The sequence below is a fragment of the Gymnodraco acuticeps genome, unplaced genomic scaffold (genome assembly GCF_902827175.1).
Source record: "Gymnodraco acuticeps unplaced genomic scaffold, fGymAcu1.1, whole genome shotgun sequence".
Classification (NCBI taxonomy): Eukaryota; Metazoa; Chordata; class Actinopteri; order Perciformes; family Bathydraconidae; genus Gymnodraco; species Gymnodraco acuticeps.
The window spans coordinates 5,897,898-6,029,504 of NW_022990042.1; the positions used below are offsets into that span (position 1 = coordinate 5,897,898).

The 131,607-nt window shown below is 40.9% G+C and overlaps 4 protein-coding genes and 1 long non-coding RNA gene across 8 annotated transcripts in view; 3 read left to right on the forward strand and 2 right to left on the reverse strand.

Annotated features, from left to right (window-relative positions):
- Positions 1 to 54,209: 54,209 nt before the first annotated feature.
- Positions 54,210 to 55,533, reverse strand: LOC117545449. 2 transcript variants are annotated; one of them, XR_004568837.1, is made up of 3 exons: positions 55,506 to 55,533; positions 55,276 to 55,388; positions 54,210 to 54,296 (listed from the first exon to the last, which is right to left on the reverse strand). It is a non-coding gene; the product is annotated as an uncharacterized LOC117545449 (long non-coding RNA). The 2 variants fall into 2 exon arrangements; XR_004568836.1 differs by lacking the exon at positions 54,210 to 54,296 and adding an exon at positions 54,813 to 54,891.
- A 13,901-nt stretch (positions 55,534 to 69,434) lies between these two features.
- LOC117545626 (nuclear factor 7, ovary-like) lies at positions 69,435 to 70,826 on the forward strand. Its single transcript, XM_034215479.1, has one exon. The coding sequence runs from the start codon at positions 69,435 to 69,437 to the stop codon at positions 70,824 to 70,826; it is 1,392 nt and encodes a 463-aa protein (XP_034071370.1).
- Positions 70,827 to 74,037: 3,211 nt separating this feature from the next.
- Positions 74,038 to 90,486, reverse strand: LOC117545558 (WW domain-containing adapter protein with coiled-coil-like). 2 transcript variants are annotated; one of them, XM_034215389.1, is made up of 13 exons: positions 90,160 to 90,486; positions 89,677 to 89,710; positions 88,946 to 89,135; positions 87,899 to 87,990; positions 85,911 to 86,026; positions 84,119 to 84,216; positions 83,176 to 83,460; positions 80,750 to 80,866; positions 78,129 to 78,277; positions 77,900 to 77,991; positions 77,199 to 77,382; positions 75,844 to 75,971; positions 74,038 to 75,754 (listed from the first exon to the last, which is right to left on the reverse strand). In XM_034215389.1, the coding sequence occupies exons 1-13, from the start codon at positions 90,198 to 90,200 to the stop codon at positions 75,685 to 75,687; spliced, it is 1,596 nt and encodes a 531-aa protein (XP_034071280.1). In that variant the 5' UTR covers positions 90,201 to 90,486; the 3' UTR covers positions 74,038 to 75,684. The 2 variants fall into 2 exon arrangements, with proteins under 2 accessions (XP_034071280.1, XP_034071279.1); XM_034215388.1 differs by having other exon boundaries at positions 77,199 to 77,385.
- A 1,384-nt stretch (positions 90,487 to 91,870) lies between these two features.
- LOC117545584 (MAGUK p55 subfamily member 7-like) lies at positions 91,871 to 121,003 on the forward strand. Its single transcript, XM_034215423.1, has 18 exons — positions 91,871 to 91,989; positions 92,675 to 92,709; positions 92,965 to 93,083; positions 93,831 to 93,908; positions 96,914 to 96,994; positions 101,330 to 101,464; positions 103,671 to 103,752; positions 103,876 to 103,961; positions 104,814 to 104,888; positions 105,550 to 105,746; positions 106,897 to 106,955; positions 107,622 to 107,666; positions 112,666 to 112,839; positions 116,454 to 116,534; positions 116,634 to 116,727; positions 116,868 to 116,976; positions 118,622 to 118,765; positions 120,205 to 121,003. The coding sequence occupies exons 2-18, from the start codon at positions 92,679 to 92,681 to the stop codon at positions 120,436 to 120,438; spliced, it is 1,824 nt and encodes a 607-aa protein (XP_034071314.1). The 5' UTR covers positions 91,871 to 91,989; positions 92,675 to 92,678; the 3' UTR covers positions 120,439 to 121,003.
- A 4,107-nt stretch (positions 121,004 to 125,110) lies between these two features.
- Positions 125,111 to 131,607, forward strand: part of LOC117545629 (homeobox protein Mohawk-like) — an 11,157-nt gene continuing 4,660 nt past the window's right edge. The window contains exons 1-4 of one of the 2 annotated variants that reach the window (XM_034215481.1): positions 125,111 to 125,437; positions 126,366 to 126,525; positions 126,625 to 126,778; positions 127,455 to 127,832. In XM_034215481.1, the coding sequence (XP_034071372.1) occupies positions 125,217 to 125,437; positions 126,366 to 126,525; positions 126,625 to 126,778; positions 127,455 to 127,832 (913 nt within the window). In that variant the 5' untranslated portion in view covers positions 125,111 to 125,216. The remainder of the gene's footprint in view (positions 125,438 to 126,365; positions 126,526 to 126,624; positions 126,779 to 127,454; positions 127,833 to 131,607) is intronic. The other variant, XM_034215482.1, reaches the window with a different exon arrangement.

A 131,607-nucleotide genomic window follows, 5' to 3' on the forward strand; every position in this document is an offset into this window, starting at 1 on the left:
CCAGCCAAATGCTGGTAAATCATGCAAGTGGCTGGTACTGTATGTTGCACGCACCAGCCAAAAATAACAATGGCAATTTATTGAGTGGCTGGTAACATTTCAACATTCACTAGGCTAGCCATTTGGCCAGTGGACAAAAATGTTAAAATTTGACCTCTGCAACCGTATTGTTTAATTACACTGGGTCTCTAATGACATATTTTAAGTCTACTATAAATAAACATATTCCTCTATCCTCTCACTCAAACCCAGTGTAATGGTAACCTGATAAACCTGTAACATTAACGTTACGTGGTCAACAATAAACCTGTAACCTGCCTATAAACCGACAGATGTATTTATGTATGTAACTATGTATTTTTCTACGTTTAACGTTAGCCAGTAGATGGTGGCAGCGGAACGTAATGATTAACGTTACCGACCTTTTTTATGTCATGTCAAGAGTTGGATGTCAACGCCACTCAACGCAAACAAGTGTGACAAGCAAACATTCACTCATCTTTTCAAATATTCAGTTACAAAGCTAGTAGCAAGCTAAGTTAACATTACATAGCTGATGCTGAGCTAAACATGTTTGCTAACCGTCCATATGCGTTAATGTGACTGACCTCTCCGGGTGAGTTTTCAAGTGCCTGATGAAATTTGACGTTGTTGCACCAGCATCCTTGATTTTAATATTGCAGACTTTGCAGTGTGCGCTCCTTTTGTTGGTGCCGCCGGCGTTTTGTTCGAAGTTTTTATAGTTTAACCTAATTACAAGCGGTACAGCTGCAGGTGTGCCACCGGTCGCCATGGTGTTGCCATAATGTTAATGTTAAAGGTGGGGTAGGTAAGTTTGAGAAACCGGCTCGAGATACACTTTTTGTTATATTCCATGGAATGCTCTTAACATCCCGATAGCCGGCCCGGCTAAAGTAACTGGATGGCCTACCTGCCTGTCAGCCTTCCATCGGGGCACAAACTTATCTCGTGCCCTCATTGGTCATGTGCGCGTTCGTGTGTGTTGGAGGAGGGGCTCTGTGAGGAAGTGGCAGATTTTCTCCGGTTGTGTATTTTCAAATTCTAGCGATCTCGAGCCGGTTTCTCAAATGTACCTACCCCACCTTTAATACGCCAAAAATAGAAAACACAATGATTGTTCACGAGTCCCAAAACACGAGTCCAAGTCGAGTCCGAAGTCTTTTGAGCAGGAGTCCAAGTCAAGTCTGAAGTCTCTGTGTGTGCGACTTAAGTGCGACTCGAGTCCGAGTCACAGACTCGAGTCCCCATCTCTGCTATGTACAGTAGGGAGCTGTAGCCCCTTAACCTGTTCAACACGAAACTGTATCTCAGGCAGGGGCGGATCTACCGGGGTGGCATGGGGTGGCAACTGCCACCCTAAACAATAGCCTTGCCACCCCAGTTGGCATCTTTGTTTTGAAAGAAAAGTTGTGGCTCATCGGACATTTATGAGAGAAAATCTCTAATGTCCGAGTGCAAGTGAATGCAGCACAAGACGCAAGAGTGGAAATATGATTGGTGGCGAATTCACTTGAACGGGGGGACGGCGCAAAACGAGAAGCCTATCGGACTCAAGTAGACGGAAGGAATGAGGTAGTTGCGGTCTACAATGACCAGTGGCGACTGGTCATTAGGGGCAGGTGGGGCACAGCCCCACCTAGTGTCAGCAGAATGTATTAAAAGTAATGATTACAAAAAAATGCAAAAAATAAATTTAAAAAAAAATAAAATATATTTTAAGATCATGTTTAATCATCTGATTCGTCTCATTGCTGTTTTAGTCTGTGTTCTTCTAATTAGTGTCTACAGTGTGTGCCTGTTGAGCTTTTAGAGCCATGTGGGACAAAACCCGATCCTGCCCCTCCCTCTCCCTGTTTAAGTCAATGGTGACTGTAAAAACTACACTGCGCATGCTCAGAGTATTGTCCTATTTAATGTGTGTGGCAACAACATAATGACCATTGGGGCATTGAGCTGCCATCCCCACCATACGTCATCGCACATCATTCAGAGCTGATTGGCTGTAAGTACGTGTGCCACGAAAAGTGTGGTGTGTGAAGAGGAGACGAGAGAGCTGCAGTGACGCATCCTAAAACCAGGAAGTAAGCTGCGCATGGCTTCCCTCCACAAAAAAGCAATGATATTTCTCCATAGGATTTTAGAAAATAGCTCAAAATAAGATCTGTGGGAAACAAACCTGTTAGATAAATGCACGTTTTGTTCAGCCGGATAATATCCACATGTCTACCCTACTTTTATCATTTTCAAATCATAAATCTATTGATTAGATTAGATTTATTATAGACTTTTTAAACTACAAGAAGATAAGGAGGACTTTTACAAAAAAGTAATAGAGATGTTTGTCCAGAAGGATAGGCAAATGGACTTCATCTTCAAGTCAAGGTAAGACTGCAATTTGATTGAAAATGGGATCTTACTAAGAGAGAACAATTCAATATTTAAATGATAAAATTACATTTTTTGGGTATCCTTCTGTTGAACTGTCTGTTTAAAATTAATTGAAGCATCAGACTAAAAAAGCTTTTGAAAATAATATTATATTTTGATTTAGGTCAAAATATAATATTTGTAAACCTGAAGAGTCAGAGCCTCAGCAGCCATGAACCTCACTGCAGAAGCTTATATATATATAGACATCTACGTTTTTTGTGCCCCACCACTTTTGTACATATAAAAACGCCACTGACAATGACAGAGAAGAGACTGTGAAGTTTGGCTGCACTCAGCATTGAATCAAAACGCACTAAAGCTTTAGATCTTAATAAGTTTGTGAGGCGTTTTGCTGAACAACATGGTAATCACCGCATTCAGCTGTAATAGGCATGCCAACTTGATGCTCTGCTCACGGATGACTCGATGAGCATAAAAAACTGTTAAGATGATGACATTGTATGCGTGTATATATTTTTTTATTTGTGAAGGTCTGCCCCCAAAAAACTGTTTTAAGTCCTGAGAAAGTAAAATAAGACGGTGTGTAAAACTACACTGCCCAGATTTAACTAGGCCAGTAGGTAAGAACTTTCCACTGGACAATAACTTACTGCAGCGATGTATATGTTTTAGCTGAATACACGTTTTTTAACCCTAACTGATGCAGTTAGTCACTTCTTTAATATTTGTTCTTTCTGATGTAAAGTCAAGGTTGTAACTGTATATCAATGATATAATTACTTGTTTTTCAAATTTGAAGGAGGGTGAGCAAGCATCTTGATGAACATTCATCATTAACTCCTCCAAAAAATATAGTTTATTCAATAATAAATGAATATGTGAATCATAACAGTTATTCACTATATCTGTAAAGCGTCTTTGAGCACCTGTAAAAGCGCTAACAAATTAAATCTATTATTATTATTATTTATTAACAGTGATTGACAGCTGATAGGAATAATATGATTGTTAATATTATCATATTCATTCAGACAAACATCGATGAGACAGTTAATTAATATACTTATTGCAGCAGTCTTCATAGATTTGGTACCCCTGCTGGTCTAAGAGTGAAACCAACTAATTCAGTTAAAATTCATTAAATTACGTCTGCCACCTTATATGTAAGGCTTTACTGATGTGCCACAATAATATCACCTATGTCATTGAGTTAAAATATTAATATTGTGGCTTTCCAAGTTAATATTGATTGTAGGGGTGTAACGGTTCACAAACATTTCGGTTCGGTACGTACCTCGGTTTTTAGGTCACGGTTCGGTTCGGTACGTTTTCGGTACAGCAGAAAAAATTCTCGCAAAACATTAAATATATATATATATATATTTGTTAATTATTATTAAACTGTGAATAATGTATTCAAATACAAAATATAATAAAATAAACATTAAGGTGCAGCATTTCGATGAACTGAAATAATCTGTATTTGAACTGTACTGTACTAGTACCTAAGCAGCCAGTTTGACATTAGGACTTGCTTGTCATTGTATTTTCATGTTTTTTTAAAGAAAAATGAATTTGTCCACATTGCTTGCCGAAAGGGCAGATCTGCTGGCACTAATAATGTCTCCTGCTGTGGAGAACACCCTCGCTAGGGACAGAGGTAGCAGATACACCCAGGTAGCGCTTTGCTAACATGGCAACATAAGGATATTTGGCGTTTTTAATAGCTTTGGCTCGGTCTGAACTTTTTGCGAGTGGTGAAGGCTTGAATGCTAGTGGGAGTTGGGTTTACACTTCAGTCTTTTTTCTTTTGGTACCGGTGATATTCACGTTCGGGTGATGCCTTTTCATATGAGTGTGCAAGTTTGATGTATTGCCAGCCACGTAACCAATTTTAGTTGAACAATGCCGACAAACAGCTTTGGTTCGGTCCACCTGTCTTTGTCCGTCATCCTTGTATGTAACTGCGAAACCAAAATGTTCCCAAACCGGAGACTTCAATGATGCTGGAGGATTTTCGAGCTCAACTTTATCTGCGTTCGCCATTTCGACAGTTCCTCAAATTACTGACTACATTTGAACGCATCCCTGTGACCAGCTCTCATAGTATGCCTCTCGTCCAATGAAATGACTTGGTCGCTCTATGATATATACCTGAGATTACTTCCAGAAAGTTGTTCATGTTCTCAATTTTTTACGTTTAACGTTATATTCGTTCCGTACACACGTGTACCAAACCGAAGGGCCCGTACCGAATAATTTCAGTATGGGTACGTGTACCGTTACACCCCTAATTGATTGATATGATTGCGATTTAAATCAGCATATACTTCTGCCAGGGGATGCCACCCCTCAAAATCTCCTGCCACCCTCTTGCCACCCTCTTGCCACCCTCTTGCCACCCCATGAATATTTGTCTAGATCCGCCCCTGATCTCAGGGCTTCTTAACATTTAAAAACCTATTAATGTGTCATACCCATTTAACGGGAAGAAACTCAGCTAACTGACGATATAAACCATTTTTACCGAAACAAAACACAAGTCTCACAAGAAGCGTCTAAATGAGCCCTGAGCGAAAAAATGCTAACACACTTAGCACAGAACTCTAGGTATAAATACCCTTATTACATATCGGATCTGCACAAACAAGATATCGATTAGCAAGCTGAGATTCCACAGATTCTAGGGGTATGAGTATCATCACTGAGACAGGGGAAGCAAAAACAGACATCACAACACGGAGCTTTACAGAGCAAAAACGGGACATTAGGCGCTTTCACATCGGAGTACTTTTCCCATATAGCTCCGATTGTTGTTGAAATGTTGCGTTCACACCAAATACTTTCTGAATCACTTAACACAGAGGGGACACTTTTTATGTATAAAAGACATGAAAAAGTGGATATTGCATAATAGGTGACCTTTAAAACTCAATAGTTGATACATTTAAGATTTTTCAGTAGAAGTTGCTGGGAGTCCCAGCAGCTTCTACTGAAGCCAGTCCCCAACTCCGGGGACTTCCGGCCGGAGACTTCCGGCCGGGGACTTCAGGTGGCAGTATACACCGTGAAGTTGTTTGCGGCCTGCCAGTAAACCCAAAGCAGAAGAGGAAGAAGTGACGTCAGCGGCTTCATTTGCCTAATCCTCCCTCAGAGACTTATTCCGGTGTGAACGCGATCAGCTCTTTAGTTCATCAGAACTAAAGAGTTCTGATTAACTAAGTACTGGGAACTAAATACGGCAAAGTACTTGGTGTGAAAGCGCCTATGGTCTTACCTATGCTGTTGTTCTGATCAAAAGTTGTGTTCAATGCCATTAAAACAATAAAAACGCTGCTGAAGGTTAATCCATAGGTTAATCCAATGTGTCTGAAATGATTACTGATAATCCATCTTCATATTTATGTCAATAACGGAGTTTTCATATATAGTTGCTATGAGAGCTACCAGAGTGTATGACAGCTTCCGGTTCCGGGGCATTCTGGCTACGCATCACTCATTCACCAACAGAGATGGGGTCGTTACTCAAAAAAAGTAATATATTACATATTACTTTAAAAAAAAAAAAAAAGAGTAATATATTACTTTACTTCGTTACTTTCTACATAAACGTGTTACTTTACTCGTGACTTTACTCGTTACTTTCCACCCAGGGCCACACCTCCCTACAGGCAGATCACGCAGACTGTGGAGGGTGCTTCATTTTGCGGAGGGAGCCTCATCTGAAGCGCAAATGCGGCGCACCCCCCCACTCCCCCCGTCGACGCTCGTGACACAGAGGGCCTCATCATATAACTTTGCTGTTTACTCGTTACTTTACTCGACATCCTCACTCTGGATTCGGAGGTCCTCCTTAGATATTAGCTTCGCGTTAGCATGTTGTATTTGCAGGTGCTTGTTGAGGTTTGACGTTGTGTTTGCAGCAGTGGATAAAAGCTTCTGGCCTGGACACAGTTTGCACCTCACCGTCACATTCCTGTCATTTCTTCGGACAAACTCAAAATAATGGGCATACCTCCACCCCTCGAAAGTTATCGCTGTTGACTCACTCAGCCATGTTTATGCACTGCATGTGGACGCGCAAGTTGCGAAAATGTTACGTAAATATAAACCTGCGGCGTAAATTCCTCTTTTCTGTCAAAGGGAGAATCTAGTCATTCTTATGTTAGTAGGTAACTGTAGTGTGTGATTACGGATTTTATCAAAGTAACGAAGTAACGCGTGTCGGGCAATGTTAGTAACTGTAGTGTGATTACTGAATTATAAACGCGTTACTCCGTTACCGACAAAAGTTATATTATTACAGTTACACCCAACTCTGTTCACCAATGGGTAATGTTTAGATGGATTTTAGGAACTTCCCCTCGATTCTATTGGCTCTAACGGTTAAAAAGAGGTGTCAATCATCAAAATTGACGAGGGGGGCCAGAGTTATGGAAAATGTACCCAATTGACCCCATAATGTTAGGGTTAGTGAAACAGGCAGGACCCAAATGCAGGTTGAACACAAAACTAGGGCCACCAGGGTGGGTGGAGGGGGTCTGGAGGACGGGTTTTTAGCTGACAGCCCAGGAGCACAGCGGAGGACACGGAAGGGATCTCGGGCGGACGGCCCGGGGGCAAGGCAGAAGTCGAGAAGGGGGAATCGGACGGACGGCCCGGGTGCAAGGCAGAGTCCATGGTGGGGGTCTCGGGCGGACGGCCCGGGGGCAAGGCAGACACCATGGAGGGGGTCTCGAGCGGACGTCCCGGGGGCAAGGCAGAGTCCATGGAGGGGGTCTCAGGCGGACGGCCCGGGGGCAAGGCAGAGTCCATGGAGGGGCGAAGACCACAGCGGGCGAACCCAGGGGGCCGAGCATGAGGGTGAAGGCCGCGGCACTCAGGAGGCCGGGCTCGAGGGCGAAGACCACGGCTCTCAGGGGGCCGGGCTCGAGGGCGAAGACCGCGGCTCTCAGGGGGCCGGGCTCTCAGGGGGCCGGGCTCGAGGGCGAAGACCGTGGCTCTCAGGGTGCCGGGCTCGAAGGCGAAGACCGCGGCTCTCAGGGGGCCGGGTTCGAGGGCGAAGCAGGCGGCGACGGAACAACTCCGGACGACGGGCAGGAAAGCGCTGACGGGACAGCTCCGGAGGCCGGGCAGGACCCGGTGTCGGCCGGACAGGAACCGGAGCCGGTGGGACAGGCTTTGGCATGATCCCCCACGGAAGAGGACCAGGAGTTGGCAGGACCCCCGGCGAGACAGGTGACGGCGGGACCTCCAACGGAATAAGACATGGGATTGGCAGGACTCTCAGCGGGACCTCCAACGGAACAGGACACAGGGCCGGCAGGACCCCCGGCAGAAGAGCAGTCGACGGGACCCCCAACGGGACAGGACACGGGGTTGGCAGGACCCCCGGCAGAAGAGCAGTCGGAGGGACCCCCAACGGCACAGGACACAGAGCCGGCAGGAACCCCGGCAGAAGAGCAGTCGGCGGGACCCCCAACGGGACAGGACACAGGGCTGGCAGGACCCCCGGCAGAAGAGCAGTCGGCGGGACCTCCAACGGCACAGGACATAGGGTTGGCAGGACCCCCGGCAGAAGAGTAGTCGGCGGGACCCCCAACAGGACAGGACATAGAGTTGGCAGGACCCCCAGCGGAACCTCCAACGGCACTTGAGTAGGGACTTGAGTGGAGACTGGAGAGGGAACTCGAGAGGGAACTCGAAAGGAGACTCGAGAGGGAACTCGAGAGGTGACTCGAGAGGGGACTCGAGAGGTGACCCGAAAGGGGACCCGAGAGGGGACTCGAGAGGGGACTAGAGGAGGGACTAGAGAAGGGATTAGAGAAGGGACTTTGGAAGGGACTAGAGAATGGACTTGGGAAGGGACTAGAGGAAGGACTTGGGAAGGGACTAGAGAATGGACTTGGGAAGGGACTAGAGGAAGGACTTGGGAAGGGACTAGAGGAAGGACTAGAGGAAGGACTAGAGGAAGGACTAGAGGAGGGACTAGAGAAGGGACTAGAGAAGGGATTAGAGGAGGGACTATGGCTGCTGGGGCCGGAACCATAGCTGCTGGGGTCAGGACTGAGGCTGGAACCATGGCTGCTATGGTCAGGACTGAGGCTGGAACCATGGCTGCTAGGGCCGGAACCATGGCTCTTGGGGCTCGGGCTGCTAGCCTGGACTTGCGACTCCCTCTCTTAAGAGCCTTTTGGAGGCTCCGTGGACCTCCAAAAGCCAGACGAGTACCCAAGAATGGCTCCTGGACAGGAGCAGGAAATGGGGAAGAAGCAGGGGTTGACTCCAGACGGAACACACCGAGACGTATGGTGTCAGGCTGGGAATTGGGAGGCAGGGGGCTAGCATGCCAGGGGCTAGCAGGCCAGGAAACAGGTTTGACCTCAAAGCTACCCAAAAAGTCCTCCACCCACTCGGGTAGCAACTCCTTCAACCAGGGCCTTGAGGTTACCTCCTGGTGTGCCGCAAAAATAACTGACTGCCTCTCTTCACTACTGGAGGCATATCTAAAGTCATTCCTCAAGCATGTTAAATTGTACTTCACCTCGTACAAACTGTCTGCTGGGTCCATTCTTGGTTGGTTTCTTCTGTTAGGGTTAGTGAAACAGGCAGGACCCAAATGCAGGTTGAACAGAGAAAAATACCTTTATTTCAAGGTGTAGGTGACAAAAAACAGAACACTACCCTGAGAACACAGTCTCAGACAAACGAGAAACCAACAATGACAGACAGCAAAAACAGAACTTAAATACACACAAGACTAATCAACGAAACAAGAGACAGGTGAGGAGGGAGGAGAAAACACGGGGTTACCAGTTGAATACAATCAAGTAAACAGGTAGGAGGGAACACACACAGACAGGAAACAAAAGACAGATCCAGACAAGACAAAACACAACACAGACAGATCGTGACACATAATTGGGTTTTCTTTTCTAAATCTCTCTAAAAAGTTAAAATGTCACTTATTTTTGCATCAATCTTGATACAGGGTACTTATTATATGTTATAGTTTGGATTCCTAAAGCTTTTAGTCTACTGTTCCATCATTCAAGGGTGGTTTTCACTATAAGTAAAATAAAATGTTGGACGTACACTATACTTTTTTTTTTTTTTACTATGTTCAATCTGAATTTACTTTAAAATAAAAAGGTTCTATATTGATTCTGACTTTTCTACACACAGGTTTATCATTGCTTTGAGAAAAAAGATGATTAATTTACCCCTTTTAGAAGTGAAGTTATAGTAATTTGTTCTGGGAATGTCATTTTTGAGCCTGAGACCTGAAAAACAGGCTCAGGGCTTAACAGGTTAACGATGAGAAGTTAGAGAACTGGCACCAGTTTGTCTCTTACAGAGAAGCAGTGAGATACAAATATGCTGCCTGTTTTTTAGGGAGTGCTCACACTCACAAGATTGTTTTAAGGTCAGTTGATAGAAGGCCTTGAAAATCAATGTGTGGTGGTTAAATTTCCCCTGGGTGGTGCAGGGGGATGATGCTCATCAAGTAAGTAACAACCACAGGCACCATAGAATTACTCTGAGAAAATGAGAACTCCACCAACTGTGCATACAGCCCAAATGGGAAGCAGTAATGACTATGCAGAGGGAAAGTTGGACCCCCACTGCATTTCTGGCCTGCAGGGTTTCCAACTATGAAACTGATTGTGATGCCATGAGAGTAAAATGAAGGGCAAGGGTGCAAATTCCAAGTTTTGGCAGTGGCTGAGGCTTAGATGTTTTAGAATTTTTAACGAAATGGCGCTTTATTCATACATTTCCGCACAAAAATGGCAATCATATTGGTTTTTGCAAGACCTGAAACAGTTTGTTCAGTTGAATGCTGCTCTTTCTCTGTGGTGTCTCTTTCCTTTCTCTTCCTTGATGTCCGCCCTCCTCTCTTTCTTTCCTCCCTGTCCAGTCCAGCCTGTACTGGATAAATGAAAGCCTCAAGATAAACATTAAAGTAGTGTGAGCTTGACAAGAAAATAAGAGTCATCCATCAAAGGGCTTGGCTACTTACAGAACATGTCAAATAACCCACAACCCCTGGCTCCCCCGACTCTCTTCCATTTAGGACACCGAACTGGAACACTTTACCATCAGGCAGGCAACAAGCTGAGATAGAGAGCAGAAAAAGGTCTCAAATGTTGTTTTTTGTTAACATTGCTGACCGGTTCCTGGAGAGTGTTTCACCTTTTAGGGAGAAGATAGAGGAGAAAGTATTCATCTCAGGCCTCTGGAATCTGCACCATTCTTCTTACTCCAGGTTTTCCCTGAGATACTGTATCTGGCATCAGAGTTTGTCATTTCATCTTCAATCCAGCAGCATAATGCTTAATTTTGCTTGCACGGGTGAATGGAAAAAGGTGAGTATCAGTTGTTGTCCATTATTTTGTCATAGATAAGACAATGTTTATGCAGATTTTTCCTTCCTGCTAATGCACACCCCTGTCCTGATAAAATGTCACTTGAATGAGACCTTTTGCTTGGTTATAGTCATTCTTTCTACTGTATAAAGCTACAATATACTTCATACTGCTGGACTTGGAATAAAACATGTATTGTTGAGTAAGAATTATTGATGCCGTATATTATGCTTGGCTACTTTTTAGTTTAGTCTGATATGAGGGGATCAAGGAGGACGACTTTGACCCAAGTCACATTAATGAATCATTTAATTTAAGTAAAGTCTTTATCATGAGGAAGTGTCAAGGCAGTCACATACTGTAATGAGCGTGCAGCTTTAGTAACCAGAAAGCTTCAGCAAAATCAATCAGAAAGGGATTTTAAGGGATTGTAAGAGGAAAGTCAGTTGGTCCACAGCGTGGGCACTAAACATTTTAACAATTTCTATTGTTGACAAGACATTTTGTTTTGATTTTAGGTGGATACAAAAACTTGCAAGACAAGCATTACACTTCTTATTGTTTTTTAAATTTTAGTTTTTTCTCAGGGCTTTTTGAATATGGCATTTAAAAATGTCTATAAAAACTGTTAGAATAACACCTACCAAATATATTTTGCACATTTTATCTTGAGATATTTAAATCTGAACCACAAGCAATTCATTTTTAGCAGTTTAACCATTTTGTAAAATCGCTAAAACTCAAGCCTTACAGTAAGCAGGGCAGGTAAGGCCACTGTCCAAGCATAATAACCAGAAGAGAAAGGGTAGAAGATAGGTCAAGACCAAGCAGAGGATTGATAAGGACAAGGACACAGAAACAGATGTAACAGTTGAACCCAGAAGGCTGTCGGATGCAGAGATCGCGTTAACCGAATATTTTCCGTCTATGACGGATTTTTTGTAACAATGACGGAAAAATCTGAAAGCAGTCCGTCATTTTGAAGGATGAGAACAAACTCGGAACAGCGCCAAAGTTTCCCCGCAGCGAGGCTCCGGTGTTAAGCATGCCTGCCAAAAAGGAAATTATATCGTTTCCAAACCCAACTTTGCCGTACAAATCATTGAAATGTCTGTGAGTTTTGGCTTTACGCTGTGCGCACTCCCGCGAGGTGCAGTGGGCATGCATAACACGGCGCTAACGGTTCATGAGCGTGCGCCCCGCCCCCCGTTGACAGTTCACGACTGTGCTCTCTCCCCCCCCGTTGACAGTTCACGACTGTGCTCTCTCCCCCCCCCGTTGACAGTTCTCTCTCCCCCCCAGAGTGTAAAGGCCGACGGGTAATACTGAATTTTGACGGAAATGTTATGATCCTGTCCGTCAAAATGACGGGCAGTGAAAAAGTCTAGCGCAACCTCTGATGTACCATGGTTACAGGCAAAATAGGCAGGTTTCGCAACAGGGACACAATCAAATGCTTGAGAGTCTTGCATAAGTGGCGCACAACAATCTGACAATGGGTGGCTGACATGAGAGGTTATACACCGGCTTGATTAAAGATGAGATGCAGCTGGGAGACCAGGTGAGCTGATGAGGTGGAGGAGGGGTGAGTGGAGTACTGAGACAATGTGATGGAAAAGACAAACCGTGACATACGGTATTACACTCGGTCCATGTAGTTAATTCCATGGCTATAGGATGAAGGTGATCTGCATGTCAATAACATTAAAATGAAAATACACAGTCCTGACAGTGACACTGGTGACACCCAGTATTAGCTTTTTTGGACAGCAGTAGCTCAGTCTGTAGGGAATTACCTTGGGAACTGAAGGTTACGGTTGCGGACTGGCAGCTGGAGAGGTTCCGGTTCGCCACACGGACACTTGAGCAAAGGCACCACACCATCCAACTCCCCACCAATATAGGCATGTGTATAGGGGTAAAACACTAGATATATTACACAAATATTACTAGCAAAACTCCTTTGGGATTAATAAATTATCCCAGTCTGAATGTAAGGTGTAGCGGGGGCCTGTTTTCACTGGTCAGAAATGTTCTGCACTACAGACTTAGTACAGTACATGGGCCATTGGTAAGTACTATTTTTCTAGCAGAAAGCTATTGGGAGAGGACCCAGGACTGAGAAATGGAATTAGGTAATGGGTTCAAAATTAAGAAAAAATGCATGGATATCTAACACAACATTTTTGGTTTTATGAGAAAAGTCCCTGTAGTTGAAAAGGGTCCTCAAGCATAAGCTAACAATGTGTCAGAATGTAATCTTAGGCCTCTAAGGAAACCCCTTACTTTGCATTTATTTCTTTGGTTTATATGATATCCATTTCAATTTCTCTCTGGGGAAAGTCTAAGTAGAATAAAACTTTATGGGAAATGCAACAGAAGAACGCTCCTCTAATTGGTCTTCTTAAGTTAGCAATAATGAGCGCATATAGAAAGAATAGAAAAGCAAGGTTATTCACATCGTGACTCTTTGGCAGTGGACAAAAGGCTTCTGCCACTCACAGGAATTCTGTTTTGTTTTCATCTGTAAAGCGCTCCTCATCTTACCAATTCATACGCACTTAAAGTGATGTAAGGTAACATCTAGCTCAGTCACGTCTGGTATCATAGCACAACCTGAGCCCTGATGATAATGAAATCGCTTTCAGCTGACACAGGGCAACAATCCTGCTCCCAGTCATGTGAAGATAACTGTCTTGTTGCCATGTTTGCCGATCACACAGGGCTGAGGTAAGAAACCCTTACCAACTATACAGGGTTCAGTAGCTGAGCACATACAGTGTAGTGCAGCCCCCCCCCCCCTCCCCCCTCATTCCTCATGCGGTGAACGTCATAAAAGCACAGCAAGGACCTACAGCACCAGGGCCGGCTCTGACCAATTTGGTGCCCTAGGCAAGATTTTGTGCCATAGTTTATGGGCGCTGTGCAATATAGGCGTAGTTCTGTTAGTATAAGATAATAAGATGTACTTTGTTGATCCAAAATCGGGAAATTGTGTTGTTATGAAATTTCAAAACAAATATTTTTTTAACTTCTAACTTTTAATTTTTTTATTTTCGGCGCCTGATGGGTTGATGCGCCCTTAGCATTCACCTATACTGCCTATGCCAAGGGCAATGGCCAGAACCCATTACTTAGAGAGCGCTTTGCCCTTCTACAGCAATACTAACCATAGAGAACAGCATGGACTGAAGCGGTCAACCTGCTGTTTGAGGGTACAACAAAGGGGCAGAGGTTACATGCTGCTTTCTTTACTTACATTTTGGTCAAAAAATCTGAGTAAAAACAAGAGTCAAACATTGTTGCCACAGCACCATCGGAATCACTTGATCACACCCGGCCAAGAGAAACAATTGAGTATTGAGCGAGCCATGCGTTCATGTGTAATTATAAATCAAACTTAATCAGTTAAGAGGCAGGTAGAATTAATTAGGTCCAATTAATCAGCCCTCCCCATTTTTCCCCCCGAGATGTTGGCGTGTAAACTCAATTCAAGCAGCCAAGAAAATGAGTTTTTCTATCTATTTTGCTGTCCAAACAAAAATAAGCTAACGTAGAAGACTAATGGCTTTTATCAGCCGCTGTGATTTGAGATGGTATATCCTTTAAATAAAGAGGGGGTCAAAGGTGTTATTGTGTAACTACAGCAATCATTAAATGAGGTGGAAGCTGCATTTTCTTCTCGGCTGTGTGAGCAGTGATCCGAATGACGCTAGTAAAAAGGGGAGTGCGTAGGGGGGGTGAGCCTTTTTTCCCCGCTTATTATCGGTTCAGTTATTTTCTCCTCTCTTCACCATATTCAATTATCTTCAGTAAATTGGGTGGAAAAAAGCTGCTTGAGATTGAAACAGCGAGCTGGGGTCTTCATGTATTTCTGCACGAGGAATCTTGAGGTTAGTCAACTGTAACTGTGCTGATTAAAACAACCCAGAAAATCACACAGAGTAAAACTCAACGCTACAACTATTTTGCTGACATTGGGCCACATGCAGCTACATTCTCTAAATGTAATAAAGTTGTTTTTGCGGTGTCGGCTTTAGTTTTCCAGGTACATTTAAAAGCATCTGAGAGCAGTGTGTAAGCCATTAAGAAGCTGAACGCAGGACACGGAATCCTTCAATAGGAATTAATGGACCTATAGTATTATTTTAATAATCCCCTTAATCTAATTTACTGAAATATAATAGTCTGAATTTGATTATATCTGAATGACAGACTAAAATAGATACATTGTGACCTCATAAGATGTGTAAGGGTGTATCACGGTTTATAATTCATTTCGACTAAGCATATTTCAAACAGGTTTTAATCAAGAATTAGAAGCTACAACTTGAAAAACTTGACTGTGCAGTGGATTGCGTATTTGTTATACAAATGCTCAAAGTGCTGTTCTCAAAGCCTTCAAAGTTTGACTTGAATTGGGCTATGATAAAAAAAATTTGCTTACAGCTGTAGCTCTAATATTATTATTAAGTCGTTGACTCATTACACTCTTAGTTTAGAAACAGTGTACACAGGCAGTTTTCTTTAATTAATAATAACCTAGATCTTTAGAATATCAGCGGCCCAATCCCTGGTTCAGCAATTAAAAGTAAATTGGCATTTGTGCAATATTGGTATGGGGCATCGATGTAGGTTGGTGAAAGATGTGGAAATTGGAAAACTCAAGTATATGACCAGGATGTGGTCATACAATGCCCATATAATGCCCAAAGTGTGGAAGTGGCTTTGGAAAACGGATCAATATCACTTGGCATCTCCTCCGCACTTAAAACCTTTTAGCATCTTTCAACTCCTCGTTTGGTTTTGCAGACTAAAAACGAAACTGTTTGTTTCAGTCTCACCATTTTTCATCAGCATTGTTTCCGGAAGTAGCTGCCGGCTGTTTCAACTCAAAATAAATCACTATACGCTTCTTGCCTAGTCCAAAAACAAACACGGATAGCAACTAGGGGGAGAACATACTGGAACATTTAGCCGATTAAGAGTCAAATATTTTCTTCAGGAGTGGTGGAGACCAAAAACAGATCTAAAAGGAGAGTGAAACTTAGACTTACACTCAACAGGTCAGCTTAAACACAACTCTAAATTAATGCTCATGTCATTTATTAGCTGGAGGATGTAAAAATTGCTATTGTTTGTTAACATGTTATACTTTGTACATGATCATACATGTACATGATGTACATGATGTGCATTATTTGGTTTATTATGGTGCCTCCAAGTGGCCAAAAAATGAATGGTAACCTTTCTATGACGCTCCTACAGTGTATAATGTATTATACAATTCCTCGTAATCTGTTTATATCAATATATAACATATTTAGAACCATTAATACACTTTATAACACACTATAAGTATATAAGTAAGTATATAAGTATTTTAAAATGCCTTCATGGTCAAATGCGAAAAACTTAATGATTTCTGGTCACTTAGCGAAATGTATTGATATTAAGTGCTTATAGCTATGAATATAAAGTGCTACGGTGATTAGAACAGATCATAAATATTTTTATAATTTCTCACAGTTTTAAAAATGCAGACATGGGTGATATAAAGTCTTACCAATTAAAAAATAATAACAATAGTATGCTGCTTAAAAGGTTTTTTGATATGTGTCTCATTATTGAATTACAATAATTAAATTACAGATTACATGATAATCACTGACAGACGAACTGTCACTAGACCCAAAAAACAAATATGATGAGTCCGTAAACTGAATATAAATGATGTGTTTACTGAGAAAGAAAGGCTGCATTTCAAATTGCATTTCAGTTCTGCTTAGAATTATTATGAACAAGAACTGAGGCACTGATGCTCTGACGCAGTAAACCCCTTTACACACGTACATATTGTAAGGGAAACTTCTGTGTAGCAATGCAGTGGGAGTCACCGACTCAGGAAGGAGACACGGTAGAGCGGGAGCTTTGATGTCAAACACTGGAGGTTTATTTGGAGTTACGGCCGGAGGATTCACATCACACGTCACAGCAGTCACGATCTGACTGCACGGGTGGGTTGCCACGTCAATTCTGGAGCGCCTCTCTCTCGTTAGCCCATTTAACTGGTTTCACAGAGAGTAATCAACATATTTTGATAAGATAGTTTAACCAGTTGGGCACACTGAGTCACTTGCGTCCGTCATTTATGGCCTCGAAGATGTCATACCTTGGAGTCCACAAACAACAAAGAAGGAAGTGTCCCAGTGCACCCACAACAACAGACCATCTGTGACCTAGTGTTGACCGGTCACAGAATGGGAACAATAACATTATGGCTGAAGCAGCCTATGTCCTTAAAGGAGATAAACAGACGTCAGGGTTGGTCCTGTACGTCATATCTAGGAGTCTAGGACAATTATTTCCCTAACAGTCTTCTCTTTTTATCATTTATGATAATCTAAATCATTAGTCTAATAATAATTTGGTCAATACTTAACTCAATAGGCGTCTCTAGATTTGAGTGTGGTCTCACCTTACATTAAGTACATCACAAAGTAGAATAAGATTGAAACATTCAATCACAATGATTGATACAGCCAATCATAATAGGAAAAATCATCTCTCATCAGTGTTTGATCATCTTTCATCAAAAGCACAATAATGAACACACATAAAACACAAATGCATAAATAGCTAAATATTTGTTTTAAACTAATATCCTTTATCATTTACCATTAGTTAATTTCACTTATCAAACTATAAAATCAAAACCAGCTTGCCGCTTTAAAGATTTACTTCAAGGTAATCACTAGTCAAAAGCTTTTTAAAACTTAGAATCCTAAGAGATCCAGCTAAGGTATATGGCTTCACAGTTGTGATTTTATCAATCTGTAATATGCAAAAGTGCAGTGTCCTCAATTTTAGGATTACTTTTACGTCTACTTAAATACGCTTTAGTCAAGAGTAAGGCACTTAGTCAAATCAATACATTCATTTTAGTCAAGTACATTGTTCAAAATCTGAAAAGGAAAAGTTAGGCAAATATTCAAAGACGTTTGTAAAAACCTGGAAAGGAAGGATTAAACATTCTTAAAACTTGAATTATTACATTTGGAAATGCTACCACTCATCTGTACCAAATGAAGTCTATCAATTATTCCTATTAGCCATACTTACCTGAGCATCTACTTATGGTACTTGGAAAGGATTCTTCTGTGTTTATCTAATGTTGAATATAGAATATCAATTTCTTTAATTTATACTTCTCTAATTTGAGGATCAAATATGCTACATAATTGTTATATGAGATATTATAAATATTTGGTTTGGGCCAAAACTGAAATTAATCCAGTACTTGAAACATCATTGTAGGTCTTTCTGTGCATGGATAATACATTAAAGAGTAGTGTTGTTAAGCCTGATTGCTGGACGATTAAGGATATTAACATTATCTGTGATAATAGTAGAAATATCTCATTATTCAATACTTTATAACAGGGGTCGGCAACAGGCGGACCGCGGTCCGGATCCGGACCCAGACGCCGACCTATACGGACCCGGAGCTATAATCAATACATTAATAGGGGTTTTTTCGGCGCCTCCCGCTTTTTTAACGATTTGGGGTGACTTGCGTAATTCGTGGAAAACCGAAGAGTTTTCGTTTTGGGGGTGGGGGGGAGGGAGTCCGTCCGTCAGTCCGACTGACGGACAACTTCTCACTTCAAAAAAGAAGAAGAAATCTAGACCGCAAAAATAATTAAACAAGCGAGTACCTGTTTTTCCTGGCCAAGAACAGGTTCCATGAACACAACACGAGCGTCACGTGTCTTCACGTGGTATATGTCTCGTCTGAAAGGAGTGCTGAGCACCGGAACGCCGCTCAAGCCCTTAAAATATTGCAATACCCATAAGGAGCCGTACACATGCCGCAGTGTTTGCGTGGCTGTGTCTTTAGTTGTAAGCACAGTGGCGATCTGTTGTTATTAGCATCTGGTTAGCTAGCTATGCTAACGAATTTAAAGAGCTTTTCTACAACCAGGTGGAAGAGAGCTATCTCCTGAGAGGCTCAAATAACCTCAGCTCAGTGAGGTTAAGGCACACCTTGATATGATCATTATAGTTATTAATGAGACTAAATGAAAAACCGGTATAAAATACTATATGACAGTAACAAAAAAGTTGTTAAAAATAACAAGAATAGAGTTTAAAAGGGGAGTGATTTGTAAAATATCCAAAAAGAAAAATATGCTTACAGTTCTGTTTCATATGGGTGTTGAGAGATGTATCCATAGATCTCTTAATGTTGCTCTCAAAGTGTACCAGATTGATGCTTTTAACTTCAATATTTAAAAAAAATTCCCAGGGGAGCATGCCCCCGGACCCCCCTAGAGGAGGCTAGGTCCCCCCCACTTAAATCATGTTCACATGGATAGGATACTAAATACATTTGCACACATCTTGTGTCCATATCTTTCTGTTTTGGTGGTCATGCCACAACCGTGCACATACAACATTGACCTACAAAAACAGATTTTGCAACCCTGATCTCCTCAGGCAGGTCTCTGAGGGTCTCGGGGCGCAGGACGGGGCATAGGGTTTATACAAGGTCACAAAGATATCTTAACATACCAGCAATACCATTTAAGAATGGATTCTTAAAGCAATAATCTTCTTTTCTTCTTACACCTAGCGCACACCCTAAACAGTGGGCTTCTTGTTTACATTTGCCCCTGCACACTCAGATGCAGGACATAAAAAACACTCTTTTGCTATTTATTTTCATTTTGCAGCACATTTATACTACCAGAATTTTGCTTTACATCTTTATATTATTTATTTTTCTCAAGTCATTTACTTTTGGTGAGATAACTAAAGTTTAGTTCATGTTACCCTGTCTATGGACTGATTCATTATTAGTTGTTACAAAACATACACAAGACGGCGGGACAAACCAATATAGACCCCCAAAAAACATGAACTCGTAATAAACACCAGCGTGACAGCAAAGCTCATCCAGCTCAATTTAGTCCGAATTAAGAGGTCTCAGAGGGGGTGGAGAATTGTAGATGGGGCGCCTTGACTCACGCACCCACCCTTGTATACAAGTCATAGATCGGTGCCTGAAAGCCATCCAATAGCGATAACTAGCTTATCCTCTTGCGACACCACTACTCTTTTCTAGTGGCGCTGTGCCCCCCCGATCGGAGCCCACAGACTTTTCCCTCTTCCCTTTCTCTCCAAACGACAGCCCAGTTGACTGTAGTCCGACACAACCAGCCTATACACTTGCTATCGAGTTCATTTAAATGATGAAACACAGTTTGCTCTATGCTTGCTTGCCACTACCCACCTGTGATCAATTAGCCTATAATTGTATGTATGCACCCCTGACCGCCACCTGCTCCTCAATGTGTAGGGAACTGTGGCGCATCGGGTGATGCACGCACCTCGGGCTGGCCTGTCTTACCATGAGAAAGCGGTCCTAAACCACGAGTGCTTTTTAGACCATCCCGTTTGTAATAGAGACGGCGGTGTTGTGAGTTAAAGCTTATAGACAAAAGGCTATGACTTTCTCCCTCTCAGCTGCACTTCTCCAGCCCCACAAACACGGGGAGGTTTTACACACACACACCCGCAGCTTGCAGCTGGAGCCGTGTTTTTACAGAGAGGCGATAGCAGTAATTTCTCCGGCTGCTTATTTTCAACTGCTGTGTTTGGCCGCTAAAACCCTGTCCAATACAAATCTTTTACATTGCTTTCACACAGAAGCTCCACTTCACTGATGCCTTTCTTTAAGGTCTCTTTAAACATGAGCTGTGTATGCTTGTATGGCACTTCCGTCCCGAGCAGCACACACAGAGAAAATCAGCCAGGACTGAGTCCCCAGACACTGATCCCCTGGGTTTATTATCCCCAAATGTTCATTAACCAAAAACGAAACACATCCGCTCAGTTTCACAGGTAATTTCTTTTAGGATACCGTTAATCACAGATTCTGATAAGGCAATGTCCAAATGTCGATTTGAAATTACACTTACCAGCTCTGAAGATTTGTTGGTATCCTGCCGACAACGCCAATTTGTAAGGGAAACTTCTGTGTAGCAATGCAGTGGGAGTCACCGACTCAGGAAGGAGACACGGTAGAGCAGGAGCTTTGATGTCAAACACTGGAGGTTTATTTGGAGTTACGGCCGGAGGATTCACATCACAAGTCACAGCAGTCACGATCTGACTGCACGGGTGGATTGCCACGTCAATTCTGGAGCGCCTCTCTCTCGTTAGCCCATTTAACTGGTTTCACAGAGAGTAACCAACATATTTTGATAAGATAGTTTAACCAGTTGGGCACACTGAGTCACTTGCGTCCGTCATTTATGGCCTCGAAGATGTCATACCTTGGAGTCCACAAACAACAAAGAAGGAAGTGTCCTAGTGCACCAACAACAACAGACCATCTGTGACCTAGTGTTGACCGGTCACAGAATGGGAACAATAACATTATGGCTGAAGCAGCCTATGTCCTTAAAGGAGATAAACAGACGTCAGGGTTGGTCATGTACGTCATATCTAGGAGTCTAGGACAATTATTTCCCTAACACATATGTTTCCCATACATGTAATTACATCCCTGTAATCCACATGTGTCAAACTCAAGACCCGGGGGCCAAATCTGGCCCGTGGTGGATTTAATTTCGGCCCACAAAATAATTTCTAATTACTATTAGATCTGGCCCGCCGGTATATTGCACGCACACCTTCACTCAATCCTGAGGATTTCCTCAGCTCAGAGCCTGAGCCCAAACATTGATGAACTTGCACCCAAGATGAGATGCCAAGTATCTGGCTTGAACTAGCATCACAGAGCAGCAAACTGAGTTTACATGGATGATTCCTTTTGCACTTTTTCTCTCACGACAACAGGGCATGTTTGGTTTTTTCTTTGAGGGAAATAGTTTTTTTGAAGCTGTTGTTGGCCTGTGGGAAAATGTAACCATAAGAAATGTCTCTGGAAAAGCTGCAGATAGAGCCATAAGAAATGAATGCAACTGATTATTTCATGTTTAATGTTGTTTTTACAGGCAATCATTTAAGCTTTGTTAGTTCCAGGTTTAATATGTGCAATAAGTTCATTTCAATACGTTTTGCAATAAACATTGAACCAGTCCGGCCCTCGACTAGTACCCATTTTTTTTTTTTTGGCCCACTGTGTATTTGAGTTTGACACCCCTGCTGTAATCTATTTATAAGTGCCTCGTAATTGCAGAGTTTCAACCTCATTATTCTCAGGTATCTTGTTTTTTCCTAATCAGTGTTCACCACAGTTATTTCAGTCAGACAACTCACGTGTTCCTTTAACATGTTTATTAGAAGCAGCATATAGTTGAGTTTGGCGACTAGGCTCGGGCATCATCACTCCATAGATATACATAGCACGATGAGTGATGATTAAATAACTAACCCCCGAGCCTACAAGTGGAAGCTGGGGTGGTGGTGGGGCAGCAAGCAGCAGCGACGTAGAGGTAGCTGCAGCAATAGCAGCAGCAAGCAATGCATGGAGAGAGATCTGGCAGGTTAAATAGAGCGGCATATTAAGGAGACTCTGTTTGGTTGGTTGTTGAGTGGCAAGGGGGCGTTATGTATGAATGCAGCATAAGTGCTCGAGTTGACTGCCTGAACTAGCTCGCAGGCTTCGCCCCATTTCAGTCAGACAACTCACGTGTTCCTTTAACATGTTTATTAGAAGCAGCATATAGTTGAGTTTGGCGACTAGGCTCGGGCATCATCACTCCATAGATATACATAGCACGATGAGTGATGATTAAATAACTAACCCCCAAAACTGCGTGGAGATTAGATACTATCCCCCAAAACTGCGTAGTGACGCAGTGATGTAAGACTGATAAGTAGAGGGCCTGGCTAGCTGCCATGTGGCCATTCCCCCTAAGCACAGCGGCTTTAAGGGGAATATACTACTAAGTGAGACTGCTATGTGAAGGCCCGGGAACAGCCCGAAAAGCCATCCCCCTTAAGCACACGGCTTTGAGGGGAATATACTACCTAGTGACTGCTATGTGAAGGCCCGGGAACAGCCCGAAAAGCTATCCCCCTTAAGCACCGCGGCTTTAAGGGGAATATACTACCTAGTGACTGCTATGTGAAGGCCCCGGAACAGCCCGAAAAGCCATCCCCCTTAAGCACCGCGGCTTTGAGGGGAATATACTACCTAGCGACTGTTATGTGAAGGCCCGGGAAAACCCCGAAAAGCCATTCCCCTTAAGCACCACGGCTTTGAGGGGAATATACTACCTAGAGAGACTGCTATGTGTAGGCCTGGAAGTGACCAGTGCCGACCCCCCCCCCCCAGCACCGCGGCTTTGAGGGGAATATACTACCTAGAGAGACTGCTATGTGTAGGCCTGGAAGTGACCAGTGCCGACCCCCCCCCCCCCCCCAGCACCGCGGCTTTGAGGGGAATATACTACCTATCAAGACTGCTGTGTCTAGGTCTTTAAGGCAGCGATAATTAGCTTTCCCCCCAAAGCATGCAGCTATGAGGGGAATATACTATAATGAAATAAATATAATCTAACCCAGCAACCACCTGGTATGCAATAACAGAATTCTACAGATATACATCTTTGAACGTTACTCATCATTGAGTAGTGCAAGAGCTCATGGTTGTTTGTGCTGCAAGGATCTCATTCATGTGAGGCATGATATAGCGCTGGTGGGCAGAAGATGACCGACGGCCCAGGATACTCAGGGTTGAGGTAGGCGGGTATAGAGCTGCGGTTGTGGCTGTGCAGATTCTTAAACAGTGGGAATAGCGTTCTGGGGGCAGGTCGCAGCTTAGGCAGAGATCACGCAGCTTGGAGGAGAACCCTCGGCGTTGGGTTTGCAGCCTTCGAATAAACATGGGTGCCGACCCATGTGTCAGAGGGCAATGATGCGAGAAGTTCAGCATGGAAGATAAAGGACAAAGAAAACAGTGTTAGTTTTAGCAATGATTATTCGGGGTTCCTTGACTCCCCAAAGAGAAATGTCAGACATTGAATGTTTCAAAAAAGTGTGTAGATTTGATCTCCAAAGTTAATTCAGTAAGGGAGAGATTATGCTGAGGATTAAAAGGTGAGAGGTCTGTGTATATTCGCCACCTGAGAAACCAATAGAAAGCTGTAACAACTGCCTCTGACGTTTATCAATGTATAGTGAAACCCCTTTGCCTGAACTAGACATTAACCTTTGCACAGGTGCAAAGTTAAGAGGCAGTCTTTATCATTGCGTGGAGGACGTGCCTTCTTAAGGCCCTTGAGGAGCAAATCAATGAACTCTAACGTGGCTTAATACTTAGCACTTGAAGATTGCAGGATTCGAATGAAAATACAATTAATGCATGAACAACTATTATATCTATTGCATAAGTACACAGAGGAGGTTGGGACAGAAGAAGATAAAGTACCAAGCTGAATTGTATGCTTTGAATCATGCTCTTGGTTGGAGGCAGAATATGAGAAATCCTTGAGGGCTTGACGTGTAGATCCAGAGTCATTTGGTTGAACGAAGGGCATGGCAAGCTAGTGGAGCAAACCACTCATTGTGAAATCCCCCGAACCAGCAGAAGGCGCAGCATCTGTAAGTAACTAGAGAGGATCTGAGGACACCGCAAGGTCATTATAAAAGAATGAACATAACCTTCCACTCATCGCAGAGGGGCTAAGGACCAAAGATCTGAGCAATAGCCATCTCTAAGATTGCATTCATGCCGAATAGTCCACGTCTTTACACCAGACGCAAGTGTATTACATCGTTTCATTTGCAGAAGGTTGGGTTTGCGTTCACCCAGGCAACCTCAAACAGACTATGAACTGTAAACTAAAGTCATTGTACGGAGATGCTTTTTCAACAATTGGCGGGACATTAAGCGGATAAGATGCAGATCCCAGCAATTTCTACAGTAGCCTGCATCATGGAGCATTGGCAGGTTATTTTCATACTGCTGTTAATCTGGAGAGTACATCAACAGACTCTGCGGCCGGCGCATAGGATTATAAATCAGACAACGTGCATTAAAAACATTATAACACATAGTGAGACGTTATGCAGTGAGGAGGTTTCACCGATGACAGGTGGCTCTGATGAGATTGTACCACTGCCTTTTCTCTGTACACAGGGGACCAGTGAGGTAAGCAGTCACCAGAATGAATGCATGACCCTATAGCTGTGGTTCTCAAAGTGGGGGGCGCGCCCCCCCAGGGGGGCGCAGGGGCATGACAGGGGGGGGCGCAAGAGATCAGGGGGGAAAATGGTTATTAAAAAAAAAAAAAGATTTAAAAAAAAAAAAAAAACTTATTTTGAAAAAGTATTGATTGAAAATAATATGATGCAGTACAGTACTATTACGTCTGGGTCTCTGTGTTTCATTAAAGCTCGGCTCTGTGTGTGTGTGGAACGAGCCATTTTGTGTGCGTGCGCGAGCGAGAGAGAGCGCACCGGTACCGGAGATTATTCTTGTTAGCTTCTGGTGCTAGCGAGCTACGCTAACGGATATAAGGAGTTTTTTCAACAACAAAGTGGAGGAGAGTCCTCTCCTGTCAGACTGAGAGACTCAGTGAGCTAAAGGACTCTCAGTGTTATCTCAGTGGGTCTCAAACGTTTTGGTCATCATTAATGTAAACAATTATTTCCGAGGCACACGTTTATATGATCATTATAGTTATAAAAAAACAAGAGAATAAATTAAAAACAGGTATGAAATACTATATGACATTAAAACAAGAATACAGTTTAAAAGGGTGATTTGTAAAATATCCATAAAGAAAAAGTAAATCTGTTTACAGTTCTGTTTCATATGGGTGTTGAGAGATGTATCCATAGATCTCTTCATTTTGCTCTCAAAGTGCACCAGATTGATGCTTTTAACTTCAATATTTAAAAATCTTCCCGGGGGAGCTTGCCCCCGGACCCCCCTATGTGAGGTCCACACACCACCTATAAAAATAGCACTTTACCCCTGCTTACACCTATATGCCGTGAGCTGATTATCGAGCCTTCATTGTAACAGTTGTGGGTACACTGTGTGTGTGCGTGTGGGGAGTGTTGCAGTAGAAAATTCCACTGTATCGACAGGTACATTAATGGGAAACCCTAAATGTTTGAGCACCCTCTATGAAACGTCAAGCTACCCCACAGCACCCCCAAAATAAATCTCTGGCGCCGCCACGGAGCCTGACTATTTGTGTTGGGGGGGCCCGACTTTTTTTTTTTCTCCAAAGGGGGGGCCTGACTGAAAAAGTTTGAGAACCACTGCCCTATAGGTTACTGGATGTTGCACACAGCATAGATAGCAAAACAAGCGATGACGCGCAAATAGTTGTTTCCCATGTTTTGATGCGGACTGCGTCACACCAGCAATGAACCTCTCCAGAGTTTACTAGCGAGCGACCCGAGACCACCTCTTTTAGGCGGAGCAGAGGTATCGGACTGCTTCCACACCAATCCAACGAACCGCATCAAGGGGTTAACGCTACAGGGACCGATTCAATAGTACTAACCAAGCAGGTGTGAACGTGACCTAAGACTAAGGTGCCTTAAGGTTTGAATAGAAAGGCTAGCGCTTGTTCCTTATAAATATAAAACATCTCTTTTAGAGAGACTACCAGTGGGAGACCATAATTGCAGGCAGTAATCAGTATTGAATGTATAACAAGTCTAATATGTAGTATAACGTAGAGCACTTTGAACATTTGGAAAGGCGCTAAATAAATAACATGAATTGTAATTATGGCTGTTCTGATGCGGGACAGCTTGTCTGGTGGCAGTGAAGCTTGCATCAGCACACTATCGAGAATGATACCGATACTTCTAGACGTGTGGAAGGGCTTCCAGTTCCTGTTCTGAAAGAGGGCCTAGCTGTTGAAAAGTTTTATCTGGGAAAGTTAACAACTAGGAAATGGTTAAAAGATGGACACCAAGAGGTGCTTACAGGTGTTGCAGAGAATCCAGCATAATGCTTCTGATGAGGTGTCAAAGAAACGTGGGCTACTATGGCAACCAAATGCACATTTGATTATAAAACCTTAAAATATATATGCCACAAAAGGCATATGGGATGTCTGCTTTCCCTGCCATGTCATCTACAGAGCAAAGAAATGGGAAATCTTTAGTAGTTAATAATACTCTTAACAGAATAATCGTGAGGAACTAACGGCTCAATAAAGAAACGTTGCTAGAATAATTTCTCCTAGCACTAGGCTAGGGGCCTGTCGTGTTTTTAAACGTTTAAATAGCAGCACGTGTAATACTCCTGGCTTCTTCAGTGCAAACTTCAGTCTTGAGTGCAGGTTTCAACAGACATGGGTGCCTGGGAGCCAGCATAACCTGCTAAGAAACCTTGATTTAAGCCTGTGATAAGGTCATTTGACGAACATCTGTGATTAGAAAGAGCTTGGAAACGATTTGCAGCATGATGCCTCCTAAGGCACACCCAGCGAGGGGCAGATATTGCAGGTAGAGCTTAATTCCTGTAAGGAAAAACTCTTCTTTGGTAGGTGATTAAATGTACATGGCCGCTTGGCAGAGAATAATTCATGGTATTCATAGAAAAGACACTGTAGGAGATTGAAGTCTAAAATGATGGTCAAAAATGTATCGAGCTTCACTTCATATTCACGTGATGGAAATTATTAATTTATTTCCGTTTTTAATGTCATTGATTTATAGTAGGCCTAGTATAAATACTTATACACATACAACTTCTGTATAATTGCCTCAAATATGACTTACTGCAGGCCAAATATTTCCATAATAAAACATTGCTATGCAGAATAGTATTATATATACCTGCCAAGATGTGATTCCTAAGGAACTGCTGCTGCAGGGAGCAGGAAGCTAGAACTCGTGGCTGGATCTGTGTTGAACTGTTGTGAACGATTCATCTCTTGAATGCTCTTATGCTGACGTCATATCTGTCAATCTGTCAATCACACAGCTGGTTCTAATAAAGGGATCATTGCTGGCTCACTCGGGAAACTCAGTCAGTGTCATGTGAACTACAATGCAAGTGTGTGGCGTCTTTTATTTCTCCGTAGTATTAGTCCAAGGCTATCTAGACCTTTGCTGGTAATGGCTGCTGCGCCAACAACGACTCCAATTCCCAGAATCCTCGGGAGTGTGACGTCAGCGGCACAACGTGGTTGAACGCGGAAGTAGAAACATTTGTTTACATTGCAGGCAGAGGAAATCGAGTTTGTTCACGGGAATATATCGTGCAATTAAAGGCTTCAAGCGCTGATTTTACTTCGAGAAGGTAGGACAGGATGGCAGGTACTTTGGGAATGCCGGAGTCAACTTGCTCCTGCCTTTTTTGGTGTTTAAATACCCACTGACCGAGAAACAGTGCGACTCTTAGCTGACACAAAAGAGAGGGGTTGTTACCGGAGCTGGCGTAGAACTCGGGACTTCCTCTGGCCCAAAGGATATTAAAAGTTACTCCAGATGAGGACGGAAGGGACACCTGAATGTCTGTCGTGCGGGAGCTGTGGCTCGTTCCAGCGGCGTCTGAACCATGCTCTGAGCTAGCCTGTGTTTCGGGAATGAGGCATTTCTTACGGCTTCTTGCGTATGATGATTCGGTTCCAGAGTCGGAGATTGCAATAGACATTTGCAAGGACAGCACCGGCAGGCAAGCAGCAGCAACATGAAACACAGCAGCAGGAACATGAACGCAGCAATAGCAAGTGAACGCAGCAATAGCAAGTGAACGCAGCAGGCAAGCAGCAGCGAGGTAGCTGCAGCAATAGCAGCAGCAAGCAATGCATGGAGAGAGATCTGGCAGGTTAAATAGAGCGGCATATTAAGGAGACTCTGTTTGGTTGGTTGTAGAGTGGCAAGGGGGCATTATGTATGAATGCAGCATAAGTGCTCGAGTTGACTGCCTGAACTAGCTCGCAGGCTTCGCCCCATTATTGGGTGCTCAATAATTATGATGTTGTAATTTAGGTCTGACATTTTAAATCCTTCCTCAGAAATCGAATCATTGTATGCATTCAAGTGCTCTAATTCCCTTTTCAGTCATTTAGCTCCCAACAAGCAAGTTTCCCATGTGGACCCGCATTCATTTAATATATTGATGTACGACAAAAAGACACAGAAGTGGCCTCAGTGCAATTAAGCCGAGCGCAGCAAGTATTGTCTACATCCTCTGGCAGGATTAGTTTTAATGAGGACACGATAAGAGTTGTGGACGGAGGAACTCAATCCTTACCGTAATGCCCTTTTTATTTATTCAGTGCTACATTGTACTGCAACCATATTCTTTCTGCGGTCTCTGATAAAAACAATAAAGTGTATTGAGGATTGGACATAAATGTGCTGTTTAAACAAAGGTATTTGTTCCCGCTTTTGTACAAATCCTATTTGTTCACCATACGTTTCCTCTCAGTTGTGTGTTTGCCACTATATTACACAATAGGCCTACTGTAGGGAAAAGTCGTGAGTATATAATTAAGGATAGTATTTGCACACGTAAGGCATCTATGTTGCCCCCTGAATTGTTGTTGCAAGTGTTACTTCCATTAAATGAACACACAAAGGAGACTCAACATCCACATGCTGGAGATGGTGGGGTCTTGACTAAGTGCCCCGACGTAACAACATTTGTTTTGTATCGTGTTTGCACTCTAAAGCCAGAGAGGAGATTAAGGAGGACATTCATTCAGCGGTTTACTTTGAGCAACTGATTCAATTTTTCGTGTCACGTCTGATTTAAAAACAGACGGTCAATGGCGGCTCAGGGCCAGATTTACGGGGTAATTTACACCGTGACACGGACATTGATGTTTTGCTCTTGGAAATGGATCATATGGGGGAATTCAATCGGAAAGAAGATTCCTATTCATCTGTTTCCTAGGCAGCTGGTGCCGCATGAGCTCAGCTTGCATCATGGAGGTGATGTGGTGGAAACCAAAGAGGGATCATGGAAATGCAAACACAACGGGCAGCCATCCGTTCTTCTTCTATTGTTGTGCAAGGCTCCCAGCTGAGGGGAGATCAATACTTAATTTAGTTGAGCATTCAACCGCCTTTAAGAGTACAAACTGCATCTGATTATCAATGTATCGTAACAACGTTCTAGCTAATTTCCTCTTCAAATACTCCCACTAGAGCAAGAAGTTCGTTTTTATAATTTTGTCTATTCCATCTATTTCTCTGTTTGTGAGTTAAAGACTGAGAAAATTACATAAAGGTCACCAAAAATCCACGTCTTTTATACATAAATATGTGTCCCTTCTGTTAAGAGATTAGGAACGTTTCAGGAAAAAACACTCTCACGTTGTAGCCTGATCCATTTATATAAAAACCTGTCTGAAAATGAGCTTATCAGATTGTGGCCACTTTATGTCACAATGTTTATTTGGGTTGTGCAACCTGAATCTCCACCATTGTGTTTTTTTAACCAATCACTTCTCAGAGGGGCGTGGCCAACACCAGCTCATTAGCATTTAAAGCTACAGAAACAGAATCAGCAGTTTTGGAACAGGGCTGAAACAGAGTGGTTTATGGCATGCTACAATGGTTGATCTGTTTGGTATTTCAAGCCAAACACTTCCGAGGCATGTTTTGTATATATCTGAGACCTATAATATATTGTAGAAAAATAGTATAATAGGGGACCTTTAAAAGACATTTAAAGTATCTCACCATGTTCTTAAAACAAAGAAAATGAAACAATGTACCAGCAAGTGTCCGTACCTTGGAGTTTGTGCTGCATCATCTGACATTATTACAAAATCAGCAAAACAGAAACCATCCAGGCTCTTTCGCATGTTTTTGCCACTGTGTAAAAATGCCTTTAAACCAGCTGAACACTCACAGCTTATCATTAAAATACTGGCAAAATAATTTTTAGATGAAAAAACCGCAACCTCTTCTTGGGCACTATAACAATAGACCCAGTAAGATTTCCCATTCACTGGGATTTATATTTGTCCAGTCATGCTAACTATCACTGGAGGGTCAGAGGTCAAGCAGCCCTTTGAAAGTAGCTATACAACGTGATGTAGTGTTTTGTTCTTCAGATGAAGTATTTCTTGCAATCAAATTGGCTGCATCTGAAGTTTGTCGGGCAAGGCTGTAATTCGGTAGCGTATGCTAATCCCTTTCCCTCTTGCTCGGGTTGCAGCTTTGCACACATCACAATGAATCAGTATTTAACACTGTTTTTTCCAATTATCAACCGCATACGTACCAAAAACACAAATTAATTCACCTTCTTGAGTCTTGGTTTAGCGTTGCCAGATTACCTATCAGAAAAAGGACATGTTTGTCAGCAGGGCAAATTATTTCCATATCTGAGTGCAGTGTATTTTCAATACTGCCTACACATCCTGGCTCACTAACTCTCACCACTTACCAAGTCTTTTTAGAGAGATATTCTCCTTTTTAAAAAATGGTATGTGTTCTCCACAACATTTCTTTTTTCTCATTACAAAGAGGTAGGAGAGAAAAGGGAGGTAAGGGATATAATCAGGTAAAGGTAGACTCACAGCCGACATTTGTTCAAAGCAAAGATGAAGGACAAAAGAACTTGGAGGAAGAAAGTCTATTAAAAAGCCAGGAAGTACGATGAAACCAACACAACTTTGGATGGATTCTTAAAACAAGCCATCTATTGATTAGACCATAAAACTAACCTTCCATGTTTGCCGATCTTTCATTTCTAAAAACTCAACAACAAATCATGTTGAACTGCACTGAATGCAGAAGCCAAAATGCATTGAAGTTTAATGGCCGGCTGTAGGACTTCAATCATTCTTGGGTTTGCTCGAAATCAAACTAGGGTGAAGTGGGAGGAACTCAGCTGATTGGACTGCACATTGCTCATTTATATTTATTTATGTGTTGACATAAAGACTTGGTGAAAAAGGAAAAATACTTTTTAAAGACATTACACTTTAAAACCTTCATCACATATAAACACAGAGAAAAAAAGAGAAGTTGACATTTAAAACAAAAAATAACACAATCTTCCTTTTACAAGTGAGAAGTTGAACTCATAAGCAATCAAACACTCTTTCACCATTGACTTAACCTCCGGAAATTAATTATTAATTTTAAAACAATGTCCCATTAATGTAGACAAAGGAAGGTGATCGGGTTTTCTTGCAGTTAGCTGGCTAATTAAGCTAAAGATATCTTCATGAGTTGGATGTAAGAAAAGTAATTTTATAAAAAGGAATCTTTTAAAATAGGTGCTAAACATATCGGCTACATACATGTCAAGCTAAAAGTCTGAATCTAATGCTAATTGAAACAATAACCCTATTTTTTTGTTTGTTGTTCTTTTGTTTTCTAAGTATCGCATTAGTAAAGCATTATACGTTGAAATTATGAAAACATCCACATTTGTGCATTAGGTGTTTTCCAGAGCTACAATGATTTTTTTCCAAACGTTTTAATTGTGGGGTTTTATACAAGTAATGACTATAGATAACAATAATATAGTAAAACATACGTGACGACCCCTCCCCCCTTCTGCCTGTCTGTGCTCCCTGCCTTGCTGTCCTCTGGCAGGTACTGGGAGTGTCGTCCTGTTTGTGCCCGCCCATCTAGAGGCGGAGCCTCAAGAAGGCATAAAGGCTTGCCCAGCTGGAAGGTTCACTCTCTGATTCTGATTTAGGTGCTGCATGTGGTGAATCCGAGGCAAGATAGCAAACAGTAGCATAAAACAAGCTACTGTAACATAGGCTAAAAGCTCTAGAGTTGACAGAAAATACCCTTGTAATTTGGCTATTCTAAGGTCGAGAGAATTATGAATTCATCCCATTAAAACAATTTGGTACCACTTTACAATAAGACTACCCTTATAAAGGATTCATAAAGGGTTTATAATTAGGTTATGAATTAGGTTGTAAACACTTTATTAATCAATAAGAACCATTTATAAACCAGTTCTAACATAGTTTTCATACATCAACACAAGCTCACTATTTGACAAGATGACTAAGCCTTATATTGGCACTAGCTTACTTTGTCTTCTTCATCAGCCAACATCCTTGGTATCTGTTGTTCACTGAGTTGATTCTCCCCCTTCCATCTTGATGTTTCTTGGCATCTCTTTATGACCATTTATTTATGAGTTACTAACATTTATAACTGCCAAAAGGGAGCCTTGCAAAGTGTTAAACAAATCACCATTTATTAATGAGTTACTACCATTTATAATGTCTTTAAGTTATATTAAAGGTGGGGTAGGTAATTTTGGAGAAACCAGCTCGAGTGCGCTAGAATTTGAAAATACACAGCCGGAAAAGATCTGCCACTTCCTTACAGAGCCCCTCCTCCAACACACACGAACGCGCACATGACCAATAGGCGTGTTCACACCGGAGTACTTTTCCCCGCACTTTTCCCGTTTAGTTCCGTTAGTACCCCTTATGTTGCGTTCACACCAAAAAGAGTACTTAGTGCCGGGAACTTTTACCCCCATTTATAGTGCCTGCTAGAGAGGTGGTACCAAAAAAGTACCAATTTCTATTGGTGCCACTGGCTGGGCGAATTGCAAACCACGCCCCGTAAAACTCTGAAAAGTTTTGTGAAGCCGCCATTGTATTTGTGGCATTAGCATTATCAGCATTAGCCCGGTGCACCAACGGGGAGAGAATAGCTTATGGCAACACAAAAAAAAACATGGGAGGGGTGGAGATGAGGAGGTGTCGGCGTTCTGGCAATTTACTCGGAAGGCTTCAGTAGAAGCTGCTTAGTCCCCAACTCCGGGGACTTCCGGCCGGGGACTTCGGGTGGCAGTATACGCCGTGAAGTTGTTTGCGGCCTGCCAGTAAACCCAAAGCAGAAGAAGACGAAGTGACGTCAGCGGCTCATTTGCGTAATCTTCCCTCAGGGAACTTAGTCCGGTGTGAACGCGATCTGTACTTAGTACCCTGGTGCCGGGGCACTAAGTACGGCAAAGTACTTGGTGTGAAAGCGGCTAATGAGGGCACGAGATAAGTTTGTGTGCACAGATGGAAGGCTGACAGGCAGGTAGGCCATCCAGTTATTTTAGCCGGGCCGGCTAAAATGATCGGTCGTGCTTTTTACAGTACTACTGCTTCCACAGATGAAATTTCTTTATGGATTTTTTGTCAAAGCACTTAAGATATTCATTGCTATCTGGATGTTAAGAACATTCCATGGAATATAACAACAAGTGTATCTCGAGCCGGTTTCTCAAACTTACCTACCCCACCTTTAAGCTAGATATTAATGTAATTGACATAAAATAATTGGTTTTCTGATTTTTTTTATGTTAATACTTGCACATGTTATGTTATTCTCCTGTATCCTGACACTTGTGGCCACAGTGGTCCCTGTTCACACTTTAACATAGAAGCGGGCCCACTGGTGAGTCAACATAATATTTTCTGTTAAAGCACTGATTTACACTTCTCTCAAAATAAAACCTTCTTTAGTCACACTAAGCAACTGGGAGCCCCATGAGCTTTACAAAAGTTGCGTTACTTTTTAAAACATTAACAGTTTTGCCATGCAATTATCTCCCAACTAATTGGCCATTGTTCTCGTGAGGCCAATTTGTCCGGTCTAATGGTGCTCTGAGGATTTTTCCGTTGTTAATTGTTATTAAGCATTAACATTATAGTCCAGCTGTGTCTGGCCTTTTCTGTCCGCATAATGCACCTCTGCTGAATAGTGTCAGCTCAGAGCTTTTTTGAAAATGTCTTCAACCTATTCTCTTTGCCTCAGGAGGAATGAGTCTATTGATCCCAGTTGGATTTTAAATGGGAAAATGGTTATTAAAGACAGGGCAGTACACTTTATCTGATGCTTGAATTAAAATACCTAATTGGCTACACAAATTTCATAGGTCAATACAGGCCAGGTAACTAGTGCAGAAGCCAGTTGAGGACAAGCAAGAGAAAATGAGTTAGAACAAATGTTAAATGCAAAATACACATGAACTTCTTATAAAACCCTTTTTGAAAGGTTAGGGAAATGCCACATTTCTCACTCACAAACTAATCACACCAATTGTCTTGCACTGAAGTATTCCAAACCACCCTTTGTTTGAAGGAACACACAGCAAGTGGTTCTTAGACCTCAAGTAAATGCCTGATTCACTGAGTTTATTATGGATGAATAAGGAGAACTGGAAAAAGCGTTGTTGCATTTTCCTCAAGCCGCAGGGTCACAGCTGGTCTCGGCTCAGTCAAATGAATGGAGGGAAAATTATCCTGGATTTTGCTTTAAGCGCATTTCAGTTTGTTGATTAAAACGCGTCTTTTTAAGGTTCTTTCACTGCTTTCCGTTCTACAGCCTTCCAACGGCAGGAGGGTTTCATCTATGCATTGCTCTGGTCTTCACTTTCACTTCACTGATTGCTTTCATACACTTTTGAGCTTAATTAATGGCTATGCCAAACCAGGGGCTCATTATCTAAAGAAAAAATGAATGAACTTTTTTACAGATAACAAAAGTGGCGAATAAAGCTTTGTTTTAAACAACTGAAACGCATGACAGAAACAGGCATACCAAAAACAGGCATTTCAAAAAAACATGATGCAATAGTGCCTTTTTATGGCAATTTTGGCCTTACATACCGAGTTACGCAATTGCACGTACAGGCTTGCTATTTTGTGATTTTTGGTGTTATTAAGTGGCCTCTTTTGTTGATTATGAAGCCTTATATTTGCACTTTCATGGTTAAGCGCAGGTGCTAGCTAAAGCCTGGTCTACCCAACAGCTGATCCAAATACCATCACGTGTCGGACTGCACTCCCCCGGGTCCTCAGCAACAAACACGCCAAGTATGAAGTAGCTTGGTCTAAGGGTTGGCGAGATAATCTAGACTCTAATACACACACACATACAAACAATGCTCTAACCTATTTCTATCCACTGTAATTTCTCTATAGCCAAACTCTAAAGAACAAAACCGGTATGATTCTCTGATGAACGCCTAATTAGTTCCATCTTCATTCTCAGTTTTATAATATATTTAAGCACTAACTAGCTCTCTGGTTGCACGGCAGGTGGTTATTTGCTCACGGGTGTGTGTTAGACTCTCAGTAGGAATACTCATGAGGAGCTTGCTTGCTGTGAAGCTTCATCAGGCCTGACCACTGACTAACAGCACTCCTCTGTGGTGAGTCTGTATTGTTACAGTTTCTGACAGTCCTAATGAGACTGTCAAAACCAATATCCTGCCCAGTCAGAGGATGTATGAGGGATATAGCCTTCATCCATGTATATATGCGCCTATGTGGAATTGTGATTTGTCTATCTTGCACACAACCAGGAGGTTCATGTTTAAATAAGCAGCTTCACGTCAGTTCAAATGTATCTGACTGACAAGTAAAGCAATCCACTGCTACTCTAAATTGCCCACCAGCTCTGGGTTGGAACAGATCTAACTTATTACCATAAAACGTCATTTTTGTAAATACATTTAGCCTCTTGTCATTTTGCTAGGAAATTCTCCAGCATAATTCTCTGCAAAATGGGGAATAGGAAATCAACTTATTAAAAAAATCCTGGATGAATTATGGCTTCTGTGTGCAAAGCTTAAAGAGACAAGCCATTATGTTTCAACAGACAGATTTCAGAAGTCTCCAGGGTTATAAACAGTAATTAGTCTTGGAAGTAAATTAACACATGAATGATGCAAACAGGCACTTGCAGCACATCACCCCCACTCTCTTCAACCTCCTACAAACCTACAAACTCCTACTCGTCACCTACAAGTCCCATGCCCTCTCCCCTCAGTACCTCACAGATCTCCTCCCCCCTTACATCCCGTCCCGCACCCTTCGATCCTCAGATTCCGGCCTGCTCTCCATTCCCCATTCACGCCTCCGCACCTTCGGGGACCGTGCCTTCAGTGTCGCTGCCCCCGCCCTCTGGAACTCCCTCCCTGCTGAAATCCGTAACGCCCCTTCTCTGAACATCTTCTAATCAACCCTGAAAGCTCATCTGTTCAACAAAGCCTTCCAACATTAACTCACTCTTTCCCCCCCCCCCCCCCCTGCAATGTAACACTTCCATTTCTGCCCCCTGTTTTATGTTTTGTCCTTATATGTTTCTTTGTTAAGCGACCTTGGGTTGATGAAAGGCGCTATATAAATTAAAGTTATTATTATTATTATTATTATTATCTTGAAGCCGCAGAAAACTTGGTCTGTATTGGCAACAACTGATTTTTATGGCCACTTGGGGGCAGCAAAAAAAAGCTGTAAACACGACACTGACATAATCCACTTTAAGGATTATGCGTTATTACCTATGGAGGACGGAACATGATTTAAGTATAAATAAGTATGAAGACATACAGGAATAAATAAATAAATACGTAAATAAATACAGGAATAAATAAATGACGAAATAAATACAGAAATAAATAAATGTTGAAATGAATACACAAATAAATAAATAAAAGAATAAATAAATATGGAAATAAATACACCAATGTATAAATAAATAAATAAAAGTCGAAAATAAAACAGAACACACGTTATTATATATCTTTCATTTATTTCTACATTTACGCGACATACATTTATTTATGTATTTAAGTGTCCGTATGCTAATGAGGTGGGCGGTCCTAACCTCAGTCTGAAGCAGGATTGGTTACAGGAGTGTGTGATCGTTTCTGGCAGAGGGCTCTACTACTAACGCCTGGCTAACCGCGCTGATTCGAATGCAGGAGCTTTACTGTTTAGCCCTTATCTTTATACATCCATGGTTTATCCACAGTTGTAAGGTGTATTTATGGATATTGGTTTAAGAGCCATTGGAGATCATTTACGATCATTAGCGGACCATTTAGAGAACGGATAACCAAAAGACTATGTTCAGTTTCGTGTGGAACGATGTATAGAGGACTTGGCTCAGCTCGACATGGATGTGGATGTTAACCCAGCTGTGTTTGAGAGTCGTCAAGAGGTTGACCGCCAACTTGAAATCCTCTCGGAAACAGAGGAGGCGACCCTTGGGCGTCCATCTTACATGTTGCCCCTAAACGTTATCTTCGTTGGGGGCACACCGCTGGGGACATCGCGCAGGTGTTCGGGGTGTGCGAAAGAACAATTTGTCGGAGGATGACACAGAACGGGATACGGTAGGTTTAATCCGCATTCTTTCACGTTTTTTGTCTGGTTTTCCTTACTTGTATTGTTTTGGCGTAGGCTATATCAGTGTACACATTTGTTAGACGCATTAACTTGTAATGATAACGTTTCATTAGCCTACATTTCCTCCATCCAAATTAGCCTACTTGTTTATAGATTGTTTACAGATTTATTAAAATGGTAATAGGCAATTTATATGTTGAAACCAATACATCAGATAGACATGTGTCGGGGCAAAGATACAAACATGCTTTGTATACAAAGCAAAGGTACCATTACCTCAGACATGATGTAGGCCTAATAATAGTAATGAGGTTTAAGCAGTGGCGAGCCGTCAGGGCCCTCTGCGAGGGCCTAAGATATTCTAAAAAATAATATTTGAAAACATTAAAAAAAAAAAAAAAATTATATTTTTTTTAATATCTTTTTTGTTGTTACATTTTTCATTAGTTTTACTAAAATAACTTGATTTAATTGTATTTAAAATAACATTTCCAAATAAATAAATCCTTCGAATCTGCCTGTTCAGTTTCTGTTGGAATGTGAAGGGTTAAATGCCGTTTCTGCGAGTTACTGTGAAGACGGGAGAGCTTGTTGGTCCCTCTGTAAATTCACAGAGGGCCCGCTATAGTAACTCAAGAGTAATGTCAAATTTGCATGGGAGCCTGCCTGCAGACCTCCACTGTCAGGACAGTTCCGGTGCAGACCTCCACTCTCAGAACACCTCCACTGTCAGTACAGGAAGTGACGATTCTGACGAACACGTTTTTTTTCCCGCCCATCGAATCACAATGGAGACTCATCACGGAGGTGATGAGTCCGCCCACCGTGCAATTTGGGTCGGCCTTGGTCAAGCCCTTTTGACCCCCCAGCCTGGTTCTCGTAAAAGTTTTTCGCTCAAAAGACACCATGGAGGAATGTAACGGGAGTTGACAGGGGACTCTGCCCGCCTCACGAGTGCCTATGTTCGGACACTTTTTTTCACTTTACCCCTTATTTTCCCCGGTTGTATTATTTTTTGGGCTATTTCACCCGGTTTCTACCGGGGACATTGCCCGGTCTCGGGTGTCCCCCCACGCAGGGGCGCCGTAAGGGGGTGAAAAGTTAGGACGATTCTAAGGGCCCGTGACTGACAGGGGCCCCAAAATGTTTTAGAACATTAAGAAAAAATATTTAAGTAACCTTTTATCAATCATCAATAATTAACATTAATATAACGTCATATTGATAATGTAGGCTACTCACTAAACTTACGATTCATTTCACTTTTTTTCTTCCAAAAGTTAATTATCCAAAGCCTCTATACACCCCCTCTATTTACATATAATGGTTTGGTCCTGCCTCCAAACACTGTGTGGCACCGCTCTTTCTGGCAGAGAGTGAGAGCATGTGAAGAGGGATGCTAGTACTTAAGTTATGTTTGTACGATGTCTCAACGACTCACAAAGTCAGTCTTTCAAAAGAGAAAAGAAAGGAGAGAAAGACAAGAGAGAGGGACTAAAGGGCGACAGTATGTCACCCAGTTTTTCAAAAGAAAAGGTGGGTGTGGTCCATGAGTGGTGGAAATTAGTCTGTTAGCTAAGCGTAGTCCATTGTAAATAACAATTGTAATGTTTTGCTGACATTAAGTACTGTTAATATCTTCACAGAAAATGCTGAGGTTTTTCATTTCACTCCTCTTTTAGCTGACATTTAATAAATGCAGTTACATTTTTAGCAGCTATTCATACTAAATCAGTTGTCCCTCCCCTGGTGCCAGGACCAACAGATCCATCTCTAGGCTCAGCAGCCCTGAACCCCCATAAGGCTTTGCAGTCTTGCCATGCTGTCCATTGAAAGCCAGTTGGCTAGAAAGCTGGACTTCAAGGACTTGATCAGGGACTTTGCCTGTAAGAAGGCTAGGCGCTGGGCTCTTGGTGAGTAAGGCTGAGCCAGGGCTCGTAATAACTGTTAAAGGGCAAGGCTATGGTAACGATATTGGATCACTACACACAAGATGCATGATGAGAAAAAGACTGAGAACAGGTAATAGGCTCAGATTTAGCACCACCATCAGGCTTTTTCATTTCCATTTCCATTTTGTTGTCCATTTACACTTTAATACCCGCTTATTTTGTAGTTGGTATGTATATTTAATAAAATAATCTGCTGCTTATGTTGTTTTTTTTGTTATAGCATTTTATAAATGATAATATTGGTGTTAATGTTCACTTTATTTTAATGTAAGAGGTCATGTATATTTAAGTTATATTTATTTTGATTTATGAATGTTCCATTCAAAAATGTTATTAAAAAGGCATGTACACCATAAAAGATGACTATTGAGATCTATTGTCAGGAATGTTAGTGTTATATCAAATAGTGAATTATACTGCAGCAGAATGTTGCAGTAGAATTTGCAACCTGCACAGTGTTATATCTTCACCGCTCAGTGTCAGTAAATATTGTGCAGTTAGTATTGGACTACAAGATAGATGCAAGCCTGTACAGGTAGAGTTATTTAAAACATAAATGAGTCTGTTGGGTTCTGGAGGTGTGGTTACAGCAATTGTGCTTGGTTGGCGTGGCCTGGGCCTGGTGGTGGGGCCCAATGTGATATATTTTCATAGGGCCCAAAATCCCTGGCGGCGCCCCTGCCCGCACGGCCTGTGTCCAGCCCGCCCCCCACTCATCCATATATTAACGGATTTTGACCATTTTTGTTGCATTTTTCTCCTCTCACTGATCGAATGGCAAACGCGACCCACTGTCGGAGGGCCTCCGCGCCGGCCCGGCCTAGTGCCGGTGCTCTGACGGTCGGTTCCTCCGAACTGCGGGTTCGACTCTGATGGCCGGGAGGGTTTGCTGCGTAGGGGTGGGGAACTTCCCCCACTCTGCGTGTCTCTTCCTTCCCGGGCCGGCCGATATGAAGCGTGACCAAGACGCACCGTCCAGGGGTCCCACGGGTCCCGCAGCGGAATGGAGGTTCCCAGCTGGAACCTCCCCACCTCCGCCGCATATATATATATATATATATATATATATATATAGGGACACCTTGTATTGTAGTTAATATCAGTTCCGAAACAGGAAATGCACGCAAATACGAAATAAAATCGTATATATTTATATATATCTTGTAAAATACAAGACGACATCTTGTATTTTAGTTACACCCGCTACTGATTAATTCGGTCAAAATTAGACCTTGACACTGTCCACATAGCTATAGTGAAATAAAGATAATAGAAAACATTAAGCCTCTTTGATGTAATAATCGGAGCTGAAACCTCTGCCATATAACACACACTTCCTTATTTATCTTTGAATAATAACATAAAAATAAAGACGATATACTACAGATGATATGATTAACCGACAGCTGTGGGTATTTGATATAACAAGATGATTTGTCTACTTGTATGATACATATTTTAACTATGTCAGCATGACACCACTTAAGAGGGCAGTAGAAGTTAGTTAAAACCATATTTATTTTCTTAAAATGATTAGCCTCTTATGTATGTCATAAGCCTGAAAATGTTATGTATAATTATGTTACTTACAGCTCTATAGTCTAATTACTGTTTGCTATTACAATAGACTGTTTCACTTCACTCCTACATACTTTATTTCTCCCTTTACTGCACTATTGGATTAAGAATCTGCATATTAAACAATTTGCTAGAAATTATATCCATTTTAGATTCCATTGTGTATTAAAATGTCAATTATTTTCATATTTGGTAGTTATGTTTTCTGCTAGATCCCCTTGATGGACTCCTAAATTGCCCTTGTGGTGTGATGCGGGAGACAATAAAAGGCTTATCTTAAAGTAAACTAACATTCCTCTGTGGTGTTCATGGTATAATCAAGGTGAATTATCAAATGCTTCATTGAAAAACAAAACAAAGCAAAACACACAAAAACTGACAAAGTGTTCCAACTTCCTGTTGCCCTTTATTCAAACAACAGAAATGCATTCGCAGAATGCCAGATACCCTGTTTTTTCTCTGATCTCGTTTAAGAAGGTCCACATGTCTTCCATATGTTCAAACCTAAACTTGAATGGCTCCAAGATTGCCTCCATCTCATCCTCGTCACATTCGTCAGGTTTTTCCTCCCAAAGCTTGACAGCCTCTCTTAGCTATTCCTAGCTTTCTAATGATATCAGGATTGTTTTTGTACTCCAAATATTAAGCGAAATATGTCATATTATATAATGACTGTCATCATTTTGAAAAAAAGACCTTTAAAGTTTTCTCTTCTCTGGAATCCATTGATCTGATTGATTATTAGCGGAGCAAATGATCAAAATACTACGGAGGGAAGATATTTTCATTTGGAGGGGAAGCTCGCGAGTGTGTGTATACAACACACTCTTACTCCCTAAGCGTCCAGGAGCGACGTTTGGTCAGTGTCCGTGGCGTCCAGTTGTGACGCTCCTTCAGCGTCATAAAGGGACGCAAATAGCTTTCAACTGATTGCAATGTATTCCCATCTGCGGCGGGATTTGACGCTCATGGAAGCACGTCATTCGTTTGTGTCGGCTGCCCTTAAAGGCAATGTGAGCGTCCATTCCCATTGGATAACGGAGAATTGTACATCCGGAAGTAAGTATTCCTCTTACTGTCGATTGATTTTACAGTGATATCTGCATTACTCATCGACTAAAAAACACCGGATTATCCTTGTTAATTACACAACATTGATTGGTTTAAATTGTGTGCAATGCTTTTGTATTTTTCCCCTTTCGATTCGGAGAAACAAATATTTTTTCGGAGTAAAGGATGGCAGAAGACACTACACTACTTTTATTATTTTCGAATCATAAATCTAATCGATAGATTTATGATCGATAGATTTATGATTAGCATAAATTCGTTCATGATGGCTCACTTCAGTGATAGCGATGACATCGTTGCGAAATTATTAACCGAGTCATTTTCAAGATTGAGTTACAATGATAAACTGGAGTGGCAAAGGATCAGCTGCATGACCCACCATCAAGTGCTTCATCCAAAAGGACAGGAGGATGGACTTTGTGTTTAAGTGATTTGATCATCAAAGGTAGGCCTAAGTCATTTTCAATGTGGGCCGCCGTGCCGACTTAATTCATTTGTAATTGTTACTTGGCTGTGAGTGCCCTGTCATAATAGGTGTTTATATAAATGATGTTGTTTTGTGTGGTAGAGGGTCGCTTTCATTGATGCGTTTTGCACCCCGGGCCGTTGTTTTGATATTCCGCTGAAGTATATGGTGTGACGTAATAACTCTTCTTTTTTTTCGAGGGAAGGGGGGGGTCAGAGGGCCTAGGTATAAAAGTCACGGCTCGCCACTGGGTTTAAGAGACTAGCTAATTTGTTTCAGATGACACCTACATCTTTCAATGCAGGTTAGTACAGAGCAACACACTCATTCTGATGTGTTTTGATTGTACAGTGCAAAAGGTGACTATTGTTTATTGTGACTTACTATTGTTTCGTTATTTTTGATGATCAGGGTCCAAGATCTATTAACTCTGTTAGATGACAACAGTTTGGATGAAACTGTTACCCAAATTCTGCAGCATCATCCCAACTCTGGATACAAAATGATGGTGGGGTACCTGAATGCACGAGGGATACGCATACAAAGTAAGGGATTGTTATTATTATAATAATCCTCCATGCAGTGTTTTTTTTTTACTACTTGATAATGAATCACATTATTCTGGCATATTTAGGAATGCTTTACTTTTCATTATGTTGCAGTACACCATATCTCTGCATTTTCACGAATATAATAGGACAGCGTGTCCAGGAATCCATGCGGCGCGTTGATCCAGGTGGAGTTTTGATTCACACTCTGCAGCTGAACCCAAGAAGGCGCAGGAAGTACTTTGTACCAGCAGCGAACAGTTTATGGCACATCGACGGAAGGTATAGTATAATCATTAACACTCAAGCATTGCTCAAACATCCATTTCACTACAGTTAAAAAAGATGGGCCCATCTAAAGTGTTATAATCAATCAGCTTCAATGCAAACCAGACTTCAAGATTCAAAGGCTTGTAGCAGGACAGGGAGAAAGTAAACCCACTCCTACAGATTCCCTGAGAAAAAGGGGAGTGGCTAATCAAGCACCCCTGAGTGAAACTGGAGGAAACAATCAAGAGAATGATTGGCACCTGTGTGCTGTTAAAAGGAGGACAGCATGTCATTCGAAGGAGGGAGAAAGAAGCAAGAGGAAGTCGGAATCGAACAAGGAGAAAAGTGAATTCTTGAGGACTTCATCAGCTGAATCAGGCTATTTTTTGGGAGTTTTTGCCACTGAACCCAGGAGCAGTTGGGGAAACATTCAACTTTCCCCTTCCAAGTTAACCCTGCAATCCAGTGAGCTATTCTGGCCTGTCACCCTCAGATAAGTGGTTCTCACTACACCAATATCATTTCTCCTCCTCTAGTACTCTACACACACACACACACACACACACACACACACACACACACACACACACACACACACACACACACACACACACACATCCCACACACTCTGGACTGGAAAAGCTGAACTTTACAACTTTACTTTCACACAAGTGGGAAATCGCTAGAAATAAAGTAACCTCCTGGAGTCAGTTTGAGACCATTTTCCTTGCAGCTTTCCTCTCAGAAGATTATGAGGACGAGCTAGCTGAACGTGTAAGAACAAGAAGTCAAAAGGAGAAGGAACCCATCAGAGATGTTGCTTTCTCTTATAGAGCGCTTTGTAAAAAATGGAACCCCTCTCTCACAGAGGCCAGCATTGTGAAAATGATTCTGAAAAACATCAAACCATTTATTGCCAGTCAGCTCAGAGGTCGAGTTGAAAATGTTGAAGATTTAGTCCGTCTTGGTCATCAACTAGAAAAGGACCATGAACAGCAGCAAGAATATAACAAGCGAATGAGTGTTAGGACTGTTAACCCTGTTCCTAAACCTAACCCCTCTAGTCAACCTGTGGATAAACCCCACCACTTTGTTGTATGCTGGAGATGTCAAGGTAACCATGTTCCTGGTTCCTGCCCACAATACAGTTCACCTGGCACTTCCCCTAATCCCTACCGGCAGCAAGCACCTAAGGCACCTCAGCGATTTTCCAAACAAAAAGGGATGCCTGGAAAGGGTTCAGTGTCAGTTGTAAAATCAAAAAAAAAAAAGAACGATCAAGCCACCCCCAAGAGCAGGAAAAGTTGGATGTGTCAAATTCCACTTCTACAAACAATCAGCTGGGCACGTCTTCTAGTCCCCAACAGCTAGTTGTACCGATTTCCATAGGTACCTGGCGTGGAAAAGCAATAGTTGACACAGGAGCCAGCTACACTCTCATTCATGAGTATCTCTGGATGGAGTTAAAGGGATCAAATGTTGACCTCCAGCCATGGGAAGAAGGTCCTTTGTATCTGGCAAATAGTGAAGCAGCCACTCCCATTGGATGGGGAAACCTCTCTGTGAATCTACAAAATTAAGTGGCCACTCTCCCTATAGCTGTCCTTGGGCCCAAAGCTCTAGCCTATGGTGTGGTCCTTGGTCTAAATTTCATTTCAGATACTGGAATGATAATTAGTGTGGCTGATAAAGAGTATTGCTTTAAGTCCAACCCCTCTGTTATCTACCCCTTCCAGCCAGGGAATGCCAACATCCCTTGGAATGGATATACAACAAAAAAAACTAACACTGCATCAGCCAGGGCAACGTCTTTCCCTAATAAGCTCCGTTCCACCACCCTTTCTCTCTTTGGAACCGGTGCGACTGGCAGTCAAAGATTACATCAACATCGCTGTGTCAGATGCAAACTTAAAAGATGGAGAAACGATTACGACAGCTCCTTGAGTCTAAACCCCAGGTCTGCACAAATCAGCCTCGTAAAACCGATGTGTGGAGCACACCATCTATTCCACAAACTGTGTACCCATCAAGCAAAGGGCCTACCGAATGTCCCCTGTGAAGCAAACCATTGTGGAAGAACAATTAAGAGAGATGATTACTTCAGGAGTCATTGAACCTTCCCATTCTGGATGGGCATCTCCTGTAGTTCTGCCACCAAAGAAAGATGGAGGCCACCGATTTTGTGTAGATTTTAGGAAAGTTAATGCTGTCACAGAAACTGACGCATACCCTTTACCAAACATTAACGAAATCCTCGAATCACTTTCTGGAGCTTCCCTTTTCTCCACCATTGACTTAAACAGTGGGTACTGGCAAGTACCGATGGATCCAGAAAGTAAAGCACAGACTGCCTTTGTCACTCACTGTGGCTTGTATCATTTCAATATCATGCCCTTTGGTCTAAAGAATGCTCCTGCCACCTTCCAAAGGCTAATGGAGAAAGTCTTAGATGGCCTGCGGGGAGTAATCTGCCTGGTCTATCTTGATGACATAATAGTTTATTCATCATCTGTGACTCAGCATTTTGAGCGCCTGCAGACTGTAATGGAGCGACTTCACAAAGCCAATCTGACAGTCAACCTAAAAAAGTCCAGATTCTGTATGAAAGAAATCAGATTTCTTGGCCATATTGTCTCTGGAGAAGGAGTCAGTGCGGATCCTGACAAAGTCGAAGCAATAAGATCCTACCCTGCACCAACTAATCTCAAGGAAGTACAGAGGTTCTTGGGACTAGCAGGTATCATAAATTTGTACCCGACTTCTCAAAAATTGCTCAGCCTCTGAACGACCTGAAAAAAAAAAGAGACCTTTCATCTGGAATCAAGCATGCCAGCATTCCTTTGATCAACTGAAGTCCAGTTTGATCTCTCCGCCTATCTTGGGTCACCCAAATCCAGATTGTCCTTTCTTTGTCTATACAGACGCAAGTGGTATAGGTCTTGGAGCGGTGTTGACTCAGAAAACGGAAACTGGGACAGAAATAGTTCTCGCCTATGCCAGCAGAACCCTAAACAGAGCTGAAAGGAACTACTCTGTCACAGAGAGGGAGTGCCTTGCAATAATTTGGGCTTTGGAGAGATGGCAACATTACCTGGAGCTAAAGCTATTTACAGTCATTACAGATCATTCTGCTTTGAAATGGGTTCTGTCATCAACCAAAACCTCCAGCCGCCTCATCAGATGATTGCAAAGGTTTGACTTTGTCGTGGAATACCGAAAAGGAAAACTAAATTGTGCCCCTGATGCCCTTTCAAGGATTTCCCCTAACTCTGGGTGTTGTCTCTTCTCCAACAAAACAGATGAGAGTATTCCTATATCCCTCGAAAGAATTTGGGAAGAACAACAAAGATCATAAGGTGGAGCAAATCTTGACTCAGCTAGCGGAAGGAAACAGACCCATGGAACAGGATTTTAGCGTACTTGAGGATAAAGTTTATCACAAGAAACAGATGTCAGAAAACAATTTCCATTACAGGCTGTACATTCCTCAGAGTCTGGTTCAAGAGATACTCAAAGAATATCATGAAAACCATTTAAGTGGACATGCAGGGATCTTCAAAACCTATAAAAGGCTTTATGAAGTAGCCTATTGGCCTGGAATGTGGGTAGATGTCAAAACCTATATCAAAAAATGCCGTGTTTGTCAAAGTCTGAAAGCGGATAACCGGAAACCTGCTGGAAAGATTAAACAGACCACTGTCAAAGGACCTAATGAGATGCTCGGTATTGATATTATGGGCCCCTTACCAAGAAGTCCTGAGAGACACGAATACCTACTGGTGGTGGTGGATTACTTTACTCGCTGGGTTGAGTTTTCCCCCTTGAGATCTGCTACAGCGAAAACGGTGGCTCGATTCCTGAGGAAGGATATTTTCACAAGATGGGGTACACCAGACTATATCTTGTCTGATCGAGGACCCCAGTTTGTGTCTTCTGTTTTCAATGAACTCTGTGACCAATGGACTGTAAAACACAAGCTCACCACTGCCTATCATCCACAGACAAATATGACAGAGAGGGTAAATCGCACTTTAAAAAGTATGATAGCCTCTTAGGTGGATGACAATCACGGGAAATGGGATCAATACCTTCCAGAATTCAGGTTTGCCATAAACTCAGCTGTTCAAGAGACCACAGGTGTTACCCCTGCAGAACTGCAAATTGGCAGAAAACTGAATAGTCCACTGGACAAAATTCTGAAAGGGAAGATATTTTCCCCTGAAACCCCTGCTTATGAGGTTGTCCAGCAGTTGCAACAACTCAAAGCAGATGTGGAGGAAAATATAAAAAAAGCTAAACACAGGCAACTAAGGAACTACAACAAACATCGTCGTACTGTTGGCTTTAAACCCAAGTAAAGGGTCTGGATAAGAAATGTTCCTCAGTCAAGTGCAAAAGACAAATTCACAGCAAAGCTCGCCAAAAAGTGGAAAGGTCCCTACCGAGTAGTCAAACAACTTGAACCCCTGAATTACCAGGTACTTTTGAGGATACAGGACAAGATGTGAGAACAATGCATGTCTGCAACCTTAAACCCTTCTACCCAAGTGCTGAGGACTTGGAACTCATAGACCGGAAAAAAGTAATGGATATTCTACAGGAAAGCTCTGAGGAAGAGGACTTTTTAGGTTTCCTAGATTAAGAGTCAGTGGGAAGATCCGAATCTTACAGCGACCACTGAGCATGGTCTTGTCAAGGGGGGGGAAGAGTGTAGCAGGACAGGGAGAAAGTAAACCCACTCCTACAGATTCACTGAGAAAAAGGGGAGTGGCTAATCAAGCACCCCTGAGTGAAACTGGAGGAAACAATCAAGAGAATGATTGGCACCTGTGTGCTGTTAAAAGGAGGACAGCATGTCATTCGAAGGAGGGAGAAAGAAGCAAGAGGAAGTCGGAATCGAACAAGGAGAAAAGTGGATTCTTGAGGACTTCATCAGCTGAATCAGGCTATTTTTTGGGAGTTTTTGCCACTGAACCAGGAGCAGTTGGGGAAACATTCAACTTTCCCCTTCCAAGTTAACCCTGCAATCCAGTGAGCTATTCTGGCCTGTCACCCTCAGGTAAGTGGTTCTCACTACACCAATATCATTTCTCCTCCTCTAGCACTCTACACACACACACACCCACACACACACACACACCACACTCTGGACTGGAAAAGCTGAACTTTACAACTTTACTTTCACACATCCTTATCCCCTGAAATACACTCCTAAACTGAGTGACAAAGGACAAAAAAGACTTCTCCCCTCCCCCACACTCACTCAGTCAATCCCCAGGATTTATTGGTGTTTTGTGAGTTAACTTGGCTTATTTGTTTGTGTATGTATTGGAGTTAAGTTTATCTGGTAAATGGTCTGTGACATGAGTATGTTTGTTTGATGTACTGATTTATTATTTGGAGTGAACAAATATACAGACATTTTATGTTGAAAGTGAATTGATTTATTATTTTTCCTTTGTAAAATTCAGTAGCTAGGTCACCGGGCTATCCCTCTGTTTCTGTGTGTCTAAAAAGTTTAATTTATTCGTTCAGGGATAAGACCTACGCTACAGGCTTTATTGTCATATGCATGATAGCTTTTTTTATTGGTTGGTAATGAAAATCTGAAGTCTCAGTCTCCTCTAACAATGCAACATACAATATTCTGTAGACATAAAAAAACATGAAATGTATCAAATTATTAATTGCACCTAATTCCTCTGCATGCAAATTAGTTTTACTATCAAAATTAAGATGATTTATGTTTTGTAATTAGAACTTTTAGTAGGATAAGGCCTTTTTAAATGTGTAAATGTCTGTACATACATTAGTGGATTGACCTTAATGTGTGCCTATATACATATCCCTTTAGGTGGCGTTTTGTTGTGCATGGTGGTATTGACGGCTTTAATCGTCTCATCGTGTACTTGAGTGCTGCCACCAACAATCGGGCAGCAACAGTTTGAAGAAGCTTTTTGGAAGCCGCCAATGTCTACGGTGTGCCATCACGTGTGAGGTCAGATAAAGGTGGAGAAAATGTTGACGTTGCACGCTACATGGTGGCAAACCGAGGAGAGAACAGGAATTCACACATTGCTGGCAGGAGTGTCCATAATCAAAGGTACCTTAAACTTCAAGTCAAACTTTTATCAAATTAAGTCTTTGGTAAAGATTGCAATGTCAACTCTATGTCTTTAGCTATTTAGCTATTATTAATTTTGTTGTCTTATTTTTGTTCGTCTTCCTCTGTGAGATAAAACCATAGAAATAAAAAAAGTTATATTTCTATAATACAAACACTATAATTATGACACCAACTGTATAATTTGACAAGAAGGATAACAATATTTTTCAAATATCTATTTAGTGGAAGTCCCAGCACGTTGCATGACTGGGCAAATTACTGTTGGAACTTGGATTTTGAATGTATTTTCCAGTCAAGAGAACCTTACATTAATATTGAACCCCAACAGTTAATGTGGCCTAAATATGGCATTAGTCCGTCTTTTTTTTTATACATCCATCGTATGTTCAGCTGATATATTTCCTGATCTAGTTTCAACAAAGCTTACAGTAGAAAAACCTCTCCCAAGTTTGATGAACTTTGCTCAAGCAAAATGTTGTTTGCTAAATCCAACTTCCAGCTTTTTTCCAGAGGCATTATTGTGCACTTGCCACTTAATCAGGAACATTGTCCTATTGAAATCGGCAAAAATGTTAATACTTGGCTTCTAATTAATGTAATTCAATTCTAATTTACTTACCATTTATGGTATAGGTGAAAGGTGATTTTGCATGTATGTTATATTTTTTTTTGTTCACTTAGCAGACTAAATATTTGCCTTCCTTTTTCCTCAAAAGGATAGAAAGGCTCTGGAGAGACGTTTATGTGGGAGTGCTGGATCTCTTCTACACAATGTTTTTCAACCTAGAGAGAGAAGGCCTTCTCAATCCTGACTGTGAAGTGCATCTCTAGGCTCTGCGCTGGTGCTTTGTGCCCCACATACAGAAGCACCTGCAGTTTTTCCAGCAAGGCTGGAACTGCCACAGACTAAGCACTGAGGGAAACCGGTCCCCACTGCAACTGTGGACTCGCCATGAGCGTGAGGCTTAACAGGAACCTATACAGGTTTGATTGTATTAAATAGTTTTATTTTGACTTTACTTTCCTACATGGGACCATGTTAACACTAATACCCACTTTTTCTGTCATTACACAAACTGTTTAAAACTAATAATACAAGGGAGGTCCATTCCAAAGTGCATATAGTTGCACAATGTAACAAATAGTGGCCTGTTGTCGAGGAAACTGAATATGATGGAATTATTTTATTCTGCATATCATCGGCACTTTAAACACTTCTATGAGGTATTCCTAAAATGCTGTGTTCAAGCAGAACAAGCGATTAAGGAAGATAATGATACATCAGGGCTTTCTGCTCTCTCTAATTATTTGATTGATGTCAGCTGTTCATGGGACATTAATCAGGAATTCCAGGAGATGATACAAAACTTTAGGTTATATAAAATGAATTAACTGACATATATATATATATATATTAAAACTTTGATTTTGGTTGACTCTAACTTTAGCTCTTGCAATTGCATGTTGACATTAAGTTTGGAGTTGACTGGACTGGACCATGTGCTCATCGCCAGCCTCATGTTGTGGTTCCTGAAGTTCAGCTGCAACGTTCACTGACTGACCAGGAAGTGGAAAGACTTCCAGACCCTGATGGCCCTCTGTCCAATGTGTGGAATGTCTATGTACAAACTGTGAGCTTATTGACTGAAATGCTACAGTAAATGTGTGTGTATCAAAAGGCTGTTGCTGTGGGAAATGTAGTCTTTTAAAGTTTCGACTAGGACGATTAGGTGACAATATTTGACTGAGTTACATGAAGACGCTGGTACCAAGATTCAGTATATCTCGATTTTAATACAATACAAATTAAATGGAAATGACGTTCAGTAGTCATTTTAAACATGTGTTTCACTGAACCATATGCTTGTGAATCAACACTTACTGTAATGCATCAAGAAATATACATTTGTTACAGTTAATGAACATTTTGTAACCAATATCAATTTAAAACTTTGAAAATATATAAAGATAAACATGTTTTCTTTGTTATGTGCAATAACAAGGAAAGCATGTTTATCTTTATATATTTTCAGTGTTACACAAACTGGCCGGAGTAGGCTGAGTTGTTGTTCCTCTCTGAAAACATACATTTTTGGCCGGCCAAACAAAAGACAACAAATCTTACACAAGTACTAAGGTGTGTCCGTCTCTTCAGACCATTCCAAACCCAGTTTCAGTGCTCCAAATAGCAGCAAGAATGTCCCTTTCAAACGTACAGTACTCTTTGTAATGTCCTGGAAGTTTCAGCTGGTGAAAGCATGTGGAAGAGCTGGGGAAGTTGCTCTCCACCACGGTCATGTCTAGGAAGCACATTCCATCCTATCCAGAACTGCACAAGTTTCCCAAGGATATGGGGAGATGCTTTATAAAACAGAAAATAAATTAATTTTATTATAATTGCTTTCAGTTAATAGTTAAATAACAATGTTACTTAAATTACGCCTTGGATTGTTACTGTAGCTGAAAATCCACGGTTAAACATAAAAACAGAGGAAGCGCAGCTTTCGTTATAATAATTACAAACTTTCAGTAAACAAAGCTTGAAGACGTTGTTTTACCCATCTCAATAAATGTGTGCAGGAATCCTGTGATCCTACAGGAATCCTCCAAAGAGACTTCACTGTCTTCATCCTCATCCTGTGTGGGCCAGTTTATCTTCTCCAAGACCATCTGACAGATTTAGTTTTGAAAGGAGCCCAGTGAAAGCACAATAATAAACAGAACATACAAGAAACTGCAGGTTTTGCTGTGTAGCAGCAGAGTAGTCTAAAGATACAGTTGTTCTATTGGTTTATCTCCTTTTAAGCAGCAAGTAGCATCATTTCATTTAAAAATATGTTTGTGTAGGTGAATGTTTGTTATAATAAACTTAAAGCAATGGAGGTCTGAGAGTAGTAAATAAACCCAATTTCTAACTCCTGTGAGTTAGGAGGAAGGATTTGACTGAGCAGCATGAGATCACTTACCCGTGGTGTGCACTGCAAATCAGATGCTCTTGGAAAGAGAAGGGGAATCGTGTCTTTCCTCTCCGTCAGCAGAGGCCAGATCAGTGTCTCTTTTAAACCCCTTCGTAACTGCTTGACTTGTCTGGAGGTTCTTCCAAGGACCTGCACAATATTTGCATCACAGTAGAAAAGCAAAGCAGCCTGATTTATCTAATAGCCCAATAAGCATGTTTTAATACACGTATTAACATCCAAATATGTATTTAACAAAAAAGCTAAAATGTGATAAGCCAAAATTAGGTCCTACTTCAAAACTTTAACTCTGATTAGTCAGTCTGATTCATATGACCTGTTAAGTACAGAATACTCACAGCATGGAGGATCAGTTTATCAAATAGCCATCTCCTGTTGTCACATGTGACTAGAGGCAAATCCCAGGACAGTGCCAACTCATTGATGAGGTTTTTTTCTTCTAATGATAATTCTGCTGTTCCCTCCAGCTAATAATGGCAAGTAGAATGAATTTGATAAGAATCGTTAATTTCTCAATACTTGTATAAACATTCAACTTTGATACAACATAAGAAGTTTAACTTATAATCAGCATGTTAGTAGTTGGTAACCTGTAAAAGCTATTTTTTGTCAAAAAAACGTCTTATAGGAGGACATCTGTAAGTGTTCTAATGATATTTAATATATCAGTGCATGGTGTTTAATAATGCTTCAGTACCCCTGCTGGTGCAAAGTGTAGCCACATGATGTTAACAGTATCTGAAAGTAGATCAGCTAAATAAATAATATCCAAAGGTTGAATAATAAAATAAGTTAGAAAAAAATTGAACATACCAACTTGATTGTCTCACGGATATCAAGGTCAACACAGTCCTTAATATCTATTGTGGTTTCTTCCGGGGATCCACCAAAGAGCACATGCAGGATAGCTGGGCTCAGTCCACCTAGGCATGGCCCATCATGGAGGAATGAATGTCCAATCATTCGGCCAGCAACAACAAAGAAGTCACTCTCCAAAAGGAGATGAGAAGTGGAGGGAAACAGATGATCTTGTTCTCCTTCAAAAAGAAGAGTTCCTCCAGAAACTTCAAATATAGGAAAACAGTCAAAGTAAATTGATAGTAAAGTAAAGGACATAGATATTCAACTATCACAAAGCATTAGTAAAGGAATTATCAAACCGCCACTGGATACTGGTTGATCCTGTAGAAACCTACATGTTCACAGCAGCTACAATCACATCAGGTTTTAGGAATACATTTTTGTTTTCTGGGGTTAAGGGACAGATCTGTTTTCAGCCTGGAACTGGTACAAAAATACACATAACTTAGTGGCTGAGACCCAGCGATCAGCCATAGTAAATATTTACTTACCAAACTTCATCTCAAAACCAGCCTGAAGTTTTGACATGATGGTTGCAAAGAAATGTCGAGTCACACCATCACCAATTGCTGGATCTCCTGAAAAATGTAAACACACTACAGACATCAGTTTAACGAAAATATGGTTTGTTCATTTTTTTATCTTAGGTTTTGTTTGTAACCGAATTACCCTTAAGTGTGCATGTCAAGGGGCAAGCCCACTCAACATTTGCCGCCTTATAAAAAGTAAGGACTGCTCTTTCCCTTTCCTCTGCACTGTCTCCAAGATCCATAGTAAGACACAAGGATTTTCCAGTTGCATGCTGGCTTAAAATGTCTTCTTTAAACATCTTTGCTGCCTCTGTGGGATCTGGTGCTATTTTCCAATCTAAAAATAGTTTAAAAGGTTTCCAAATTAATATTGGATCAAGTGAAATGTAGAGAGCAACAACTTATTGCAATACATGATGTACTTAATAAAGGATGTTACACACCAGAGAAGCCACTTTCCTCAGTGGGATCGATGTCAACTACCTCAGGAGAAGGCAACATTTCCTGAGGTGGCACCAAGTTCCTGGCCCTTGTTATCTAATTTCCCTGTGCTCCTGTGAACATGCTTTCAAATCTAACTTGACTTCCGGAGGCCCTTTCAGTTGTCAACTCAATCCGTACCTCACCGCTGCTCTGTGATGGTCTAGTGTAAAAAGAGGTAATTTCTGTTACTCGGTCTAGTATACTTTACATTACATATCGGCACTCTAGAAAAAGATGGGCATATAAATAGAATGACAAATAAACCAAATGTTACTTTTCCTCAAAACCAACATCCAGAATGTATATCTTTCATATTTAAATGTATTATAGAGGACAGCAAAATATGGCGTTACAGGATTGTTGGAACAAAAAGTACTAATATCTGGCCCCATAATTATAAAACCTCAGATGTGCTGATATGTCAAAATATTTTACATCCATTTGCAGCATCCCACAGCCTTATGCTTATTGGTTATTGTGTGTCTACACATGCAGTTGCAGTGTGCCTGACGAATGTGATGTTTAGTTCTGTAGAGAGTAATACCTCATGCAGTTATTGCTGTGATCCTTGATTCTGGAAAAGGGGAACTCCTCTCCACAGATGACACATTTCTGATTTGGTCCAATTAACACGTTGTCGCCTTCTGATCGACATGCCTGTAAACAAAATAGTTTAAAAAAAAAAATAAAAAATCACAAGCGAACAATTATGTTACTGTAAGTCACAGATTCCACTTTAATATTGTGACACCACTATAGAAGTGAGGAACTTACAGGGTCCAAATTCAGGGTTCTTTGTATTGGTCTAATGAAAACCGTAGAATGGCCAATCTGGGTCTGAGGGTCCTTCAAATATCTGACATATTAACCCTCATTGCGACAGGGGATCACAATCAAGTGGCGACTTCTCGTAGTGCCAGATATTTTTAGCAACTCGAAACCGCCACCGTTCCGCAGTTTTGGATAGGCATCCATCAAGAATTCGAGGAATTCATTTGAATCTGTATGGCTGCCTAGAAATAGATGATACACATAAGAGATCTAACATAAAGATAATGTTATGATTGTAAGGGTAACTCAATATATTTATATATCACAAATGTACATTTACCATAAAAAATACACAGAAAAGGAAATAGCAGTTTGATAATCGTCATTCTAATGACTGACAGACCTTTAAATGTGAGCCGTTTTTCCCCTAAGCCAGCAGCAGCGAGTCTTTCTTTGGCGTATCGGTTGGGGACTAAGGCTGCATTCTTGTCCTCAAGGCAACAGAATAAATGGGTATAAGAATGCAGGTGTGCAGGACCAGAAAGGGTTTGCCGCCCTGCCGTCCTCCTCCCTCCCATGTAGGGGACAAACAGTCTTGAAACTTCGGCTAGGATCAAGTTAAGAAGATAAGCAATATTGAGTGCAAGGAAATAATGATTCAACGAGAATCCAGGGGGCAAATGTTGGTTAGCATTAGCATCACACACTATAATGATCCCTTCAAGCTGGTGGACAGAAACTGAATCAAATAACTTGTCATTGGCGATATAAACTTAGTACACTGATTGGATTTGCATTACAAATAGTTTGATGCAAAGACCTACCGTCCACTGGGTGTCTGGGAGTCCCGTTATGTAACGGATGAGGAGAAGGAGGAGACGAAACTATAGGTTACTTACGTAACCCCAGTTCTCAGAGTAACATGAAGTGAGATGTCTCACTATGGGATGCGCCTCAATGCGTATGCAAACAGAAGCATCAATCTCATTACGCCAATCCTGATTGGCTGGTGATCTTGACGTCAACGTCAGGGAATCCACCCACCCTTTAAGTAGCTTGCGCTACGACGCAGCGTCATTCAAAATAAGCACCTCTTCTCGCTTCGCCTTAGCAAGAAGGGCCGTCTGGTGAGACATCTCACTTCATGTTACTCTGAGAACTGGGGTTACGTAAGTAACCTATAGTTCTCATTCATAACACTCCGTTCGATATCTCACTATGGGATATTGAAACTCCCGTATTGCTAGACATGCTTATCTCGAAAATCACAAAAAACAACCAGAACTTAACAGGTAGAACTCTGTCTCAACACGGGACCCAGCACTGCGCGGGCCACACTTGGAACAGAGACATCTAGCCTGTAAAAGCGGACAAAAGTGAGCGGCGAGGACCAGCTCGCTGCTGCACAAATGTCTTGGATGGAAACACCCTTGAACAAAGCCCAGGATGTAGCCAGTCCACGAGTAGAATGAGCATCCACGTCCGCAGCTCCATAAGATCAGTTTGCGTGCCAGCATGTGTAACTGGAGAGAACGCAAACCCCCTTGGCGGTTTATATACGATATTGTGGTCGTGTTGTCTGTCCTCACGAGGACATGATGTCCTCTGAGAAAAGGCAGAAAGCGTTTCAGGGTGAGGAACACCGCTAAAAGCTCCAGATAATTTATGTGTGACCGTTGGAGGTCTCTGCTCCAGAGACCCCTCACAGGTCGACCTTCGTATATACCCCCCCAGCCCGTCAGACATGCGTCTGTGGTGACCACCTTCCGCGATAGGACAGCACCCATAGGTACGCCCCGTACTAGAAAAGTCGGGTGCAGCCAGTGGCGCAGAGCCATTACGCATTTCATAGTGACCATCACTCTCCGTGCGCCATGACGCGCGGGGTCCAATCTGAGGGCAGATACCCAGCGCTGAAACTCCCTCATGTGTAAGCGTCCCAGTCGTACCATCAGAATGGCTGACGCCATGAGTCCCAGCAACCGCAGACATGACCTGAAAAGAACATATTTGCGTGGCTGGAAATGAGCGAGGCAAGCCCTGAAGGCTTTCACTCTCTCTGCTGATAAGCGGGCTGTAAAGGGCACCGAATTCAGGCGTAGGCCCAGGAAGAGTACAGTCTGGGCTGGAGACAACATGCTCTTTTCTGTGTTTATTACAAAACCCAGGTCGAGCAGGTGTTTTACGAGGACATTCGTCTGCGTAATAGCCTCTTGCTCCGACTGTGCGAGAAGGAGCCAATCGTCCAGATAAGTTGCCAGGCGAATATCCTGTTGTCTTAACGGGGCTATCGCGGCTTCCGTACACCGTACAAACACTCGCGGGCTGAGAGACAGACCGAAGGGAATTACTCTGTACTCGTAACAGACACCCTGAAATGCGAACCTCAGATATTTCCTGTGTGGGTAATATACTGGGATGTGGAAATACGCATCTTTCAGGTCGACTGATGTGAACCAGTCGTTTTGGCGCACGAGACGCAACAGAGATGTGTGAGTGAGCATTCTGAATTTGTATCTTTTGAGATATTTGTTCAGAGCTCTCAAATCTAGTATAGGCCGAATCCCGTTCCCTCCCCGTTTGGGAACGAGGAAATACTTGGAATAAAAGCCGCTCTGACTCTGTTCGGAGGGTATTATAGATATAGCCTTCTTGTCTAGTAGCGAGAAAATCTCTTGCTCTAGAATATGGGCCGACTCTCCCCGGGCCTGTGAATACAGAATGCCCGAGAAGTGAGGGGGGGTGACAGCAAATTGGAGCCTGTAGCCCCGTGTTATTGTCTTGAAAACCCAAGCAGAATCTGTGAGCATCCTCCACTTTTCGCTTCTCAAAGCGAGCGGAGATGTCACAGCTCTGTCGTCTGCCCTAAGTGTCTATATTTGTTGTGTTATGGGGCCCTCTAGTGTCTGAACACGGTGGTACCCCAGGTTGACAACCCCGGCCGACACTGCGCATGCGCGTGGCGGTGATGCCTTCACAATCCCGTCTATTGTCCGCCTTTTGAGAGAGGCCGTAGCCGCTCTCAAAAGAGGGGCAGACGACAGACTGTTTATTGTTTTTATTGTTTTTCTTTTCATTTTTATTGACTGCGCCCTTGGCTTCAAGCCTGGAAACGACAGTGGAAAATGATTTATTTTGAAACAACAATGATGACATGTGTGACTTAAACAGGCAGCGGAACTTGCTCTCTTTGATGTTAAGTCCATTTCCCTGATGGCGCGAACTTGAGGATGACGTTCTGGCATCACTCGAGGCGGCGGGAAGATAGGGGCATGGTGGCACCCCAAAAACACATGAGCATCCAACACTGGAACGTGCTCTGGAGCTGGGGAACAGGGAACTTCCAGCTCCTTCATCGAGGAGAGGAGAGGAGGCTGTCAGGCCGCCCGCTTCTTCTTCCTCGCCTGGTGGCTGAAAACCTGGGTCGGCTGCGCCTGAGCGGCAGCTGCCGGAACCGGAGATTTTCTTGGCCAGCTCCCTCTTACCTCGTGCCTGGGGGCTGGGGACCCGGGACGGGCTGCGGTCTCTGCTGCTTCGGTATTTTGAACCGGGCAGGACGTGAGACAGCTTGGGTGAAGGCCTCCCGCGGGACCATTGGAGGTGGCGGCTGGACCCTTCGGGGGAGACAGAGCTGGAGAGCCTTGTCTCCCTTCCTTTTTGACTCGCACCTCAGCTGCATTGAAGCTAGAGCGGAGCCAAATATGCCCTCGGGAACAATAGGCATGTCCAGAACATCCTCTTTTTCCCGGTCTGGAAGGTTGGTCAGGTTGAGCCACCTGGCTCTCTCCTGTACCACCATCATTCCCAGTGCTTTGCCCGTGGCTTGGACTGCACAGCGCTGCACACGGAGGCAAATGTCCGTGATCGTGACACGGCAGGCTCAGGTCTGCTCGACATGTCTTCGCAGAGCTCCGCCTGGTAGGCGGTCAGCAGCGAGGAGACGTTAAGTGCCCTGGCGGACAAAGCTGCGGCTTTATAGGCCCGTTCGGTCATCGCTGACTGAAACCGGTCTGCCTTTGCCGGTAGCATGGGGTTCCTGCTCGGTGTCGAAGCCAGCCTCGGTTGGAGGTGGGCTGCCACCAGCGGTTCCATGGGCGGCATGCGGAGCAGGCCGAGCCTCTCCATACCGTCACAGTCCAGGGAGGAGGCACCCTGGATTGGGGCCTTGTTGCTGAAGGGACAGTCTCTCCACGAGACCGACACCTTGTCCAGCATCACCGGAAAGACTGGAAGGAACTACCTCTTCGTCCTCGCTGCTTGGGGCAAGTTCTTCCCCTCGTAGCGAGATCTGGAGGTCTCCTTGGCCACTTCAGGCCATGGGATGTCCAGCCTGGACGCAGCGCATTGACACACGGCCTGCAAGTCCATGCTTAGGACGGGCGAAGCTGGTGTGCTCTCGCCCGGGGGAGCGGACATCTCTCCCGGCTTTGCAGCCTGAGCCGATGAAACGAAGATGTCATCCTCATCTGAGTCAGACAGGAGGAACTCAGAGGTATCCTCTTCGTCCTCCATGTAGTCCAACTCCAGGACATCCTCCGCGGGTGGAACCATGGTGAGGTCCAATTGGGAGCCCCAGCTTGACACAGCGCGGGGCTCCGCTCTCGCGGCTCTTGCCGCCACCGGGTCTCAGCCTGAAACGGCGTGGGGCTCCGGTTCAGCGGCTGTCGCTGTTGTTGAGCCCCAGTCTGACACAGCGCGGGGCTCAATCTCTGCGGCGGACGCCACCATGTCTTGATTGCCGGCCGGCGAATCAGCGGACATGAGGGGGTCCTGTCCCGACAAGCTAGCTTGGCGTGCTAACCGTCGGCGGAGGCTCTTCATGGTGAAGCGGGTACAATGCCCGCACCAGCCGGGGTTATCGATAGCCTCCCGGGCGTGTTCCAGCCCGAGGCAGGACGAGCAGACCTGGTGTGAGTCTGTGCCTGAAATCTTAAACCCGCAGCTGCATAGCCGAGCCTCCGAGTCCCTGACTCCTCTGGTGTGAGGGAGAGAAGGGTCCATCTTCGATCGCCGGGGTGTCGGCCTGGAGTGGACACGCTAGTAACAGGTACGTTACTGAGAAAAAAATCCAACCTTGCCATTAGTCCAAAAGGAAAAAGGGCGACGGTGTAGATTTTATTCTTTAAAGAATATTAACTGGTGTGTTAATACCTTTTTGTCTGTCTCCTCTGGTGTGAGAGAGAAAAGAGAATGTACTCTTTACCGTGGTGTCGGTGTGGAGGGAAGAACAAACTAGCAACAGGTATGTTACTAGCTTGAAGAAAAAATCAAACCTTACCGTTATTTCGACAGAAAGAATGGCGAGGCAGATTACAATATTAACTGGTGTGTTAATATTGCTCAGTCTTCTTGCAAAGCAAAAAAGTAACCGGCAAGCGCCCGTCGACCGAATGTTAGCTTTGGGTTCAGTCTGTGGACCGTTAAGCTAGCCCGGTTACTGATAAATCGAGATGTGCTCTGAAGCGAGAAGAGGTGTTTGAATGACGCTGCGTCGTAGCGCAAGCTACTTAAAGGGTGGGTGGATTCCCTGACGTTGACGTCAAGATCACCAGCCAATCAGGATTGGCGTAATGAGATTGATGCTTCTGTTTGCATACGCGTTGAGGCGCATCCCATAGTGAGACATCGAACGGAGTGTTATGAATGAGAACTGGCGCGTTAGCGGTCCTTGGTGCTGCACAAAACATAACATAGCGCCACATTGGGTACAAAACTGTACATTGGCATTTGAACACACAGATCAGTTTTTTTACATTGTCATATCAGTCTTACACTAGACCTAAACATGAGTCACTTACAGTTTTCAAGCTGGTTAGCCGCATCCCGCAGAAGGTCTGCCAGCGCCCTTCCAGCCGAAGCCATTATTAGCGAGTTGCCGTGGGTGTACACTGTACACAGAATGTAGTACAGATGTGACTTGCCACGAATCTATTGCTTCCGCCTGGCTCCAACAATTGGCGAATCCTGCGTCAGACTGAGGTTAGGACCGCCCACCTCATTAGCATACGGACACATAAATCAATAAATAAATAAATGTATGTCGCGTAAATGTAGAAATAAATGAAAGATATATAATAACTAGGGCCGGGACTCGATTAAAAAAATTTATCTAATTAATTAGAGGCTTTGTAATTAATTAATCGAAATTAATCGCATTTTTAATCACATATACATATTTGACCTGAGAACAGTGAGAAGCAATTTTTTTCACATGGATTTTAGTATACCATTAGGCGCATTCACACCGCAGTACTTTTCCCACAAAGGTTCATGAGAATTTAGTTCATGAGAACTCTTTGAACCTGGGGGAGGATTAGGCAAATGAAGCCGCTGACGTCACTTCTTCTTCTTCTGCTTTGGGTTTACTGGCAGGCCGCAAACCACTTCACGGCGTATACTGCCGCCCAAAGTCCCCGGCCGGAAGTCCCCGGAGTTGGGGACTGGCTTCAGTAGAAGCTGCTGGGAGTCCCAGCAGCTTCTACTGAAGCCTTCCGAGTAAATTGCCAGAACGCCGACACCTCCTCATCTCCACCGCTCCCATGTTTTATTTTGTGTTGCCATAAGTTAGTCTATCTGCGTTTCTGCGCTGGGCTAATGCTAATAATGCTAATGCGAGGATAATAAAATGGCGGCTTCACAAAACTTTTTGGGAGTTTTACGGGGCGTGGTTTGCAATCCGCCCAGCCAATCAGACATATAGCTCTTTTCTCACAAGAGAGCCGTACGAAAGTCCCTGTTCTCTAGCAGCTCTCTGCTCTCTAGCAGGGACTTTCGTGGGGGTAAAAAGGTTCTCATGAACTAATTTTAGTACCGGCTCTTTTTGGTGTGAACGCGATAAAAGAGGCTAACGTCCACGCTAGCTTCCACGCTAGCTGCTATATGTTTTTGCATTGAGGTGATACTTGAGGCTTGATGTGCTGCGGTGATATGCGAATTCCTTTTTGCATAATTTGCACACAACCGTGCTCTTATCGACGCTTCCATCCGTCCGTTTTTTAAAACAACATTTCCCACTGTTGTTCACTGTGGTTTGTTGTTGTCTGAAGTCATGAACGTTAGTTGGTGCTCCAGTATAATCGGTACGCCTGAAACTCATCCAGTGAGAAACGTTCCGCGGTGCAAAAATAAGTGCGATTAAAATGCGTTAATTTTTTTAACGCGTTAATTTTTGTGTAATTAATTAATCTTAATTAACGCGTTAAAGTCCCGGCCCTAATAATAACGTGTGTTCTGTTTTATTTTCGACTTTTATTTATTTATTTATACATTGGTGTATTTATTTCCATATTTATTTATGCATTTATTTATTCTTTTATTTATTTATTTGTGTATTCATTTCAATATTTATTTATTTCTGTATTTATTTCGTCATTTATTTATTCCTGTATTTATTTATTCCTCTATTTATTTATTTATTTATTTACGTATTTATTTATTTATTCCTGTATTTCTTCATACATTTATATACACATTTATTTATTTATACTTAAGTCATGTTCCGTCCCCCATAATTATCGCGTAAACGCATTAATTAATTAACGCCGACAAGTATTTTATCGCGCATTAACAATTTTTTTTATTTGTATTAGTAATATAATTATTTTGAAAGTCCGTTGCTCACTGACTCTGAAAACACATAGACAAACTGTGGGTCACAGGAGGGGTTTCAGTATTGAGTATTGGCTTGTTAGTATGGCCGTCATCACGTCTCAACCAATTTGAGACGTTTGGACTGCTGTATTGCTCAAAGGTACCGAACTCTTACATGGAGATTTGAAATCTCTTTCAGACGGCGGAGTTGATGGAACCAGAGTTATGTATAACCACTGCAAAGTTGAATTTTCTTATCACTGAACTCTGAGGGTAACTTGTTCTTCTATAACAAACTAGATTAAACATTAATGCCCTGGCAGTGGCAAATAGCTTTGGTTTTATGTTTGATTTGATTACATTAATTCATGTTGAAGTTGATATTAACTGAACTAGTTTAACTGATACTGTGTAAAGGAAATACTGCTGTTAAAAAGCACCTTATTTGTTAGTTAAACCAAACGTTTTTGCACTTTTGTTCATATAGCAGTACTTTTAAAATAAAAGTGCGCAATACACTACTTTTGAATTCATTATTACATTTTGCGCATAACAGTATAAACAATTTAACATCCAGCATGCAGAGGGAACCATTACAATTAATTTGTGTTTTGTATCAGGCACCCAAATAAGTAGAAGCCTCCAAAAGTCCTGAGGGAAATTCCTGGCTCTTTAATTGTTAAATGCTCTGCTATGTTCACTTAATATTCATTAACTTCCACTCATCTGCTGATTAGTGCTGCACAAAGTGTAGTTGGTTATCAAAGCTAGTTCTCTGAAAAAGCTGCCTGTCAAGAATACTGATGTGAACACAAGTGAGCCTATACTGTATAATCAAAACAATGAGCTGAAAGACCCTAAAAAAGTCCTTTGAGATGGATACAAACTGTAGTAAGAAGATAATTATGCTAAATCCTTATTGGTGGAAAGAAATATACAACTGTTATTAAAGAGAGTTTGCAACAGAGCCCAGCACACTTAAACCCAGCGAGAACACCACAAAAAGGAAGCCTTTAATATTCTAGTATTCATAATAAACAACACCATGAGACATATGTGAACTCAGACATTCTTTAATAAGAGGATTTCCTGTACTATACATCACAGCCAAAGTGCCCCCTTGGTTGAGATATTCAATCACAAGATATGATTTATAGCTAACAAACACATTTCCAATAAGAATGCCTATCTCCACCTGCTACCTCGAATCCACAAGTGTGAATATTCTTGTGTAGAGATGACAATAAAATATACAGTGTGTAGAACATCTTTACGGCATATAGGCACAGTGTAGTATTGGCATCTTACATCTCACTAACAGTCTGCAGGACGTGAGCTTTAAAAAGACAGCAGCAACCAGCTCTGTCATCCATCAAAAGTTTTACAAAGTCAACCAAAGTGTACCCCCCTTCGACTCGAAGTTCACTTAGAGGGGAGATCGGTCACTTTAATGCCAGCCCCCAGGCAGTGACGAGCGGAGAGGAGTTAGTCGATGGTGTCGGAGGTTGGAAACGGTCAGTGGAAGGGTGGGGAAGAATGACAAGGACATAGCGAAAGGATGATAGAAAAACAAGGTTAAGATGAGAAGAAAAAAACACGAGGGAGAGATAAGAAGAGAGGCGGAGAAAAGTCAGATGGAGAGGGAAAATGTGTAATCAGAAGAGGAGGGGAAGTGAATACAAAACGGAACTAATGGCCAAGTCCACAGCTGGTTCGCTTGGATTATTGGGTACTAAAGCAAACAGATATTGTTCTAAACTGTATTAAAGTAAACAGGTATTATCTTGAACTGTATTGAAGTGAACATGTATTATTTGGGACTGTTTTAAAGTAATCCTATATATATAAACCTTCTTACTTATACTCCATGACCCAGAGACCCTGACACACACACATACACTTCCTCCCATCAGCAAACACACACACATACACTTCCTGACCCAGATATCAGCAACACACACGCCTCCGCTTATCAGCACACACACACACATACACTTCCCCTCACTAACACACACACATGTTCTTTTTCAAGGTTCTTTCTGGGGCCAATATAATCCCAAGCACCAATATATCTGTGTACAATGTTTGATACCAATATATCTGTGTACAATGTTTGATTGTTTAGGAAAGAATAGTTTGTGTGAAACCTTCCCTGGGAAAGTAAAGGAGTTAACCCAGGTATAAGATAAAAAGTGATTCTGACCTTGTAGAGTTCCGAGGCTCTCACACTCTGTTCGGAAGAAAAATACTTTTTCCCAGAACTCTGATTCGCTGTATTGGGCCCGACCCAAAGTGAATCCAACCAGTAAGAACACCTAGGGGAGTGAGCAACCGACCCAAACTCCTCCCCATGTACTCTCTGATTCGCTTAGGAGTAAAATGGGACGGAAGAGCCGACACACATCTCCGCCCCAAATATGTCCATATATACTGTTGTTTCTTCATGCTAAATGCTCCCTGTTTCTGACTGGCTGGTCCCGATATCTGTATCGCACGGCAGTAGAGCGGGGAGCCCGGAGTGCTCTGTTTTCAGGGCACTCTGTATTTCGTATTTTGTTTTTTACTGTATTAAAATCAGATTATTGTTATAACTTTTATGCCGGTGTTTTGAACTCCTTCTTTTATTAAATCTGACCAGGCTCATCCAAAGGACGGCGCGGAGCAGAGGTGGGCTTTAAGCCACCACTATTGTGTTTGCTCCTACAGTACCCATAAATAAACGCGTGACAGTGATAAATATAGTATGACAGGTCATCAGCACAGTTAACCATGTCCCCCAAGGACACCTTTGGCGAAAGAGGTTATAGGACATGGGGGCTGCCCAGTTGTTCACACAGTGACTGATGAGCTGCTGATTAAAATCCCCAGAGAACAAACTGAACACAGAGAAAATGAAAATGACCTTTAACCGCCGTGTATGCAGCAAACACTGAGGGATCGAAACGCAGCGATGGTATCTATCTATCACTTCACCTGGAGATATATTGCTTGTAATGCTATAAGGTGACATTGATCAAGCCTATCAGGGTTTTAAGAAATGATAGAAGGTGCAATAATTCTGAGCCGCCTCCGTGGGAAAAAAGGGCATTATCTTGTCCAGAGTGTTGAAGTCCTGCTGGATTTGGCTAACTTGTAATAAAGAAAGAGGAAAGAGGTCAGGAAAAGTTCAGCCCGGAAAAGACCAGGAAAAGACTGAAAATAATAAGTTAAATGCCAATGTACTTGCAATTTCTATGTTGATAATATGGCAGAATAAATCATAATTTGTAAAAGGTTTTGCAAATATGAAAAAAGACAGGGACTAACAGAGAGTGAAATTGACTCCTTTAAAGGAGGATTCAAGTCAAAAACCTGACTTGACTAAACTTTAAAAACTTGTCAGGGCTAAAATGTGAAGGCCAATTTAAGTTAGAAAATCTGAATAATTCGATCGGTATTTGCCGATGGATTGAAAATGTAAGTAACACATTCAACACATGTCGGTTAACAATTAAATATTCTAAGTAACATGGACACTTTGCTCATGCTCATTCTTGCAGCTCATTCAAATTGAAGAGATCAAATACACATCTAAACATAACATGCAAATTAAACATATTAAACATCAATCTAACCATCAAAGCTGGTCAAACTCACAACAAGAATTCTCAAGTGCAGCATTTAGTTCATTTGATGTCTTTGAAGAGTCAAAACCAACTCTACTGAAGTTTATCAGCACCCTTGCTTTTAAGCTGAAGGACATGATAGAGTGTATAGGTAATTGTAAGCGTTACATTGACACCAGAGCATATGCTGGTCTGTAGGGTAAATGTTTAAGTTTATATATGATGTGAAAAGCTTTTGTTCAAAGGGTCTTTTCACTGAAATTATAAACAAACTTTCTCAGTAACCTGCAGTGGTGTCAAACCATGCAATGGTCTTATTCAGAGTTTCAAGATATCTGTCAGAGATTGTTGTTGATGTTGTTGTGCACACACAAAATTAACTCCCATTCACCTCTATTGTATATGAGTAACGGCAGAAATCAAAATACATAATGTACAAAAAAATAGTGTTGCTATTTTAAATGCTGTTGTGACTTGACTTGTGCTTTCTACTGGTCAAACCAAGCTAAAATACAGTTTGCCTACAGGCCCAACAGATGAAAAGAACATGTTGAAGCACATATTTTGCAAATCACAGAATCTCACCTCAACATGAAGGTAACTGTGCGCGTTTACTGTTCATTGACAGAATACAGTATGGTGTTATAAACCATAGTTCCTTCCAATCTCATCACAAAGCTCAAGAACCCCTTAGATCCTCATCCTCAGCACTAGAGCACCCAAGGGATGCCGACTAGGCCTATACTGTACTTGCCGAACACACACAAATGTGTAGCCACCTTAAACTCCATCCTTTTTGTGGTACAAAAGATACAAATAAGAAGGGTTACCTGAAGGAAGTAAAATATCTGACGTGCTGGTTTCAGGCCAACAACCTTCTCCTGGCAAGACCAGGGACGTGCAGACATTTTGGGAGGCGGGAGCTCAAGTGAGAAAAAGGGCACTTCCAATAATCATTTATTACAAAAAATTAAAACAAAAAGTTAAATATAGTTGCACATCTCTGACTTACTGACCAATTTATTTTAATACCCTCACACTCACGCAATGGTTTAATACTCAAAGGAATTCTACAAAATAATCAGCTAACACAGAGACAATGGTCTTCTTTAGTATTCACAATACACATGAGCAGACAACAAACTAGTACAATTACTAGTTATTAAATGAGCAGCCAACAATCAAAATTATGAAGTTACTGTTTAAGGACATTGCAGGCTAAAAGATCGTTTTTTAATGTAGGCTACTTGTACAATTAATTTATTTTTGGTCTATTTTGCTCCCATGTTTTCTTTCACTCTAATGGAAAGAAAACGTCCAAAAAACACATAAATGGTGTTCGTCTTACTACCATGTCTGAATTAATCTATAGATTTAAAGCTATCTCCATTTAAACATAACATTTCGATTCACGATTGTGATGACGTTATTAGATACACATTTTACTGTATTCACCTTTAGTGTCTGTCTCCCCTTAAGTACAGTACATTAGACTGCTGCCCATGATAAATTGCCTTAGCTAGACCTTGAGCTAACAACTTATCCATTAGCTAGTAGCCTACCTTAGTTAACTATAATTGTTGTTGTTTTATGGCTAATTAGCTGTAAACTCGAGGCACTGGCAGCTAGTCATTTGTTCATCACCACTCACCTTCAAAATAAGCCAAGAAAAGCGGGCATAACATGGGAGAGTAAAGTGGGAGGTGCTGCCACCTGTCTGTCTGAAGTGACTGCCGATTTCCGCTGTGCGCGAGACGTGGAGGGAGGGAGGATAGAGAGAGCATCAGAACTTCACAGTCTCATCTCCCGACCTGATATTTTTATTTTGTATTGAATCAATATATTTTTGGAAAGGGAAACTGTGCACAAACAGCAGTAGATATATATTCATTTATTTTTTTATTTTAAAGGGAAAAAAGGGCTCTTTTCTGGAGGAAGAAAAAGGGCAGGGGCTCAAGCCCACTTTGATGTCTATGTGTGCACGTGCCTAAGACTAATGACTTTTTTGTGCACTTTGGAAAAAAGCTGGAAAGTCACTAAGCCCCGTCTTTAACATCAACGGTCCCTGGGTGGATCGGACGGAAAGTATAAGCAGTGCTGTGCTTATTTAATGTGAAAGTGAATAAAAATAGTTAGACCCTAGAGTCAATGATTAATCTTAATAACTGTCAGGATCTCAGTATTGATAAAAACAATTGTGATTATTACTTGTGCCATAATTTTGCAGCCTCCTCTGAAAGTTTGCCAAGAGTAAGTTGACCTGTTTTCAGAAGGCTGATGTGGAGCAGTGCCAGCAGGAAAATATGATAATCATACTAAAGAACAAATATCAATGTCATCCCAGACACACCCCTCTGGGCATAATACATGCTTTTGGCTTGTCGATCAGCAGCCGCATTTCTAAAACAAAGCACACAACACATAGGTTGCTTCACAAAGCTCCACCCCTTCGATGACATAATGTGAGACAAACCAGGAAACAAGTTTATGACTTCTCAGGGAAAGGACACACCGACAGACAGTTGGTAAGATTTACCTTCATTATAAATCTGTCAATATTACCTGAGCAAAGAGACTTGTAGGAGAAAGTTCTGACGGACTTAAGGAAGGAAATACTCATACCCTATTTCCTGTTGGGGACTGAAAAACACTCAAGGTTACAAAGTGAAAGTAACTCAGTCAGCTTTCCACAGCAGGGAGAAAATCCAGCGTGTGTTCAGCTTTACTCAGGGACAAAATGGCTTCCAGATCAGAGGAGGATTACTGCTGTCCGGTCTGTCATGACATCTTCAGAGTTCCGGTTGTTCTGTCATGTTCCCACAGCTTCTGTAAAGACTGTCTGAGCACCTGGTGGAAGGCGAAACCACTGTGTGAGTGTCCAGTTTGTAAGAGACGATCCTCAATGGTGAACCCACCTGTTAGCCTGGTGTTGAAGAACCTGTGTGAGGCCTTCGTACAGGAGCAAGACCGGAGAGCATTGGAGATCCTCTGTAGTGTGCACTCTGAGAAACTCAAACTCTTCTGCCTAGATCATCAGCAGCCGACTTGTCTCGTCTGCAGGGACTCAGAGAAACACACCAACCACAAATTCAGCCCCGTTGACGAAGCTGCGCCAAAGCACAGGGAGAAACTCCAGGCCACACTGAAACCCTTAAAGAAGAATTTAAATGTTCTCGAACGGGTTCAAGGAAAGTTAAGCAAAACAGCTGAGCACATTAACGTCCAAGCCCGACAAACTGAGACTCAAATTAAGAAGCAGTTTCAGAAGCTTCACAAGTTTCTAGAAGAAGAAGAGCAAGCCAGGATGGCTGCTTTGAAACAGGAAGAGGAGCAGAAGATGCAGATGATAACGGTAAAGATGGACGCTCTGGGCGTAAAAATAGCCGCTCTTTCAGACACAATCAGAACCACAGAGAAGGAGCTGAGAGCTGAAGATGTGTCCTTTCTGCAGAACTACAAGGCAACAGTGGAAAGTATCCAGCGGCAGCACCCCCTACTCGAGGAATCACAGCTGGGCCCGGGAGCTCTCATAGATAAGGCCAAACACTTGGGCAACCTGACCTTCAACATCTGGAACAAGATGAAGGAGATGATCTCCTACACGCCGGTGATTCTGGACCCAAACACAACAAATCTAGAACTCATCGTGTCTGATGATATGACCAATGCGAGAGGAGGGGAGAAGCAGAATCTTCCCGATAATCCGGAGAGGTTTGATGATTATTACATCGTCCAAGGCTCTGAGAGCTTTAACTCGGGGACTCACACATGGGACGTTGAAGTTGGCATTAATACATTCTGGTCAATAGGTGTGTTAGTGGAGTCATTCCAGAGAAAGGGACCCACACAGACTGGATTATGGGAAATGCGGTTCCATAAAGGGGAATACTCGGCGCGGGCACTACCAGCTGCAGCCACTGATCTGCGGTTGCAGAGGAAGCTGAAGAGAATCAGAATGAGTCTGGACTGGAGCAGAGGAAAGCTGACCTTCTCTGATCCTGACACTAACACACTCTTGCACACCCTCAAACACACCTTCACTGAGAGGCTGTTTCCATACATTAGCACAGTGGATAAAGTACCGCTGAAGATTTTACCAACGAAGGTCTGTGTGAGCAAACAAGTGTGAGAGTTTTTAGTTTGAAGGCGGTGATAATAGTAGTAAAAAGCTCTTTATTTCTTTTTCATTGAATATGTGTCCAACTATTGATGTGAAAACACATGTTTGAGCACATATCTTAAACGACAGTAAATAAATACCAACTTCATCAATCTCGTTTGACAGTAAAATATCTGCAGCAGCAAAAAGAATATAACTCCAAGTCCAACTACAGAAGCTATCTGAAGATATCTGAGTTTACGTTAAAATGAGAATAAAATCAGGACTCAAATAAGTTTTTTTACATGTGGACCTAATTATCTTCCTAACTAGTAAAGTAAAAATAAGAAGTGGATGAGAACAGTATATAAATAAGCAGTCACCTAAAGAAATGTTCACTACATTATTTGTATGGCCAAAATAATTCATGATAACAATAGAAAATGTTGGACTTTGGGAGGAAGACAAAAAAATATTGGAAATTATTTACGAGGAACTGCATTATTTACACGATGATATAATGTGCATCTTTGTTTGAATTTTTCAAAGATCACAGTTATTGTCAATACAGGTATGTGGCCCTTTGAAATATTGATGTTTAGATAAACCGAGAATACAATTCTTGTTTAGTACTTCCTGTAAATCCATTTAATTTATTTTAACTGTCTACAATTTGAACAGTCATCTGCATTTAATCTTCCAGACAGTTTTACTGACTAACTTAAATAAACTGCTAAAAACGTTGGATTTATTTAGATTATTAGTAACGTATTTAGTGGTTGAACTGACATATGAGACATTAATGGGTTTTGGCCAAGTGTTGAATTATGTAAGAAGGACAGTTTTGAAAGAAAGAGGATTCATGTATATTACTAATATAAAAATACCTAAACTTATCCATAAATCCGAGCCCTCAAACTATGTTTGGCTCTGAAATCCAATTTTGCACAGAACTAAGAGGGCTTACCATCACTTATATTGAAAAAGGAACATGTCTTTGGGGCTGCTAACAGAAATTAGAATGGATTTTGGGTATCGACAGGGGTAGCAAATGATTGTTTGTTTATCACCAACTACTATGTCCAATATTAACAAAAAGCAATTATTCTTTCCATGTTTTTAAACCATTAGTTTGACGTGAGGGGAACCTCCAGCTTTGATAGCATTACAATTCAGTTTCCATCTGTTCTTGTGATGCATTTCAGCTTGTTGGTCTTTATTCCTGGCAGTTTTATAAATTCAGTTTTCAGGAAAGCAGGACTGAAGTATAATTCATTTGAGTTTTCAGTTTTCAGGGTTCATATGCATTTCCCTAGTTATAATCATAATGCAACACGTGTGTACCTACAGGAGTATATTATGGGTAAAAAAAACATGCTTGTGTCACATAACTTTGCAGTGAGGTCTGAGTTCAAGTTTAAATAAGTTAACTTCATCAGCTTTTGGACGACAGTCAATATGGATTCAGGAAAGATAGATCAACATCTATGGCACTAATGGAATTAAGTGAGGAAATAGCAAACTGCATCGACAATAAAAAACAAGCAGTGGGAATACTTATAGACTTACAAAAAGTATTTGACACCATAGATCACAATATTTTACTGATAAAACTGGAACGGTATGGCATCAGAGGGGTGGGATTAAACTGGGTGAGAGATTATTTAAGCAACAGACAACAATTTGTTGAAATTGGTGAACATAAATCAGAATACATGCACATAACTTGTGGAGTACCTCAGGGGTCCGTGTTGGGTCCAAAGCTGTTCATAATATACATCAACGACATTTTCAGAGTATCAAATATATTGAAATGTATTTTATTTGCAGATGACAGTAATATTTTTTGTTCCGGTGACAATTTGAAAGAGATAATGGAAGTGATAACAGCAGAAATGATTAAAGTAAAACATTGGTTTGACACGAACAAATTATCATTAAATATAAGCAAAACAAAGATTATGTTATTTGGAAAACATAAAACAAATCCACAGATACAATTAATACTAGATAACATACACATAGAAAGAGTATATGAAATGAAGTTCCTTGGTGTGGTTTTAGACCACAAAATCAGCTGGAAACCTCATATCACTCATGTAAAAGCAAAACTGGCTAAAACTATCGCAACATTGGGAAAAGCCAGACACATTCTGGACTACAACTCATTGTATACTCTATATAACACACTAATATTGCCATATCTGATTTACTGTGTGGAGATTTGGGGAAACACGTACAAAACCAACCGACAGCCGTTATGCACATTACAGAAAAGGGCTATAAGAGTTATCAATAATGTTGGATATCTTGAACACACTAATGTATTATTTTTGAAGTCACACATATTGAAGTTAATTGATCTGGTTAAATTTAAAACGGCACAAATCATGTACAGAGCCAGACATAATCTACTTCCTAGGAAATTAAAAACATTGTTCGTAGACAGAGAGGGTGGGTATAATTTGAGAGGAAATCTACATTTGAAACAACTCAAGGTCAGAACAACTCTGAGAAGTATGAGTTTAACAATCTGTGGGGTGATTTTATGGAATGGTTTGGAGCAGGAGTTAAAACAAAGCACAAGCATAATTCAGTTTAAAAGGATGTACAGAAACACTTTTTGGGAAAACTATGAGAATGAAGAAAGGTGATTGAAGATGAGAAATTATTGTATATGTATAAATGTAAATGTAAGTAGGAATAACTTGCATAATGATTTAAAGGACAATCATTGATCAAGTAAGGGGTGGGAATTAATAAGCATTTGCTTCCTCCTGCTCCCTTTCGGACACATATGTATATAATGTATGATGTCCTTTATTGTTTCATGTTTCATGTGGAACCTATATGCTGCAGGTCTCCCTTGAAAAAGAGATCTATGATCTCAAGGGACCAATCTGATTAAATAAAGGTTTGAAATTAAATGAAATATGATTAATTATTATTAATAGGAAGACTGTTTTTTTTATGTTGAATATATAAATATTATTATGAATGTGGATAAATACTATATTTTAACAATATGGTATTCTGTTTTTCACTTTTTTTTTATTTTTAATCTGTTCGAAATAAAGATTGAAATGAAATGAACTCCAGCACATATGAAATCTTGCACTTGGCATTTAATGTTTCATGCAAACTTACTTAAATGATTGTCTCAGAGCTGGCCCAGAATATGGACATGGGTCATCTGATATTATCCAGCTTTCTGCTTTAGCTCAATTTCAATGACGACATGTTTAGTTATTATAGCTCATTTAATTTGAAAGTGCAGAGAAAGAAAAAGCAAAACCAAATGTGAAGATTGTTCGCCATCTCGTGGCCATAAATGGAACTGCATGGTAAACATTCTGATCCCATCTTACTTACATTCCACACTTTAATTTAGAAAAATTACAAAATGCATTATTCATAAAGATATGTATTCACCAAAAACACATTTACTCCCGTAATTAAAGTCTACAACAGCTGAACTATGAGTACAAAGTCAAGCAGGAGTTGTGGTATAATATTTTATTCTCATATTTTATGGAATACAAAGCTCCGATCCCTTCCCCCCCACCCCCCAAAACAAAACAAAAAAAGTGTGCACATCAGATCTGGTGGAAACTAGTCAAGGACGAGGAAAAGGAGAAAAAGGGGAAGTTGCTTTATGGGGTGTGGAAGTGTACGACTGAAAATTCATGTTCATGTGCGTAAAAAAAAGTAAACCCTCATGATGAATGAGCCCTTAAAAAAAAAAAAAAAGTCTTGCTTGAGTCTGTTGATAAAATGGCTCCAAACAATGATAAAAAATAAAATGTCTTTCCATCGACCTTTGTATAAACCATTATGACTAGAAGGGCGTAATCAATCGTGTGCAACAATAATTTAGCTTTACATTACTGCGAATTCAGTCGCTTTACTATTCTTTTACACAATCTCTTGCTAAGCTGCAAAATAGGAATGAAATAATTCTCCCAATTTGACTTGGGAGAGAAACGAAAATACTAACAATTATAAAAAAAGAAAAAAGAAAAGACAATTAGCAGAAGAAACTAGCTAGCAGGTCTACAAACGACCCCAAATATGTTCTAGCAGCCAAACTAGGTCCAATAATGTGGGCTTTTCCTCAAAAATGGCTCTGAAACATCTGGAGTGTGTTTGACAAAGCTAGCCTTAGAGTCCCAGCAAAATCTGCACCACTGGGACAAAGCAACTGAAGCACATTTAAAGTATTTATTTTCGAAAATCTGGCCAAAAGTGGTCTTCGCTAATTTCATGATGTGTACCAGCTTCGAAGACACACTGGGTATGGCAAAAAAAAAATCACGGACAAGTATAGTGAATTAAAAATAACATTAGTAACATCACTGCCATTGAATCCATACATTTCAATGCAATTTCTAGAAGATCGGGGAGCATGATCAACCCCCCCACCCCTCCGGGACTGTGCCACACTGATTATTATGAGATGGTTTGCTTTTTTTTTGTTCATTTTCCAAAGAATGTAATCTTTTCCTGACCACTACACATCAAAAACACACCAGAAAACAAGTTAACCCGATACAATACACACAATCCAAGGTTCACGGTCCCGAACGGTGCTGCTTTTGAAAAGAAAAAAAATGAAAAAAAGGAGCCTCAGGTCCTCCGTGTCCACTCCGTTAAAGTGTCCGACGCGCCAAAACGGTACTTTCAGCGAGAGCAATTCGTGTGGTGGACGTTGGAAAAATATTTTTTTTTGAAAGAAAAGAAAAAGACTTGTTCAGGATGGAGGCTCTTTAACAGCTTCTCTGCTAGGGAGAATTAACAGGCTGCAGCAGCTTGCTGTCCGTGTCTATTCCTCTTTTCCGATCATTATTTCAATCCATCCATCCCGGTTCTTTCTCCTCAGGTAAGGTCCTCACACCATGTACGAGTTCTGGTTCTTCAGCTTGTCCAGCTCTTTGCTCTGCTGCCTCAGAAACAGGATTCTGTAGTTGAGGAGGAAATAAGTAAATCAATGTAATGATATGAGTGTTTACTTTAGCTAATGTGGATGCTAATGTCACATTGACCTCACCTCTGTTCCCTCAGTGTGGCCTGAATTTCACACACTCTGACCAGGGAGCGCAGGTTTTTCATCTCCGTGCAGATCTCAGACATGTACAAGCTGCCCATGTTGTGGATGTCCTCGCGCAACCGAGCCGCCTGAGGGATAGGGATGAAGCGCATTGTCAATGTTGCACACTGGGATGCAAAAGGACCTTCGAGGCATGCATTGGTTTTTTTAAAAATGTGATTGAAATACAGAAACATCGGGCCATTGGGCGGCTATGGCTCAAGGGGTATTACACTGATCGACCAATCAGAGCATCAGTGGTATGCCCCCTCCCTCTGCATTCAGCACATCGGAGTTACCTTGGACAAGATACCTAACTCCAAAAAATGCTCCCATAGTCATGGCTTCAGTATTGAAGTTTATGCAAGTCGCTTTGGATAAAAGCGTCAGTTAAATAACATGTCATGTGCCGTCTGCTAGGTCTAGTGAGCGGGGCATCCATAAACATGTACATTATAAGACTTGCATAGAACATAAAACTATCAAAACGTTTGCTTGCAACCTGCTGAACACACTACTGGCATAAGTCATTAGCATTAATAACATTACTGAGAGTTTGCAACACTAACATGTTCATTATATCTATGTACAGATTACAGGTAATGAAATAAAACATAATCATCCAATTACAGCACTTTTAAGAACTTCTCAAAAATAAGACCCAACAGGGCCTTATGCTACTGGGGTATCTACGTGTTTCTTTCACACCTGTGCTAGATTTGATTCCTTTTCATAATTGTTCCTTTAGGACTGAAACAAATGATTCCAAAATAGTTTCAGAATGCCGCTTTAAATGTCTAGTCCTATTTTAGTCATCAACTTTAAATAGGTGTTTTTACTGTTATTGTAGTGGTAGGAATTGAATTCAAGAGTGCTGTCAGATTACTGCAGTTTTGTCACAACAGTGAAAAGGTTTTTCAACATTTATTTGAAAATATTTCACATTCAAGTTAATTATTGTTAGAAAACGGATTAATTGCATCGGGAGAACCGGCAAGCTCAGAGACAAAGATAGAACAAATATATATCAAAAGTTTTTCTATTTTTATTAAATAACATATTTTAAATAAACGTTCAATAACCCAGCTATACTGTATTTGTTTTTTTCCCCAAAACGTTTCAAAACCCCGAGTTCCCCTCACGTCAAAATCACAAACTTTCAAGGATTCAAAAGGACCATGCATAGTTTTTTTGTACTTAATTCATTTTATTCTAATGCTATGGCTATAAAACAAACGCAACAAAGAGGTTACAATTGCTCTGTGACATGTGTGAAAGTGTGTGTGTAAGTGTGTGTGGGGGGGGGGGGGGGGTACCTGTTTCTCAGTGTTCTCTGAAGGCCATCCTTGGATATGTCTGATGAGGCTCTCGTCAAAATGAGTTGCCAGGCTGGGGGTGAAGGTGCCGGGGTTGTCGGGCTGGGTCAGGCTGCTGCTGCCGGGGGGGGCGTGGGACAAGGCAGCCCCGGGTGCGTTTGATCCAGAGCACAGGAGCTCCTGGCTGCTGGGGCCAGACAACGAGTGGGGGGGTTCAGATGCATTTTCGCTTTGGATCATGTAAACTTTCATTTATCCATGTGTAGCATTTACTTCTCCGTAATATAACCTTAGAATAACTCAAACACTTATTACGTTATTACATTTGTGTGAATAAACATCCTCAACGTTGTATTTACCACTTTAACTGAGAAATTCAAGTGAGATGAATAATTGCTTGCCAAGTGTGATAAAATACTGCTGGACAAAAGAACTACAGAATGATCATGTAATGGTATGCCTCCATACTGGACTATAAGTAACTACGTCTTTTCAGAAAATAAAAACACCTTTGGAAACTATTTCTACGAAACAAATAGTCCCTTTGAAAACTGTTGATGTTGCTGTTGAGGTCTGTCAAATATGTTTTCGGAAACCAGGTGTTCTTTTACTTTACTTTCTTCTGGTTGTTTTAAGCGTTGACCTTACCTACAAGCAATTTTTTAGCACCAAAATAAAAATCGTATTGAAGTGATTCCTACCTTCTCTGCTGGATAATTCTGGGGTCCTCGGGACGCTTCTCTGCGGTCTGAGGCACAGGGACTGGTCCTTGTTTCGCTGAAGACATGCTGCCCTGTGGAGGGGAGAAGAGACGGCAAGAGATGAAGAAATAGGAGTGAAAACAAAAGGGTGTTTTGTCAAGGAAGAAAGTGGGGTTGAGTCATGAGCAAGGGGAAGTACTCCTCGTCTACTTTAGGTCCTGCGACTCACCCTTGTTTGTGAGGATGTGACGCCGCCAGGGTGCATGCCCAGGGGGGGCTTCTGGGAGCTCTGCGGCGTGCCGTTCCGTGGCGAGACGTACGGCCGCGGTGATGAGGCGTCCGACGTGAGGGAGACCGGGGACTGACTGGAGTGCTGGGCTGAAGGAGGGAAGGCTCTCTCATTACTCACAAACACTCATCAGCTGTGACCATGCATCAACCCTGGCGTTGTACAGTATCAACCCAAAGCCTGCAGTCCATTCCTTGTAAAAGTAATTTATTTCTGATTGTTTTGTACAAAAACAAAAAGCAAACAAATGAACAAGACAAACATGTCGCTGATGACGATGACCTAATGTTTTATTTATAAGAAAAATATATGCTAGAGGGGGTAGGACCAGAAAAGTTTTGTTTTAAGCTTCTTCTTGCCCCTGTTGAACATGACAGACTATCTGAGAATTATTATTGGGGTTTTTTTTTTGTTGTTATTATTTGTTTTTTGTATAATTATCAATTTGAGTGAAAAAAAAAAAAGGAACAATAAGAGAATATACATATTATTGTTGTATGTTTTTGTTTCTGACATGTTCAATACACTGACACAAACAAAGAAGAAAAAAAGAAGTGAAGTATTGTACACATGAAGAATTGATTTAGCAGCAAACTACAACTAGCTCACTAAAAAGGCTAGTCATACAAGTAGGGCTGCACAATGCATAGACACTTTATCAAAAGCGCAATGTGGACTAGTGCAATATCCAAATTGCTGTATGCACAATACTGGTAACAAATTAGCATCACAACAGATCCCTTGACAAAAAGCAATGCATTTCCTATTGAATTTCGTATTTTGCAGAAAATAAGCTGTCTCACATTCATGATACTTCCCACGTTTCCTTTAGCAGGATATCTAATATAGTATCACCACTTTGTGATTTTTTTTAAGTGTAAATGCAATTGGTAAAAATAAAAAGCTAACGTCACGCTATAAACAAACTACATCATGGTTGCATGCCGGACTCGTGTCGACCTGATGATGTTTTGTAGTTTATTCGGCGCCTTTTAGCATGCGTCGTTTTTAATGACACATAGAAGCATCGGACAATCACCAGTGGGTTAATTACTGACGTATTTTATGTCTAAGCGTTTATCTTATTTCAGGCATCAAACCAAAAATAAAACTGTTAACTCAAGAAAAGGGAACCAGAAGTGGTGAAATGCGAACTCCAGGTCTCATTCGTGAATCACTCTAAGGACTAATGCAATATACAAATCACAGAAAGCCCAATATTTTAAAATGTAAAATGTTATTCTGGATAAAGTATTGTGGTGCTGAGAGATATGGCTGCAAAATATCTTTATACAGACTTCATTCAAATACTTATTTCAGTTGAGTACAGAACTCCATCTATACCAGAACACCATGATTAGATTTCATTTATTTGTAAATCGCATGATTGTCCATAGTTAATCGCGATTAATCGCACATTTGTATCTGTTCTAAATGTACCTTAGAGGAATATTTTTCAAGTTTTTAATACTGTTATCAACATATGAGTGGACAAATATGCTTTATGCTAATGTTTATTATCATTTGAACAATGACAAATATTCTCATGAATATTAAACACAACAACCTCTGAACATTACAAATATTCGCCTCAATTCAACCTGGAACCTCTCTCATACAATAATACAATACAAATGGTGTGTGTGTGTGTGTGTGTGTGTGTGTGTGTGTGTGTGTGTGTGTGTGTGTGTGTGTGTGTGTGTGTGTGTGTGTGTGTGTGTGTGTGATGGATCGTTGGAGCTATGTGTAACTCAAGGCATATGCTCGAACGGGAGCTGCCTGGACGCTGCAATCATGTTGCGCACTATCCGTGCTGAGTGTGCTGACTTTTCGTACAATGTCCCACTGTCTGGCTTCCTGCATAAAGTCAAGTGCTCGGCGCAGTTGTGGCGAAATGTCGCTCCTCTGTTTTCATTTAAACAGCTCCGTATATCCGTTAGCGCAGCTAGCTAGCACCAGATGCTAACAACAACAATGCACGTAAGGTCTCTCTCTCGCTCGCTCGGGCCACACATACACACACCCTCCCGGTCCTCCCAACAGCCAGTCGGTGCCTGCCGGTGAGCGTGGAAGTGTGGTCTGCCACAAGCGGGCGACAGGAGCGGGGCTGTCAGCATCAGCTTGTAGATGGTATATATTTTTTTAAATACACATGCGTTAATCGCGTTAAAATAATTAGTGGCGTTAATTTTTTTTGCGTTAACGTGTTAACTTGACAGCCCTAATATTTATTAAGGAATTCTCTGAAGTACCACCATTTTTCCTTCAAAATTATATTTCCACATATTTTGCAGAGACCAAATATTGCATTAACTGCAATTTGGATATTGCACCATTCCATATTGCAATTTCAATACAATTTAGAATAATTGCGCACCAATAGGATAATACAAAAATCTGAACAACCCTTAAACGATCCACGATGTTACCTTGCATTAAAGAAATGCAGAATTTAATTAACTGAAGGTCAAAAACTAATTGTGTCTTTAAGAAAAACGGACAGGGTCACTTCAAAAAGTAAAACATGAAATAAGGACATAAGTATGGGTGGAACAGCATACCTTGGTTGGAGTGCTGAGCGGCGGACAGCAGAGCAGTGATGTTGAAAGCAGGTCCAGCTGTGAGGAGCTTATGAAGCACAGACCGCAAGGAAGCTTGGGTAACGGCAGCTGCCAAGACTGGAGGGAGGATAGAGTGGACACACACAAACACACAGGTGAGTGAGCTAGGACGTGCAACAGGTGTGTGCAAAAACACGCACAGTAATCAGAAAAAAGTAGTTCCTGATGATGTTTATAGAATAAAGTAAAACACATTTTCATTTTACTCAAACCCATACCTATAAATAGTAAAAACCAGAGAGATCTGGTAATGCCATGGTGGTCTCTTAACTTTCTCAAAAGCTGTATATTGTCAGGTGTCATTTGTCTGCACCATAGTGGCTCGATAATAAGACATGCTTTGATTTTTTTCAACACTGTTTCCTCAAAAAGTAGTTCTCACCCTTTAGGTATTACATCTCTAAAAATCAGCCATAAAAATATCTTCCCCAGCAGTTAGCATTGAGAAACTCCCTCTGGAGGGAACTTTGGGTTTTTAGCCTTTCCAAACCAGTCACACAAACTAGAACACATTACAGGAAAGGGAAAACCTCCAAAAGCATAATAAGGCCTCTTTAACCTCGTCAAAAAAACAAGATTCCCGCCTTGGCAGCGAAACAGTTACCTGTGCATTTGGGGAACTTATGCATTATCCTTCCGTAAACCAGGGAAAGGGTAATGGCAGCAAGAAAACCTGGTTTTAAAGCACCAGGACGCTGGGATCAGAGAATATCTCTCCTACCTTTTTTGTCTTTCCACCATTTTCTCCTATGCTTTGGAAACTCTTAAGCCTCTTAAATATCCTCCTCCCCTCTCCTAAAATGTTTGACCTTTAGAGCTTTATTTAGTGCTTAGACGCTGTGTGAATAAATGTTATCTTTACCAGGAGATAGTCTTAACTTTAACGGGACAATTTTTTTTTAAAAATCTGACATTTGTTAGGAGGAGCAACTTTTCTAACATGGTAGATTTAAATCCTAAACAATGTAGCTACTCAGTGGCCACAACAATTGATGAAAGGTTGCTAAATGTATCTACCATGTATATATTCTTTTATTAATTGTATATACAAAGCAAAGGGGAATTTCTCTGAATGCGTGTGCTCTTAGGATAGGCTGGGCTAACGTAAGACTAAATTTTAAAAAAACAGACATCAGTGCATGACATTAAGGATTTTGGGAGATGGCCCTGTGGGCCATCTAAGCTCATTTACAGATGGCCCTGAGCCCAATAGAGATTGCCCTGAAAAATGCGCGCTGACGAAATGGCACGAAGGGTTTGGGGGGCCTCCCCCTAGAACATGTAGCCTTCCCAGATGTAAAAAAGTAGAAAACATTACATTCAGTTATAACTGCCAAAACAAACATTATTTACACTATTATGGCCCCTGTTAAAAATGTTTGTAATGTTATCTACTGTTAGTTGGTCCAACGAATGCCTCATCCGGAAGCTGACCGAGCAGACCCGAGCAGCAGTCGAGAGGAGCCGAGCGCATCCGCCAAACACACAAAATGGCGACGTCAGAGTTCCCGTTAGCCGGCAAATCTAAATCTCTTCGGTCAAAATAATTTCCCTTTAGCGCAATACCGCTTCAGTTGCGCCACTTATGTGACAGACAAGAAGAGTATGTAAAAGACATGAATAGTCCATTCTAATGTCTAACACTTAATGTGGAGAAAGAGATGTCCTGTGTGGGTTGATTGTGCGTTGATCTGTTGGTAATGCCTCGGGGTTCCGGTGGGCATGTAAACAAATGCATAATGCTGCGCTATACTTTGTGGCCTCACCCAGTTGCATAGCGACACTTATTGTTTAGGTGTCTTTTAATAAGCAGGTAGTCATATCATTAGCTAGAACTAGCTGGATCTGATCGATATGGACATAAACGCGAGTGAAGTCTAATCTGACGGGAGAGAGAGATCAGCTGCTGCTGACGAGTCGACACGCAGCTCTGCATGATCACATGCAGCGGTGAGCGGACAAAACACACACTTCAGGTTAGCATATCACAAGTAGCTATTTTAATTACCTCTCAAACTACCTAAACTAGTTATAGATATGTTTAGTTTTACTGTCGGGTCACTCATTACTGGATCCGCGAGCTGCATGATACTGGCCTAATAGATTGCCAGCAGGTGAGGCTTCATTGCCCGAGCTAAATACTAGATGGCCCCAGGCCATCGGGCAGTCCTTAATGTCGAGCCCTGGACATCAGTCTGTGTAGGCGCAGGTGTTTAACTGTTGTGAACAGGCTGGTATTCTAATATAATACAACCTCAACTTTTCCAAATACAATCAAAACAAGTCTTAAATATGGTCCAGGAACATTTCACCCTCTGGAAGACAGCCATGTGAAAGTGACATGTTGTGTTTCTGTTGCGCCTCACCCTCGTTGAGTTTGGCCATGTCCATGTTGCCGTTGTTCATCTGCAGAGTGGCCTGCAGCGCGGGTAGCAGCTGGTGGAGGAGGGCGGGGTCCTGCAGCAGCGCCGGGGAGGGGGACTGGACAGACGGAGGCGCCTGGCCCGAGGAGGAGGAAGAGGAGGTGGAGGAGGACATGGCGGAGGGGGTGGAGCCTAAAGCACCAGGAGCAGAGTTCAGGCTCTGAGAAGAAGAGGAAGAGGAGGAATGGCCGGAGTTGGACGCTGTGGACTGGTCCCCTGATGTGGCCTCTGTGAGGGAGAGCGGAGGAATACTTAACACGAGATTTGACGAGGTAAACCGAGACGATGTGCGGACCAGAGAAGTAAATGAAAAAAAATTAAGGTATTATGTCTCTTTTATTTCACCTTTATTGTACATTTAGTGTAACTATTGCTATGTGTGTATATATATATATATATATATATATATATATATATATATATATATATTCTATTATACACTTTTTTAAAAGTGTATAATAGCCAAAACCCAATTTCATAAAATGTCATAATTATTTCCACTGAGATTTTTGATTTTTAAATGATCACCGACTCAGTGGTTCAAGACAACAAAAACAAATACAAAAATTGTCATTATTTTTAGAAAAATGTAAAAGACAACACTTTTACAATATCAAAAATCAAACATGAAAAATCTCATATCGTGATATTAATTCAATACGAATATAATAAACATCCCTATTTTGCCTATAAACTTATTAAAGTTCAATAAACGCATATTTATAAAGTGATAGTTCAAATGTTCTTCCTTTTGTCAAATGAGGACCAGCAACAGAAATTCTAAAGCAAACTCTGAACCACCTACAATGTTGATGATGATGTTGATGATGATGATGATGATGACCATGGGAAAAACAGATTAGTTTTATGAATCTGTTTAACTTACTTGTTGAGGCTTTGTCCTGCAAGGCCTCTTGTCTGTAGTCCATGTCCCGGGGGAAACTGTTCGCCGGCATCTTGACTGGGTCTTTCTGCCGTTGTTCCCTGAAGCAGATTAAGCAGAAAGTGACAATTTGCAGGCTGCAGTTAGACTCTGAACCCTAAGCTAATGATATCCTGAGAAGACCTGTGTGCTGCGTGATCTGTGAGGGAGTCACTAATGACATCTAAATGCATGACGTAATAAAGAAAGCATCTTATCCAGTAAAGTTCATCAGGAAAATATGTACTTAAATGTGGGTGATTTCTTATTAAAAGCTTGTAAGTCTAAAATAAGAGTTGTTTAGGGACTTATGTAAAATAATTGGCAATAATACCCAGGGCAGTTTAGTTATATTACCCATCAGAAGGGAGTTACATTTTTCCTTTACTTATTTCAAAGTTTGAAGTTGGTGATAGACTACTGTTTTACTAGTTCAGCTTTATAGAGTAGTGCAGGAATGAGTGCTTAGCCTGGAAATGGCTTTGCATTTTAGCACTTCTGGGCTCCCATTTAAAAGCTACTACACGTTTTAGCTAGAAGGTAAAATAAAACAAAGTCTGTGGGTAATACAAGCTTGCGATATTTCAAGTTTGTATAACGACATAAAATGCGTCAGTAAACATCACACCTGTGAACATTTGAAGCTTTCACACATCTTGAAAAATGGCAGTTGCTAACAAGTGACTAAATAAGACTACTAAACGTCATCACGCCGAAGATTAGCTGCCTTTAGCTTACAGTGTTGACGCATAGTCATGTGACCATTATGTAGTTTGTTTATAGCCTTAATATTACCCTGTTACTCCACCGATTGCATTTACGCTTCAACTATTATAAAAGTGCCGTAAATATGTGGACTCTATCATAAACGTGTTTGCCACAGATCTTTATTTTCTACAATGGAAAAATCCAGTTGCTATTTCCAAGTCAGCCTACAGCTAAATCACGTACTCCATTTTAAGTTTAACAAGCAATTTATAACCTATTACATTTCTAAAGTAACCTGCCTAACGCTGCATGACTTGGCCTTAGAATGAAATTCTTGATTACCAATTCATGTCAATGATCTTGAGAAAGTCATCCACGCCTTTATATCGTCCGTCTTGACCACTGCAACTCCCTATATACTGGGACCTGTCAGTCATCCCTGTCCCGCCTTCAACTGGTCCAGAACCCCGCAGCCCGGCTCCTCACAGGTACCCGGAAGAGGGACCATACAACCCCCATTCTGTCCTCTCTCCACTGGCTGCCAGTGCGCTTCAGAATTGATTTTAAACTAGTCCTATTTGGGTATAAAGCCCTAAATGGACGGGAACCCTCCCATGTTGCAGACCTCCCAATCCTGTGTTCTAGCTCCAGGCCCCTCAGGTGGGCTAACCTGGGGCTCCTGGATGTCCCACACTCCAAACGTAACCTCAGGGTCAATCATGTGTTTTCTATTGCAGCCCTGACTGTGGAACAGCATCCCCCTCCCTATCAGATTAGCCCCCTCCATTGACTGCTTTAAAACATTTGTATTCTCTAGCGTTTGACTCCTTATGTGGCTGATAGTGTCTATGCCTATGTATTTGTGCATATGCGCTGTTTGTATTCATGTTTACGTCAGTGTTTCTTTTATTTCTTTTATGAAAGGTTGTGTTACTACCTACTCTGTTCTCGACAGCACTTTGGTCAATGTGGGTTGTTTTTAAATGAGCCGATTGATTGACGTTTGAAATTGTACGCATTGTAACATTTCAATTTAAAAAGGACTTGCCTCTCCAGCAGGTCCTTAGGCTTCTCCCACTGGGAGACCTCAGTTCTACAGTTGTAGTAGTACTTCTTCCCAGAGGAGCTGATGTGTTCTGTCCAGTCATCTGATGGCTCCTGGTGCTGAGAACACAACACATGAGACGTTAATAGGGGTTATTGTGAGAAGTTAAAGAGCACTACAGAAAACCTCAACATTTAAGTAGTAAATAAATAATGACATTTCCAAGACGTATATAATCATAATACAAGGAAGCTAATGGCCTTTAGCAGCAACACTGATAGGAACACTATGCTACCCTAAAGATAGTAGCATTTAAAAAAAAAAAAAAAGATTACAACGGGGGAAAAACTGTCCTTGCGTATGACTGTTCATCTGACTGTAAAGACTCAAGTTTCTGTTAAAAAAATAAATAAAAAATCATCCATGTACTCCGGCAGGCATCTCTTGCTTTTCACCCTCAATATCGATTAGCTTTTAAGTATGGATGGCACCTAGTAATATAAATAATCATGGTCATGTTTACGGAAACAATTCCAGTCACGTGACAATTCAAGGGAGAGAATATACTTAGCATCATCCTGTTTAAAGGATTTTTAAACCATTTAAATTGCATCAAATTCAAAACTGACTAATTTTTGTAGAGGAGGCTTGAGACACAACAATACATTACATTACATTACATTGCATTTAGCTGACGCTTTTATCCAAAGCGACTTACAATAAGTACATTCGACCAACAGCATGAAGATTCTATGTCACATTATTTAAAAAAACAAAAGGGGTTAGCTGACCTAAACTAAGATAAATATGCACATTGAGAATTACTCTAGATTATAGCGGTAATGGTATTATTACAGGATGTCATTTGACACTTACTACTGCAACAAAAAAGGGCTTTAAATGCTATAATTTGCAGAAAATAAATAATAATAAAGAACTAATGTATGTTCTGGGCCTGGAAATCTCAGCATAAAAAGGCATAATTATCAGTGCGCATATATTAGCAAAACATAATCTATAATAACTTAATCTTGCTAAATCTAAGCTGAAAAGCACCTTTGTCTCTTCCTGTGTGGATTTCCTTTCGTCTCATCTGTCTCTCTCATGACTGAGGCAGCATAAAGGTGAACACATGAGGAAAAGCTAGCCTTTTTGCAACACATTTGTCACTTAGTTGTAGAAGTCATGCTGTGTATACATATGCACCACTCCCTCCCGTCTACTTCAAAATGACAACAAATAACAGTGAACACAACTATTGGTTTCGCAGACTAGCCATCCAACAGCATGAAGATTCTATGTCACATTATCCCTGTCGAACTGGTTTGCGATATTATCCCGTTAATCATCAAACTATGATTCCTAAAATGGCACTTGAACCTAATTGTATTTAAGAATCAAATCGTTTTTGCATCACAGATAGGATTCATCTTTTTAAGTGAACAGCGTTTGTAGTGAAAAACAAAGACTTGACCTATTTTAATGACCCTAAAGAATAGTCCACCTACATAAAGAAAAGTAATTCAAAACTAAATCAATATTGTGAGTCTGTTCTTACATGATTACTCCTACTATGCATTTTTTCGAGATTAAGGCTCTTTCTTCACTTATCCAGCATGATAGTGAGCTTTTTAAATAATATTCATGATTATCCTTGTCACCTACATTTTTATTGCTATCTGCAAAATAAATCCTACATCATCTTATCTCTATCCTAGGAAACGTCACATATTTAGTATCCGGTCTTACTGCTCAGTAAAAACCAGTGACGAAGTGAGATGTATGATGAGATTTCCTAAATATCTTAACAAAGACAAGCCTGTAACATGAATATAAAGTTCCAATCATGCATTGTTTTGGAGAGAGAGCTGTCTGCACAGAAAGATGCCTCTATATAATGTCCCGCATACCATGTTGCCCAGTGACGTGACAGTTATTTCTACAGGAAATGCTGAGGGTATATCATCAGATAACAGCAGACAACGTCTTACCCTGTCTGCAGGCTTGCTCTGAGTCGCATGCGAGTCGGAGGCATGGTGGGAGCTGTTGTTGTGAGAGTTCTCCTGAGGAGAGCCGCTGGTCCCTACAACAGAGACATTCATCAAGTCACAGAAAATACAGTGTTCTGCAGAGGACTGAGACTTAGTGCAGCTGAGTGAAACGCTTTGTAAGGTTGTGTTTGCAGTGTTCACATTGAGCAGTGATAGCTGTACTGTGATCTGATGGTTAACTAATCTTAAAGTGGACCTATCATGCTATTTTTAGGCAATAGCATAGGTCTCAGATATATAAAAAACATGTCTATGAAGTGTTTGGCTCAAAATACCAAACAGATCACCCATTATTTCACTTCCTGTTTCAAAAGTGCTGATTTTGGGTATAAAGCTTTAACAATTTTTTTAAAGTCTAAACTAAATACTGCGGTGATGAAACGCCATATCATGGATTATCAAGGATCTGAAACAGTCTGGAGCTCAAAGGCTTTCTCTCTTGCCGGTTATACCACAAGGTGAGTTCCTTTTTACTTCCTGCTTCTTCACACACATGCTCTCCAGTACAGGTTAGCTCTGAGTGTTAGCAATGCTAATGTAAACCCCGACCATATTACGTCCAAAACAGTCGGGCATTGTTTCTGATAGGGGGGGGCATCTCTAAGCAGTTTACCAATCAGAGCAGACTGGGCTCTAGTTTCAGACAGAGGGTGAAAAGAGGTGCAGCAGCACATTTGACACAATTGAGCATAATATGTAGTCTTTAAACAAAACATTGGCCGAAAATGTCACATTCAGTGCATCCGAGCATATACAAGTCCACAATGTAAGTATAAAAAAAAAGTTTAAATGAACAATGCAAAAGCTAATACTCATCAAAAAAAAACCTACATAAAATGAACTACAATAAGATAAGTGCTACAACAATCTAATATATTCTATTTGCCGTGCAATAGCTGAAGCAAATTGTTCCCCTTTCCTTTTTGTCTAGAAACCTTTATACATCATACATATATCCACGTGTAAGACTAAAATATCCATGCTTACCATTTTTTCCTCTAACCGTGTGAGAGGTTTTTGCCTTGCCATGCCCCACGCCGTCTCCATGTCTGCTGACAGGACTTTCGTCAGAGCGTCGCAGCATCTTATAAGGGGGCGTTGGGTCTGATGAGCCATCGCGCACCTTGTCATAGCGGTGAAGGCTGCTGGACTGGCTCTTTGGCTGAGATTTATGGGTCTGGATTGAATTAAGCATGAGAGAAAGACTTGTTGGGATGTGGATGTGTCATTAGATTGTTAAATACATTTCCAATGTGTGAAATCCACGTCTCTAATAAATATTACAATTTGAGTCTACAGGAGATGTTCTCTGCCTTTGAGTATTTATTGAACGCTACAGGAAGCCAGTATTAGGAAGGTATGTTCAAGGAATACTACGGTGTCAACATGTGTCCTAACTGGACAAGCCTGATGCCATATCAACACAATTTAGAGAGAGAGAGAAAAACTCTCCTAAGCTTTACAAAAACATTACACAAACTACCACAGCAGGACTTCCTATGGAGCGTTGTGTAAGAGCCATGTAAATACAATCTTAAGTGGTTTATTTTGTTCAAAAGTATTATTAAGTTACATTATAATTGGGAGTTTAACTGGAGTGGTAATTGAGACCCGACTACATGGATATTCATTTACTTTAATGGAAATACTGCACTTTGATTAGTCATGTTAGAGGAAAATGATGACAGTTGACTGTTAACAGATGTCATATGTCATACCTGATAGGATTGTGAATCCCTTCTGTCGTTGCACCTGGGAAAACACACAGAACAAAAATGTTTAAAATGTTAGCATTTTAACGGTGTGGTTCGTTTTCTCAATTAGCAACACACTTTCTAGAACATATTAAACGTTAGCTACCAGCTATTGATAGCCGTTAGCAAAATTAGCTTGATTCGCTACCTTGGAAACAACAGGTTTTTTTTGTCAATAGCGGAATTTAACCGATAATTTTTTTTAATGTATTATACATAATGTAGACTATATACGAGAAGTGTATCTTTATCATGTTAGTTAGCTAACATTACGTTTACGATAAGCTTTAGGAAATAACCGGAACCCAAAGCTAATTCAATAAACTGTTAGCTTTTAGCACTGAAAGCTAAAGGCTACAGCCAAAGATAAATAACCGGCTAACAAATGAAATATATGGTAAACCAAAGGACTAACTTTAACTATGTTACAGTGTGTGCTTAAATTACCCATCGCTGACTCTTGCTGGTTTCCTTGCATACATCACCATCAAGGCCGTGGTGATGTGTGTGTGTGTGAGAGGGGGAACCGTGGCCTCCTGTATGTCTGCTCTCACAGTTCTCTTTTCTTCAGCTTCCTGATATCTGGATTCTCTATAACCTACTAAACAGATACCTACAAGCTGTGCATCGGGCACAAGCACTGCATAGCGGGTGGTCTTTATCACAAACCACCCTCAGTGCATCGTCTGGCATATAGTTACGATATACGCTTAGTTCGGCCGATGTAGTTCAGCGAAAAGCAGCAGAGTCAGGAGGAAACGGAGAAGACGGACTCCTCGGTAATGTTTAGCTAGAGAAAAAGAAGTTCCGCTTCTATATTTCAAAATAAAAGAACTGGCAAATATGCTATTTAAGGAAGGAAAAAAGAGAGAGATGAAGAATACATTGTTAACTTCTTCAAGTGTCATTAAATTCGGCATTTAAAAGCAAAACAACCCAACATATCAATGGTATCAATACATTGTAAACAATGACGGCTGAAACAGTGCAGAACACAAGTTATTTATATTCCTAGTATACTTATGACAGAACATGTTCTCAATGGGACGTACAGTGTGTACACAAACATATAATAATAAGTAAAACTGTACATCCCATTGAGAAATAATGTCATGTTTTTTTATCAAACAGGGAAATGCAGAATTGGCTACCAGAACAAATATGTATTTTTAATGTTTTTGTTGATACATTGAAAACGAAACCCTGTTATCATTCTTGTCAAAGAAAATCGACCTCGCTAACCAAACATTTAACATGTTCTTTCTTAAGGATTTCTTGCTTTGACCATTTAAAGTTTACGCTCTTGTTTTGAAGTAAGTAACTCCATTTCCGGTATTAGCCTAGCTGTCTCTGGCTAACGTGACGCAGCTATAAACGGAGCTAGTTGTTGCTGTGGACTCCTCCTACGAGTTCACGTCTCGTTTGCTGGACATTTTCTGGGACACACCCACGGTCTGTGCTAGTCTGCTCTGTTGTCTCCATCCTCTTGGATATACATGAACACTTGACTACCATACACTGTATGTCTAATACTGTGTTCTCCTCCTTGTACTCAGTTGGTGTGGTGTGGATAATGAGGCAGTAGGCTACATCATATACTGAATGAATCTCTGGTCAGTGCACAGATGAGCTACACCTTTATTTCTGCATGTATCCCATACACAACACATGTATTTTTTATAAACTCTCTGTTAGCTTCCCCACAGAGAGGTCGAAGGTCTTGAAATACACACTGAACATGGTAAGTAGTGCTTTGAATAAAGTGTCCTAAAGACCCCAATGAAAATAATTATAATGAAAGCCCCCCAAAATAGGGTGAATATTTGGATATTTTGACATGCATGACCCAAAATCTCCCTTCCTGTGATTGCTAAGGTTGATGCACACACAATTATTATTCCTTTAAAAACCCAAATATTTATATAATTCATTACCAAAGAGAACCATTTGAAATAAAATAGCAAAAACGAACTAAAAGGATGCAAATGCTGACCTAAAAAATAAATGTAATCTTAAATCTGGAAAGTGAACTAGTGCATAAAAGTGCATACTTTACGCCCCATTCTCTTTGATTGCTGTATTGATTATCTGTCGGCTTGATTTAGGTCAGACCTGACACCTATTGACACAATAAAGGACAGTCTCCTTTTAAAATCCAGCCAGTTGATCGCATTACAACCCGTCTCTACAAGTAGATGTTCAAATGCAGCTGCTACTCTTTGGGTATTAAGGGATAAGGCCTGTCTGAACTGGGCCTGATGGAATGGAGCGTCTCTGGTGAGTGCATCTTACATTTTGTGTGGGAGCTGCTTTACTTAATTTAAAATGTGTTGGATTGGTCGTAAACATTACACTCCTAATCTGTAAACTCAATTATTTGTCAAAAACAATTCATTATTTACTCACAATATTTTTTTTTTATTATTAAATTACTGCTATTGAGACAAGATAATAAAACTAAAATAAATATCAGCTTGCATTTAATATTCTGTTTCTCTAGCTGTGCTTATTGAAGGATACATGACAATATTTATTTACAGTTTAAGTATAACAAGGGAAATTAGATGGAACAAATCTTCAATTCAACCAACCATTACATTATTTTAAGCGTTATATATATACATATATGGTTTGAGTTATGTTTTCATATTTCGTTTGATGCAATTTTAGGTTAGTCTCAATATAATGCAAATATACAGGGTATTACAAATATAATTGATGAACAATTTAATGTTTACTCATGTATTGACATTGGTGTATGGACAGTGAAAAAGTGCAATAGAACAGATGTTGAAATATGTAATTCCAGCATTAGGGGGCAGTAATATCTCAGAAGAAGCATATTGTGGAAAAAATAAACATTTATTTTTTATTTTTCTGCCACACTTTCTTTTACCAATAATAAAAACAAAAGAAATCTGGAGAATATTATAATATTACTTTTTCTTTCTTTTTTTTCCAGAGTGATGAGAATGCTGAACCGAACAGAAAACAGAGGTGGGTCCAAAGTGTAGCAGGTTATCAGGTTATTTGAGGCGATATGTCATTTGTCACCTCCCTTATCCTATCCTTAGAATACTTGCAAAGCTGTACAATAAAGTAATATTTTATAGTTGTTCTTATAACTTGTAAGATATCACCTCCGTCTTTGGGTTTTTTGACCTCACCTCATAGCATTAAAATAGGATCAGTAAATTAATACCAGGTGCAAGAGCTGTGCTCATTGGTGTACGTGTTCTGCTACTCCTGCAGGCGTGTGCAGGCTGCTATCTTCAGTGATGTCTGGAACAGAGTCTCATACGGACAGAGAGGAGGACTACAGGTTCCTCCACAGCATGCTGATGGAGAAGAAGCTCCACCTGCTCTTTAAGGTGGAAACACATTTGTGCTTTAAATTGGCCTTATTATGCTTTCCGGATTTTCCCTTTCCTGTAGTGTACTATACAGGTTTTTGTGCATTCTAAATGGTCTGCAAAGGATAAAATCCCAAAGGTCAAGCAGTATGAGATAATAAAGACCTCTATTTACATCAAAGCTTGTAGAAATGTCACAGTAGAGGCACAAAATACAAATATGATGCTGAAAATGAGCCTAATAGGGCCCCTTTAATGATTCGTGCTTGAGTTTTTTCCACTTCTTACTTAGTAGGTCAAATAACAAAAGTATTATCCATATGCAGTGGTTGACAGTAACATTTACATCTACTAAAGTACTGTACTTGAGTACAATGTGATGTTACTTACTTATTGTACTTTACCTAAAGTAAGTATATATATTACCACAATTGAAGCATTTTTACTGCACTGCCTTTATTTATAAACTTTAATTACTTTCGAGTTCCAGATCCAGATGAATAATACAAAATGTAATCTTATCTGTAATGTCTTACTACAAGTTAAGATACACTTTATTGAACCTAAGCTAACTTGCAGAAATAAATTAAATTAAAAAAACTCCTCATTTACAAGCTTTCAATAAATTATATTTTATTTCTATAAATAAATCATTTAAGATGTAAAAGTAGATATAATAGTAGTTGTAGCAGTATTAAGAAATACATAAAGTGCCTTTTTTACTGTAGAGAAAACCTTCATTGTGATACCTTCCTGACTTGGCAGATCCACGAGCGTCTGAAACGTTTTGAGAAGCGGAGCCCCATCCCCGTCCAAGAGCACGCAGCGAGTCTGGCTTCAGAAGTAAGTGACTCTCTCCAAAAATGTTTGCAGAGGATGACAGTTTGACAGCAGAGGGAACAGGGAAGACATTGTTCAAATCGTTTCCTCCACATCGAGACATATTATCTGTCGCACAGAAGCACGAGTGGATCGACAATCCTTCTGCACCAAATTATGAAATGTTATCTCAAAACTCTCTCTGTCACCTCTGATTTCGTCACTTGAAGTGTTGTGTTATGTCTTCAAGCCAGGAGTAAGGTCAGTGAGGACGGTGCAGAACAAAAGGCTGCTAAAACCATTTTGTCTGCAGTCTAATGTTGCAGGTTGGATGAATACAGTTGACTTCAGATTTAAAATGAAGTGACAGAGAGTGCTCCCACTGCGGCACCACCAGTCTCGATTCCCATGAAATAGATGTGAATCATCTTTCAAATACCAGTCCTTTTTGTTCCTGTTACCAACCAATCACTGCTATATTTCCATCTCACCCAACTACCTTCCTTGAACCACTTTGGTCATTTTACATCTTCATTTCCTCATTCCCCCTCTTGTTCCTGGTCAAAGTGTTAAACAAGGACATTCTAGATTAAGGTGACCAGATTTTCAAAATTAAAACTGGGGACATTTTGAGTTTTGCGGTCAATATATCATTAACATATCCAATTTTCTTCACTGTTAAAGAAAAAAGGGGGACAATTCTGGTTCAATGTAATTCGAACATTTGAACTGTTGGATACAAACAGAAGGACGATAGCTCATATATGAGACTTCAGGTCTTTTATTTTGAAACTGTACATCAGATTGTCCAGATTCTCTCTGAGTGATTAGATGGGGTGTCCTGCTATCACCCTGAAGTGAAATAAGTATTTGATTGACTTCGAGTGACACTTTGAATATGGACGCTTTCTATTAAATAATAATAAAAACATAGATGGACAATAGATCTAATTTGAGATTTTAAACAGCATACATTTTAAATTTTGCTTCAGAAAGTAATGTTATTTTAGGAGTGTTGTGAGATGGTGTCAACATCAATTGAAATTAGTCACCCAGTGGAAATGTCAGATATATCTTCATAACTGTATACTTACATTTGACATTCACTCAGTTATAATGTGGTAGTTATACGTAGTTTGTTTTACATTATTATTGATCACATTATATAGTACATATTTCTTAATTTAAGCTCCAGTATATATGAATATGTTTGGTGTGTTTTTTAGGTATATTTGTTATTGACCGAGTAAACGCTTTTATTTTGAAGGCAGTTTTTACAGGCCTCTACCGTAATGCATAGCAATACAACGTGCGGGCTAGCTTGACTGTGTTTTTCGAAGTGGGGGCTGGCTTGACCGCAGTCTGTTTACCCAGTGTTTCCTGACATGAAACGTTTTATTTCACTTTGCTATGTGTTTTTAACGTATATTAAAAAACGGGGACATTTCCGGGGACAGTTTCAACCGGGGACAGGCCAATACAAACGGGGACTGTCCCCGGAAAACGGGGACGTCTGGTCACCCTAGATAACACTTTGTTCTTGCTCTCCACCTTTTCTTATATTCATCCCCAAATCAAACAATTATCTCTACTATAGAGGAGTGCAGGAATGAGTCCTAAACCCGTAAATTAGTTCGCATTTTAGCACTTCTGGTTCACGCCGTTCGAAGCCGACAGTTTTTTGAACATGCTTTCGGTTAGATACCTGAAAAAAGGTCTGTGGTTAACACAAGCTTAAGAGATTGTCACGTATTGTTCTACAACATAAAATAGGTGTGTAAATATGCATCATATTAACGGCGGTGGTAATGAGTGACTTAACGAGACAGATACATGTCATCATGCAACACAAGTCTGCTTTTAGCTTAGCGGTGGTGACTCACAGCCATGCGAATGTGATGTAGTTGTTAACTTTAAAGCTGCATTCACATCACAAGTGGTAAACAGCGCTCCACTGACATTGCTGTTGTGTTCCTATGAAGAGAGCGGTGCTGCCATATTAGGGGAAAGTGCAACTCAGTGTAGCGCACTGCTCAAAGCTATCCTCTAGCGCTGTGCTTAAAGTTTAAATTATGAAAACTTTGACTTACCTTTTGACGCGCAACCAATCAGATAAAAGCTTGAGAAAGACGCGCAAGCTAGCAGGCTAAGTCACCACATGAACAAAACGTTACTTGCCGTTTTCACCTAAAGGCCCTGAGCCTAACTTCATGCTGAGCAAAATGTTAACGTTAGCTATTTACTTATCGTAATCGCATTAACGCCTAAAACATCATGGAATGGGTGTAAATATTATCCAGCTGAAGAAAATGTATGAATTTGTTTCTCCAAAATCCAATCGAAATGTCCCATTATGTTTTGTCAAGGGCCCCTTAGCGATGCTAAGCTAACTTGCTGACTGTTATTCTCGCCATATTATTGTCTCTTTACCCCCATATCCTAGCCCTGATACTCCTCTCTTCACTCCCTTAGCTTCAGATTCTGTTAGACAGCCACTCTCCGCCTGGCTTAAATGAAAACTGGACGGGCCAAACCACGGCTCTGTTTCCCCTCAGAAAGGCTTCTGTTCGCTCACAGTGGAAACTAATGACCTTCATGCATTGTGTCTCTGGAGTGTGCCTGGACATCTTGAAGTATTAGAAGTCATAACAGTAATACACTCGACAGGACGGGCGAGTCCCTCACCGCCTTTCCAGTCAAAACTGACGGTCAAGGCTGTTCTGTTTTAGCCATTGCCGCAGATGCCGTGTAGCCTTGAACATTTGGGAGCGTTTTTTCCAACAGTGCCTAAAAGACATGAAACCAGAACAAGAACACAGACAAATAATTGACATCAAGAAGAAAAGCAAAAAAGTCCCAGTGACGTGAACGGACCACATGAAAGTGTGTCACTACAGTCTGAATCAGATACAAGTTTCAAAAAAACCTTTTTGTCTCTCTTGGCTAGTACTGTGTAGACTGGAGCAAACCTCACTCATGATATGATTTTATACCTCTAATTTCGAAATGATATACTGTCTTACTTCCAGTTGGCGGAAGAGCTGATAAACCAAGGCTGGACAGATGAAATCAAAGAACTGGTTGGCCTCTTTTCCCAACCCGACTTTAAGGTGAAGAGTATCTCCTTCTATGATGATGATGAGTTCCTGTAGCTTCTAATGTGTGTCAACCTTAAACTCCCCCAGTCAAGTCTTTTTACCAGTATCGCATCATTTCTACCCAAAAAAAACATTAAAAATAACATAACATTTTGGAAAATATGCTTCTTTGCTTTCTTGCCAAGAGGTATCAGAGATGTTTGTTTTACCCTTTAACCTACGGCTTTATACTCCAAAAGACAGACATATTTAGACATATTTAGCAATCTTCTCAAATGTTGTGACAATTCCAATGGTGACCTCTTCTCAACAGCACTTTGTCTCTTACAGGCTAATAACAGCAATAAAGGGATCATAGCACTGATTCATCAAACCTCGAGAGTCTTGGGAGTATCTTGATAACCAGAAGCGTCTTCTTTAAATGACCATTCATTTTTTCTCTCTTGAACAACACATTCATTGAACACATTCCAAAATGTCATGTAGTGCTGGGATGGCGGATGAATAAGTGGTTCATTGGGTTTATTCCCTTTTTCTATTTTCTTTCTCTTCCTTTCTCTCTCTTTTTGAATTTACAACATTTTGGGAAATAGTGTTATAATTGAAGTAACGTTCCATATTTTGTTTGAGTATCTAGATTGTTTTGCAGAAACCCTGCCAATAATAATATTTCAAACATAAATATCACTACAGAAAGGGAATGGTTAGCTTACAGACTTGAAGACAGGTTAAGTGCCTGAAAAACCTGTTGCTAGCTAGAGATTTGTATTGCTCTTCTCATCTAACTCTTGACTAGAAAGTATAAAATAGTATTTTCCACGTAAACATGACCCTTAACTGTGCAGTATTCTGTTGCTGAAGCATATCCTTTAGCTTCCATTCACACGGAACATTTATGAAGCAGGAACAAAATCCACCAATATAAGTAGTTTTTTCTACTTCAGAGCCCCAACACTTCATTATAAGGAACCTACTCTGGTGTTGTTACATGTCCAGTCATTTTTTCTTAATCTAGCTCACACACAAACTGCAATCTAAGAAGCTAATTTCAAAGTAGGAATGCTTCATTTGAGCTACTCTGATGCTGTTCAGGCGACACCACATATTATGACAAATTAATCCAACTGTAAATTCTATTTGTATGTATTTCCCCTAATTATTTTACCAACTGAGAGGTGTTGACAACTATTAACCACACTGTAAATGAAGCTAAATAACTCCCTAGTTGTGTTTATTAGTTTTCACTCATAGAGGCCCAGACAACTCCAATGCATGTTTCCTTATGTCAGATCTGCTGACAGTCATATTTCAGACACTCACACACACACCCACCCACACACACACACCCACACACACACCACACACACACACACACACACACACACACACACACACACACCCACACACACACACACACACACACACACACACACACACACACACACACACACACACACACACACACACACACACCATGTATACATCACTTCAGGGGACATTACATTGACATACATACATTTCCTGGAGACTTATCCTAACCTTAACCATAACCAACACATGCCTAACCCTAACCCTTAACCTTACCCTTACCCTAACCCTAATCCTAAACCTAACCAAGTCTTCACCCTAAAATTAATGATTGCCCCCATGGGGACCTCCAATTTGTCCCCATAAGGGAGGCGAGTCCCCACACGTGACTATGTAAACAGATTTAGGTCCCCACAAGTATAGTAATGCTAGGCCACACACACACACACACACACACACACACACACACACACACACACACACACACACACACACACACACACACACACACACACACTATAGAAATCATTGCTTTTCTTAATGAGGAGCCAAGGCCAGCCGAGAACTAACAGGTTTGTTTAAACAGTCCTAATGACCAGTTTGTTCTTGGCCCCAAAGCTGAAGCTCACACATACTTACAGTATGAGAAACTCAGGGTATAATTTTCTGTGAATGGATGTTTGTTTTTTGAAAACCTGTCTCTGAAAGTGGCCAGAAACACATTGCTCACGCGCTGGCAGCTTCTGAGCCGGACAATTGTTGATGGACAACATGGATATGTAGACTAACTGACATATGTATTGGCTGGTTGTTAAAATCAATTTGATGAGCACATATTTCCCCCTTCTTCTTATTCTTTATCATCACAATGAATACCCTGTTTTTGAAATTCTACCTTTAGGCTCACGGGAGAGATAACCATTTATCCAGAGTAGTGTTTTTCGGCAAACAAACTTTGAGTTTATGCAAGGCCAAAGTTAAAAAAGAATGAACTCAAATTGTCAAAACTGGGCATTGATAGACTGTTAAATATCAATTCATTGTCCCTTCAAAGGATTTATTTTCCTAAGACGTGTGTTGTTTGAGCGTAGCCAGTATGACTGTTAGCAGTGTGGGGGGTTGTTTTTAGGTGGCCCAAATGCTGGCAGTACATTCCAGACGAAATCAATTGTGGCATGTTGGCACAGACAAAATTGAAGGCTTGCAACCAAGAGTTTGCTGTATTTGGATTACGTTGCTGTAGTGGGTGCAGGCAGGCCAGCCAAACCTATTGGAATTTTTGCACAGCCGCAGTCACCTTTTATTAGTCAATGTGGATTGTTGACATTTTTGTGTAGTGCTTATCCATTTTTAACCTTACAATTATATTATACCATCTGAAGCCTAACAAGTTAGCCCAAAATTGTTGTTCATAGCAGAAAATGTATACAGTATAAGAAGTGGAAGTATAGTTACCGTGACGCCATTCATTGGTTTATGGCAGGGGAGTCCAAACTACGGCCCGAGTGCCCGTGGCGCATTTTTTATTGGCCTGCAGTAAATTCTAAAAGTATAATGGAATATGTCGCACTTGTACTTGTAATTGTCTTATAATGAACTTATATAACATATATTTAAACATTTATTACACAGTAGTATTCATGTGTTAATAAGCCCAATTTTCCAAAAATATTAGTCAATTAAAGTTCAGAAAAATGTTAAACAAATCTTAGTTGATAAAAAAGCCCAATAACCTATTTCCATAACAACCTTGAAATATACCCTTCCTTTCCCCCCTTATTATAAGCAATCTGAGGCTCCTATTCTAAGGAATGAGCTGCCAACCCTTTTTGTCACAAAATAATGGAAACCCTATGGGGAGCTGTGATGTATGCTCTATATATTCAAATAGCAAGCATCATTTCATTTATTTGATTGATTTTGCTAACTTCTAACTTAACTTATGAGGCAATATACCTCACCTCTAGTGAAATGTTTTTCTGTATGAGGCCCTTAGTGAAAAAAGTTTGGACACCCCTGGTTTACTGATTACGGTATGCTTGAGCTTGGCACTTTGGCCATTGCCATTTTGGTTGATGGCCATCACTATCCTATTTCTATGGAACCAAAAGTCATTCGAGAAGGTGAAGCTAAGCACAACTGAACGCCAAGAACAAGACGTTTTTTGGAGGCCAAAATGTTACAATTATCTTTCCTGAACTGTAAACACACTGAAAGGGTAAAAGTTCTTAGATAAAACCATGTGGAGCACTAAAGACGAACAACATCATAGTAGTCACTTGTCAATCTCAAATTGGCTTACCCCAAAGCAAGCGCTGCTATCATCTATTTATTCTGAATGAGACCATTTACAAAATGAACATCATTGTAACGGAGGTGATCTCTGGGGCCATAGATCTTGGCCTCCGTTACGGATTGTGTGCTTTCTTGGTGGCAAAGTGTATGTAGTGTGTGCATCTGTATGTGTTTTAGTCTGTCTGTCTCTGTTTGCTGGTTTTATGTTAAAAGTGTTCCCCTTCCCCCATGTCTGTTGCTGTTGATTGTGTGCACCTGGTGCCCTGTGTTGTCTCCTCCCCCCCACCTGTGTCTAATCGAGTTTAATAAATGCCCACACCGGGTTATATTTTTGGACGTTCTGCCTCTGCCTCCTTGCTTGGTCGGGACGCTCAATTGTCAGCTTCACAATCATGCTGTATTAAAGAAGACAATAGAGAGAATTGTTAAGCAATAGAATACATCAAGTTAGAAACAGGGTTATTTTCTCATAGACTTCTAGACAATAAGATTTTCTTTTGAAACAAGTGAAGTCACCCCCTGCTGGCTAGCGAGAATGCACGTTTTCAGAAGGTTGGTTAAACCTGAACTGGTTAAAGTTGTGTGGTTTTCCGTGCTTTTGCCTTAGCCAGTGCCATTTATCCATACAAAGTGAGATGCATTACAGGATATTAGACCCAGTGTCCCCATCTACTCACATTACCTTAAATCCGATGTGATCTACCTGAATGCTGATCCTTCACTGTTTTAACGTTCTGTCCTCAGAGTCTCCTGTGTGTCCATGACGCTGTAGCTCAGAGAACCTTTGAGCCCACTCTGCCACCAATACCTGACACTGTACTGGAAGACGATGAGGATTCTGTCAAAATTGTCAGTCTGGTCAAAACCAAAGACCCCCTGGTCAGTAAACATGTCTTCATATTTCAGAGGTCAAGTTCGTATTTGGCTCGAACAAATAGTATCATTTTATGGGCTTTCTTTATGAGGTAATGAGAAGTTTGACACAGTTTGCCTCTTATGCATGCAATAGTATATACTGTATATATGCTATATTTCAGGCAACATGGTAAGGTTACAAACTTTCATGAACTTAAAACACACTGTGAAAGGGTTAAAGTAAAAGATGAAAGAGGTGACAGCACTCATACCTCTGGGTGGTAGCGACTTCAATCCTTTATTTTCTTTTTTCACTCTAAATGGAACGATGATTTACAAAATATCACGTTGTATTGAAGAAGACTTGAATACACCTAATTAATTTACCGAGGTAAATAATCAAATGAGAAGTAGATATATTTTCTCATAGACTTCTATACAACTGGACCACTTTTTGCAACCTATGGTGGCACCTTGCTGGCAATTAGAGTACATGCAAGATTACATGTTGGAGCTGTTTTAAGGCTAGGGCTGTTTTCCCCCCTGTTTCCCAACCTCTATGTACAACTAAGACAATCCTTCTGCAGGCTTTAGCTGCATATTTATAAGAATATATAATATATAATCTGCAAGAAAGCAGATAGCAATACTTTTATGTGGCTTTTCTTTTTCTTTTTCAGTAGAGCTTAAGAGCCTGTCAGCCTTTTTTGGTCTACCTAGCCTTGGCTTGTAATGTTCACAAATTGAACACAAATGTAAGCATTTAAGTTAAGACAACCATGTGACAGGGCAACTGCGCTTGGACATATCTCATTTGTCCAGCTGCAATATCTGACACACACAGGCAGGGCAAATAAATAAACATGTCCAGGGGACAGCTGAAGTTTTTTCTCTGTTGACTGAATTGATGTGGTGTTGTCAAACTGCGTGACTGCTAAAGCCCTGCAGCCTATGCCAAGGTGTAGCAGGAATACAGCCCTTGGAACAACAGGAAACACATGAGTAGATTCCTGCAGCTGCCATGAATTTGCAGTCAATTCTTCCACATCTTTTTTGCCATATTTCTGCTGTAACGCACAACGTAGTTTCTGTATTGTTTGGGTGCATAGTGAAGCATGTATATATGTTTATCCACTGATAAATTATGTCATTTAAATGAGTCCTTTAAGGCTGTTTTAAAATTGATTGGGATCATTTGTTTTATGTTTCTGTTGTAAAACAAGTAGTTTTTATGATCTTTAATCATAGCAAATTTGTCTTGATAATACCGGAATGATCTGTCGGTACCACTTTTTTCCAAGCCATTGTCAATTATTTCTGGACATTTCCTGGATTAAATAAATTGAGTACAATGTGTGCATACTTTCGCCAAGTCCGCAAAATCCTCTAACTTTATTATTTTATTGATAAAATACATTTCAGCTTTTTTTTGGATCGAGATCTCCATAAACTCACATAGGGACGGACAACTTGGGCTTACATGTGCCTTATTTTCTCCCTCACTAAAGTGGATCCTGTTGCTCATTACAATTACACAGAAATGTTTCAAGATTCAAAGGTAAAATTCCTTTAACAAAATAATCCTGAATCCACATCGAAAACATGTGTGTCTTAGCCTGTGGCCTGAGAAGTTTCCTTAGAATAAGTCTTTGATACGTTTTTGAAGGCAAACAGAACCAAAAACATATCGAGATAAAAAGGCTTATCTTAAGTGTAAATATATGACAATAATTGACTTAATGATGAACATTTCTTGCAGTGTGTATGTTTGAGCTTTGACAGTGGAATGTTCTTTCCGGACCAATAATAGAGAACATACTTTTGTATTGATCCCAAAACTAGATTGGAAAGAGGATTGACCTTTTTATGACACGGCCTCTTTGATCGATCCAGCATGTTCCAGTTTTCCAGACAACAGGGTTACACCCGAGCATGAGCTGATTGTACTCAGCTATAAGATGCTCTTTCCATTGTGATTCACTCCACATAAATAACATCTGTTGAAAAACCGTTTTCCAGTGCTCTGTGTGTAACATGAAGGCAGTCAGCTTAATAGTCCCATCTTGAAACAAATAACCTTCATTCGAATGAAGCGACTCCAAATGAGAAGCTTGTCTGGACTGTAATAAAACCAACATGTTATTTTCACCGTCCATTGATTGACCTCTTTGCCTGTGCTCTTCTGTTTGTCCATCAATCATCCTTTCATTCGCTAATCCCCATCCTCAAGGGTGCAACAATTAAAATGGATAAATCCACAGGGACGATTGTTGTGGCGAGGATCATGAGAGGAGGTGCAGCTGATAAAAGCGGTAAGCTAAATAACTATTTTTTACTACAGTTTCACCAATATACTCTCACAAGTGGTTGTGGTCAAATAACATGTACGAGAGGAGCATGTGGTAATTTCCATTTGTATTTCCAACACTTGGAAGGCCTGATCCATGAAGGAGATGAGCTGAAAGAGGTGAATGGAGTCTCACTGGAACACAGGAAGCCAAAGGAAATCCTTTCTCTTCTGGTTAGTCTCACCTTTGTGCCTTGGTTTTATACATTTCTTTGTTAAGTGTTTCTGTTTCCTTCTCTCTTTTTGCTCTCAACCTTATCTTATGATAGAACCTTAAAGGTGGGGTATGTAATTTTGGACAAACCAGCTCGAGTGAGCTAATATTTGAAACTACGCAGCTGAAAAAAATCTGCCCTTTCCTTCAGACTTCCTTACAGAGCCCCTCCTCCAACACACACGAACGCGCACATGACCAATGAGGGCACGAGATAAGTTTGTATTTATTGTCAAAGCATTTAATATATTCATTGCTATCGGGATGTTAAGAGCATTCCATGGAATATAACAAAAAGGGTTTCTGAAATAAATTACATACCCCACCTTTAAATCAGTGTCCAAATATATAATGTTTCCTAAAGGATGTCAGTAATTTCCTAAAACAGCACCAAACGTTAGCAAATGTTACTCAAACAGGAGTAAAGAGTACATTTTGTTCAGGACTACTTCCTGCTGCGGATGAATCCACGTTTGGCGAACTTACTTATAGTATGTACAATACACTGTATTGTATTATAGAGCACTTTACAGGTTTAAAGTGAATACAGCTTTATTTATAGAGCACTTTAAACCTCCAGACCAAAGTGCTAGATGTAGGCCTAGATTGTTGTATGGCCATGTTCTTTATTGTGTGTTCCATAGTTCTGCATTTGGCTCAACCTACTTCCAGTCTTTACATTGTGCTAGGCTAAGCTAATTAGCTTCTGGGTTTTAAGCTTTTTAGCGATTTGTATTCGTCTTCTAATCTAACTTGGCCCAAAGCAAATAAGAATCTCTTAAAATGTATAACCATCTCTTCTTCTTGTGCAGGCTCGATCTCAAGGTGAAGTTAGATTCACAATCATTCCTGCCTCCACAAGGGAAGAAATGTCATCAAATAAAAAGGTACAATACATATTCAAACACATATCACCATGCAGTGTGTTTTTTACATTAGTTTAACATGCAATCTGGCTGCATGAGGAAAGCAGCCCCAGCTGGTTTCAGTAAAAAGAGATTAAATCAGTGGTATCTTGTGTGTTTGGGTATATTTAGTGTTTTTGCCATGGTGCTGTCACGACAGCAGCGCACTGTCAAGAACTCAATTCAGATCAGACAGTCAAGTATAAGACCATTACTAATTTTATTACAATTTCCTGCTTTTTATAATCTAAGCACTTGATTTATGATTTTCCACACATCACATATGGAGAGCCACATCAACTTCATTTATCATTAAGGATAAATCTACACACCGTATGCGGAAAAAATTGCATATCCTTTTATGTGTTGGAATAGTTCTAGGCCACTACTACCAAATACATGATATCCAACCTGGAACCTGTTAGAGCAGGGAGCATTTGCTCTGGATTAAGATAAATTATTTTCTATGATCATGGTAATATTTCAAAAATGACACCAACTTATGTTACAAAGCACCAGACATAGTTGTTGTGCCGATTGCTAGGATACAGAAGTTCATAGGGTTGCAGTAGGAAAAGATAAGAATGAATATATCGATTACGCGGCAACCTGTTTTGTTTAAAAGAAAATAATATTTTTTCAGCTGTTTATGCAGGCTCTTTTCGACTATGATCCCAATGAGGATCCCACCGTTCCGTGCAAAGAAGCAGCAGTAGCCTTTAGAAAGGGCGACGTCCTCCAGATTGTCAGCATGGAGGATGACACCTGGTGGCAGGCCCGTCACCTTGGGGACAGCAACGATCGGGCAGGACTCATCCCCTCGCAGCAGCTCCATGAGAGGTCATAATTTGATCTTTTGTATACTATGGCTGACAGGTGCAAACTACAACGGCCAAACACACACGATAAACGAAACACTGCAGATAATAAAACGCTGCAAGAATCTCAAAACACAACAGAAACCAGGTGACACTATAAATGGATGCAGACAGCTGGGACCTGAGCGATTACGTTCAGGGAGTATAAAGTTGGCCAACTGTCTCTGTTGGAACAGTTGGCTGCTTCAAGTGTTTTGTCAGTATACTTGAAATGACTAGGTTAGCTAAGTTAGCTAGCTAGCTTACAGCAGATTTGAACTCACATTGTTAAAATAAGCCAATCAAACTTACATTTTAGGTAAATTTCCAGTGACAGTGATTGCTGGCCAACTTTATAATCCCAAAACGTCAACACGTGTGCTCCGTTACCAGGTGTGTGCATCACTTTTTAGTGTCCCCTTGTTCCTGCTGTCTTTTGAGCTTCTTGCAGCGTTTATTATTTGCAGCGTTTCGCTAATGCAGCACTTTTAGTAAATGCTGTGCATGTGTTGTCAAATTGGTTAAGATGTTTCTTCATTTGTTTTGGCACATTCCTGTTATTGATTTGCATTGTTTTTGAAACTGCAGCGCTTCTCTTCGAATGGAAATGTGTTTGGCCGTTGTAACGTGTTTGCACCTGACCTGTGGTCCGCAGTATTTTTAGTCTATAGAAACACATTTACCCTCTTAAACCACTGTCATCTAACATCTATCTTAAAGGTGGGGTAGGTAAGTTTGAGAAACCGGCTCGAGATACACTTTTTGTTATATTCCATGGAATGCTCTTAACATCCCGATAGCAATGAATATCTTAAGTGCTTCCTTTGACAACAAATCCATTAAAAAATGTCATCTGTAAAAAGCACGACCAATCATCTGAGCCGGCCCGGCTAAAGTAACTGGATGGCCTACCTGCCTGTCAGCCTTCCATCTGTGCACAAACTTATCTCGTGCCCTCATTGGTCATGTGCGCGTTCTTGTGTGTTGGAGGAGGGGCTCTGTAAGGAAGTGGCAGATTTGTTCCGGATGTGTATTTTCAAATTCTAGCGCACTCGAGCTGGTTTCTCCAAAATTACCTACCCCACCTTTAAATTCTGTTTTGATACACCCTTGTTTCCTTCGTCTTTGTACAGGAGAGTTGCACTACAGCGACCTAAAGCGCTGTTCAAGCCCCGACCAGTCAAACCACCAGGTGATGAGTCGACATTTGTCAATAAAATCAACCACACCTGAAAATAATAAAAACTTTTAACACTTTCTAATAAACATATTAAAGCTGCTTTGGCGCTAAGCTAAGAGGTGACAGGTCATGTCTGAAGATCCAGTCAAGGTCACGGCTGAACTCTGCTGCCCTCCCGTTGTACTCACTGCTTTTGTTTTCTCCACATGCTCCACAGATGTGGCGGAAGGTACTGTCTGTTCGAATTTGCTTTTGAAAACTTATCTCGAGAACAATTAACTTGATGTAATACACGTGTATATTTTGGGTTTTTAAAGATTTAAAGAGGTGGATTATCCAAAAATAATATCATGTAATGCTTCTTGGAAGTATGGCGTGGAAAGGATTCTGTTATTTGTTTCCTCCAAACTGGTTTATCTGGCCCTCTGCGTTGTGCTAGTTTTTCGCTAACAACCAATTTGTAAGAGCGAGGTAGTTATTAATATTTTCGAAATTGTAGATATCATTTCTAAATGAAACTATTATTAGAATTACCAAAGCAAAAATATTAGGACATATTGGTCAGAACATATGTTAATGCTTTAAAAGATAAATTTCAGAAGGACGCACGTGTCATGTCTTGTGGTTTGTGTTCATGGTTTTCTCTCTCTTTCCTCTTCTCTCTTCCTGTTTTTCCAGTCATGGATGACGTAGACTACGGAGCTATAACAGGGATCCACATTGGTGAGATGTTTGACTTGTTCCAAGTGAAAATGAACTAATGTGATTCAGGGCAATTGGACTTGAAGCAATAAAATAAATTGAGAAAAAACAGCAACAAAAGGAGACCAGGCTTATATTTAAATTACAAACCAGTTTATATGATGATGTAATTTTGTGGGTTTGGGGATTTAGGGTTTTAGCTGTCCCATTTATCCCATTTGTCTTGATCTCATGGATTGCGTGTGTGCATATGTTGGATGCTCATATGGGGGTGTGCACTTACGGCTGATTGTAAAAAGGTTCCAAGCGTCTGTACGAGAAAGCTAATTACAGATGTTGCGTTATATCAGTTCAAAAAGTAATGTGCATTTAATAATGTGCATTTCATTTTATCTCAGGCCAGCTTCCACCTGATGACATGGTTCAGAGTCTGTGTTTCCTCTTTGTCTGGCATGTCAAATGTTATCGATGCGGCACAACCTGACTGAATGCAGAAGAATCTGAGCAGAGAGGGCTTAACAACAAGGCAAATAGTGGGGTTTGTTTACAATAAAAGTCATGGTAATGGGGTGAAACAGGCTAACAGCTTGTCCCCGGGTTAGTTTATTTCTTAAAGATTTGGTTCTGGTCGGTCTTAGAACTGTTTTAAATGAGACGAGAAGATTGATACCGCACACATGTCTGTCTGTTGAATATTAAGCTTAAAGCTAGCAGCCAGTTAGCTTAGCATAAAGACTGTAGCCCCATAGCCATGTATTTGTGATACGGCAAAAACAAATGTATGAGAAAATTACATTTATTTTTAAACTTAATTTACTATAAAGTTTTGTTGGAGACCAGGCTGGAACAATATTTAAGTCAGTAAAATCTTTGTTTACATTTCCAATAATTTGTTGTTGAGGTCCTGTTTTCTCAAATCATATTTAAGGGATTTGATTAAAAAACTAGGGCTGTCAAACGATTAAAAATTGTAATCAGATTAATCACAGCTTAAAAATTAATTAATCATGATTAATCACCATTCGAACTATGTCCAAAATATGCCATTTATTTATGTATATTGTTGTGGGAATGGAAAGATAAATGAAAGAAGGCGGATATATCCATTTAACATACAGTATCTATGTTTATTATAACATTTTTCTGCGTGTCAAAATGAAAGACAACCCACAGACCTATCAATCATCAAACCGTGGGGTCTTAATTCATTATGTGTTGATTTCTATCAACGGGGGAGTACTTCAGGAAAGTCGACAGAGGGGGGGGGGGGGGGCGGCGGCGGCTAGTGGAGTACTTCGTGACCGTTGTGATCAGCTGTTTTAGCGCAGTTCTCCAGTGAAGGGGGGGAGTCTCCCTCCGCAGCCGGTTGGCGTAGTTTTGGCACAATTCCGTTGTACAGACCGACGTTAACAGCAGCCCTGTCTGTGCACACGGAGACCGACTCTGTCGTCCGGTGATCTAACCGCCTTCTGGAAAAGCTTCACAAGTACGTCGGTACGCAAATGCGCTTTGAGACACAAGTGACGGTACGCATTTCAGATTACGCACATAACCTGCGTACCAGTTATGTGCACCCCTGTACTACAGCAAAAGTATTCTCCGTCGGGACTTCCTGCAACAACACCACGCCGTTATCAAAGATGTTCTATTGAGAAGACGATCACTACGTGACAAAAGTTTTCAAAACCGTGGCTACTGAAATCAATCTTACTAACTGCTGTCTGTGCAATTTACTCCGCGCGAGTTGGCAGACTTTATTTTGCTTACTTAACATCATTTTTCATGGTGGGGCTAAGCCATTTCTTGGTATGGGTGTAGCCAGGGCCGGACTGGGAAAATAAGTCAGGCCGGGAATTATACACCCAGCCAGGCCACTACCAGTTTTCTTTTGTGCCATTTTTCTGGATTTATTTGTCAATATTTACAGCGTTGCTGCCCATAGTGATAGACCTAAACTTTAAATCTACTACCCTAGAATAAACATATGGACATGGGTTACTGTTTAAAATAATGTGCAAATCTATTTAGGAACCTATGTGAACATATTTTAAGTGCAGGTGGACCTCAAATCCTATAGGGGGGTCCGGGGGCATGCTCCCCCGGTAAGATTTATTTTTTAAATGTTGGACTTAAATGCATCAATCTGGTTCACTTTGAGGGGGAAATAAAGAGACAACACCCATATGAAACAGAACTGTATACATTTAAATAATCATAAAATCATAATAACATGGCCATAACCAATAACATACTATATCCAATATGAAAAAACATTGAAACTTGTTTATTTATTTGTTTTTGGTACATTTATAGTTGTGAGTGTGTCTGTGCTCCTGAACCAGCCTCTCCTGTCTCCCTCCTCTCCCCCCCGCTCCTCTTTGAGGCAGCAGCAAAGACTAGTTTTAGCTAACAAGTTTATCTTGCCCTTTTTTCACCTAGTTAAAACATTTTTTTAATTATTCATCCATATTTTACTAATCACTCCCCCTTCAAATGGAAATATGTGTTTACATAAATGGTGACCAAACCGTTTGAGACCCACAGAGAACTTAGACTAAGTTAACTATCTAAACACTCAGAGTCCTTTACCTCACCTGAGCTGTAGTTATCAGTCTCTCAGTCTGACTGGAGAGGACTCTCCTCCACCTTGTTGACAGCTCATGATATGCGTTAGCGCAGCTAGCTAGCACCAGATGCTAACAACAACAATACACGTAACCGGTGCACGCGCTTTCTCTCTCGCTCTCGCGCCACACATACATACCCTCCCGAGCTTGAATGACACACAGAGACCAATCGAGGGCATTAGTATGATCTGTATGAAAGTGGCCATGTCGGCAGGCCACATCATGGAGACAGCCAGTCACCCTCTGTGAGGCAGAGTCAGACCCACATTTGCGCAGCGTTGCGTTCACAATCCATACATAAAAAACAGAATCCTCAGGCCAGCAGGCCACTTAACAGGCCAGGCCATCGGGAAACCTCCCGGTCCTCCCGATGGCCAGTCCGGGCCTGGGTGTAGCCTACCCCAGCCATACCCTGGCGCTGCCACTGGTATGGGGCGGGCCATTCTGCACATGCGTTAAATGCGTTAAATATTTTAACGCAATTAATTCAAAAAATGTATTACCGCCCTTAACGCGATGATGTTGACAGCACTATAAAAAACACAACTTTATTTAGTCCATTTGCTTCTACTTGTATACGTAATTGAAATTAAGGTAGCCAAAGTGAAAAAGTTAAGATACTTTTGGAAACAACTTTATTGTGTGGTCAGTAAACAAAACCCTCTCTCTATTCCTCCGTACCCAAATCTCTAAAACGGGGGTACAACGGAGCTGATCCAGATTTGCGTCCGATATGACGTAATATCAGAAATGTGGGCTGGCTTTACACCCACGGCCCTATCAGAAACGTCGCTATCAGAAACAATGCTCGACTGTTTTGGACGTAATATGGTCTTTGTTTACATTAGCAAGTATCGCTAACGCTCAGAGCTAACCTGTAGGCTACTGGAGAGAGTATGTGTAAAAAAGCAGGAAATAAAAAAAGGAACTCACCTTGTGAGAGAAAAAGCATTTGAGCTCCATACTGTTTCAGAAATAATCCTTGATGTGGTTTTGAAGATGATATGGCGTTTCAACATGGCAGCTTTTTTTTAAAGCTAAGGACCCAAAATCAGCACTTCTCTAACAGGGCTGACACAGAGGGGTATGAGGCTTGGCTAGAATCTGTTTGGTATTTTGAGCAAAACACATCATACTGTAGACATGTTTTTTATATATCTGGAACACATAATGTATGCCTAAAAATAGTATGATATGAAACCTTTAAGGTCGGGTCCTAGAATAACCCGTGCAGCTTCATATTTTGCGTCACTCAGAAATACAGTATGTCCCGTTATATAAGCGAACTTCTGATAAAGCTAACGTCCGTATCAAAGTGACTTTGGACTGAGTGACCTTCTTGTATAATTATTTTACATTTTGGAAAATATGCCTATCTGCTTTCTTGACACGTTTTTTGTTTTATTTAGTTCTTATGGTAGGACTGACATATTCAGTACCACTAAAAATTGACTCAATGGTCTTGGACGCCAATCCTTCATACTGAGAGTATATGTCCACTCTATTGGACTGCAGGTTGAGGCTCATATCATATCATCTTGACATAGAGGGCTCAGGCCCAGTTCATGACATGCATCGCATGTATTGAATCTCCTGACAGTTTTATCTGACCCTTATTTCATATTTTAAAATGTGTCTTACAGCATTTCCAAAAATGTCCTACAGTTTTACAGCTGAGAGCATTTTCAGTGACACATGATGAACTTCACTGCCAGTTTTCCTTAAGATTGACAATTACAATATGCTTTCTTATAGACCTTGTTTCATGCTATAGGCTTTCTCATTTGTTGTATGATATACATTTTAGACAGTGTGTATTACACTGACATTTCTCAGTGAATTCATCAGTTTCAATCCCATGTAAACAAAAGTTTGAAATCTCTACTAATTGTGCCATGTTTCTTAGAATGAAGCCCAGAGAGGGAACGGACAGATATGCTTACAAAGAGAAATTACAGCTGACGTCAAAGCAAGCCTGGCAGCACCACTTAGCAGCAGTTAACATTATGAAAAAGAGAAGGCCTGCCAAGCCAGCCAGACCACAGTTGCATGGCAGACGCTCGCTGTCAGAGAGCCTACAAGCGTGACAGACGGAGTTGTCGTCTACTGCAGAGTTAGGGCTTTTCAGGATGGTGCTTTACAGAAGAGTTTGGGTGGCAGTGTTGTGTTAGTGTTGAACACTTGTATTGATTCACTGTACCTGCATGTGTAAATTAGTAGGGGATTCACCTCAGTAACTTTATATTAATTCCAGACATTGTCTGTACTGCTGTCACGAAGCCCCAAAAGAAAATCAATGAAAATGGTTTCAGGGCAATTTCAATGAGGCAATTTTCAGCTAGGTTTTCAATGATACGCCTGGCAGGTCTGAGATCCATATCTCTTTTTTCCAGCTGGGTTGAGAAGAAGTTTCCGACTCGGAAGACAGAGCAGTTGGGCCAGAGAAGCGGCTCGGTCCAGGAGTTGGAGCACAGGGGTACACAGCTCAGTTCGACCCCCTGCCTACAAACAGGTGACCCCCTACCACAGAGACCCCAAGGACCCACACCGTCTGGTTGTTCTGGTTGGTACGTATGAGGTTAACATACGGTTGCGCAAAGAAACAGGAATATTCCCATCTTTTGTGGAGATGTTTAAGAGCACACTGCCAACATCTCGTTAAATAGGTTACTGTGCTATAGTCTAATGCAGTGGTTCTCAAATGTGGGTACGCGGCCCCCTAGGGGTACGTTGGAGTACTGCAGGGGGTACGTGAAATTAATTGTATGTTAATGGGAAAAATAACGTAAGTAATGCATTTAAACAAACTACTAATAGTAGATTAACTACTTTATTCAAAAGTTACAGTAATTCTGGATAATAAAATGGGAAAAATAAACAGGGTGCTCTCTTTTCCTCTCCCTCTCCTGACAGCCCGTCAGTCTCGTGCAGCTCGCTGAACCTGTAAGTGACCCGACAGTAAAGAATAAATATATTTATAACTAGTTTAGCTAGTTCCAGAGTAGATAAACTAGCTATGTGTGTTGGGTCTAACTCTTACCCCTAGATTCCACCGGGTCCGTCTGCGCCGTGTTACGGCCGCGTTACAGCCGCGTTACGGCTGCGCCGCGGCGTTCACAGCGATCGCGGCCACTCTAGTCAATGGGTGCTATTCCACCAGACGTGCCGCGTTACGGCTAGAAGCATCCCAGAAGCGTCCCAGAAGCGTCTCGGCGCTGGGCTCCGCTAAAAATAAGATGCAAGTCTATTTTTGACGCGACGCGAGGTGTTCCATAGCAGGAAGTGGACCGGTCAGAGCATCCATTAAATCCCCAAAATAAACTAATTTTGCAGACCCTATCCCTCTGTAGTCTTTCAAGTAGGAGTAGAAATGCCAGCGTTCTCCTCCGGTTTACAGGCACTGTGTGTAAATTATATGTATAGAATAATTATGATGATGAATGCATTTTTTTACCACTAAAATACAGCAACACATCTTTGATTCATGTCGTTTATAACTGGACTATTACAATTATTACTAACTTTGTCTCTACAAAGTTAGGAAATATGCCCAAATCAACAAAAACTGCGAGCCGGCACACAAGACGCTCCGCTTCCGAAACGCTTCTGAAACGCACCCGGTAAGTTATGGCGCTGGAGGAGGTCAGACCAAAACCGCGGGGCAGCCGTGACGCGGCGCAGACGGACCCGGTGGAATCGCGGGGTTAGTGTATTTTGCTCCGCTCAACGGTCCGTCACAGCGGCGGAGCTGTGTTCCGGAAGAGCTGCGTGTTCTCCGTCAGCAGCAGCTGATCTGCTCTCTGATCTCTCTCTCGCGTCCGGTTAGACTTCACTCGCGTTTATGTCCAAATCTATCAGATCTAGCTAGTTCTAGTTAATTATATGACTGCCTGCTTATCAAAGGACCTAAACACTAAGCGTTGCTTGGCAACGGCGTGCGGCCGCAAAGTATAGCGCAGCATTATGCATATTTTTATGTGAGGGGTCAAAATCCCATGCTCATAAAATGCTCATATATTTTTTTCTCTTCATTCCCCACGCCCCAAAATAAATAAATATACACATTTTAGGAAGAGTAACGAAGTTTGAGCAGTGTGGGTTTTATATGAACAGAGTTACACATATTTCAAAACGCGAAGTGTAATAACTGCAGTTTGCCTCCCTGTCAGAATGACAAAGATCCTCAGTGAAGCACAAGCCCATGTTTCTCACTAAATTGTGAGTACAACTTATTAAAAACATCAGTTCAATGCAACTAATGTCGTCTTAGTGTTATTGCATGATGTTAAAATTGGTTTGCCATGAATTTGGCTTGTAAACATTTGAAATGTAGCATTTAAGTGTTTCTCAGTTACAAGGTTGTTGTTTTAATAAATCAGACACTGATGGTGCAGCGCTGTACTGTACCTCTTTATATAGGCATTTTCTCAACAAATTGTTTTAGCGCTGATCAGGGGGTACTTGGCTGAATCTTTTTTTCAAAGGGGGTACATTATTGAAAAAGTTTGAGAACCACTGGGCTAATGTAATATATTGTGTTCATAACATTTCATATTGATTTAATATTTAGAAAAAAATGGTAGTTACTGTGGCTTTATGTGCAATAGTTTTTTGTTTTATATCATCCCCAGCCTTCTTTTGTCCATATAAAAAACAACATGATCCCATTCACTAAAAGAACACTATTATTTATATTGTAGCAGTTGTTGATCAAAAGAAAAAGTAATGTCCTGATGAAGATTTATTTCCCGACTCTTGAGTGCAAGAATAATCCTTTCCCGTCATAAGCACGTAAACACTGTCAGAGAACTCAAGTCAGAATATATTTTGTTCTCTTAAGTTACCAAGTGGCCCACCCCAGACTCACTTCCCTGCCAACCTTGCCGGTCTGCTCTATGTATTTCTGAGCTATATCTCTCCCGCGGGAATTTCACATTGAGCCCCGCTGAAGGTCTTTTTAATGTTGTATTATGATACGACTGGTCGTCTGTGACCGAGGGAAATCAAAGAAAGAAGAGAAGGGCAGAAGAGGGACAGAAAATCGAAAGTGGAGGGCAGAAAGAAGCAAAACAAAGTGAATTAAAGAGGCGAAAAAACATTAACCAGATATAATAGATTAATGATAGTAAATGGAGAGAAGGGGAAGAGTGGATTGTGAATTATATTCCTCATAATGTCAGCCAAGTGCTCCATCATTAAACTGGAACAGTTAAGAGAGCTTGGATTTAGATTTAGACCTCTTTAATTGAGTTGGAGTTTACCCTAACTCTGGATTACGTTTTACTGTCTGCTGTGAAGGCTCTTTGTTGACCGGAGTTCATCATTAGCAATATATAGGTTATTGGCAATGAGATTTATGGACAGGAATACCAGAACCTGGATGGCTAAAACAGCACCAGATGGATAATGTTAGACCAGGTTGGAAATATGTCCTCTTTTGTTTGCATTGCATACGCACTTTGAATGGAACAATAGCCATAGGAAAGTTGGTGAAAGCGACTGCCAGCCGATTTAAGCTCTACAGATCGTGTAACTCTTGAAAAAAAAAAGGTCAGGAGAAAGTATCTACAGTGCCCGATGATGCTCCTCTCCAGCTCGGTGGAGCAGCTGTGGAAGACATCAGTGGTGTAAGAGTGGAGAGTCCATAAACCTGATATTTTGTATCGAGCTCATGCAACCCTGTGATGGAAAAGGCAGGTATGTCAGGAATCTTACTTTCAGACGGCGCTCCATTAGAGTCTGATGCAATCTGGGGGCTGCGAAAAGCTGCTTTAGAAAAGAAAATCCCAGATGCTACAGTATGTGTGTGTACAGTTGTGTGTATGTGCTTTATCCTGTGCATCCTACACTTTAATGACACCGATACTGTGTGGCTTTGCAGATGTCACGTTTAGACGGGATGCTATGGATTTTCCAGAGGGCTTCGGAGCAGTTAATGTTCAATAGAGAGACACCGGCGAAGAAAGAGACGGCGAACCGTTTTCAGACTGAAATCAGTATGAAATCAGAGCTCTGTCTGTCTGACTGTCTCCCGCTCCCCTTTGTCGTTCTCTGATTATAAAGACAGATGTGTCACCAGATCACTAAGCCTATTTGATGTTGTAAGGCAAACAATAGTACATAGTGATTTTGGGAATGAATACCTACATACAGAACACAGTGTTTTTATCTCCGTCTCCAGGGCCCAGCGGCGTTGGCGTTAATGAACTGAAGAGGAGGCTCCTGCTCTCAGACCCTGACCACTATGGCGTGACTGTACCGCGTAAGATAGACTTCCAGAAATGTCACCTTTACCTCCCGCGCACTAAATGGTTTCTCATCCCTAACAGCTGTCTTAAGCCTCTCGTCTCTTTTCTTTCAGACACCACACGTGAGAAGAAAAGGCAGGAGAATGAAGGGGTGGATTATAATTTTGTGTCAATATCCATGTTTGAAGAGGATATTCTCAATCAAAGGTACATGAGCAGGTGTTTCCTTTCTCATGATGTTAACAATTGTCCCCTTTCATGAGAGTGATGTTCATCTCTACTGCTGTCTGATTACATTTTATGATGTTTTCTCTGTCTGTTCACGGACTGCTTGGTTCTGTTTCTAGGTTTGTAGAATATGGAAGATACAGTGGACACTACTATGGAACAAGTGTAGATTCTGTGAACAAATTGATGGCTGAGGGCAAGGTGTGCCTTCTGTGTGTGCACCCTACTGTAAGTACTAAGCCATTTAAAAAAAATTCATGTTTACAGAAATTAATTTGGACAATTTTCAGAGGAGTAGGAATTTTTTTGCCAAATAATCCACATTTTCGATGGTAAATCACACCACAATTGTGCTGAAAAGGTTAATAGCGACAATTGCCCTTTCAGTTATAAACCTAGTCTTTCAACATCTTTCAACTTCATGTTTGAACTAATAAAATAAAGTTTCCAATAGCCCATGTGTGTTTCCCACAGGGTTTAGTTCTTGGCAATCTAGAAACCAATTGGCTAGGTGATGGCAATAAGCCTCTGGGGGCAAGGGGCTATATTATGTTGGGGTTTTGTTGTAGCATTCAGTCAAAGCTTCCTCTCTCATGTCTACAGTTAGCAACTTGAGACTCAAGAATGAAGTTGGAGTTGCGAGACTGTGTCCTGTTTACAATCTAACAAAGAGCTATTGTCAGCTGATAACCATTCGATCCAAGATTTTACAATGTTTTGCTTTAACCCTCCTGTTGTCTTCGGGTCAAATCTGACCGATTTACTACTTTCATCAATCATAACTATTTTGTTTTACATTCGATTGCATTAAGGCTTTATGATATCCTTCACAGTAGACATTTGAACATATAAAATTGCTGATCACCACTTTCGTTGAATTTTGGATGATTTAGTCAACTTTGTAACACCCATGGTGTTCCCGGTGACCGCCATAAAGAAAAGGAATTAGTAACCATCCGGATCAGATCACACACACACAAACACCCACACAAACACACACACACACACACACACACACACTCACACACACACACACACAGAACAATTTGACACATTTCCTGCTCTTATGTGCCCATCCCCCACATGGATGACACTTGGCACAGGAAATACATGTTCAGTGTCTATTCTTTGTATATTTACTGCAGTTGTTCATGTATACCAGTAGTCTGATACAATATGTACAGTTTGAAAGGGTGTTAAATGAAATTTGGTGATGATTAATGGTTTATGTGTTAATGTAATAGCAGTTAAAACAGGACCGGTTAAATTTGACCGCGAACACCAAAGTAAGGGGGGGGGGGGAAACGAACACAACAGGAGGGTTAAACACAGAAAGTTAACCTGCATTCAGAAAAAGTCTGGTAAAATGTGATGGGCATTATTATTCAGACTACTAACAAAAACAAGACCGCTTTGATACCAAAATCTTGTCTTGTTGCCCCCAGATACTGTATTCTTCATTCATACAGATCTATTAATAACTGGAAGAGGTGGGAAGCCAGCATGGGATCAAATGCTATGGGTTCTTTTGAAATAAGAAGGAACTTGTTACTTACTTCATCAGAAGAATGATATAGTGCATTTAACTAGACCTACCCAAACAGTGGGAACAGTTATGAGTGCTTTGGTACCGTTTGGTACACAATAACTGTCCATGTGTGGAAATTTGAAGGAAAGAAAGGGTGATCAAATGCGAAACATAGGGGAATTTTTTACTGTAGGTTTGTAATCTGCTACACATCATTGCCTGTTTGGCATTTATAGTCTGGAAAGTGATCCCTTAAAGATGAAATGTAACCGTATTTTTTTAATGTGTTGAAATTGTTTAGATCACCAACTACTTCTGCCTTCTTTTTGGTCTTCCTCACCATAGAAAATAAAGCAAGTGTACAATTCTGAATTCAAACCATACGTGGTGTTCGTGAAACCTCCGTGTATCGAGGAACTACACCTCACCAGACGGAGAGTGCATTTTGTCTGCGATGAAGTCGACAAGAACTCAGTCAGAGTCTTTTCGGTAAGAGAAACAAAAACAGAAACACTTATACATGTTTGAAAACGGGTGCTTGTTCCATGTCTTGTAACATGCGAGGCGGTGTGAGGTTAAACACTCTGGCCTTGATGGACCCACCCAACCTCAAAGACATGCACACACCCAAAACCCCCCTGACTCTTGCGCACACCTTGCCGTACATATGGTTGACCCCTTGGTTTGCTTTTAAGAGACGTTTAATAGATAGGTGGAGTTACAAGCCTGCTTGGTGGGTGGCTTCTTGTTCCATTACTAAGGTGAGTACAGTTTGTCCAGGAGATAAAGGGTCACATCTTGTGTTGGTTTACATGACTTGTGTCAAAGCATGAGCACATATGTGTGATGAAGCGTGTTTTGGCCAAGACAAAAAAAGATTTTCTGTCACTTTGGTAATCTACATCTGGCTTCTCCTTCACTCTTTGACCCTGGCTGCCCATGGTGCCCTTATTAAACCCATGAGGTCACACACCTGTGTTGCAACATGGCTGGAGTTTGCCCGGTGCCACCACAGTCTTCAGAGGGTTCAGGCATTTCTTATTGCGTTCAACTTGTACCACAGCTGGTGTGAAAAGGTCTCTTATCCTTTACTCCCAGCATGTAACGACGTGTTACGCCTTGGTCTGTATAGCTGAATGGTCACAGGGATCCGTTCCATGTCCTGTTAGGTTACAGCATGTGCAGATTATTGTAAAAACAACCTCTCGGAGAGCGTCACCATATGGTCAGGCTTTCGCTGTTCTGTTTCCATCAACAGTATTTCTCAGATGAACATTGAAATCATCATTAATCATCTATTGCTGTTTTTTTTCCTTCTGCACAGATTATTTTCATCTTTCACTCGATGATTAATTAAAGAACACACAAGTAAAGCTTTGGAAAGAACTGATTAGATGTAATATATAGCCAGAGGTGGGACCAAGTCATTTGTTTCCAAGTCACAATAAGTCTCTAGTCTTTGCACTCAAGTCCTTAGTCAAGACAGTAAATTCAAGTCCCAAGTCAATTCGGAAGTTCTAAACTTTGAGTATTCAAATTGTAAACATTTTTTTTGTATCCATTGTCCTTTCTTACTTCTTGTTTGGATGATGTTAGATTGTTTCAAACAAAGTATATCGTGGAAATTGAATGTCGACTTAATTGAATGAATAGTGTTCGAACATTAGTAGATCCAGGAAATAATGGGAAATCAGGTATGGATCTGTGGAACACTTTTAAAGCACTCTATCTTCGGGCTTTGAGTAGGAAACAAGTAGTTTCAAGTTAAACATTCTCAAGTCCAAATGAGACCACAAGTGTTAAAGTCGGAGTCCAAGTAACGTTTTTTGTCTTAAGTCATCAAATTGATGATTCAAGTCTGATTTTAGCCCAAACCACTGTACCTCATGTTGCTACATTTTATTTACCAAGGCGTTCTCTTACCACAGGAGGAGGATTTTGAGGACATGATTACCTTGGCTGAAACCATGGAGAAGCAGTACGGGCACTTGATTGACAACGTGATTGTTAATGGAGATATCGTGGTGGCGTTCAGAGAGCTGAAGGCGGACCTCGACAAGGTACAAAAGGCAGAAGTCCACTGGGTTCCTGCAGAGTGGAATTGCTCGTCATCACCAACGAAAGCACGCAAAAGTTGCAGTCATCTAGACAGCTGGATTTGAACTCTGAACTCACAAGAAGAAAAGAACCTCAAAAACAATGTATTAGTTCTATTTAGTTAGAATTCAATACCATGAAAATCAAAAATGTCCATTTGTAAACAAATCCTGGGATTACCACCATTACACCAAGTGTCCCTTAGTGTATCTCTAATTAGGCAAACAGAATCCATCTCTTCCTCCGTCTATTTGAGAGACAGTTTTTCTGTTGGTTTAAAAACGATGGCTCACAGGGCCGAGAAGTAGAGGAAAGAACGAAAAAATAAGGAAACTCTCCAGAACTTGTGGCTAAGTGTAATCCTTCCCTGCCAAGTTGCAAACATCAGCATGTAATTATTCTGACAGCTGCTGCACTTCAATTAACTGTAATGTACACCAGAGAAATATTATTAGTAGCAGTCGGGCAGGCATTGTGCCAACAACATGCTATACGAAATCGAGACATAAACAAGAAAGGAGTTAAATAAAGAATGACCAAGAAGTAAAACATGTTTTAATGGCTCTAAGTTTAATAATTTTGTATATATTCAAGGATTATAAATGCTTTGTGTATGTCTCACAATTATTGTACCACTGTAGAAACATGGTTAAGTGTTTGTATTTTTAAGCGCCCTACGCAAAAAATATACTCTATTATGGACCATTAACTGTAATGTATTTTTTTATACACAAAGATATCAAGAAAATAAAGAATATTGGCAGAGAGCCACCATTAGTGACACCCCATTAACAAATACTCATATTTGAGCATCACAGCTGCCTTTTGGGTGCAGATTCTACTGTTCTCCTGCACACAAGCTGCTTAATCTTGTTCTGTTTAATGGCCACATTCCTCTACATTCATGGTGTTTCCTTCCCATTTTTGAATGCTGTGCTCAATTGGGTGTGAATGAGTGTTAATGTGTCTATCATGTTGTGTTTTGGAGGAAGAGGGAGCAGCATGATATAGGGAGACGGTAATAGCTTTCTAGGGACTTGGTTCTTAGCAGACGTTCAGAGAAAAAGTTACGAGAGCACATAAAAGCTAACTGTAAAAGCATGGTGAGGCTGCAAGCTGACTAGGCTGCAGGGAACACAACATTTTGTCTCAGGTTTTTTATTTTACCCTGGCATGCTGTGTCAGAGTCCCAAATAGATGTGTGGAGATGCACTCAATAGTGTGTCTTCATGACTCCTGGTTACCAAAGCGCACATACGAGACAAAACAGTTGCACTTCTGCCAGGCCTGAATCTGACCTGTGCCAAACCATGGCAGTATAACTTCATCACACCACTGAGAATCTGCAGGCAGCCTCTGAGATCATAACCATGCCATTTAAGACACCGGAGTGATCCAATGAAAACCCACTGCCGCCTTATGTTCACTGCAGCTCCCACACACTACACAGGCGTATGATGTCAATTGGTCTCGGATAATTTGGTTCAATCATCTATCTGTCGGAGGTATGTAAAAATAAATATGACTGATGTTAAACAATATCTTCATCTTTGCATGAAATATCCATAACTTAAAACACAGTAAAGCACATGCTACACTAGAGCAGTAATTCTCAAATGGGGTTACGCGGGTATGTGAGATAAAAAAAAAGGTTAATAAAAAGAAATACCATGCATGATTAGAAAAATAATCTTAGTACAATAAGTTAAATAGAAAACACAATTGTATTGACACATTAAAGGTGGGGTAGGTAAGTTTGAGAAACCGGCACTTTTTGTTATATTCCATGGAATGCTCTTAACATCCCGATAGCAATGAATATCTGAAGTGCTTTGACAAAAAATCTATAAATAAAGTCATCTGTGGAAGCCGTAGCGCTGTAAAAAGCACGACCAATCATTTTAGCCGGCCCGGCTAAAGTAACTGGATGGCCTACCTGCCTGTCAGCCTTCCATCTGTGCACAAACTTATCTCCTGCCCTCATTGGTCATGTGCGCGTTCGTGTGTGTTGGAGGAGGGACTCTGTAAGAAAGTGGCAGATTTGTTCCGGCTGTGTATTTTCAAATTCTAGCGCACTCGAGCTGGTTTCTCCAAAATTACCTACCCCACCTTTAAAGCCAGACTATGCTACTCTCATACCCCTTGCTCAATTAAATATACTGACATGTTTTGTTGCTACAGCCTTTCTTGGTCTAGTAAGATAAGAAAGATCTATTTTAAGTAAGATAACTTAAGCTAATGTTAGCACAATGATGATACTGCTGTGGAACTAAAACCATCTCCTCAGTTCATTGGCTGTATGACACAGTGACATGCTAACATGTAGCTTACCTTTCAACTTTTAAACTACAAGTTAACATGTTTGAGTCTATGTCTTTTTTAGTTTATAGTTTTGCTAGGGATCCACCAAGTCATCTGTCCTTAGCCTCTGCATTCCTCCTTTAACAAAACACGCTAAAAAGGATTTAAGCTAAAAGCTAGCCAGTAGCTTAATACCTGCATTGGCGTCAGAAAGTAGATCAGGTAACAATTTGTCCAGATACATCTTGCAGAATGCCTAGGGCTATGTTGAATCTCAGCTAGTGTTAGCTTTACATTGATCAGTTTCAAGTCCATGCCTCATTTCACTCTATTTGCTCTTTTCCAGCCCTGTTTTTGCAAGGGCTGATTCTGCTTTTGTGGCAGACTACAGCGCCAGTTACAGACCTGGCATATGTACTACAGCGTCTCCAGCGCTTTCGTGCGGTCTCTCATTCCCCTGATAGGTGGAGAGTTGCCCATATAGACGGAGCACCCCTTTTCTGACATCAGAAAAATTCAAATAATAATCAGCTCGGTTGCAGCCCCGTTTTTAGAGATTTGGGTATGGAGGAAAAGAGAGAGGGTTGTGTTTTCTGACACTTGGTGAGTTCCCTGACACACCGGGGACACGTATTCATGTATAAAAGACATACAAAAGTGCATTTTGCATGATAGGTCCCCTTTAAGATGTCTTAAGCTGCTCTTAACCAAAGCTCGAAACAACATTGGCAGTCTCTATCAGCACAATGCATCTAGCAGATACAAGCCATTAGCAATATTTGCTTATGCTTTTGATCTGGCATATTAGTCAAAATGCACTCTTCTTTTAGGTCTGCCAACTTCTGAGGCAAATATTTGGTTCATTATTTTCTAAATAAAAAACAGCTGGTCACTTAATTTGTTAGTTTGCTGTGTGTTGCCAGGCAGATTAAAGCATAAATAGGTTTATCAGAGCTTTTAGCTAAAAACTGTTGAACTGGCTGGAATGTAGCATTTCATAATAAGCCAATCCTTCAAAATATCTGAACATACAATTATTTCTATAACACACACTTTTCTTGATGTTTGGTCTTTTGAATAGGCCTGGTTTGAAGCCTGGTCTGGAGTTTGTGAACCTGCAAGACACACACGCACACACAAGAGTGCCAAAAAAAGATATATGTCCGTTCACAGTGTATTTTACTGCTCTCTTGGCTGCTGAATGAAGGTGTGTTCCCAGCTAGTATCAACAGTTAAGCCGGTGAACACATCACAGAGGGACGGGAGTCAATGGTGTGTGATAGCATTTAGCATTCTCCAACCACTGCTGAGGAATGTGAGCGAGGAATTTACTGCACCTAACGGGGATGCTTCTGCTCCATATGTTTTTCAGCTTTGAAACTATTGAAACTCAACCTCTCCACTGATACTACTGAATTATGAACAGTGGGGACGGGAGTTAAGGAGCCCTTTAATATGTTTAACGGTTCAACAAGTGCTGCTCGGATTGTAGCCATAACCTTCAAAAGTTAAGGCAGGAGAAACGCATTTTATCACGTGTTTGCATAAATATTATCACGTTTTGCATGTGCATGGTAAAGTCATTATATATATCCAAACAGTACTATGTGCTTTGGATATTAAGAAGGAAAAAATACATAGATTACTACTAAAGTCAAACCACAGTCTTCAAATACTGAACTGCCAGCATGTTGTCATGAAGTCACGCTATTGACAACGCTAAGTTTCTGTCAGACCCATTTTGTAATTGTTTACAGTCCTTGTTGTCTCGAAATTGATGAAAATATTCCAGAAAAATAAGCATTATTGTTGGATAAGCCCTGCTTAGATGTATAATTCTGACACTCAAATGCACACGCTAACACACTTTCTGACTCCGTATGTGCAACAGTCTGAGGATTACACAGGCTTGGATTTATTTTCATTTTCCAGTGTTTGTGTTACCCACGTGATGAGCCAATTTGTAGTGAAATCCACTTCAGCTCAGCAGGATTCACTGTCTAACACGAGGCAGGGATTGGTGGTTTTTCTGGTTATTAGCAACCATGCAATTATACCCATACATTTCCAGAATCCCCTGGTATAACATGCATTAATATCTGCTGACACCATTTTTGTCCAAACCGCAAGAGATTCGTACGCCTCGTGTAGAAAATATGAGAGCATGTCGGAGCAACACCAGGCTAAATCTCACTAGTAAATCTGACAACCGCATTTGCTGATAGTCATGTGTAATATTTTTCATATCCCAGAGTGTGCAGCAGAGGCTGCTTTCTCTGCAAGGTTTTGCTTTTACAGGGCTCTCCAGAGAAGTGATTGGACGGTATGAGAGCCAATAGGCAGCACAGCAGCAGGTTATTTGAACTCTCCTCACACAGCTCAACCAAACCATCCTCTGACTTTTCAAACTTTATTCTTTCACAAGAGTCTGTCATCTGCTCAGTCCCTGCTCCTGTGGGGACAGAAATACTTTTTTTATTATCTTTACACTTTTGGGTGTATTCAGAATGAAAACCAGCTGTTTCTATCTAGAAGTCCTGAGATGCACCTGTTGATCGAGGAGAACTTTACGTGTTTGATAATGAGCAAAATTGCTGAGATGAAGTGTGACACTCTTCTTTTTGAGGACGACATTAAGGCAGAGGAGAGGAGCAGACTGAGCTGTGTGGATTTGCCTCAGAGCAGTTTACCAGACGGGCAGAGCGCAGACCTGCTGAGGTGCCAGGAGACCAACGGGGACATTTCTCCCATCAGAAGACACGGGTACGCCCTTTTTGTTTGTGTTGGAAATTGTTTTAAGCGGTTAAACAGAGGCACATATTTTGTTTACAGTTGTAATATACCTTTTTTTTTAAGTGATAGTGACGTGGCACTAAAGTGTTGTTTCTGACTTTAAATGCATAGTTCAATAGTTCTTGTCATTTATTTACTGCAGTGGTTCTCAATTGTTTTCAGCAAGGACCCATCATTTGTTTCTCTTGGAATAATTTGATGTAGCGCTTTTCTTATATTTCTTACATCAGAGAAAGAAAAATTCAGAAAGATATTGGACATGTATTGAAAATAGTTGCTCCAATAGAAAAACTCCAATGCAATTGACATACATTTAATTAGCTACAATAAACAACAAATAGGCTCCCATACACATCATGAAAGAGTAAACAGCATGTTGGCACACAGACACAAGGCTGGCTTCTAAATAATACAAAACAGTTGTTCAGAATGAAGACATACCGTAGAAAATGTCACGGATTTGTTAAAACAGAAAATGGAGCATTTGAAAGGCACTTCAGGACACAAACGTACACATACATAAGAAGTGAAGTGATAAGAAGTGTTTCCTTTTTGGTGTATACGTAGTCTAAATAAAATTGGATTTAAATTTGTATTAATACAATATCAGTCATTATACAGAAAGGGACAAATGAACTTTTTTAGTTTGAAAATATTAATATTTGAAATTGTATTTGTTGAACTACTAAGTCTTTGTAAAAATGAAAAAAATAAAAACTTCATAAATTAAATCACAGAAAAGAGAACTTTTCAAGTGCCACCTGGCAGATTGCCACACACCCATATTTAAGACTCCCAAGGACATTATTGACAGACTTTTAGCATCATGTTGTTCCATGTGTAGAGGGGATTGTAGGTGGTCTTTGTGAAACTTTGAGTCAACATGTGAATCCTCCAGGTCTCGTTTGGGTGGGGTCAAAGTTCGCCACAAGAGACAGGTGCTGCAGGACATGGCCCGGCCGCTCAAACATTGGCTGTACAAACACCGGGACAACCCTTACCCCACCAAGACGGAGAAGGTCCTGCTGGCTCTGGGCTCTCACATGACTCTAGTACAGGTGAGAGACTAGCCTGTGCCAGAAAGCAGAGGATGTGATTTGTATTCTGTGGGTTAAAAATAAGCCAGTGCTGTTATATAACACGGTGCATCTGTGCAGGTTTCCAACTGGTTCGCAAACGCCCGGCGGAGGCTGAAGAACACAGTGAGACAGCCAGACCTGAGCTGGGCCCTGAGGATCAAACTGTACAATAAATACATCCAGGGAAACGCTGAGAGACTGAGCGTGTGCAGCGATAACTCAGAATCAGACGGTAAGGGCACATTTTGTGGAGTTATTGTCATTTACAGTTTTTGGGTCTGGTTTATTATAGTTATTTTGTTTCTTATTCATGTAAAGGTCGCCTATTATGCAAAATGCACTTTTTCATGTCTTTTATTCATAAATATGGTTCCCCGGTGTGTAAGGAGACTCACAAAGTGTCAGAAAATAAAACCCTCTCTCTTTTCCTCCTCACCCACATCTCTAAAAAACGGAGCTGATCCAAATTTGTTGCATAATGTAATGATGACATTACTGAAATGTGGGCTGTCTTTACACCCACGGCCCAATCAGAAACGTTGCTATCAGAAACAATGCGCAATGTGTTTTGGAAGTAATATGGTCTTTGTTTACATTAGCAAGCATCGCTAACACTCAGAGCTAACGCTGTACTGGAGAGAATAGGTAAAAGAGCTGGATATAAAAAGGTACTCACCTTGTGGTAAACCTGCAAGAGAAAAAGGGGGCGTGGCCCTGCAGCTACTGAACCAGAATAAGCACTTTAGTAACAGGGCTGAAATAGAGGGGTATGAGGCATGGTATTTTTAGCAAAACACCGCAGGGACATGTTTTGTATAGATATGGCCCTATAATATATTGTTCAAATATAGCATAGGTGAGCTTTAAATCAGTACAACATTAAGATAAGTCTGTTTTGTTTCCTGCAGATGAACACTGTCCCTTACAAACTCCCATCGGCCAATCAGACTTTGGCATGTCCCACAAGAGTGCGCTCGAGAAGCAGGGCGGCGTCCTCGCCATGGCGGACTCTGCCAACAGTGACGACAGCGCTTCACCTCCATCCAAGTACAAGAGCAGTTTGCTGAACCGCTACCTGAACGACACCCTGAGACACATGATGGCGGGGGAGGCCAATGGCGTCGCTCCGGCCCGCAAGAGGAGGAGCCACTCCGAGTCGTTCAGCTCCAACGACTGCGATCGAGATGTTGTCTCTCCGGCGTCATCGTACGAAACGGAGGCCAACTTCGTCTACCACATGGGTGAGAGATCTCAGTGTTTGTCACTGTTCAAGAACATATTACAAGGTAAAGCAATAAGATGAGTTTTCTTACTTGAGTGGAAAATTGCACTTTAAAAATATGTGAAATATCCGCATTAAATGTTTAAAAACAAATAGACCTATATTATATATTTTATAAGGATTTGTATGTAAATAAACCCAAATCTTAGCAACAATTTAACTATAATTTAAAACCTAGAGAAATAATTTAATCTAGGTTTCATGTGTGCACCTTTTAGCATGCGGTAATGTTTGGAATGGCTTCCAAAAGCTGCCATAAAAGTACTTTTTATTCAGTTTATAGTTCCTTTTTTACAACTTAAAAAATGTGGTTGGTTTTTAACTTTGTATTTCAGCCAAACGAAAGTAGGCCTATTAGTCCTTGAACGTTTTGACCTAAGAGAAACAAGCTGTGCTAACATTAGCGGTTAGCTCACAATCTCTCAATGTTATGTATGTCTGCTGAACCGCTTTTAGAGAAACACTGATTTTACTCACCATGTTTGTTTGTTTTGGAGAAGAGAAGATCTCTGCGGATAATTCGGCTCACGATAGAAACCTCTTGAACATCTGGATCTTAAGTTTTACGAGAAACAAGCTGAGCAAACATTTGTAGCAACTCAGCTTGCAGTCCCCTCCGAGACATCCCTTGTTTGCTGAGCTGTGATGGAGAAACACTCATTATTATGTGACACCGCTTTATTCTTTACTCCTAGAATTATTGGCTCCAGGTAAACAAATCTGTCCTTTGTTATTGTTTTGAGATGCCCCTAGTGGCAGAAGATCTATTAGAATATATTGTGCCTTTAGCAAAGAATCTGCACTTAACATGTGTAAATAGAATTAGGGAATGCATGAAATATTGCATCATACATGGTAAATTGGGAGTGAAAACAGATGATAGCACACCCCCTGTCCATACAAATAATAAAAGTATCTTCCTTTTTAATTGCAGATTTATGTGGAATAAGAGTTAAAGTGACACTTTAACTGCCCTGCTTCCCCTTGGTTCATTTTTAACACACCACAGTGCACAGTAAAATAAGAGCAGACTGAACAGAAACTTCCACAAGGCTCCTCAGAGCTCCCCGACATTACATCTCTGGCATTCCACTGAAAGTCAGAAGCTCTGCGAGATTCAATTATAAAGTTTCAGCGAATATTGGAGGTAGGCTGACACCTGGGTGCCCTTTCAGACCTATAGGGAGCCCGGCACACTGACAGCCCTCAAACCCGCTAAAGGTACAGGAGCCAAAGCCTCTACAAACATTACTAATAATTACTCATGCAGACGCTGAAATCTCTCATTTTAAAATTGGACGGATCTCGAATTGGCTGCCGCTGCACTGCACACCACGAATATCATTTCCATATACTAGAATGTGCCATTTGTTCCGCTTCAACTTCTTGCCATGGTGGAAATGTCCAGTCCAGTCTAAAGGACAATTACAGAATGTCTGAGACTTTATTCTTCCCCGGGTGAGAAGTGGGGACCTCAGCCAAAACGAATCAATTTGTCAGTAAAGACATTTCATAGAGGGATTGTCAGACTCAGAGCTGCCACTCATCTGTGAGTTAACGCAGAGCGAGATCACTTATCCATTTGGCTTTTCCCTGCGCTGTTTGAGGGTGTTTGAGCTTTGCTTTTCTGACTCATGTGCGCTTAGGCAGGCGCCGTCTCCCGAGTGTTACTTTTCTACTCAATATCAATCTAAATGAACATTACATTATAGGAGTTGTGAAAAGATTTTTGAAACCATTTCTACTCCAAAGCACACCCAATCAGTTTCAATCAAATACTAACGGCATGGAAAAGTTCCTTTTTTATTATTATTTGAGAACCTTCTCCAGACAAACATTATTTCCTGGTTCTCTGTGTAAATATATTTAATGGATATTTGTATATTCTGTGACAAGGCTTAATCTGTATCCGGGAAACTCACTTTAACCTCCACTTGCCCTACATTTTAGTTACTTGAATAATAATGTATCATTTTAACAGGCCTGTGTACATTCAACTAGAAATGGTATTTATTTTTAATTAGCCACCATGTGGCCTAAACTATTAATCATATAGTATCATTTGATGTAGAATAGTTTGTAACATTTTGAAATGTAATGTTTCTAGTTTACCCTAATACTTTTAGTAAAATAGTTGGACATTTTGGAAAAGTCACTTTACTCACTGTTTTACCAAGAGTTGTTGAATTTACTAAACTACGGCAAGCAGATGGTTAGCTTAGCAAAGGAGGAGACAGCTAGCTTGTCTTTGTTCAAAGGTAACATAATCCACCTACCAGTATATTAAAACTTAGTTAACATCTCATTCCTTTTGTCAATAAATACAAAGAAAACTCAATAATTTGTTTTAAAATAATGTGTTCTATCTGTTAAAAATGTGTAAAAAGGACAAGATTAACATAAAGTTATGTGCTGGGCTAATTCTTAGCTAGGCACATACAACTATAAACATCGATTTAAATAATATAAAATAAGGTTCAACTTATAATTTGTAAACTTTAGAGGAGCTGTTATTAAAATACATAATGGACATTGCCAGGCTAGCAGTTTCCGCCTGTTTTCAGTCTTTATGCTAAGCTAACCGTCAAAGTGGTATCCTTTTTCTCATCTGGCTCAGAGCAAGAAATTATATTTACTGTATTTCCCAAAAATATGACACTCTTTCTTGTAACATGTTAATGCTAACTTGAAATCAAACATCTTTCCGAACATTTTGAGGTTTCTTGATGTCACCACATATGTGGCCAGCACTGTTGAAATGTTTGTACAAACTTTTAATGTATCCCTGCTGTTCATATAAAGGGTGTTAGCAACCCAGTACAGCTCCTCTGTGGAGGTGAAGTGGAAAGTCAGGCTGCCAGATTCATGACAGGCACTAGCCACCATTAACACGTCTCCATCCGGGAGACGGCTTAAAGGGAACGTCTAGTGATAGGCTAATAAGTGTTGCAACTACACTGTGTCTTACAAGGACACTTTAATCAATCAGTCTGAATCCCACAGGCAGTGAATGTCCAATAGTATAGTTTAATGGTGTGACTATTTACTCAGCAGGAATGTTATGGTGTTTACACAGTATCATATGGTACTCGCATCAACTTCAGTATTCCTCTTAAAAAGGCAGGAGGGCCATAAATGTGACCAGAATCATATTTTATTTCAAACATATCTGGCCTTACTGTGTTTTCCAACCTTTTTAAAAAAGAAATGCTTGCAGAGAGGGGAGTCTCTTTTTCACAAATTCATATCCACGTTGAAAAGACTTTGTATAACAATATTTTACAAGTACACCGTTATTGTCCAACATGGATCCCATTGACATTTGAAGGGTTTTAAACTGATGCTGGGGGAGAACACCCACATCATGTAGACATTCTACATTGAGAGTATTTCACATGAGACAGCATTTATGGTAAGGCATAATACCGTTATTTCCAGAAAATACAAATTTAAATATTTGAAAGTTAGATGAGAAGATTTATCCTTATTTATATAAATAAACTTTACTACCCCTTGTAAAATTGAGTTGTAACTGATCTTGGCTGTACATTTGAGACTCACCAGAGGTAAAACTAAGTTTTTTCTTTGGTAATAAATACATCAGAGGTACCAAAGTACGTTCTTGGCAAAGCACATTATGTCTAAAGAGAAAAAAGATCAGGGACGTTCAGTAGCAAAACAAGTATAAAACAGGAAGATGATTTACTATCAGCATGTAGTTGCTCTTGTGCCGCAGCCTGGCTGAAGGAATCAGAGACGGGGATGTTTCGGACTGTTAG

Coding starts and splice junctions, on each gene's coding strand:
- LOC117545626 (XM_034215479.1), top strand. CDS start 69,435: ATGGCTTCCAGATCAGAGGAGGATTACTGCTGTCCGGTCTGTCATGAC.
- LOC117545558 (XM_034215388.1), bottom strand. CDS start 90,200: ATGGTGATGTATGCAAGGAAACCAGCAAGAGTCAGCGATGG. Junction 89,711..90,159: donor CCAGCAAGAGTCAGCGATGG/GTAATTTAAGCA, acceptor GTGTTTTCCCAG/GTGCAACGACAGAAGGGATT. Junction 86,027..87,898: donor AGAGCAAGCCTGCAGACAGG/GTAAGACGTTGT, acceptor TTGTGTTCTCAG/CACCAGGAGCCATCAGATGA.
- LOC117545584 (XM_034215423.1), top strand. CDS start 92,679: ATGAGAATGCTGAACCGAACAGAAAACAGAG. Junction 103,962..104,813: donor AGGAAATCCTTTCTCTTCTG/GTTAGTCTCACC, acceptor CTTCTTGTGCAG/GCTCGATCTCAAGGTGAAGT. Junction 112,840..116,453: donor CCGTCTGGTTGTTCTGGTTG/GTACGTATGAGG, acceptor CTCCGTCTCCAG/GGCCCAGCGGCGTTGGCGTT.